Below are 142,409 nucleotides of genomic sequence, written 5' to 3'. Positions count from 1 at the left end.
AAAGAGCTGGCAGGCATTACGAAAGGCCCGAAACTTGGTTCGGTCTCCGGAGAATCTCTCTGGGATGGGGACCCTTGGTTCAGGTGGGAGCATCACAACGGAAGGAGCAGAGACAAGCTGTGCTGGAGCTGCGGCTGAAGAGGAAGCCATGGGACTAGGACCAGCAAGATTCTGAACTTGTCCTTCAAGTCTGGTAAAATTATCCTGTAAGGATTGCACAGCTTGAGTGAGGGCCGCAAGATGCGTGCGATTCTCCTTCATCGGGGAGGTCTTTCCTGCAGGCTCAGTCATGGCTGTTTCTTGTAGGAGAAGACCTCTCATACAACGCTGGTTCTGGAGCTACTGGAGTGGGGACAGTGGTCTCGTGAGCACAGTGGGATAGGGTTGTATGCAAAGAGCTGCGCTTAGGACAGTAGTTTAGGTGTGCTGCCTCCCTTAAAAGAGCTTCCCTAGGGATTCTCTACTAACTAGAATTATATTACCAGGGGTTGTGGCGCTTCCTGTAGGGTAATAAATGGGAGGGGTGGTTACCCAGATGGTTTCCTTCAGTAGATCCCAATGGAGGTAACTAGTACCTACCAGGGAGAAAAAACCTTAGTTACCGTGAGGGTATGTGTGTCTGTACCTACACACACATATCCCCATGCACCCGTGTGTATCAGCAGAGATAAAAATGATTAAATAGATGAGCAATGTCTTCAAAGGGTCTGGCCTGAGGCCCCTAATAATGTGGTAAATTTACACCATATGCCACCACTAAGTGAAAATATCAATCCCATATATACATACTACTGGTCTAAAATAAACCATCAAAATAAACCTTTGCTCATCGTGCAGAGAAAACACATGTAAGTATGAGTAAAAGACATTACATAATATCAAAATAGTGCCAATAAACGTAATGAAATCAATTAAGTCCAAAGAAACAATTTAAATCCTTAAAGTGAAAAGACTTGTGAAAAACTTTTTAGTGAAACAGTTTTTTGTTCAAATCCAACGTTTCAACAATTCCGTGACTTGAGTGCTCTCGAAAAATTCCTGTGACTTTTGTGCACCCCCTTTCGGGTCCCCACTCACCAGATCCAACAGCCCCAAAAGGGGCGACCAGCATAAGATGTCTCAATCACGATCTCCTTTCCACGATAGTTATACGGGCTCCCCAAGGTGGTTTCCGTGCCTCTGATTTTCCCAATGGATTCCTCCAATCTCAGATGGAACAGGCTGCAAGGGGAGTTGCGGTCCAAATATTCTCTCCCCCACCTTCCTACCGAGCATCCAAATAGTTTCCCACTATTGGTTTCAATGTTCACAGTGGCTCCCTCATAGAAAGAAAAAATAGGAAGCTCCCATGGTGTAGTATATATAAAACGCTTTAATTCAAAAGGACTCCATCAGCTTACAGCGGAGTAAAAAATAGTAAAATAAATATACCATAAATTTAACTAAATAAAACAACCAGTGAATAAAAACAGATTAGCTCACTCAGAGATACCCTGAGAACAGGCCCGTAGCGGTAAAAAATGTTGAAAATACGTGCCGCTGGTTAGCGCTGTTTGCGCTCCACCTAGCCCTAGCTGGAACGCAGGTGGAGCGCAAACAGCGCTAACCAGCGGCACGTATTTTCAACATTTTTTACCGCTACGGGCCTGTTCTCAGGGTATCTCTGAGTGAGCTAATCTGTTTTTATTCACTGGTTGTTTTATTTAGTTAAATTTATGGTATATTTATTTTACTATTTTTTACTCCGCTGTAAGCTGATGGAGTCCTTTTGAATTAAAGCGTTTTATATATACTACACCATGGGAGCTTCCTATTTTTTCTTTCTATGAGGGAGCCACTGTGAACATTGAAACCAATAGTGGGAAACTATTTGGATGCTCGGTAGGAAGGTGGGGGAGAGAATATTTGGACCGCAACTCCCCTTGCAGCCTGTTCCATCTGAGATTGGAGGAATCCATTGGGAAAATCAGAGGCACGGAAACCACCTTGGGGAGCCCGTATAACTATCGTGGAAAGGAGATCGTGATTGAGACATCTTATGCTGGTCGCCCCTTTTGGGGCTGTTGGATCTGGTGAGTGGGGACCCGAAAGGGGGTGCACAAAAGTCACAGGAATTTTTCGAGAGCACTCAAGTCACGGAATTGTTGAAACGTTGGATTTGAACAAAAAACTGTTTCACTAAAAAGTTTTTCACAAGTCTTTTCACTTTAAGGATTTAAATTGTTTCTTTGGACTTAATTGATTTCATTACGTTTATTGGCACTATTTTGATATTATGTAATGTCTTTTACTCATACTTACATGTGTTTTCTCTGCACGATGAGCAAAGGTTTATTTTGATGGTTTATTTTAGACCAGTAGTATGTATATATGGGATTGATATTTTCACTTAGTGGTGGCATATGGTGTAAATTTACCACATTATTAGGGGCCTCAGGCCAGACCCTTTGAAGACATTGCTCATCTATTTATTCATTTTTATCTCTGCTGATACACACGGGTGCATGGGGATATGTGTGTGTAGGTACAGACACACATACCCTCACGGTAACTAAGGTTTTTTCTCCCTGGTAGGTACTAGTTACCTCCATTGGGATCTACTGAAGGAAACCATCTGGGTAACCACCCCTCCCATTTATTACCCTACAGGAAGCGCCACAACCCCTGGTAATATAATTACAGTGGGATAGGAGTGCCTGGTGAGGTAGAAGTGCTGAAGCAGAGTAGAGATCCCTCCAGGAATGGATGGACTGCAGCTAAGGTGGTCAGCGGAGAGCAGCAGGCTGCAGCACTGGAGATGCAGATGCAGAGATCACTGGAGCTGGAGCTGAAGGTGCAGCAGCACACGAAGTAAACGGCAGGCACAAACAGGGTCAGACAGTCTGGGTCGGCAGGCGAACAAGGCAGGTGATAACGGCAGGCAAAGGCAGAGTCGGTAGGCAGGCAGAGGTCGGCAACGGTATTGGCAGAGACAGCAGCAGTGTCAGGCAAGCCAGGTTGGATTGGAGAGAAAGGGATGGTCAGACAAGCCAGGTCAGTATGGTAGACAGATCAATCAGGTGCAGGGTAACAAGTTCACAGAAGCTTAAGATGACACAGCAACGCGCCAATGCAGCAGGAGGACTTTTATACGTTCATTGGCGCCAAACAACGTTAACGCGCATGCGCGCGCACCTGCCGTGCGCGCACTCACCTGTCACGCACCCGCGCGTGCCCGAGGGACGCGCTGACGCACAGCAATAGCTGGAGATTGCTGCATAGTCTGAACAGGGGCGCGCCGGCGCATGTGCGCATGCAAATGTCCCGGTCTGGTGCTGACAGATCCCTGACACGGCCAGGGGCGCACGTGCGCATGCAGGCCCCTGACACACACACATATATGCACACTAATAACACACTACTATAAACAAAAGCAAAAAATGGTAATGTGGATGTATAACCGGAATATTAAAGCAAAGAGCTGGTAATCCTGTCTGTATTAACGTGCCACATCCAGTATATGAACCTAAAATAAAAAACCCCTAAAGTGGACTTTTAAGGCACAAATATTTTGAGAGGGAGTATTATAGTAAAGAGGTGTTGTTTATTTAAACACATCATATAAAATAGTTATACATATTGAATGTATATACATCTGTAACATTATCACCAAACATAACACATAACAGATATGATCCTCTTGTACCCAACGCGTTTCGGAGAACAGAAATCTTCTTCAGGGATATGTAGAAGAGGAAAAATAAATCTATAATATAATTGTAGGGAAGTATAAAAACAATAATATTTAGGAGTACAGTATTGCTGTTACAACTCAGTGGTATACAAATGTTTACTTTTAAGGTACACTCACGTGTGTTAAGGTGATATAACAGATGAACATTCCATCAAATGGCAATTAAAAACATAAAAAGGAACGTGTTCTGTGTTTTTCTGCCTCAATATCCCAATCATCAAAGATAGTATTGGCGCTACATCACATAGATTGCTCAGACAAAGAGCACTCTCAAATCCCCACGTGTTCCCCACAGAGATTGGTCAAAGGAACTCACTGAGGTCAAAAGGTAGATGTGTCCTGCAAGTGAGAATATAATAGTTCTAGGGTATAGTGTAGACTATATACAGCTGCTAAAGTATCATAATACTAAACACTTTGCTACAATATAAAGTAGTGAGTGTACAACTTGTATAACAGTATAAATTTGCTGTCCTCTCAAAATAACTCACACACAGCTATTAATGTCTAAACCGCTGGCAAAAAGTGAGTACACCCCTAAGTGAAAATGTCCAAATTGGGCCCAATTAGCCATTTTCCCTCCCCGGTGTCATGTGACTCGTTAGTGTTACAAGGTCTCAGGTGTGAATGGGGAACAGGTATGTTAAATTTGGTGTTATCGCTCTCACTCTCTCATGTTGGTCACTGGAAGTTTAACATGGCACCTCATGGCAAAGAACTCTCTGAGAAAAAAGAATTGTTGCTCTACATAAAGATGGCCTAGGCTATAAGAAGATTGCCAAGACCCTGAAACTGAGCTGCAGCACGGTGGCCAAGATCATACAGTGGTGTAACAGGACAGGTTTCACTCAGAACAGGCCTCACCATGGTCGACCAAAGAGGTTGGGTGCACGTGCTCAGAGTTATATCCAGAGGTTGTCTTTGGGAAATAGACGCATGAGTGCTGCCAGCGTTGCTCCAGAGGTTGAAGGGGTGGAGGGTCAGTCTGTCAGTGCTCAGAAGATACGCCGCACACTGCATCAAATTGGTCTGCATGGCTGTTGTCCCAGAAGGAAGCATCTTCTAAAGGTGATGCACAAGAAAGCCTGCAAACAGTTTGCTGAAAACAATCAGACTAAGGACATGGATTACTGGAACCATGTCCTGTGGTCTAATGAGACCAAGATAAACTGATTATTTGGTTCAAATGGTGTCAAGCGTGTGTGGCAGCAACCAGGTGAGGAGTACAAAGACAAGTGTGTCTTGCCTACAGTCAAGCATGGCAGTGGGAATGTCATGGTCTGGGGCTGCAGGAGTGCTGCCAGCACTGGGGAGCTACAGTTCATTGAGGGAACCATGAATGCCAACATGTACTGTGACATACTGAAGCAGAGCATGATCCCCTCCCTTTGGAGACTGGGCTGCAGGGCAGTATTCCAACATGATAACGACCCCAAACACCTCCAAGACGACCACTGCCTTGCTAAAGAAGCTGAAGGTAAAGGAGATGGACTGGCCAAGCACGTCTCCAGACCTAAACCCTATTTAGCATCTGTGAGGCATCCTCAAACGGTAGGTAGAGGAGCACTCTCTAACATTCACCAGCTCCGTAAAGTCATCATGGAGGAGTGGAAGAGGACTCCAGTGGCAACCTGTGAAGCTCTGGTGAACTCCATGCCCAAGAGGGTTTAAGGCAGTGCTGGAAAATAATGGTGGCCACACAAAATATTGATACTTTGGGCCAATTTGGACATTTTCACTTAGGGGTGTGCTCACTTTTGTTGCCAGCGGTTTAGACATTAAAGTGTTTGTTAACCCAAAAAAAAAAAATTAAGATTCTGGTCCCTTAAAGCAGATTACATGTAGTGCTTGTGCTGTGTAATCTGCCCCCCCCCCCCCCTCTAAACTGTAAAAAAAAACACCCTGCCAGCGACATTAATGGCTGTGTGTTGAGTTATTTTGAGGGGACAGCAAATTTACACTGTTATACAAGCTGTACACTCACTACTTTACATTGTAGCAAAGTGTCATTTCTTCAGTGTTGTCACATGAAAAGATATAATAAAATATTTACAAATGCACATGCCTTATCTTACACTTCTTACTCGTTAGAGTTTTTAGACCTTTTTTGCTTGAGCCAACTTTTTAATTAGAACTTTCACTGTATGACTCATTGTGTTTGGGCCGATTTGCGATAGTTTATAGTTTATGCAGTTAAGCTATCTTTGTAAATTCCTTTTAGCTGCCTAAAATTAATGATGAAAAAATCTATCTGTAGAAGCCTGGTTAACCCTTAGAAACTTAGAAGCAAGTTTACCCCTCCCCTCTGTGTTGTAACTCACATATAAAGATATCATTCTTAATAAAGAGTTCAGACTCACTTTGCACACGAAAGCTGCCTGTTGTGTGTGTGTGTGTGTGTGTGTGTGTCATTGGGGTCTCCAGAATTCTGACGGGGTAGCTGTGCATTACCAAGGGAGGGTGGTCAGCTGTCCAGTAATCTATGCTATCAAATGGTGGCTCTTCCCGGTTAAAGCAGTCAGTTATTCCATGGTAAGGTAATTTTTTGTCTTTCCTTGCCGTGGCTCTGATAAAGCTTTAGAACCTTTTAGATTGTATAGAAAGGAGTCGGACCATGCCTACATAGACTAATATAGAAAAAGGTCTTTGGTAGACCTAATTAAGTCCTTTTGGCGAGGACACAAATATAGCAAAGGGTCTTTGGCAGACCTTACAAAGTCCTTTTGGAAAGGACACAAATATTTAAACAGTACTGTTTACTCCTTGTGGGAAGGAGAATAGTCTATGAGGTTAATCCACTGCGACCCAAAACTTTTCTGCTTATTCTTTCTGTCGCTTAGACATATAAGATGATTTGTTGTGTGGATCAGACGATTGTAAGGTAACACAGTCACTTCCCACTGTCAATATGGGTCAAAAATATGGTAAAGGAGTTTCTCCCCATCCTCCCAACCCTGCGGAAACATGTAAAGCTTATGTAGCTAGGGTTTGTGGTACGGCTTGTCAGTTCATAATCCCCTGGGTATCAAATCTATCGGGGTGGACTGACACTATGCATAGCTCTGATCCTTTCCCCCGGGATGGTGATAATGATGAGTATCACATGGCCATGGTAAAGGGATTATGTCTAGGAGATATATATTAAAAAAAAGGCGTTTCCCTGGTACTCCGGGGACCCACAATGGGACATGACTTATATGAGACAGGGAGGGGAGAACTGGTTAGAAATATGCCCCGTATTGGTTCCAGGGGGATAATAAGAAACAAAAGAAACCCAACAAATGTTTAAATAAGGAGGATTATGAGAGAAAGCACAGGGAAGAGGCAGATAAGCAGATACCAGACCCAACTTCCCCCCCCTCCTTCCATTTAACCCTCCACCATACACAAACAAAATCTATCCCAGTGTCATGGTTATGCAGTAATGTGTGTCTGTCAGTTCACCTTTCCTTTTGTGTTCACCTTTAGAGGCCAGCCACCCTCACCTGACTGTTTAAATAATCTTCCCTCAGCATAGCTCCACCCTGGTCTCTAATTAGGACCACTATATTACCCTGGGCATTGCAAGCCTACCTTGCTGATCAACCATTGTGTGTTAGCTTTCGTGTGTACTTGCTGTGTTTCCTATGTCTGATTCCTGTTACCGACCTTGGCCTGTTCTCGACTATCCCTGTCTGCTTGTGACCCTGACCTTTGGCGTGTTATGTTTATCCTTGTCTACTAGTCGCCCCGATATTTGGCTTATCCCTTACTTTCCTTGTTGTTCCAGCCTGCTGCCTCCTTCCTCTTCTCCTGTAGCCTACCGTGAGCGTGAGCTGTGAGACCCTGGGGGCCGTGACCTGGAGCCAGACTGCAGCGCAGTCCATCCTCACCACTAGAGGCTCTGGTGAACACCTGCTGGCTCTTAGACTCCGTGCCCTGGGGAATCTATGCTCTAGCTCCCAGTGGGATCTGTGTCAGTGTTCCAGTAGACCTGCTTCCTGCACCTCCCAGGGTTCAATCCGCAGCAGTCAGTCCTAGGGTCCACTACCTAGCGGTGCACTTCCGACTCCTACAGAGTGCATCTGTCACCTAGCCTCAAGGTGACCTGACACCAAGTCTCACAAAAGAAGATATAGATCTTACACACAAGAAGACATGCACCTGATTATTGATAGAATAATTGGACACACAACTGCATGGAACTGGGTTCATGTCCCGACCATAGCTGTAACACAACACGGTGACACCAAAGCAGCAGATTATGGGCTTAACACTGTAGATGGTAGGAAGAAAATGTGGGAATAAATTGAGAAAGAAATGACAAGTGCTTTTAAAAATAAGTCTTCCCTCCCCACTGCTAGAGCATGCAAACAAAAGTCAAGTGAATCAGTATTGGATTTTTGGAAGAGATTCATGGCTACCTGGACTCAAGAGGCTGGGTTATCCTTCAGACTTACATCTCTAACCTGAAATCACAAATGAGCTTAATGGTCAGGCAAATGATTTCTGAATGGCCAACAAATACTTTGGATGTTTTTCAGAAAACATTAACAGAAAGGGATGCTGCAGGATGTTTTGATATAGCAAAGGAAAAAACAGTAAGTGCCCATTACCAAGGAGGGGCACAGCAAATGCCTGCCCATGGTAATGGTGGGCAGTGGGGAAGAGAGAGAGGATTTTCTAGGGGTCCTCAGCAGTCCAGAACCAGTTGTTTCAACTGCAGACAGGAGGGCCACTGGAAAAATCAATGCCCATATGGACCTTTCAATCAACAAAAAAATTGTCAATCCCCTGCCCAGATACAGAACCCTCAGCAAAATCAGGGGGTGAAATACCACATTCAGTGGATTCAGCCTAAGCCACAACAGTGAAGCTGCTCAGGGGGTGGTGTCCCAGCGTTGCCCCTTGTCTCTCGCTCCTTTGGTAAGCAGCCGGTGGTGACTCTGCATGTCCAAGGAAAGTTAACCCCTCCCAGTAGTACATGTAGAACGTGGATCGGTGTTGTTGCACCACAGTTTCAGTATAATACCAAACTGCCCTGTCAATCTTTTGAGGAGAGACTTACTAGATAAGTTGGGGATTAGAATAGAGATAACCAATAAGGGAGGTGTGATTGCTCATTCTAAAAAGATCCCCATATGGCCCATAATGTTGAATACTGAAGTGCAAGAGACAGACACAGGACTCCCCAGTGATTCTGACAAAGTATGGTCAGAGAGCGCTCTAGATATAGGGCTCATCTCCTGTACCCCATACAAGGCTACCCTCAAAGAATGGGCACAACCCATTTATCGCAAACAGTATCCATTGTCAAAAGAAAAAGAGGAAGGCATTGCCCCTATGGTAGAACACTTCTTAAAGAAAGGCATTCTAAAAGAAGTTGTATCCCCCTACAACACACCCATCAACCCAGTTAAAAAAGCCAGATGACAGTTATAGGTTTGTTCAAGACCTTCGAGCTGTAAATAACCTGGTGGTGCCCATTGCGCCTATAGTGCCTGATATGCCATTTACTCCTTACCTCCATACCATCTGATACAGAGTATTTTTCTGTGATTGATTTAATGAATGCATTTATTTTTAGCGTCCTTGTGGATAAGGAGACACAGCCAATCCTTGTTTTTTATTTTTAATTAAAAACTGACAGATAACCTGGTGTAGAATGCCCCAGGGTTATGTAGATTCCCTTGTAGTCTACTCAGTGGTCCTCCAGGCAACCCTGCAGTCCACGACACCCCGTCATAGCTTCGTCCTACTATGATTTGTTGTTGCGTAGTCAAAGCCAGGTTGCATGCAAGGAGAATGGTTTATGTCTCTTACATTGGTTAACAGATAATGGTCACAAGGTTTCTAAGAAAAAGCTACAATGGTGTCAGGAGACTGTTATATACCTTGGTTTTGTACTCTTCAAAGGGGAAAGAAAAATCAGTCACAAGAGAGCTGGGTCTCTCAATGGGTCTGCCCGGCCCACTCACTAAGAAGGACATGCTATCCTTTCTTGGTATGGTTGGTTACTGCCGCCAATGGATACCTGATTGTGCCTACTACGATAATTTCCTGAGGCAAGCCACAGGTACTGACATGCCAGATTGTGTGAAATGAAATGATGAAATGTACAATGCTTTTGTGTATCTTAAAAATGCAATGGTCACAGCTCCTAGACTTGGATTACCTGCCAGGGACAATGTAAAACAATGGCGGGGGTCCTAGCGCAGAAGCATAGGGGCAAAACTCCGCCCTATTGCATTTTTTTCAAGGATTGTGCCTATGCCAGTGCGGGGCATGCTGGCGTATCTCGGAGCTCTGGCATCCTGTGCGGTGGTGGTGGAAATGGCTACATCGTTCACTCTAGGACATGCCATCACACTACAAACCACTCACAATGTATCCATTCTACTAAAGAATATCCATACCCAGCACATGTTAGCCCAAAGGCTGAGCGGCTATGAAGTAATTTTACTTTCTAACCCGAAACTTGAGATAAAATACGCCTCTCCCACTTCTGGCCCAGCGCCAATCCTGAATGCCTTGCTAGGCTTGAAAGGTGAGGAAGATGAGGTAGTGCCTCAACATGAATGCATAGACCTCATCCAACAAGACACATCCCCCAGACCAGGCATGCCTTACTCTGCTCTCCCTGGAGCTCAGAATGTCTTTGTGGATGGGTCTTGTTCAAGACTAAATGATAACACATACCATGCAGGGTATGATGTTGTCCAATTGCCTGATAAAATACTGGAAGCAAACCCTGTCACATTCCAATCAACACAAGTTGCAGAACTTATAGCCCTTACTAGAGCTTGTCAGCTTTTTGAATGACAGGATGTAAACATTTACACTGACTCCAAGTACGCATTCGGTATTGCTCACAATTTTGGAGTTATATGGAAAAGAAGGAGCTACACAGCAGCAGATGGAAAATCCATCTCACATTCCAAACCTGTCACAAGCCTGTTAGAAGCCATACAACTACCAAAATCCATTGCTATATTGTAGGGATGCACCGAATGGGTTTTTTGGTACCGATACCGAAAAGAAATCTTCCTTGATCCCAAAAACAGAAACCGATACCGAAACAGCACCGATATCGAAAATGACTATTTTTAAAATTATTTTTATACAGGAGATGGTCAGAGACTGGGGACATGGTACAGGAGATGGTCAGAGACTGGGGACATGGTACAGGAGATGGTCAGAGACTGGGGACATGGTACAGGAGATGGTCAGAGACTGGGGACATGGTAGAGGAGATTATCAGAGACTAGGGACATGGTACAGGAGATGGTCAGAGACTGGGGACATGGTACAGGATATTGTCAGTGACTGCAGTCACATTACAGGAGATGGTCAGAGACTGGGGACATGGTACAGGAGATGGTCAGAGACTGGGGGCATGGTACAGGAGATGGTCAGAGACTGCAGACATGATACAGTAGATTGTCAGAGACTGCAGACACATTACAGGAGATGGTCAGAGACTGGGGACATGGTACAGGAGATGGTCAGAGACTGCAGACACATTACAGGAGATGGTCAGACACTGGGGACATGATACAGGAGATGGTCAGAGACTGCAGACATCGTAGAGGAGATGGTCAGAGACTGTGGACACGGTACAGGAGATGGTCAGAGACTGCAGACATGGTAGAGGAGATGGTCAGAGACTGCGGACATCTCTGAGATAACAAAAAGAATGATAAAAAAATATAAATGAAAGGAACAGTTTAAAAATAAAATAAAAAAGCAAAATAATTAAAAAAAAAAAAAAAAAAAAAAAAAAAAGCAGCCCTGTCCTCCCCTGCTCTCGCACAAAGGCGAACGCAAGCGTCGGTCCGGCGTCATATGTAAACAGCAATTGCACCATGCATGTGTTGTATCACCGCGAAGGTCAGATCGAGGGTAATTGTAGCGGTAGACCTCCTCCGTAAATCGAAAGTGGTAACCTGTAAAGGCGTTTAAAGGCTTTTTAAAATGTATGTAGTTTGTCGCCACTGCAAGTTTGTGCGCAATTTTAAAGCATGTCATGTTTGGTATCCATGTACTCGGCCTAAGATCATCTTTTTTATTTCATCAAACATTTGGTCAATATAGTGTGTTTTAGTGCATTAAAATTAAAAAAAGTGTGTTTTTTCCAAAAAAAATGCGTTTGAAAAATCGCTGCGCAAATACTGTATGAAAAAAAAAAGGGGTTCAAAGTAATTTTCTTGCAAAAAAAAAAAATATTTTTTCAAGTAAACAAAGTGTCAGAAAGGGCTTTGTCTTCAAGTGGTTAGAAGAGTGGGTGATGTGTGACATAAGCTTCTAAATGTTGTGCATAAAATGCCAGGACAGTTCAAAAACGACCCCATTTTGGAAAGTAGACACCCCAAGCTATTTTCTGAGAGGCATGTCGAGTCCATGAAATATTTTATATTTTGACACAAGTTGCGGGAAAAAGACAATTTTTTTTTTTATGCACAGAGTTGTCACTAAATGATATATTGCTCAAACATGCCATGGGCATATGTGAAAATACACCCCAAAATACATTCTGTTGCTTCTCCTGAGTACGGGGATACCACATGTGTGAGATTTTTTGGAGCCTAGCTGCGTACGGGGCCCCGAAAACCAAGCACCGCCTTCAGGGTTTCTAAGGGTGTACATTTTTGATTTCACTCCTCAATGCCTATCACAGTTTCAGAGGCCATGGAATGCCCAGATGGCACAAAATCCTCCCAAATGACCCCATTTTGGAAAGTAGACACCCCAAGCTATTTGCTGAGAGGTATAGTGAGTATTTTGCAGATCTCTCTTTTTGTCACCAAGTTTTGAAAATTGAAAAAAGAAAAAAAAATACATTTTTCTTTTCTTTCTTCATTTTCAAAAACAAATGAGAGCTGCAAAATACTCACCATGCCTCTCAGCAAATAGCTTGGGGTGTCTACTTTCCAAAATTGGGTCATTTGGGGGTGTTTGTGCCATCTGGGCATTTTATGGCCTTCGAAACTGTGATAGGCAGTGAGGAGTGAAATCAAAAATTTACGCCCTTAGAAATCCTGAAGGCGGTGATTGGTTTTCGGGGCCCCGTACGCAGCTAGGCTCCCAAAAAGTCCCACACACGTGGTATCCCCGTACTCAGGAGAAGCAGTAGAATGTATTTAGGTATTCAATTCTCACCAATATTCCTAATGGTTTTAGGGGGCATAGCCTCTTCAGCATTATCTTCGCTATCATAACAAGAATCCCTCCTCTTTACGCTGGATAGGATTTGAATATACTCCCCATTAGCGAAGTAGTGATTTAAAAAGACAGATATCATGGTGGGAAACCCACTGGATATTTTACCTCAAAGTGGAGTTCCACACGTTTTTTAGTTTATTAAAAGTCAGCAGCTACAAAAAGTGTAGCTGCTGACTTTTATTAAACAGACACTCACCTGTCCCACGGTCCAGCGATGCGGCCACCCAGAGCCTCGCTCCTCTCCTCGGTGCTGTCATAGCCACTGTGGGCACCCAGCCGTGACAGCTTCACAGCCGGGCGTGCACACGCATGCACAAGTCGCGCTGCGCTCTGCTAGTGGCCAGGCAATTTTCTGGGACCTGTCACGTCCCAGAAAATTGCAGAGAGGGAGGGGCTGCCTAGGGAGAGAGGAGGCGTCGCCTAGGTGGCCAAGAGTAGTCAGGAGGAAGTGGGACAGGAAGTCCCACTCTAAACTAAGTAACCACTTCCCCCGCAAAAAAATGACTTGCCAAATGTGGCATGTCAAGGAGTGAGGAGTGCTTAAAGCGAAAGTTCCACTATTATATTGATAACAGTTGATCTCCAGTACTGTCAGCCCCTGTTTTTATATTAGATCATATTCGTTTTTATATTATCATTCTGTAATATGTGTTGTCACTTTAATATGCATATGGGTCACTATTGTTATGTATTTTCTTTTTGTGACTTATTTGAGGCTCGGAGCAAACAGTGTTTTACTGAATCGTCCCTAGGGGGTGTTTAGTCTTTAGTGCGATATGTATATATTTTTTAAGCAATTTGGTTTAACTTGTTTTCAGAAGCATTTTTTTAAATAAATGTTTTTTTCCTATAAGCCTTTGATTAGGTTTTAAGGAGTTTATATGTTGTTATCTATGTTGTTTTTATTGGTGGTTAGCAGTCTGCTCCAGGTTTGCAGCTGTTATTTAAGCAATGCATCTGATGTCTCAGACTAGCCTCCTTTCCTGATGATGCCTGTTTAAGGGATACGTATCAGGCAGAGCTGTTTTCTGTGACGTCATCACGCATTTCGGCGGGTCCTGCAGTGGTGCTTTGGAGTGTTCATTCCGCTGGTTATACTGTCTGCTATGAAAGTGCAATATCTTTTTATTAAACTATTTTTATTATGTACTATGTATTATGTTTTTATTTTCTGATGGCTATATGGTGTGCAGCTAGGGGTGAGATCTAACACGGAGTGCCTGGACTGGACATCTTTGTGGTGACACAAGTATCGGAGCCAGCCAATGGAGTTTCTAATTCATTAAAATTAAAAGCGCAGTTGATCTCCCATTATTGAGACCCCAGTATCTGGAAAGAGGCTTTGCATGAGAGGCAACACCTGAGCACTGGAGCACTTTTTACTATATTGCCACTGTGAGCACCTTATTTCACAAGACAACATTTTGCCATTGGAGTTGGGGTTTCTATATACTATATATAATATTGTGGACTTTTTATATGTATTTATAGTTATCACATTTTCCATATGAACTGAATTTTTTGAGGCATATTCATTTTTTGTGGGATATCTTGTTTGCACTATTGATATAAAGGGACATGCCCACTTGTGTTGTATAGAGAATATATCAGCTAACTCTGGCTCCACCTGCTGAACAGGCCATAGAGATTTGTAGTTCAAAAAGTAGCAGTTGTTCCATGACATGGCTGTGACCTGAGACTACACCTCCCAGCATCCCAAACGCTTGGTAACAAAGTCTTTGGGCTTGGAGTACTGGGTGCTCCCCCTAGTGGCGGGAAGAGATTGTAGCAACAACAATACAACTTATGGAGAGATATAACATACTAAATACATTGTAAAGTTAAGTATTTCCGGCTCTGGACTACTGTAGGAGTATCGTAACTTGAAGTTATATATTTTATGCAAATTTGTCTTATATTCGTATATTTTCAGGTCTCTATTTGTGATTGCTGGTGTTGTTTTTTTTACTTAAGTTTTTAAATATTTATTTATAGATATTAGTACACAAAGTTAGCTGCGCTAAGAATTTACCAAACAAAACATGTGACCAAACAGAAAATGTGAAAAGTCCTTTTTAAAAATATTGTGGAAAGAGATGTACGAATCTTCAAAAAACCTCTTCCACTATTATCCACCACCAGCAGAAAGACTTAAAGTGATTGTAAAGTCTTGTTTGTTTTTTCTTTAAAAAAAAAATGAACATCTTATACTTACCTGCTCTGTTGCAGTGGTTTTGCACAGAGCAGTTCTGATCCTCCTCTTCTTGGGTCCTTCTTCTGTGCTCCTGGCCCCTTCCTCCTGTCGAGTGCCCCCACAGCAAGCAACTTGCTATGGGGGCACTTGAGCCGAGCCACAGCTCTGTGTGTCCATTCAGAGATGGAGCAGCGGTTTGGCCCCACCCCCTCTCTCTCCTGCTTGGCTAACTGACTTTGATTGACAGCAGTGGGAGCCAATGTCACCGCTGCTGTGTCTCAGCCAATCAGGAGAGAGAGTCCCGGATGGCCGAGGCACTCGTGCACATCGCTGGACAGAGATGGGCTCAGGTAAGTATTAGGGAGGGTGAGGGGGGCTGCTGCACACAGAAGGTTTTTCATCTTAATGAATAGAATGCATTAAGATCAAAAAACTTCTGCATTTACAACCACTTTAAATCTGCTTACTGAATGGCTATGACGCTCATCAAGAGTCACATCATGTTTGATTATAGAAATCCATACAGGTCCTCATTTCCATTTCCATTCCCCTGGCATTTCCCCCTCTGGAAATGGTCCCTCTACACCAGGGAATACATCCACAGCTCCCGCCAGATTGAGGGTTCTAGCATACAGGTAAGTACCCAACAAGGTTGCCAACCATCAGTAAATTCACATACAGTTTGTAAAATCCAAGATTTTTACATCTATCCGTGAATGTTCCTTACGGACATGCATACTGCATGTGCATAGGGGACATTTACAGACAGATGTAAAAATCACAGAATTTAAAAACCTTCCATGAATTTACTGATGGTTGACCACCCTGGTACCCAAAAAAGAAAACCACATGCTCCACAAAGTGTTAAAACCATAGGGTTTTAATTAAAAAAAATATAAGATTACTCTCACATTTAAATAAAAATGAACAGCCTTGGGGGGGGGCGTGTCCGGATGTGAGTGGAGAAGGACGTGTGCGAGAGGAGCTCCAAAAATCCTGTCAGCAATCCGTAGCCATCCGTGTACAAAAGCACTAAAATCAACCTGAATTTATAACGTATAGCTTGCTTATCCATCTAAATACTCCGCTGCTGCTTGGGGGTGTATTGGAGGTGATCCGGCCAGAAAGACGAAGATTACTGCATGCCGGCGGCCGCCGCGATCTTTCCTGCTTCCATCCTGCTGAAAGGTGCTGTTGCTGGCCGGGGAGTGAGGTAGGGGACCTCTATCCGCATCCAGCAAACCCTCCTGTGTGTCCGGCGGGGTCTGGGAGTCTGTGGGGCCACCAAGATCGTCCGTGGAGGCCGCGGCCTGGTGCAGCCTAGTGTGGCCAAGTGAAGCCTGCCGCTCACCGGACTTTCCTACGTCGCCGGCCCGTGGAGGAGGACCGCGGTCGGCGCGGCCTGTAATCCGGAGCGCAGATGTTGCTGTCCTCGGCCACCCCATCATCCTGAAAGCTGAAGTAAAAAAATAATTAGCTGTCTAATTACAAACCGCGCTCCTGTGCAAAATTACTCTATGTAAACAACATAATAAAACCGTGAAAAATTGTGAAAAATTATATATATATATCTGCCAACTGAATATTAAATTATCATAGTAAAAAATACCAAGCAAAGGTTAAATTAATCAGATGTGCAAAATTCAAAAAGAAATTCAAAAAGAAAATACAAATTCAAAAAGAAAGTCCACCATTATTAACCAATGTGTACAACAAATTAGTGTTCAAAAATTAATATTCAAAAAATAAATGTTCAAAAATATTTTTTGAAACCAGAGCTTCTGGGTGGGTAGAGCTTCTAAGCATATCTTCCTTGGGTACAGCAAAGCATCAAACAGCAGCATTCAATTGCCATCACCAGCAACACAGCCTACTCACCAGATGGAGATGACTCCCATGACAGGAGTCAAATGCGCTTTGGGGTTAACCAACAAGGCTTCTCCCGATCACAGCCAGGTGCAGATGCTGGAGCTCAGGCGTTGGAACTCAGGCGTCTTGATCAGCGATGAGGTTGCTTGGATGCATGCGACCGGACTTCCCAGGGTAGGTCACAAAGACCGTGAATGTTTGGAGTTGGGGAGAGATGAATAAGAAACTCCCATAGTGAAGTAAGCCAAAATATTTATTTAAGCTAAAAACGGCTTAAAACCACATTCCCCACATGAGGGTACATGCGGGCAGAATACAAACAGGAAAAGCAGGAAATAAAATACGAGCGGAAATGGCGTATCACGTTCGTTTTTGTCCGACTGGTTTCGTCAGAGCATTCTGACGTCATCAGGGATGACGTCAGAACGCTCTGACGAAACCGGCATCTAATGAGAATACAGCGGACCCTCCGGTGGTCTGGGATGCATTTAAGGCACTGATAAGGGAGAATGTATTTCTGTGATAAAAACTGAAAGGGTGGCTCATAACGCTGAGGTCGCCAGGTTACAAGAAAATGAGAGGGAATGTGCGGAGAGACATGCTGGCAGTCCTTCTGAGTCCACATATTTGTCTCGGATGGAGGCTAGGTGTCTTCTCTCTCTACATTTCTCGGATCTGGCCTATACAGAGTTGGGACACAGGGCGAACTCAGTTTTTGCAGAAGGTGACAAAAATGGGAAGTTACTGGCAAGACTGTGGCAATTGATAATCAAATAACGAACATCCCGGTAGTTAGACGGCAGGATGGTACTATGATCAGTGACCCCTTAGGTATACTGGAGGAATTTAGAGAATTCTTTTCTAAACTATATGCTCCTATACCGAGATATGATCATGCAGATTTGAATGCTCTCTTGGATAGGCTGACCCTCCCGAGTTTATCTGAGACTGACCAGGTGGAAATAGATAGTAAAATCACTAACAAAGAGATAATTGCAGCTATTTTTGACTTCCCACCCTGTAATGGATGGCCTCCCCGTAGATTTTTATAAAAGCTATGCTGTTGAAATAGCCCCGAGACTGAACACACTTCTGGCTAAATGTTTAGAACTATACAGTCTTCCGGCCTCTATGCTGGATGCCTATATGGTGTTATTGCTGAAACCGGGTAAAGATCCTTTAGATTGTTCTTCATACAGGCCCATCTCCCTCTTAAACACGGATCTGAAGATTCTGACGAAAGTTTTGGCCAACAGACTGGTTGGGGTGATCCCCTCCTTGGTCAATATTGACCAGACGAGTTTCATGCCAGGAAAGTCCACTGACACTAATTTGAGAAGGTTGTTCACCCACCTCCAGCTACCGGGGCCTGAGGACGGAACCAGAATTATTGTTTCGATCGACATAGAAAAGGCGTTCGACTCAATTGATTGGTCGTACATGTTCCGGGTGCTGGAGGTGATGGGGTGTGATGAGGTGATCGGCAGCACTTTCAGGAGGTGGATAGCCTTGTTGTATTGCAATCCCAGAGTGGCAATTAGACTGGGTCAGAATATTTCTCCCTTCTTCTCAGTGGGCAGAGGCACCAGGCAGGGGTGCCCTTTGTCCCCATTTTTATTTGCACTTATGATGGAACCCTTAGCAGTAGCACTTAGAACATCTAGTGAAGTCAGGGCCATTAGAGTGGGTTCCATAAGGAATGTCTAGCTTTATATGCGGATGACATGCTCTTGTTTTTGGAGGACCCTGGGCAATCACTGCAGGCGGTTCTAAAAATTTTCAATGATTTCACCGCTTTTTCAGGCCTAAAGGTGAACTGGAGCAAATCCTCCATTTTGCCATTAGATGCTGGGGCCAGGAAAGAGGCTGACCAAAGACTGCCGCTGAAGTGGGTTTCTTCCATCACATACCTAGGAGTTAAAATTACAGCAGACAGTGCTGACTATATGACCCTTAATTTACTGCCCCTACTGACTTTTTTTGAACAGAAGGCGCAGAATCTCCCTCTGTCACTGATAGGGGGGATAAGTTTACTGAAAATGAAAATTCTTCCAGTCATACTTTATTTTTTGAGACACGCTCCGGTACGGCTTACCAAAACCTTTTTCAAACAACTGGAGGGCATAACTAGTTCATTCATATGGACCCCCAAACAACCATCAAGGTACTTCAGGAACCTTGGGGGCAGGGGGGATTGGAGGAAATATTACCTAGCTGGTCAGATGGTATTTGTCCATAAATGGTTGACTTCTGACGACAGAGACTCAGCAACTGTTGTGGAGGCGGCTCACTTGGGGTTATATGAGACCCTCCGTTTGGCCATTCACAGGGGTGGTAAGTCGGAGCTTCCATTGACATTGGCTATGAAGGCTACTATTAAGGCATGGGAGGAGGCAGTGGAGTTGGCGTGCCCAAGCTACTTGGGGTTCTCACCTCAGACTCCTTTGTGGGGGAACCCCAAGTTGTCTCACTTCTACTCATTCCAAGATCCCATGGTATGGGTGGTCAGGGGAATTAAGTTGCTAAAGGACATCACCAAAGATGGAACACTTCTGACTTTTGACCAGCTAAAGACTAAGCATGACCTCCCTAATGCATTCTTCTTCAGGTTCATACAGCTTCGACAGGCATTTCAGGCCCAATTCAGAGATAGGGCAGTAGAGTCCTTCCCATCGGCTTTGGAAGACATGCTTATGGTAGAAGACCTCCCTAAGACTTTGTCGGTCACATATAAAGAAATGTTCAAGAAAAGTCCGGCGGCAATGGCTAAATGTAGGGAGCGTTGGGAGAGTGAAGTCCCTGATATGGATGGGGAGGAATGGGATGACGTATGGGTGCATCTCTTTAAACATTTAGTATCTGCGAGAGACAGACACAGAATTTATTTTACACCGGCCAGATTGGCTGTAATCTACCCATCGTCTCCTCGGCTTGTTGGGGATGTGGCTTTTCACCGGCAGATGCCAAACATATTTTCTGGGATTGCCCGCACATCAAGACCTTTTGGGAAGGGGTAATAAAATGCATAGAAGACATTTTAAAGATACCTATCCCATTATCAATTAGAGTATGTTTGTTGGGCCTAGTGGAAGAGGTAGTTCCGTCCAGAGCTCTTAGAACTTTACTGAACATTCTATTCTTCTAAGGAAGAAAAGCCATATTATTTAAATGGAGGAATTCCGCTCCCCCTGGGATCCCCTTTTGGAAGGGATTGGTAAACTCCATGATGCCTTATTATAAGGCAACATAACTCTCTAGAGGGTGCAGAAAGAAGTTTGATAAAGTTTGGCAGGCCTGGTTTGGCTCGGAGGTAACGGCTGGCTAGTTCTGTCCAAGGTCTCATATGAGGTTAAATAATAGCCCTGGGAGTCTGTTATAACCAAACACAGGAGGACGGGTGGTAGTTTAAGGTTGTTGTGTCCTTTTGATCATAAAATAGCTCAACATTAGGTATAGTGCAGTGCTTTGGAGAGTATATTAAACACATATATGTATATTCACATGAGCTTACTTCAGATGTTCCCCTATTGGTAAGATAAAGAGAAGTAATTTTTCTTAAATGTGGTGAACTGTGGTCCGGGATGTTGGGGGGGGGGGGTTTGTACTATAAGTCACCTGTGTTAGGTCGACTAAATGTTTGATTCAAGTTGACCATGTTGGTCAAGGAATGCCCGGTGTTGTGCCGAGTCACTCCACTATCTTTGTATGTTTGTATGTCCAAAAATTTAATAAACAGAATTTTCACAAAAAAAAAGTGAACAGCCTTGCTTAAAAAAAAAAATCAACACACATCACTTCCGGTAGAACGTGATGACGTCACAACAGGCTCCGCTCCACGTTCTACCAGACCTGCAGTATATTCGGATGTTTGTTGATTTTAAGCAGCACTGTTCTCTTTTATTTATATGTGATGTTAATTTTATCAATAGTTTTTATTAAAACCCTATGCTTTTCAAACTATTTAGAGCATGTGATATTCTTTTTTGAGTACTTTCTGTGCACATGAACCCTCAATTTGGTGGGAGCTGTGGAGGTATTCTCTGGTGTAGAGTACGATAGGGGAGGACACATATAGAAGAGATGGAAGGAGCTGCACACCCCGAAAGTAGATTATAAAAGGATATTTTCCCCAGTGGGGCTTTAAAACAGCAATGTACAGGATCAAGGAAAAAGTTCTTAATGGATATATAAAAAGTAGTTTTTGTGAAAAAAATGTCCAATGTCATGGTTTATTAAATATATGATAAAAAATCTGATACAATAACACAATTCATATTCCACAGTGCAGTAACAAACACATATTTGTACACATCATTACATTACATAGTGTTACATAGTTTCTGATCCCGACGCGTTTCGACCTATATGCGGTCTCTTCAGGGGGACAATTGGATCTAATAAATGGTTACATAAATTCAGAATAAAAAAAAAAAAATCTATATATGTTGTCATGCATCACTTTAATTAGACCATGATAGTATGTTTTTACCGCTCAGAGGTGGAATGAATGTTCTATGATCCGAGATAGTAGGGGCTGTTGGAGGAACCGGAGGGCTCGGAGGCCACCCCCAATTCCCCAGGAGAGCCAGCCCCAAGGGGCTTGCAAGGAGCCACACTTTACGCACCCCCCGAGGGGGGACAGAGGAGGACACACCTGCAACAGATACCCAAGGATAGCCATATGTTAGTTAGGGAAAGTTTTAATAGTTAGCTTAAAATAGTAAATGTTTCTATGTATATATATAGAGACTGACTGACTTCTCTGGTTTAGAGAGACCCTTTCCAGAGGGGGAAATGCTGGGAGAATGGAAATGAGGATCTGTATGGATTTTTAAAAACAAGCACGATATGACTCTTGATGATATGAAAGTCATATCCATTCAGTAAGCAGTGGAATTCCACCCAAAAATGGAAAAAAAATGTAAAAATGTAAAAATGGAAATTCCGCTGTCCGGATTCCAGGTCTAATACAGGTATTTGCTCCCACTTCCGGCGAAAGATTGCCGCAGTAACCGCGGCGATCTAAGCCATGTCCGGCCCCTCCTCCATCCCCCCCCGCTGTCTTCTGGGAGACACACAGGTCCCAGAAGACAGCAGGGATCACTCAGAACGTGCATCGCGACTCGTGCATGCGCAGTAGGGAACCAGGCTGTGAAGCCGCAAGGCTTCACTTCTGGATTCCCTTGCTAGCATGGCCGGCGCCCCCACCCAGAGCCGAAGGAATGGATCGGCTTTGGGTGAGGACATTGCTGGTGCCCTGGACAGGTAAGTGTCCTTCTTTTAAAAGTCAGCAGCTGCAGTATTTGTAGCTGCTGCCTTTTGTTTATTTTTTTAAGGCGGAACTCCACTTTAAGTCTCTTTTTGCTGGTGGTGGATCAGAGTAGAAGAGGTTCTTTTTCTCTTTCCGCAATATTTTCACAAGGACTTTCACGTTTTGGACATTTTGAATTGTCACATTTTCTGTTTGGTAAATCTTTAGCGCAGCACACTTTGTATATGTGTATATTGCTATTATAAATATCTCATTGCGTGCTTACTGCTCCTATTAATTCTACTTTGTGTTTGCACAAGCGCGGTAACCACTGGCAGGTGTGTGTATCTTAAGTGCTTCAGCTCATTAGTCTGCATGCCATGCAGCTCTTCTCAGAGCCAGCTTGGACTGCACAGGCAGCTTGCTGCTTTATTACATTTCTGGAATACACTTTGTTGCAAATAGTTATATGCCATACAATCTGTTTACACATGTAAGTGGTTACATTGTTTTGTTGCTCTTTAACCGCTTCCGCACCAGCCGCCGCAGTTTTAATGCGGCAGGTTGGCTCCCCTGCGCGAAACCATGTAACTATATGTTGGCTTGCAGGGACCGGATAGCAGGCGCGCGCCTGCTGCACAGCAGGGGTGCCGATGCTCGTGACCGCCGGCCACAAGCGATCGTGAGCTGGAGACACAGAACAGGGACACACTTTCCTATTCTGTTCTGACAGGAGTGACAGATCTTGTGTTCCTATTAGCTAGGAACCACAATCCCTCACTTTCTGTAGTTAGTCCCTCCCCCTTCAGTTAGAATCACCTCCCAGGGAACACAGTTAACCCTTTCACCGCCCCCTAGTGTTAACCCCTTCACTGCCAGTGACATGTTTACAGTAATCAGTGCATTTTTAATCGCACTGATCGCTGTATTAATGCCAATGGTTCCAAAAATGTGTCAAAATTGTCTGATGTGTCCGCCATAATGTCGCAGTCACGATAAAAATCACAGATCGCCGCCATTACTAGTGAAAAAAAACATAATAAAAATGCTATAAATCTATCCCCTATTTTGTAGACGCTAAAACTTTTGCGCAAACCAATCAATATACGCTTATTGCAATTTTTTTTTTTTTACCAAAGAAGAATACATGTAGAAGAATACATATCAGCCTAAATTAAAGGAAAAAAAATGTTATATATATTTTTGGGGGATATTTATTATAGCAAAAAGTAAAAAATAATGCATTTTTTTCAAAATTGTCGCTCTTTTTTTGTTTATATCGCAAAAAATAAAAACTGCAGAGGCAATCAAATATCACCAAAAGAAAGCTCTATTTGTGGGAAAAAAGTACGTCAATTTTGTTTGGGTACAATGTCGCACGACCGCGCAATTATCAGTTAAAGCGACCCAGTGCCGAATCGCAAAAATTACTCTGGTCAGGAAGGGGGTAAAATCTTCCAGGGCTGAAGCGGTTAAAGTGGGAGTTTGCCAGGAAGGGTGGGGGTGGGTGAGTCATAAGAGGGCCAATGAGAGCTGCAGAGCTGGGGGGTGTGCCTCTGTGTCTGTGTCAATCCAGGAAGTGAACAGGCAGCAGCTTCAGCTGCTCACAGTTAAAACGGCTGCAGCCAGACTCAGTGCAGTATTAATCAAAGATTTAATAAAAAACTCACAAAAACTCACAAATAGGATGAATTCCAAATGGGTTCCAAAAAAAGCCTCTAAACGCAACTGCCTAGAAACAACTATAAATGACCCTGTGTACATGGACAGGTAAGATAACATAGAGGAGAGTTCAGGAGCAATTGAAAAAAATGCCCAACTGCTCCTAAACATCCGTTTACCAGCAGCAGTGTACATAAGGCCTAAGTTCAGCATATGTGATTAAATCGCCAGTCCTGAGAACTCTGGAAATCGTCCTAATAGCCTTGGCAGCCTGGGTCACAGATGGCGTAATGCAATGGATCCAGGAAGGAGCCAGAAACCAGGAAACAGGAAGCAAGGAACAGCTGATCACGGTTTTGACCAGCGCGAACCGCAAGATGGCGCCTGACAGGAAGTGATGTCACAGGAACAGGATATTCGTCGTTTCACATGTAGCAGGAACAATAATGCATTTCAAAGCTGCTGCTTCTTTTTCAGACTGTGATTGGTCGACATGTCTGACAGTCTTATAACACAGGGAGACTAATGCCCCATACACACGGTCGGATTTTCCGATGGAAAATGTCCGATCGGAGCGTGTTGTCGGAAATTCCGACCGTGTGTGGGCTCCATTGGACATTTTCCATCGGATTTTCCGACACACAAATTGGACAGCAGGAGATAAAATTTTCCGACAACAAAATCCGATCGCGTCAATTCCGACCGTGTGTGGCCTGTTCCGACGCACAAAGTGCCACGCATGCTCAGAAGAAATTCCGAGACGGGACAGCTCATTCTGGTAAACTTAGCGTTCGCAATGGATACAGCACTTTCGTCACGCTGCAATGTTCAAAATGGTTTAATACAGCGCACTCTCTTCTTCTTTATAATGTGACAAGAATTAAGTAGTTTTGCTGCTCATATTCACACACACTTCTCACAAACTTCTTTCGTTACTATTTATCGGGATTCCCTCAATATATTTTGATTTCTCACATCTGACAACATATTTTTGTATATTTTTTATATATTTTTTGGCTTTAATGTAGATTCTTTTTTTGTGTTTCTATTTTTTTTTTTTTTGCGATTTTGATTTGTACTCCCGAAAATGTTTGAGTGTGTTTTTTGTGACAAGTTCCCACAACACCATTGATATGTTGTTCTATTTAATCTGTAGGAGATTGTTTGTTGTTGTCTCTTGTTAATTTCACATTTTATGTTAGAAATGTACCTGAATCCTCACCAACAAACTGTCCTTTTTGGATGAAAACACACACAGGAGAGTAGAATTTACCTAAAAAATTTTATTAAGGGGTCACAACTAAACAAAGAGGGAGGCAACGCTGGAGAAACAGCAGAAGTGGGTGAAGCCTTGGACCCCCAGGGCAGACATCAATTATTTAAAAGCAAAATTGGTGGCCTGAGGAGTCCTTATCTAAGGGAGGGCAGTGTGGTCCAGAAGTCCCAGAGATCCGGAAAGCAGCAGATGACATCTATGTCCCCAGGCTGTGGTCATACGAGAGACTGCAGCTTCTGTCAGACCAGAATGAACCCAGGGCCATCACTCTTTGGTCTTCTTTCCACGCCTCCTTCCACGTGGTGGCTCTGGTGGTGGAGTTGTGGCAGCAGAAGGAGGAGGAGGAGGATCGTCCATCTCAATGACATCTGTCTTGGGTGTTAGTTCCCCACTCACCCCCTTACGTAGGACTTTATAAATAAGGTCCTCAGAGAGCCTGCGTTGGCCCTCCTGCATGCCCTGCAATTTGGTGGCAGCCATGCAGGCAAAGGCCTCTTCAGGAGTTGGTAAGGCTCTGAGGGATGCAGAAGCCTCCTGGATCAGCCTGAACGCTGAATCCTGCACGGGACTCGGAGTCGTCTTCCTGGCTCGTTTATATGGAAGGCGGAGGGGAGGAACCTGAGATTCAGTCAGGCTGCGACTTGTCCCAGGCTTCTCCTGGCTGACACTTAGCCCCGCCTCCTCCTGGCTGACACTAATCCCCGCCTCCTCCTGACTGCCACATTCCACAACCTCCTCCTGGCTGAGGTCTTCCTGTGTATGAAAAAGGGATATAGTTTTAGTATTTTTTTCATCAATCACACACAATTTTCACCTCCTGACAGCTGCAAATTGAATGTTAACAAATATAACTATCATTCTGAGCCCAGCATTTTTCATTCTTGTCCCAATTTTGGGTGCCCACTACTGTCTATTGATATGTAAAACACTTTTTTCAATCAGCAATTAGTGATCAATAATAAAATCTAGTAAACATCATTTATTTATTGACCAGAAATCTGTAGAAGAATGCTATACCTGACTCCAGCTGGGCTCCTCCATTTCTTCCTGGCTGGAAGGCCCAGGTTGGACATCGGAAGCCTCAGCTGGGGTGGAAGGAAGCGTTTAAGGAAGAGTGGAGAGGGATTCCCTTACTTCAGTGTGGTCTGACAGAAATCGCAGTCTCTCATAGTACCATAGCCTGGGGACATAAACGTCATCTGCTGCAGCTCCGGATCTCTGGGAATCCGTGACCTTCTTGTGCTCCCTAAGATATGTGCTCCTCAGGCCACCAATTTTAGCTTTTAAATAAGGGATGGTTGCTGTGGGGACCACCGGCGTCACCAACTCCAGCAGTTTCTCCAGCGCTGCCTGCCTCTTCTGTTTGTGGTTATAGTGGGGGTGTCTCACTTGCCACAGACAGGGCAGCTCCCTGTACTTGTCTATGAACAGGGGCAGGGAATTGTGGTCGTTGAACCCATCCATTTTCTCTGCAAGACACAACACAAGACAAACCCTAATGTAAGGCCAAACTCCCCTAATCTTGTTACAATATAGGCTTCCATTTCGAAGCAGTATAGGCCCAAGTTTAGATCTTACCTTCGTTATCACGATCGGCGTCTCCGATGCTCCTTCCTCCGCTCACAGATCGTACGTAAGACGCACGTGTGTTACGCTTTATACACACTGCGCATGCGTATAACTCCGCCCGCCCCTGACGTTCTTTCTAGTCTATTCCCCGCCCCTTTTCTTTCGGCGCAGTGGGGGAAGAGCACTTCGCGGATAGACAGCAGGTGCATGCTAATTGTAGCAACGAGGAGGAGGAGGAAAGGCCGGAGCCTGAAACGTCCCGATCCAGAAGGAGATTTAAGGACTCAAATATGTCCTTTGGGGAGATGTTGGAGACATCCTGAAGAAGTCCGACTATGATGGAAAGTATGGGCCTTACCCCAACCCCAATGTCCGAAAGGGCAAGATCAGCTCAGGAAGCGGTGGTTGGACCTCAAATTACGAGAACATGAACAGTACAGAAAGATCCGGAGAGTGCTGCAAAAAAGTAAGTAGTTGTGCTGTGTTCCTATTCTTTTTGTCTTTATTACGTTCGTGCTGCTCCATGTGCTTTTAGGAACTGTTGTACGGTTTAAAATGGCAACTTTTATGTTCATGGGCACATTATTCGTTCGGATCAAACATTTTTCATTCCAAATATAAAATACCATTGTTTAGCCCATATGCATTTGGCCACCATTTTGACGCCCTATACTTGTCTTCAAAGAATTGGGTTGTGTAGATGGCTTTGTTACTAGAATGAAATGCAAACTAGATTCTGTGTAAGGAGAGGACACTGAGCAGCTGTTTTCACATCTGGACACTGGAGCACTAGTGTGGGACACAAAAACGCCATTTTTATTAGGGGGGCCACACAGGTGCTCCAGTGTATACTATAGGGGGGGGGGGTTACATCTGTGAAGCTCACACTAAACAGGTAAAGTATTGCAGGTTGACAAAGGGCATTCAAAAAATTACAACTTGGAACTCTGCTAAAATTGACAATTGTACCCCACTTCCAAGCAATGTTTCCTATTTATAGTTCTGACATTTAAATATCTGTGTGCTAATTATACCATTTTGTTTCACATAGGGGAGAAAAGACTCGGAGGACATCCCTCATCTGAGGAGACCAGAGCCCCCCCCCCCCCTCTGGAAGAAGGGGAAATCCCCCCAACACAAGCTGAGCAGGAGGAAGAAGACGTGGTGGAACTAGTCACCACAACAGGTGAGTGTCTGCAACCACAGGCTCAGATAAGAGATGGATGGCGGCATTTTTTTGAAACCAAATTTATTTTGGGGTTCCTCTCTTTTTAGGTGATTGTGAGGTTGTGGATCAAGATCCTTTCACATCCGAAAGTGCCCAGATCCTGATCAGGGAGATCATGGGGTGTAATTTACAATTGGAAATCATCAAGCAAAACATCAATGATGTTATTCCAAAATATAAAAACATCATTGATGTTTTGGGGCGAGTTTAAAACCCCTCCAAATCACTTTCTTCTTTTGTGTGCTACAATGTGCTAAATGTTTTTGTGATTTTTCCGAAAGCCAAATTTGGAGGATGCACACAGTGTGTCAACATGTGCTATCTGCCATCACGGGAAATCAATGGACGCGTTTTGGGGGTGCAACCCCTGCCTCAATAATAAAGTAGCGGTGAGGAAGGGCTTGCTCCCCCAAAACACATCCCTTGATCCCCCGTGATGGCAGCTAGCACATGTTGACATTGGGAAATTTGTGTGCATCTTCCAAATTTGGCTTTTCCAGGGGTGATTTCCCCCCATCTGAACGCAATATCAAACACAGTTCCTAAATACTCATGTCTGATATTGCCTTCAAGTTCTACCAAATGTGAACTTTGTAAGATCAAGATTTGTGTCTTTCTTGTTGGTTTTACACAGGCCTGTTTTCTATAAAATGGACATTTTGATTTTGGATAATGCCACCACAAAAATTGGTATACAACAAACATGTTGGTTTGTGTGAAAAACCTTTGGTAAATGCACATGTGATTGTGCTGGTATTAAAAAGATTGTTAATCAAGAATGTGTGGATTATTGTCTCAACGCTACAACACTTTTGGGGTGATGTATTTGTTGTTTGATGAGAAAATGGGGGTTATTCCCTAAGGGCAAATCCACTTTGCACTACAAGTGCAGTTTCAGTGCAGTTGCAAGTGCACTTGTAGTGAAATGTGTTTTTGCATTTAGTAAATAACAGCCAACAGTGCTTTGTATAAGGTTACACAATCACGCCATTTTCTGCACTCCAAACATTTCTGTCAGGGTCAGCTAAAACAAACACAAGCAGTAAATGTCCACAAAGATTTTTTTTTTTTTTTTTTTATTATAAAAAGGCTTCACAGATTGTCTGGCATATTGATGGCCCCCCTACCCGCAAAGAACTCCTGGTATCGTAACCGGACATCATGGGCACTCAGGGAGGGCAAGCCAGGACAGCCGCTTTCAAGCGCCGTCAGTGTGGTTTGATGTATCATTCCGGCCTCAGGCCCAACTGAGCCAGCATTGTTGGCCGAATGTTTCCTTAAAAAGTTATGGAGAACACAGCACGCAAGTATTATATGGTTCAGTTTATACTCCGCCATATGGATGGGTGTCATAAATAGGCAGAACCGGCTGGCCAGGATTCCAAATGTGTTCTCCACCACTCTTCGGGCTCTGGCCAGCCGGTAATTAAAAACCCTCTGTTCCGGGGTGAGGGTCCTCATTGTGAATGGCCGCATCAGGTGGTCCCCCAGCGCAAACACTTCATCAGCAACGAACACGAATGGGAGTCCTTCCACATTGTCCTCTGGAGCTGGCAAGTCCAAGCTGCCATTCTGGAGACGCCTGTAAAACTCCGTCTGGGCGATGACTCCACCATCGGACATCCGGCCATTCTTCCCCACGTCCACATACAAGAAGTCGTAATTAGCCGACACCACCGCCAACATCACTATACTATTGAACCCCTTGTAATTATAATAGTACGACCTCGAGTTGGGTGGTGAGACGATGTGGACGTGTTTCCCATCAATTGCCCCTCCGCAGTTAGGAAAGTCCCACCGCTGGGCAAAGTGGGAGGCCACAGTCTGCCATTCCTGTGGCGTGGAAGGAAACTGTTGAGGAAAAAACAATAAACATTACTATTTTTACTCAGAAACATGGCAAGCAGATTATACACAAACATTATGGGGCAACCTCCAGATAGCATTTATTATGGGGAATTTAACAATGCCAAAGTATAAGGTACACCTATCATATTCCCCCCCCCTCTCATGGGCCATTTCTAACATTATGGGGTGTGTGGAAATCTTGGACAGGTAACCCTCTTCACTTCATTGAGAGATGAATGCCTAAATAATGGGTATTACTTGGAACAGCCCCTCCTTAGTTACATTATTGGCAGCCCACTGGACAGGTAAGAAGTGTCATAATACAAAGATATAAATACACACTGTACACATTTGAGGACATTTGGACATTCTGCTATTACCTATCAAGATAATAATAGTATACAAAAACTTTAAACAGTACCATTTGAAAGTATTCAGGCAGGCCCTTGCACTACATGCTTTGGGGAATTCATCCATACATCTGAGCACAGAAGAGATGGGTATAGTGTGTATGGGTTTGGCAAAGTCAGCAGATAGATGATTGAGGATAGATAGAGAATTGGGATCAGCTGACTTAGCAGTTGGGGGGAGGGAGGGTTAGTAAAAATTATTTGGGGACACCACAAAAAAAAGCCTCTGGCACTCTGCCTGAATTTAAAACAAAAATTACATTTCCAAACATTTTAGGGGGTGTTTGGGGTAAAGCACTACTATGGAGCTGATAAAATACATTGTTAAGTGACTACATGAGGTGAATATAGGGCCAGGAGACACCATGCTGGGGAGGTTAGTGAAGGGCAAATATGTATGAAGGACATAAAATAATAATTACATAAAAATCCAGCATGCATGAGGACAAAGGGGACATTCACAGCATATTACAATCATGGTAATTAGGGAATGAGGAAAGAAATACAAGATATTATCAAACATTCAATACAATAAAATGTGATATAAAAGGATAAAAATCTTACCTTCATATACTCCTTCTGCAGGACCTGTATGATGGCAGAACAGGTCTCTGGGATAATGATCCCCAGAGCCTGGGGGGGGGATGCCTGTCGAGAACTTCAAGTCCTGCAGGCTTCTCCCTGTGGCCAAATACCGCAGGGTAGCGACCAACCTCTGCTCCCGAGTGATGGCTTGCCTCATGTAGGTATCCTGCCTGCTAATATAAGGGGTCAGCGAAGCCAACAAAAGGTGAAACACGGGGTCCGTCATCGTGAGAAAGTTCCTGAAATCATCAGGATTATTCTCACGGATCTCACGGAGCAAAGGCATATGAGAGAACTGGTCACACTGAAGCAACCAATTCTTGGTCCATGAACTCCTCCCCACCCTGTTCATGGACTGGACTTGTGTCAAGGTCAGGACCCTAACACCAAGCCCCCGCACAGCACGAACTCTATGAGGAGTACGCATACGAAACATGGCTAGAAAACGGTCGGCTGCTCAGAACGAAGTAACAGAATGCACTGAAGAACAACAAGACCTGTGAAGAGCGACCTGAAAAACAGTAACGAACGAACAAGAATACAATGACTACCTAAAGTCACGCGGAACTTGCTGCACGCACTGAAGAGCAGATACAAACCCACAAGCACAAACTGAACGGCAGAAAACGATCTGAAAGCCACGAGTCTGAAAAAGCGCGAATCGTCTCTCACCAAACTTTTACTAACACGAGATTAGCAAAAGGAGCCCAAAGGGTGCCGCGCTTGGTTCTGAACCGGCCTTTTCTAGTCTCGTCGTACGTGGTGTACGTGACCGCGTGGCTGGCGATCGGAAATTCCGACAACTTTGTGCGACCGTGTGTAGGCAAAACAAGTTTGAGCCAACATCCGTCGGAAAAAATCCTAGGATTTTGTTGTCGGAATGTCCGAACAAAGTCCGACCGCGTGTACGCCCCATAAGAAAGGAGGAATGTAATAGGCTGGCAGACCCATCAATCAAAAGACAAGCTGAAGGAATAGATGGTTATAAAAACAAACATAAAGTGCTTTCTGTTATAATGATTGATTATTATATCTAACATGTTCTTATTAACCACTTAAGGACCAGAAGGATTTACCCCCTTAATGACCAGGCCATTTTTTGGGATGCAGCACTGCATCGCTTTAACTGACAATTGCGTGGTTGTGCGACGCTGCACCCAAACAAAATTTATGTATTTTTTTTCCCACAAATAGAGCTTTCTTTTGGTGGTATGTGATCACCTCTGCGTTTTGGTTTTTTTTGCGCTAAAATTTAAAAAAGACCACCAATTTTGAAAAAAATACAGTGGGGACGGAAAGTATTCAGACCCCCTTAAATTTTTCACTCTTTGTTATATTGCAGCCAATTGCAAAAATCATTTAAGTTCATTTTTTTCCTCATTAATGTACACACAGCACCCCATATTGACAGAAAAACACAGAATTGTTGACATTTTTGCAGATTTATTAAAAAAGAAAAACTGAAATAACATAGGTTCTTAGTATTCAGACCCTTTGCTCAGTATTTAGTAGAAGCTCCTTTTGATCTAATACAGCCATGAGTCTTTTTGGGAAAGATGCAGCAAGTTTTTCACACCTGGATTTGGGGATCCTCTGCCATTCCTCCTTGCAGATCCTCTCCAGTTCTGTCAGGTTGGATGGTAAACGTTGGTGGACAGATATTTTTTGCTTAGGGTCTTTGTCTTATTGGAAGGTAAACCTTCGGCCCAGTCTGAGGTCCTGAGCACTCTGGAGAAGGTTTTTGTCCAGGATATCCCTGTACTTGGCCGCATTCATCTTTCCCTCGATTGCAACCAGTCGTCCTGTCCCTGCAGCTGAAAAACACCCCCACAGCATGATGCTACCACCTCCATGCTTCACTGTTGGGACTGTATTGGACCGGTGATGAGCAGTGCCTGGTTTTCTCCACACATACCGCTTAGAATTAAGGCCAAAAAGTTCTATCTCGGTCTCATCAGACCAGAGAATCTTATCTCTCACCATCTTGGAGTCCTTCAGGTGTTTTTTATCAAACTCCATGCGGGTTTTCATGTCTTGCACTGAGGAGAGGCTTCCGTCGGGCCACTCTGCCATAAAGCCCCGACTGGTGGAGGGCTGCAGTGATGGTTGACTTTCTACAACTTTCTCCCATCTCCCGACTACATCTCTGGAGCTCAGCCACAGTGATCTTTGTGTTCTGCTTTACCTCTCTCACCAAGGCTCTTCTCCCCAATAGCTCAGTTTGGCCAGACGGCCAGCTCTAGGAAGGGTTCTGGTCGTCCCAAACGTCTTCCATTTAAGGATTATGGAGGCCACTGTGCTCTTAGGAACCTTAAGTGCCTTGCCTTGCCACAATTCTGTCTCTGAGCTCTTCAGGCAGTTCCTTAGACCTCATGATTCTCATTTGCTCTGACATGCACTGTGAGCTGTAAGGTCTTGTATAGACAGGTGTGTGGCTTTCCTACTCAAGTCCAATCAGTATAATCAAACACAGCTGGACTTAAATGAAGGTGTAGAACCATCTCAAGGATGATCAGAAGAAATGGACAGCACCTGAGTTACATATATGAGTGTCACAGCAAAGGGTCTGAATACTTAGGACCATGTGATATTTCAGTTTTTCTTTTTTAATAAGTCTGCAAAAATGTCAACAATTCTGTGTGTTTCTGTCAATATGGGGTGCTGTGTGTACATTAATGAGGAAAAAATGAACTTAAATGATTTTAGCAAATGGCTGCAATATAACAAAGAGTGAAAAATTTAAGGGGGTCTGAATACTTTCCGTCCCCACTGTATATATTTTTTACTTTTTGCTATAATAAATATCCCCCCAAAAAATGTAAAAAAACTAATTTCTTCATCAGTATAGGCCGATATGTATTCTTCTACATATTTCTGGTAAAAAAAAGTTGCAATAAGCATATATTGATTGGTTTGCGCAAAAGTTATAGCGTCTACAAAATAGGGGATAGATTTATGGCATTTTTATTATTATTTTTTTTACCAGTAATGGCGGTGATCAGCGATTTTTAGTGGAACTGTGACATTGCAGCGGACAGATTGGACACTTTTGACACTTTTTTGGGACCAGTGACATTTATACAGCGATCAGTGCTAAAAATAGCCACTGATTACTGTCTAAATGACACTGGCAGGGAAGGAGTTAACACTAGGGGACAATCAAAGGGTTAAGTGTTCTCTTGGGTGGTGTTTCTAACTGTGGGGGCATTGTACTGACTGGAGGAGGAGACAGATAGTTGTTCCTGTTCACTAGGAACAGCAGATCTGTCTATCCTCCCGTGACAGAACGGGGATCTGTCTGTTTACAGATCCCCGTCCTGTCTCTCTCAGGAGCGATTGCGGGTGGCTGGCGGACATCGCGGCCCCCTAGTGGTCTTAAAGCAGCCGACGTACAATGACGGCGATTCGCCCAGGAGAGTCAACTGCGGCAGCTGGTCTTTAAGTGGTTAAAGCGCTTTTGGAAGAATGACTAATATATTAAATAAATGATTAAAAGGTAATTAAAAGGTGATTGGTTAAAATTAATAATGATACCCAGAAGATAGAAAAGAGGGGAAGGGAGGAGCTAAATAGTAGATGGATCATTCCAGATATACCATCTTATGTTATATTTTATTAGGACCCGGAGTACCTATTAAGCTTGTCTTTTAATTACTATTTGTTTTTTATTAAATCTATTATTAATACTGCACTCAGTCTGGCGCCCCTCTGTTCCTATCACAATCAAAAGTGAGAACCCAGGCTGAAAGTTCCTTTTCGCTGATGCATATCTGCACCCTGTTCTTCTATCTACATATTGCCTGTGTAATGGGGATCTTCCCTGATTGCTTAGGATACACTTTGTTACAAATAGCAACATGCCGTGCCAACTGTTTGCACGTGTTTACATCCTAGACAAACTAAGTAGAACAAACAATCCTAAAGAGGAAATGAACTTCGGAAGTTCTGCCAACAAAAAAAAAAAAACGGGCAGATGGCAAAGGACTAGTCACCAGTATTGCCTGTGGTCTCCTGACAGCTGATCATTTCCCCATTACTGACTTAAAGTGGTTGTAAACCCTCAAATATATCCAGTGAATTGACAATCCTCAGGTGATAAACAAAGATTAAATAAATCCTCCTAAATATGTTGTATCTGTCTATCTGCAGCCTTCTCTATGTAAAGGAAATTTGTAAGTTCTGTATATAATTGTATTCTATTTTGTATGTATTGCACGCTGCCCTCACTGTGCACAGGGCACTAATAATGTTTTCAGTACATGTTTGCATTCTTTCTGATTAGAATTAGTCTGCCTATGTTACGCCCCTTGTTACCATAAACGTACAATTGTATTATAATTGTGATACCCAGGCCCGGATTTACTTCCTTTGCCGCCCCAAGGCCGGGTCTGTCAATGCCGCCCCCCCCCCACACACACACACACACACACACACACACATACACACACACCACGTCCTTTATCTATGACTTCTACAATAGATCAATTAAAAACATATCTCCATACACGAGAACACTGAAAATAACTGGCTTTAATTGTACAGGCTAAAAATACTTCAGGGTAAACGTGCGAGGGGTAAGGATTTTTCGCAGGCAATTTTTCAAGGCAATGGCTGGTGTTAGTGCTTCAATCATCCCCGGCACCATGGTTGTTAAGGTGTCAGGATGATTGAAACACATTACTTCTATCATTACATTGTAATATAAACTGAAATAGTTCAACTCACCATAATGCAGAATCATTGGGAGCCCTGAGCGTGTCACTTGCCACCATCTCTTGTCACTTGCCACTATGCCTGCCACCAGATGGGAATGTCACTTGCCACCATGCCTGCCACCAGATGGGGATGTCACTTGCCACGCTGCCTGCCACCAGATGGGGATGTCACTTGCCACGCTGCCTGCCACCAGATGGGGATGTCACTTGCCACGCTGCCTGCCACCAGATGGGGATGTCACTTGCCACCATGCCTGCCACCAGATGGGGATGTTACTTGCCACCATGCCTGCCACCAGATGGAGATGTCACCTTCCACTCTGCCTGCCACCAGATGGGGATGTCACCTTCCACGCTGCCTGCCACCAGATGGGGATGTCACTTGCTACGCTGCCTGCCACCAGATGGGGATGTCACTTGCCACGCTGCCTGCCACCAGATGGGGATGTCACTTGCCACCAGATGGGGATGTCACTTGCCACGCTGCCTGCCACCAGATGGGGATGTCACTTGCCACGCTGCCTGCCACCAGATGGGGATGTCGCTTGCCACCATGCCTGCCACCAGATGGGGATGTCACTTGCCACCAGATGGGGATGTCACTTGCCACCAGATGGGGATGTCACTTGCCACGCTGCCTGCCACCAGATGGGGATGTCACTTGCCACCAGATGGGGATGTCACTTGCCACCATGCCTGCCACCAGATGGGGATGTCCCTTGCCACCAGATGGGGATGTCCCTTGCCATCAGATGGGGATGTCCCTTGCCACCAGATGGGGATGTCACTTGCCACCAGATGGGGATGTCCCTTGCCGATGTTGCCATGCTGCCTGCCATCAGAAGGAGGAGGGCGGAACAGCACCGCTGACACTACTAGCTACTCTCAATTTTTTTTAAAATGGCGCCGGGCGGCGCAATCACGCTACTGCGCATGCGCCGCCCGACCGAGCGCTTACGAGCTTTCCCGAGCCCGGACGGCTTCGGAACGGCGCATGCGCAGTTGCGTGGTCGGCTCGCGGCCATCTTTTCTATGGGCACTGGTGCCCATAATAGACTTTAATGGGCAGCATGAAAGGGGGGGCGGCCGCGAAGTCGCTGCAGGAGCGGCGCCGCCCCTACACCACTGCCGCCCGAGGCCTGGCCTCGGTGGCCTTGTGGCTAATCCGGCCCTGGTGATACCTACGTAATCATGTGTATAAAAACCTTCAATTGTGTCATAAGTGTTTGCAGAGTGATTATGTTTGCTGTAAAGTACAGAAAAGAGAGACAATTGGGTAGGACAAGAACAGGGACAAGGTCATTCAGCACTCCGGGCAAAGATGCCAAATTGCCCCACCATCACCACCACCACCACCGCCACCATCATGTGTGAGCTAGGGGGATCTTCTTCTAGCAGCTACCTGCTTGTCTAAACATCATTGCACAGCTTTCATGTTGACCCAGAAGTTCACAGTGACGTTGTGGGACCTTCCTGCTGTGTGTTTTCTGCCTCTGCTTGTCTCCCTGCGCTAATTATTAGCACTGGACCAGCCAGAGGCTAAAAAAAGACAGACCACACATGCCAGTCAATATAGAGTATGTCGATGAACAGCTTAGGGAGAAGCAACAGTTTAAGTCAGATCACCTGGCTTTGTTTTATTTTGTAGGGAGCTACTGCCCTCTACTGGTAACTGCTGATATCACAGTTTTGTGTATAATTAGGTATTACTGTAACTGGGAGGGGGATTTGAAAACCCCAGAAGAAGGAAGTAAAGTGAGAGATCACATCAGAGCCACATGGTCTTATACATACAGGGGCTGCTACTGATGCTGTAGGCTGACTCTGAGTACCAGTACCACTTCTAGGGCTCGGCTGTGCGGGCTGTTCTCTCGCTCTCTCCCTCCAGCTCCTCCTCCTTACCAGTGCAGCACTCCTGTATTCCTGCAAACAATTCTGTCAGCTTTAAATGAAAATAAAAATATGATCCCGAGCTAACAGAAAACTAAGAATGAAAATCAATTAAGCGTGGTGCATCTCTCTCCGCCTTTCAGGAAGTCAGGTGGGCGGAGTTGTCTGATGTTATTACACTGGGTAAACCGCAGGCGCCATCTTGGATTTCCTTCTGAACTGGTTTGATGTAAAGAGAGAGCTATTCATGCCCTTTGCATTCTTTGATATTGTAAGTGCATTTCTACTTTCATAAACAAATCTAATTTATGGTTTTACACTATTGAGATATTTGGTTTTATATGCCGGGGACCGTTGCCATGCCTCTGAAAGTGGTGGATGACAGCGATTTTTACTGAGGATATCTGCAGTCCTGACATTACTTTTACTCAAGAGCAGATTGACCTCCTGTTCTACAAAAATGGGGTCCATCATTTGAGGGGAGGGCACACCTATAACAGCACATTTGGTGGAACATTGTGTATGGAGTTTCATTTAAAGGCACAGTGGAAATTTCTATAACACAAAACACCAAAAGACTCTGTGATCTATACCCACTTGATGACTGGCTCATAGTAAAGCTGCACGATTCTGGGAAAAATGAGAATCACAATTTTTTTGCTTAGAATAAAGATCACGACTCGCTCACGATTTTCGCGGCGTAACATCTTTCACATCAAAAAATTGGGCTAACTTTACTTTTTAGTATTTTTTTCAATTCATTAAAGTGTATTTTTTTCCAAAAAAAAATTGCATTTGAAAGAACGCTGCGCAAATACAGTGTAACATAAAATATTGCAACAACCACCATTTTATTATCTAGGGTCTCTGATAAAAAAATATATATAATGTTTGGGGGTTCTAAGTAATTTTCTAGCAAAAAATAATAATTTTAACTTGAAACCAACAAATGTCAGAAAAAGGTTTAGTCTTTAAGTGGGTAAACTTCCCTCATTTACAGACCGAAGTTCATTCCATTGATCTAAAGTACAAAACGTTACAATGTTTATAATTAGCTCAGCAGCTGAGGAATGTTGTGAAACTTTGCAGAATGCCTGTTTTTTTTTTTTTTTTTTTTTTATTTGACAGCTGTTGGCTTGAACAGAAAACTCTGCATAGAGGGGAAAGGCTTTGTTAAGATTGTGAGGGGTAAAGACTCTTAACGATTAATCGTGCAGCGCTACTTCATAGTAAAAAAAAGTCATTACTTTGACTTTAAATACCGTTGTTATGGCAGCAGCTAGCTGCTATAACCCTGGTATTGTTTTGGCTGATTCTCTGTAAAAGTGGTCTCATGGGCAAATTTCCCCCCAGGGTCACTTTTAGAGTGACATCTGACATAATGCCATAATAAACATTTTATTTTTTTTTTATTAAAAGTTAATTAATTAATTTTAATTTCTAAGGCAGAGTGCTTCTAGCCGAGTTCTAGAAGTGGGAGGAGTGAAGGAAAGAGCCTGTAGGAGGTGCAGGTTGTGCTCTCTCCTCCCAGCTCTGTCCTTGTCATTGCTTATAGGACTTGGCTGACAGTGATGATACTACTCCTGTCAGCCTCTAGCAGAAGAAACTCATCACACTGCACTCCCCCCATCCCCACAATAAACTGCTGTGCCTGGTGCAGCTGCCCCTCCTGCCCCCCCATCCCAGCCTTGGACAAGACCACTAAATTTCAGAAGAGCAAACTTTGCTAAGTTTGGCCCTATACTCCATGAACTAAATGGGATCAAATTCTTGCAACACATAACACTTAAGAAAAGTTGAAGTGTATTAAGGACAACGGCAATTGTTGAATAAATATGGTTTCGGTGGGTTGAGTCACAGAATACAATAGATGTCCTAAGTGTGGTGGGAAGTTGTAATAATATAGTTCAGACTTTGAGACTTTCTGTGCAGCATTTATTAGAGAAGAAAATAACAATACAGACAAATTAAATTGACAGAATACAAACAGAAATGCTACTGCACACAATAGGTCTAACTTCATTTTTTCTTTCTGAGTTATTAATTATACTCATGTTAAAATTTTCTGTTGTCCTTCATTTTCCATCAAAGGTACCATTCAAAGAATGGCAAATGAGGGTTACGTAGTTACAGCTAATATTATTGTACTACACATGCACTAACTGGAGTGTTTCCTCAAAACTATGTATATCAACTATGTTACTATGAGGTGGCAATCTGTATATCACTATTATGTGCTGACTTACACTATAATGTCAAAAGTATTGGGACGCCTGCTGTTACATGCACATGAACTTTAATGGAAATGTAATATTGAGTTGGCCCACCCTTTGCAGCTATAACAGTTTCAACTCTTCTGGGAAGGCTGTCCACAAGGTTTAGGAGTGTGTCTATGGGAATGTTTCACCATTCTTCCAGAAGCGCATTTGTAAGGTCAGGTGGAGTTTGCGGGAATGTTTGTTCATTCTTCCAGGAGCGAATTTGCATTTGCCAATCCCTTCACTGGCTTCTACTACTCCACCGTATAAAATTCAAAATACTAACCAAAACATACAAGGCGATTCCACAACATCAACCCCAGCTACATCACCAACCCCATCTGCAGGTATTGCCCAAATCGTCCTCTCCACTCCTCCCAAGACCTCCTGCTCTCTAGCTCCCATGTTACTGCCTCCCATTCTTGCCTCCTGGACTTCTCCAGAGCCTCTCCCATCCTCTGGAACTTCCTGCCCCAGTATTTCCTGTCAGCCCCTACCCTGTCTGCCTTTAGACATTCCCTGAAAACTCACTTATTCAATTAAACCTATCCCACATCCACCTAAGAACTATACCAGAGACACCTCCATCAAATTGTCCCCCCCGCAGCTATTACCTTTTGTACCACCTCCCCCTCCCTTTAGATTGTAAGCTCCATGAGCAGGGCCCTTCTATTCCTTCTGTATTAAACTGTATTGTAATTGTACTGTCCCCCCCCCCCTCTACTTTGTAAAGCGCTGCACAAACTGTTGCCGCTATATAAATCCTGTATAATAATAATAATGTGATCACTGTGGTTGGCCATAAGGTACCAGCCCCTCAGATCAGCTTGGTACATAGTCTCTGTGTATCCAGCCATCTAAGGATAGTTTGATACTCAGTGATAAGTGGGGAGAACAGCCACATATACATAATTAATGCAGTGCTGTTAATAAATGGCACTGGGTAAATAACAATCAGCTGTTTTAAAATGAATGCTTGTAGAAAAACACTTTATATGATATTTAGAGACTTTACATTTTTTTCTGATGTTCTGAAACCTGTTAAAAGTGTGATCTTTATGCTGAACATACAATAAGTTAATGTAGCTCTGGCTTTACTACCTACATAATACTGGATTAAGACAACTACATAGAGTTGCTATTACAGACAACATGATCATTAAGCCACGCATCCATGACATATGTGAGAAATTCACATTTCAAAATTCTTCCAGGTAAACAATATTAGCTACAGCAATTGTAGTTTTAGTTAGCACAAAAACTCCAATGATTATTGCAATAAACCTATATAATTTTTCGGAATTTACATGTTGTGATTTTCTTACTTACAGGACAATAATTACATTGGAAAAGACCATGAGACAAAGCGGTATAACGTACCCTATAACTATTATTGGAATATAAAATATATTACAATAATGGTGTCCTTCTTTATATAAGGCTAGTGATGTGTCATCAGCACAACACCTACTGTCTTTACATCCATGTCTGTGATATGGAAACTTCACAAATCTTGGTGGCTCCCATGTGTCATTACCTTGGCTAGTCATTTCCATGGCCTTCATAACAAAACTTAGAAAATATATTTTTTGACCTATTCTATCATATCTGGTAGTATTGTAGCGAAAAAGAAAAACATGCGCAATGAGTTGTTAGTCCATCTTTGTGTGCATCGGTATAATATATGGCTGGTGACCACCACCCAAATTGCGGTACAGATGAAGAAACAAATGTGCTGGGAGAAGACCTTATGGTGCCACAATGGTTTGGCCATTGACAAGACACGATCGATGGATAAAGCTGTGATAAGGAAAGAACTAGAGTACAAATTACATACAAATGCAGAATGACTCAGCTTACATACAATAGATCCGAATGGCCAGTACTTTCCCAGTATTATATTTACTCTCATAGGAGTGATCAGCAGGAATAAAATATCTGATACCGCCAAGTTCAGGAACCAGAGTCTTGACTTTTGTTCCTTCATTTTGAATCCGGCGATGTAGATGACTACAGCGTTGGTCTAAACTCCAAGCACACAGGTAACAGCCGCCAGCGCTATGACCAGGTGGCTGGTTTCTGTTGATAAGTATTTAAACTTGTTTATGGTAGTCTGATTTCTCAAGTCCCAGAAGTAGAAGCATATATTTTCAGAAAGTATCTCTTTCTCTGTTCTTGACACCTTAAAGTAAATACAGAACCTGAATGGAATAGATTGCACCTTCCTTTTTTAATCTAAAGAACTATCATTTTTTTCCTGTTCTTTCCTGTTCTTTGGGACAAAGCAGAGACATAACTAGATCCTTCAAGGCCCCTGTGCAAGAAACCATGAAGGGCCCCCCTGGCCCACGACCGGTTCCACAGCGGACCACCTTTCTGCCATCTTGGGGTTCCCCCACGGTGGCGAAATGCCAAATCCCAGTCATAAGTGTGAGCCTAGTAGTTCTGCCACTGGTGTCAGTAGTTTTTTATTTTTGTCTTTTTTTTTTTTGTTCTTTTTTTTTAACTTTTTTTTTTTTTTTACACTTTTATTATTTTTTACATATTTTTAGGACCCCCATTAGGTGGTCTAAACAGACCCCTGATGTTTTACTTTTGAGGCAGAGAAAGGGGCTGAGGTCAGATTCATCAGTTCCTTTCTCTGCAGCTTCAGCTGAACAGAATAAATGAACAGGAATAGCCCTTTACAGAGCTTACCATTCATTCATAAACTGAGGCATAGTAAACATAGTTTACTATGTCTCAGCTATGAATAAATAAAAAAAAATACTCTATTCATTAACACAAGGAAGGGGTCGGTAAATGACACATTTACAGCCTCCTTCCCCGCTCTCCATCCTGATAGATCCGCAGCAGCCAACCTGAGGTAGGAGGGGGAAACCTGGTAGCGCTGTGGGGGGGGGTAAGGGGGGCCAGGAAAGCAAACAGAAGCCCGGGGCAGCAGGACAGCGATAGTGAGGTGGTGGGAGCGGGATGTGGAGGAACCAATGCCCTCCATTTCCCTACTATAGCCACTGAATGTCTGCGGAAGGCAAGAGGAGGAGAAGTGAGCATTCAGTGGCTACATGGAGGGATCAGTTTCTATACATGCTGCTGCCCCTGCTGCCCTCCTATCCAGGTGTAAAGGGGGGCCGCATGGTCCCTGAAGCATGGGCCCGGGTCACAATGGCGAACCCTGTACATATATCCCTTGTCCCATGTTGCTAGAAACTTTCTAAACCTAGCTAATAGGTCCAAACTGCACCTCATCTGTTCCGGCCACAGTGGGTATGACCAGGGCAGCCATCAGAAATTTTTGGGCCCCTTACACAGCTTTAGGCCTGACCCCCCCGAACCTGACCACCAACATTCCCCAGGGCTTGCCCACGGGCCATCCTACCAAATCCGCACACCGACCACCCCACCTGTACGCACTCAGCCCCCCTCAATCCTGTATATATGTCAGCCTTCCTCACACCTGTATATATGTCAGCCCCCCCACACACCTGTATATATGTCAGCCCCCCCCACACACCTGTATATATGTCAGCCCCCCTACATACCTGTATATATGCTACCCCCAAACCTGTATATATGTCAGCCCCCCACACACCTATATATATGCTAGCCCCCCCCACACCTGTATATATGTCAGCCCCCCCACACACCTGTATATATGCTAGCCCCCCACACCTTTATATATGCTAGCCCCCTACACACGCACCTGTATATATGTCAGCCCCCTCACATCTGTATATATGTCATCCCCCCTCACACCTGTATATATGTTAGCCCCCCCCACACACACACACACCTGTATATATGTCAGCCCAGCCCCCCACACACCTGTATATATGCTAGCCCCCCACAAACACCTGTATATATGTCAGCCCCCCTCATACCTGTATATATGTCAGCCCCCCTCACACCTGTATATATGTCAGTCCCCCCCACACACCTGTATATATGTCAGCTCCCCTCACCCCTGTATATATCGGGGGTGCAAACAAACTGAAAAATTCAAAAAGAAAAAACATCAATTGCAGCCTCACTATACCCATCAAACGCGAAGTTTGGTGAGTGTTGATTCGCGCTTTTCATTTTGCGCTTTTCAGTTCGTTTCTGAACGGTCGTTCGTCAACCAGACATGTTGCGTAATTGGAGCAGATAACGTTTTATTTATTATTGGGCTTGGAGTTATTGCTTTGACCCAAGTCCAGTCCAGGAACAGGAGGAGGAGGATTTCTTGGACCAAAAATTGGTTGCTTTATTAATCATGACCAATTATGTCATATGCCTTTGCTGCGGGAGCTCCAGGAGAATAATCCGGATGATTTTAGGAATTATCTCCGGGTGACGGACCCCTGCTTTCACCAACTCTTGACATTGTTGACCCCCTATATCAGGGGTCTCCAAACTATGGCTCGAGGGCCAGATGTGGCCCTTTGCTAGCCTTTATGTGGCCCTTGGGGCACTATTCCTCCCACTGATATGAGACACTATTCCTCCCACTGACACCAACAATGGGGCACTATTTCTTCCACCAATACCAGTGATGGAATACTATTCTTCTTACTAATAGGGACACTACTCCTACTCCTATTGACCACGGACCCTAAGGCCATATTTATTCTCACTCATGCAGGCGACGTGCCATTTTCTGACCCTGCTGGCCACAATCTGGCCCTCCTCAAGTCTGAAGAACAATAAACTGGCCCTTTGTTTGAAAAGTTTGGAGACCCCTGCCCTATATTAAGAAGCAGAACACATGCATGAGGCTTTTATTTTATTTTTTGGTTGAATAATGATTTGATTTAGTATATTTTCTATACTTTTGGATGCATAAAATGCACTTTTTGGTTAAGTTCTATTGGCAGATAGCATGTCTAATTTTATTTGTTTTCTTTTTTTAATGCACAATAAAAAAAATTGTGGAGAATAATACTTGGCTATGTGTTTTACTTCAGTAAAATGACAGTTTGGGAGTAGGCAGTTACATTTTAAAAAATACAATGAAAAATTAACAAGGGACACCAACACAGTTGTATCTTTGATCTTAAAAACTATGGGATAATGGTGTTGTGGTAACTTGCACCCAAAAAAAAAACAAAAAAAAAACATAATAATATTATTCTTGATATCACTAGAAAAAAAAAGCTATTGAAAATACGTTTGGCAGAACTCCAATAGTATCACCAGCAAAGCAGCTTCATTATTATCCCATTAAAGAAGAAGAGAATGTGCACTGCATTTCGAGATTTCATATATTGCCACGTCACGAATGTCAATTCTCCATTACGAACACCAGTTTACAAGACCGACCGCTTCCAGCTCATCCTTCCGAGCATGCGTGTTTGTACTTTGGACTTTTGTCTGACGGACTTGTGTACACACGCTTGGAAAATCCGACAACACACTGTTGTCCGCGGAAAATTTATAAACCTGCCATCCAACATTTTTCCATAGATGGTTGGCCAACAATTGTCTGATGGAGGTCGGATTTTCCGCCAACAGCCTGTCATCACACAATTTCTGTCGGAAAATCCGATCGTGTGTACGAGGCTTAAGTTTCAAAAGAGTGAACTTTACTAAGCTTGACTCTATACTGCATGAAACTAAATGGGATCAAGTTCTTACAACAAAGAACACTGATGAAAAATTAGAGTGTATTAAGGACATATTAAACAATGACAAATGTTGAAAAAATATAGTTTCGGTGGGTTGAGTCACAGAATACAAAAGATGTCCTAAGTGAGGTGGGAAATGGTAATAATTAACATAGCTCAGATTTTGAGACTTTCTATACAGCATTTATTAGAGAAGAAAATAACAACACAGGTAAAGTAAATTGATGGAATACAAACAGAAAATTGAACACACCAGTATAAGTTAAGGTCATGAATTACGCTACTGCACACCAGTTCTTGATTCATTCATTAGTTTCTTTCTGAGTTCTTAATTATATTCATGTTAAAATCTTCTGTTGTCCTTTGTTTTCCATCAGAGGTGCCATTCAAAGAATGGTGAATTGGGGTTACATAGATACAGCTATGTCTATTGTACTGCACATGCACTAACTATAGTGTTTCCTCAATACTATGTATTTCAACTATGTTACTGTGAGATGGCAATCCGTGGATCATTATTCTGTACTGACTTATGTGTATGGATTTACGGCAATAAAAACCCTTAAAAAAGGCATTTGACAGTGCATTCCATTGAGTAACAGATAGTAAAAAACAAAAGTTAAACCTGGATTGTTAAATGCTAATGTAACAATAAATATGTAGCAAGATCCCAGGCCTTCTTTGGTCTAATGAGAACCTCCAGGGCCAGAGATAGCTGACATCCTTCTGTATATGGTGGGTTGTGAGGCACAGTGGGTGCAAGATGGTTAAAGTAATTGGGCGCCAGACATTTCTTGGATGCAAAAGAGATTTTTATTTCTCTTATAGAACTTTAGGAGAGAGGGTTAGGGGCAGGACACCCTTAGATAGTTGCAAGATCAATTGGCAGACTCTGAGACTTAAATAGGAGGACAGCCATGTAGGAAAAGGCATCCAGCAAGACGCCACATCTGCATGTGTAGGAATGCTGTCTCCTATGGCAACAGTCTTTAACAGTTCCTAACACAAAGCGTAACAGTTCTTTCACTTCCACTATAATCAAAATAAATAATTATTTATTAATTACATATATACACATGAAATGAATGAATGCCCAAATACTTGACGTGTCTAAACAGGTTCACAAAATGCAGCATTAAAGTCATTCAGAAGAGCTGAGTAAACGCCCAATAAGCATGAGGTCTGAGATTGAAGGGTTACCATCAGCATTCCAAAAGCACAAAGAATGCAATAAGAAATGCAAGACAACTATAAGGGCAACTAAAATAAATTATGAGAAATATTGTTGAAAAAAGAAAAAACAAACTTTTGAAATTGAAAGTGAGCAGTAAAGTGAGTAGTGATTTTGTTAGAGGAAGGCCCTCCATTTAACTTTTCTCAATGGAAGAGAGGGAAAAAGGGGGAGTGTCCTTGTGGGATCACCAACTGACTCTGGAGACTCAAAGCTAATAACCCCAACAGCTGCCGTTAGAAAGCCCCATACATACAACCTGACATGGGGCCCCATACAGCCAATGCTTCAGGTATGAATGAACACTGAGTGATTTGTACCGTGTTCATTCAGGAAAGGAAGGGGCTGGTAAATATGACATATATACCAGGCTCTCCCCCCCCACTCTTAATCTTGAAGGATCCTATTGTGTGCTTGCAGCTGCTGGTGGGAAGAAGAGGAGGGAAACCAGCATCACTGCGGAGGTAGGGGGGCACACAGGGGGGGGGCATGGGCAGCGGGAAATATATGGTGCACATGGGGGTAATCGGTGTGGTGGAGGGGCAATTACTGGAACTGATCCTTTTTATTGCTCCCTCAGCAGCAACTGAAAGCCAATGGGAGAGGAGAAGAAGCTAGCTTTCAGCTGCTGCAGAGAGAGCAGGAGATTGGTTCCAGTAATTGCTGCACCAATCACCCTCCCTCTCCACATCCAATTCACCCTGCTGCCTGGGCCCCCCTGCTGGCCCGGGCCCCCCACAGAACGACTAGTGGTACTCCCTTATCTACAGCCTATCTACAGCCCTGGCTGGAAGTTCAGCGCCAGGAAGAGGACAGGGCAATATTGCAGTGAAGATTTCTACAGAATCTAGTAGTTTAAACTTCGCGGGACATACTGTACTTCATTACAAGTAAATTCATGTAAAGCTGTAAAGAAAAAAAAGTGTTTTTTAGATAAACTTCAGCTTTATTTTCCAGGCCATTTAAAGGGTCAACTTTTAGATTAGATTTTAGATTAGATTTGTAGAAGAGAAGAGGTGCTGAAAAAACAATCCCAGTGTTAGTGATCCATTCATTCTTTTCTCCATTAGCAAATTGCTATGATCCCCCCTTCTTCTGTTGTAGGAGGAAGGGGAGAGACCAGGCATGTAAACAAAAGCATGAGATCACTGTGATTGGCCAAAAGGTACAGTACCAAGCCCCTCAGATTAGCTTGGTACACTGTCTTTGTGTATCCAGCCATATAAGGATGGCTTGGTACTCAGTGGTAAGTGGGGAGAATAGCCATATATCCCTAATTCATGTAGTGCTGTTAATATATTGCACTGAGTAAATAATGGTCCACCAATCTGCTTTTTTAAAATGATCACTCATAGAAAGGGGGTTAAACACTTTATATGATATTGAGAGAACTTAATTTTTTTCTGATGTTCTGAAAACCTTTTGAAAGTGTGCTCTTTATGCCGAACATAGAATCAATCAATGTAGCTCTGGCTTTACTACCTATTAGCACATACAATACTGGATTAAGGCAACTACATAGATTTGTTATTACAGACAACATGACCATTAGGCCACGCATCCATATCATTTGTGAGAAATTCATTTTTCGAAGTTCTTCCAGGTAAACAACATTAGCTACAGCAAATGGAGTTTTAGTTAGCACAAAAACCCCAATGATTATAGTAATATACTTATATAGTTTTTTGGAATTTACTTGTTGCGATTTTCTTACTTGCAGAACAATAAATAAATTGGAAAAGATCATGACACACAGTGGTATAAAATATCCAATAACTATTAATGGAATATAAAATATATTACAATAATGGTGTCCTTCTTTATATAAGGCTAGTGATGTGTCATCAGCACAACACATACTGTCTTTACATACTTGTCTGTGATATGGAAACTTCACAAATCCTGGTGGCTCCCATGTGTCATTAACTTGGCTAGTCATTTCCATGGCCTTCAAAACAAAACTTAAAAAATATATCTTTTCACCTAAGCTATCATTTTTAGAAGTATTGTAGCGAAATGGAAAAAATGCACAATGAGTTTCTAGTCCATCTTTGTGTGCATCGTTATAATATATGGCTGGTGTGCCAAGAGGCAAGACCACCACCCAAATTGCAATACAGATGAAGAAACAAATGCGCTGGGAGAAGACCTTATGGTGCCACAATGGTTTGGCCACTGACAAGACACGATCGATGGATAAAGCTGTGATAAGGAAAGAACTAGAGTACAAATTACATACAAATGCAGCATGACTAAGCTTACATACAATAGATCCAAATGGCCAGTACTTTCCCAGTATTATATTTACTCTCATAGGAGTGATCAGCAGGAATAAAATTTCTGATACCGCCAAGTTCAGGAACCAGAGTCTTGACTTTTGTTCCTTCATTTTGAATCCGGTGATGTAGATGACTACAGCGTTGGTCAAAACCCCAAGCACACAGGTAATAGCCGTCAGTGCTATGACCAGATGGCTAGTTTCTGTTGATAAGTAATTAAAGTGGTTTATGGTAGTCTGATTTCTCAAGTCCCAGAAGTAGAAGCATAGATTTTCAGAAAGTATCTCTTTCTCTGTTCTTGAAACCTTAAAGTAATCACAAGGGTTTAATTCAGCTATACTCTTGAACACACAAGGGGCTAAAAAAAACAGGATCTGAGTGGAATATATTGCACCTTCCTTTTTTTAATCCAAAGAACATTTTTTTTCCTGTTCTGTCCCCTATGGGACAAAGTACTGTACATGTATTACTGTGTCCCATGTTGCTAGAAACTTTCTAAACCTAGCTGAGAGGTCCAGACTGCACCTGCTCTGTTCCTGCCACAGTGGACATGACAACTAGCAAGGAGAGGGATGATTTATAATGGCAGCTTGTCTTAGCTCTGAGCACTGTCCAAAGGTGTGCAGTGGCAAAAAGAATGCGGGGGGTGGGGGGAGTGTCAGTCTCTTGCATTCCTCTTGCTGCTTCTTGTCTCGAGAAAAGGCTCAGAGCTGAGACAAGCAGCCATAATAAAGTATCCATCTTCTACATCTTCTACATCTTCTACGTAGCTGTTGTCAGATCTGCCATGGCAGGTCCGGATGCAGTTTGGACCTCATAGCTAGGCTAAGAAAGCACCAAGCCCTATGAGACAAAGTACCTCATGTACCTTGTTCCATAGGGGACAAAACAGTAAAAAAATGATAGTTCTTCTTTAAAGTAGAAGTCCACCCTAACACTAAAATCCGTGCATCTACAGACATCCACAATCTAACACTAACCTATCTAGCCCTGTAAAGAAGAAATCAGTATACATACCTTTTTTGAAGCCGATCTGACCCTGAGCTGTCAGCCGTGACTTTGCTGTTGAGTCGGGTGTAGCCGACAATGGAAGCCCCATAGTAAGTCTATGGGTGACGTCACTCCCCATTCATTTCACAGCCATTGTTGGCTGTGTCCTCTGCAGAGCTTCTGCCACTGGAGATGGGATCGGCTTCAAAAAAGGTATGTATGTATGTACGCCACAACATTGAACCTCCCTTATTTGTTCCCTTTTTACTGTTAAATATACAATTGAAAGCATTTTGTTGTATCTTTTCAGTAAGTGCAAACAAATACCTATTGATCATTTCAGAAATTCAAGATCAAGAGCTATCTCTTGTGTTATCTCAAGGAGTCTAATTAGCCCTCCTAGTTGTTATCTTGGGACTGCAAAATGATTGGTCTCTTTGCTGTGGAGAATAGGATGAAGTGGGTTTGAGTAGTTTAGCAAAAAACTACTGGGCAGGGCAGAAACCACTCAGTCCAAAATAATGCTGTGTGTTGTAGGGTATACAAATGTTAAGAACTGAACAACAATTAAATACATCCTGTATAAGGTTTATTTATTACTCTCAGCAGAGTAAATGTGTGGCTGCTGCACTGGCTTCTGATGTAAGCGTAAGTCTGTCTTTTATCTCGGTTTACAGAGAGGGGTATCCCAGTCACTCCATTTCTTTGTGTCTAGTATATCCCTGAACTATTCTCTAAATGAAGCCCGGAGAAAGTGGGAGATTTGAGCCCCCAAAATGCATTGGTTACCCACTTTTATATGGTGTTTAAAAAACCCTGTAGATATATTAGACAGTCACAGAAACATATGTCCTCAGTGGAAGATTTCCCTATAACTCTTGCTCTCATAACAGCTCTAAAAGCTTGGATTTTCCCTTATTTTTTGTCTCAGTAGCAATGATCACCAAGGTAAATAGGGGGTTAAATCTTCCCAGCGGTGAAACAGACCTCAATAAAAATCCAGTAGATGGTCTAACCATTTCCCACTCTATCCATAATTAAGAAAAGCAATGTTTTGCTTTCAAATACACTTTAACTCTCCAGCATCTACTAAATCTGAAATATCAACTTCTGGTGGACTGACCCTTTACTAGCATAGGTCCTGACAAATATGTGGAAGCATATATCTAATTTTTAGATTCAAGAATTGGGGTGATGGACAACTGGGCTCCAAGCTAGGAGATGGCTCCAACTAAATCAAATAATTGCTCCAAGTGTGGCAGCACTCTTTTGTCCCTGGATTTCCTCTGTGATGTCAGCTTGTATGAAGTGAACGGATAAGCGTGTCAAGCCATAGTAATTGTTCCAGATGCAAATTTTTTTTTGTCATTATATTTCAAATAAACTTTCATATCTGGAACAATCGCTATGGCTTGGCACTCTCATCCTTATCTCTAATTTATACATTTTAGAGATGAAACAAACAGTATAACCATACAGACTATGGTGAGAAGGGGCTAAAGGATGAAAAAACCTATGCATTAGTTGGAGGGCTCATTGATTCCATTAGTCCCCTCTCACCATAACTTCGTATTCTCTCATTGAGTCCAAAACCCTTGTCCAAAAGCAATGGTTTCCATACACTGCACCGATGACGATGACCAAAAATCCTAAAACAGCTGTAAGCAATCTAGAACAAATAATACTAATACTGATATTTGCACTATACCCAAATGCTTCTGATTGTTTATTTGGCTGTTTGGAGAACAAAGAAAAGATTTGCATGGCTGTACCCACCATCCTTAAATGAGGAATAACCCTCTTATTTTAGGCATATGTGATGACATGAGACTACATAAACTATTATATCTGTTTTTCCAATAATAAAATGTCTTACCTGTATCTGGACAGCAGTGTCCATTCTTGCTCCTGTGCAGTTGTACATATCTATTGCTCTAGATATTTTCATATTTATAAGAAAAGCATTACCATGTCCATTTGTATGCCTCTTAATAATAGATCATTGAATTTCACTTCAACTACCCTTGTCTTGGTAAAAATTAGTCCTAATATATTAACAATTCATGCTTGAAATATAAGATTAAGGGTTTCACATTCTACTAGAGTAAAGTGCTTCATGTTTACAGAATAATTTATTTGAAACAAATGAAGAAATAAATATTATAACATTTATAAAGTAAACTTGCATCATTAATTATTAGAGAAGAGGGTACCAAATTCACTCTTTCTTGTTTTGACAATGCAAGGCCCTGCCACTGTGGAAATGCTCAAAAAAAGGACACAGGGTTTGCATGTTTGCTGAGTGTACGACTGTGGAGTGTTGATTTTGGTATTCCCAGATGGGGCTTCACAGTTTGGAAATTTCAACTTGTCTTGGAAGGGAAGAAATCTCCAATCTAGTGTCCTGGTATTGTGGAAAACCAGCAGTGTGTGTGTGTCCAGGTGCACACAGCCCTCATAATGATGGACAGACCCCTGCCTGGAGACCTGGTTGTGTCTATCAGAGACTGCATCCCTTGTGTGGGGGACTTCTTGCCAAAGGACTGGGAAAGCCGGGACAGTTACACGTGCCTGGGAGACCAAGGCAGGGTCTGGGAGTCCAAGAAAACTGAGGCTTGTAGTGGGTCCAGGGAGGCTTGAAGAAGTCTGGTGGTCTCTGAAAGTGAACCTAGGGGGGCTGAAGAACCCTGTTTGAGGCAAGTAGTAGGCCTGTGCAGTGAGGTACTGCAAAACGAGGCTAAGTGAGTCAGAAAAGTCAGTGTACTAGCAGCAATTGTGTTGCCAAAGCATAACCAGGCAGGTGACTTTTCATTTTTTTTGTTACAGTTGTTTTGAGAAACTGCAACCCCTGCATGGGCAACTCGTTTATGTTAGACTTTTGTTTTTGCATTTTAATAAAAGTGGGCTACCAGGCCCTTAAATAAAGTATGGACTGACATGAACTCACTTGGAAAACACGCATCTACCACTAGAGCTAAACATTCTCCACACATAACTCCCAACTGTTCCCCATTTCCTCCTCATTTTTCCCTCTTGTTTGGTCTAGAGGTATAGACCTCATTAAATTTATAATTGATGTAATAAAATATTCGACAGCACTAAACCTTTTATCCATTCTCTAAATTCTTACATTTATTGTTCTGAACAGCCAGTATGAAGGAAAATTAGTGGCATAAAGAACTTGTGAGTTTACCTGATCATTTCCTGTGTTTAATTATGACCTGCATAATTGGAGGCATGGCAGGGGTGTGTCCATTGCATACAAAAGTGTCCCTCTTTCCCATTTCAGAAGTTGGGAGATACGCATCAAAATTATGTTTCAAGGCTTTGTTTTTCTAGCTGTTCCTCAGGTGTTGACCAAAGCTTATTGGAAATATTTAATCAATCTTGTTAAAGTCAAACAATGGCTCATGGGGACTATGGTGCATGAGAAGCTCACTTTTAATGTAAATTACATCTATGCCAATTTTTTTGAAGGTTTGGCATCCATGAATCCTAACAACAATAGCTTGAACCTTGACAGCACCCTGCTCTCGACCCTCAGTGGCCCAGTTTTATGCGCATATGGCTGAACTCTGTGCGCTTCTTCTTCTTCTTCCTCTTCTTCTTCCTCTTCTTCTTCTTCCTTCTCCTCCTCCTTCTCCTCCTCCTCCTCCTCCTCCTCCAAATCTGCTGATTTGTTGTACTATATATTTTTGTTGCTGTCATTGTACTGACCTTGTCCCTCTACTTGTTCTATGTGAGCATTTGCCCCGCTTGCTCATCCTTTGACTACGTCTTTATACCCTGCGTTGTGCTAGTGTGCTGTTTAAAAAAACATCAATATTTAATAGCTTTCTTTGTAAAACAAAATTATGTTTCATTGGGTTTTTACTTATAGTTTTCTTCCTCTAACCCCTCCACTAGGACTTAGGAGAAGAATCCTTGTGTAAGGTCCAAGTGGCTGTGTTTTAATGCTTACACATGGCTAGGGGCTTCTTCCCCCAACCCAATATGACAGCTATGGTGACTGGTGATTGACTCAATGATGGCATGAAAGAATGTTCTGATGAACGTTGAAATGAAAATTGAACTATGTATGACCATCTTTATTGTGTGTATTTGAAGCTGGAGAGGACAGCAGTTAAGTATACCTGGTGACATGATCTGCATGGGTAAATCACAAGTTCACTTTAAGGGGTATTTTTGAAAGGATACGAGGGCACCACCTACAGTGGAGGAAGCAGAGAGCACCTACCTAAATGCCTCAGTTTCATTAAGCATCTGTATCCTTTTATAGCCTTTTGTAAGCTTTGCTTAGTTGCTCCATGAAAGGACAGTGGGAGACTTGCTTGTGGTTCTGCAATTGCTGTAATAGACACATTTCCAATGCTGTGGGGACCTGGAAGCAGATAAATACAGCATATGATAAGCTAATCAAGTAGACAGACAGAGAATTATTGAAACAGACAGATGTAAAAATCAAGAAGAGGTTGAAAGGCATAGAATGAAGATTGCTGGAGTTGGGTTTTAGGCCTCGAGTTGGGTTTTAGGTCTCAGCTTGAGCTGGTAGGTGCTGCTTGCAGGCAGTCCTGTGGATGCACAGACACTGTCACTCTTCCCAGTTTGACAGGGGTGTGGATTCCGGTCAGCGGCACCATTTAACACTTATGCTGCGTACACACACACAAGCGGAATTTCCGACAGAAAGAGTCCGATGGGAGCTTTTCATCGTATATTCTGATCATGTGTATGCCCCATCGGACTTTTCCCGTCAAAAATTCTGACGGACTTAGATATAGAACATGTTTTACATTTTTCCGACTGAACTAATCACTATCGGTAAAACCGCTCATGCTCTGAAGCAAGTACAAGACAGAAGCTAATGGCTACTGGCTATTGAACTTCCTTTTTCTAGTCCCGTCGTTCGTGTTGTACGTCACCGCGTTCTGGACGGTCGGACTTTGGTGTGACCGTGTGTATGCAAGACAGCTTGAGCGGAATTCCGTCGGAACTCTGTCGGAAAAACCGTCAGAGTTTATTCCGACGGCAAAACCGGTCGTGTGTACAGGGCATTACTGTCATTAAATCAATAAACTTGTTTTGCAAGAAGGAGTACAAAAGTGCAACCATTGTGTGACACTTCAAAGCAGGAAGCAGAAACTGAATCGATAATACTCAAATAAGGCAATATCCAATGAAATATAATTACAAATCAATGAACAAACATGGCTGCTGCACACTGATCTCAGCTCAATAATGCTTTATTGTAACATGATTAAACAATATGACCTCAAGATATGCTTAGAACTCCACTCGAAGCTGGGGACTGTGAATGAATGAAGGGGTGCAGGCATGTCAATGTGCCCATCCGGAGCAATGCGTACAATGGAGTACAATGGAGGGAAACGCCGCTCTCCTGGCCAGCCACCGTAATGTGTGAGAAAGGATCTATGACTAAGCCACGGTGGGTGGGGCGGAACTAATCAGTTGTGGTTTCTTGGCAGAGACGTGTAGGCTGAAGTCAATCCTTACATGTCACGGTGGCTGGCCGGGAAGGTGGGTTTTTTTTCTTTATTCAATGATCAAACAATATTTCCCTATTGAGCCCATGCCTTTCACCCTGTAAAGGCCTTAGTCATAAGGACAATTACAATTTAAACTACAAGGTTGATCAGTCATTTGGAGAAAGGAAAAGGAATGAGGATATTGTATTGGAGTGGTACTGAGGGATAGGGAAGGGGGAAAAAAGGCTCATGCCAGGGTTCAGAACTCAGAAACCATAAACATAATCCAAGGCAGCCACTTGTTCCTAATGACATTGAATGTATCATGATAGTGACCTTAGTTCTTCCATTCTCATCAATTGACAAACCTCAGCAACCCATTCTGAGATCGTGGGGAATCACTGTAGTATTGCAATGTCTGGGAAATAAAAACAAAAAAAGCAGAGTAGTGATATTTTTTTTTTAGCTGCAGACAGAGAGCAGTAATAACAACTTTAATCGCTTCAGCCCCGGAAGATTTTACCCCCTTCCTGACCAGAGCACTTTTTGCCATTCGGCACTGCGTCGCTTTAACTGACAATTGCGCGGTCATGGGACGTTGCAACCAAGCAAAATTGACGTCCCACAAATAGAGCTTTCTTTTGGTGGTATTTGATCACCTCTGCATTTTTTATTTTTTGCGCTATAAACAAAAAAAAGCAACAATTTTGAAAACAACGCAATATTTTTTACTTTTTGCTATAATAAATATCTCCAAAAATATATAAAGAAACTATTTTTTTCCTCACTTTAGGCCGATATGTATTCTTCTACATATTTTTGGTGAAAAAAAATAATTGCAATAAGCGTATATTGATTGGTTCGCACAAAAGTTATAGCGTCTACAAAATAGGGGATAGTTTTATGGCATTTTTATTATTTTTTTTTTTTTACTAGTAATGGCGGTGATCTGCGATTTTTATTGGGACTGCGACATTATGGCGGACACATCGGACAATTTTGACACATTTTTGGGACCATTTGCATTTATACAGCAATCAGTGGTATAAAAATGCATTGATTACTGTATAAATGTCACTGGCAGGGAAGGGGTTAACACTAGGGGGCGATCAAGGGGTTCATTGTGTTCCCTAGTGTGTGTTCTAACTGAAGGGGGGAGGGGACTGTGTAGGGGAGATGACAGATCACTGTTCATCGCTGTATGAACAGACGATCTGTCACTTCTCCCCTCAGAGAACCGGAAACTGTGTGTTTACACACACAGATCCCGATTCTCTGTGTGTCAGAAGCGATCACGGGAGCCCAGCGGTGATTGTGACCACCGGGCATTCGCATCGGCTCCGGGGGCGAGCAGCGGGCGCTGCGCCCCCAGTGGCCACAAGGCGTAGTGACGCTACATAACGTCGTTTCGCCCAGCCGTGCCATTCTGCCGCAGTAAAACTGCGGCTGCTAGTCAGCAAGTGGTTAAAGTGGCTGTAAACCCTTATATAATTCCCCACTAGGGACTTTAGAGGCCTAAATGTACCAAATACAAAATTTGTATATTTAAAAAGTACTACAAATTTTATTGAGAACAATGGTTAAAAAACAGGTGTGGCTGATATTCATAAAGCATAGGCAATAAAAGCAAGGCATACAAGAACAATACTGTACACTGTCAATACATAATGGAATGCGATCCAAAAGTGATTTGTCCAGTAATAGTCCTCTACAAGCCACTGACGCATTTCAGGTATCATCTTTTCATCAGAGGTGTGTATACAGCAGGTCGGACCAAGGAGATATATACTGTTCAGTATAGATATAATAGCCAAAAGGTTAAAATACTTGCAGCAGCGTCCATCCAAATACCATAGGGAGGCTGAATGACCCTGTGGCAGTGCCTGGGAAAAACATGACAAGGACAACCCAAATACGCTGGCCGGCAATAGGTCGGAATTTGAAAAGATGATAACTGTGACAATAATCATAACATGCACAATGCTGACCAGGGAGGGAGCACAGTCATATGCTGTGCATCCTGGGTCTGGTCCAGAACGAGAGCTGTTCAGAATTTTGTATTTGGTACATTTATGCCTCTAAAGTCCCTAGTGGGGGACTCTTTCCTTCTTCTTTCATAATGTATTAGGATGTTGACCTAAACCTCTTTCACTGACCTGACCAAGGTCAACTCTTTGTAAGCCCTTACATTCCCAGTGAAGGGACTATCCTCAGGTGATACACATAGATTAAACAAATCCTCCTACATAAGTTGTACCTGTCTATCTGCAGTCTTCTCATCTCTACATCCATTCAAAGTGCAGAATTTATAAAGCTTGTCTGAGAATTTCGAAAAAAGGGGGCGGAGAGCTGAAGTTACACTCTGCAGAGCTCAGTGAGGAGAGCACTGAGAGCTGATTGGAGGGAAGAGACACCCCCCGCCTTCACACAGCACACAGGAACAGAGCTGAGGCTGTCAATATGCTGTAGGTCCCTCCCATAGGTGTTCGCAGCCTATTGCATTAGGGGTGTGCACCCCAAAGCTCAAACACATTTGCCTTTCTTTGCAGCCTCAGCTGCACTGGACAGTAAAAGAATGGGAAGTGCTCTGTGCTGAGCGGCTTCCTGTTCATTCACAAATTGAAGCCTAGTAAACACAGTTTCTGAGTGTGTTCACTGTGTGTGTTCACATTTAGAAAAGAAAGGGGCTGGTAAATGACATATTGATTAGCCCCTTCCCCCACTCTTTGTCCTGAAATATCCCCCTCAGCAACTGGGGGGAGAGGAGAGAAGCCAGGCACACCTGGCACACCCCCTGTGCACGCCTATGGTCCCTCCCCTGTCACCGTTTTTCTCTTGTCAGGAAAACTTGTCAGAAGCGATTCATGCTGATAGCAAAGGAAAGAAGCACCAGACAGAAATAACACTTATAGGGCGTACACACGGTCGGACTTTGTTCAGACATTCCGACAACAAAATCCTAGGATTTTTTCCGACGGATGTTGGCTCAAACTTGTCTTGCATACACACGGTCGCACAAAGTTGTCGGAAAATCCGATCGTTCTGAACACGGTGACGTAAAACACGTACGTCGGGACTATAAACGGGGCAGTGGCTAATAGCTTTCATCTCTTTATTTATTCTGAGCATGCGTGGCACTTTGTCCGTCAGATTTGTGTACACACGATCGGAATTTCCGACAACGGATTTTGTTGTCGGAAAATTTTATCTCCTGCTCTCCAACTTTATGTGTCGGAAAATCCAATGGAAAATGTCCAATGGAGCCCACACACGGTCGGAATTTCTGACAACACGCTCCGATCGGACATTTTCCATTGGAAAATCCGACCGTGTGTACGGGGCATTAGTGCTCTTAATTGAGACAGTTTCACACTACCTGTATAGAGGGATATGCTTTGTTCATATTTCACGTCTGAAGTTTACAACCACTTTAACCATATAAGGACCAGAAGGTTTGCCCCCTTAATGACCAGGCCATTTTTTGCGATATTGCACTGCGTCGCTTTAACTGACAATTGCGACGTACCCAAACGAAATTGACGTCCTTTTTTCCCCACAAATAGAGCTTTCTTTTGGTGGTATTTGATCACCTCTGCGGTTTCTATAAACAAAAAAGAGTGACAATTTTGAAAAAAAAAAACTACATTTCTTACTTTTTGCTATAATAAACAAATTTCTTCATCAGTTTAGGTCAATATGTATTTTTTTTTTTTAAATCGCAATAAGCGTATATAGATTGGTTTGCACAAAAGTTACAAAATAGGATTTATGGGTTTTTTTTTTTACTAATAATGGCAGCGATCTGCGATTTTTAGCGGGACTGCGACATTGCGGCAGAACGATCAGACACTTTTGACACATTTTTGGGACCATTGACATTTATACAGCGATCAGTGCTATAAAAATGCACTGATTACCGTGTAAACGTCACTGGCAGGGAAGGGGTTAACACTAGGGGGCGTTTCTAACAGTTTCTAACTGTGGGGGGATGGGACTGACTGGAGGAGGAGACATATCGCTGTTCCTTATCACTAGAAATAGCAGATCTGTCTCTCCTCCCCTGTCAGAAGGGGGATCTGTGTGTTTATGTGCCTGATGAAGGAGAACGCAACTTCGAAGGCATGCAAATCATAGCTTCCCCCCACTGAGACCAGGGACTTCCTGAGTGATGGCTTCCTCCTGCGCCCTGTACGCTCTAGCCCGGGACACCGAAAACAACTGGCGCCGCCGAGCAAGACACCACAACGCTGCCTGGATGATCGTTCTGGAACCCCACTGTCCATCTGACATTTACCATAATGTGCCTGCTTTTATCCATTTTTGAGTGAGTGCATTACTACTTAATTAAATATGTTACCATATTGCTGCACTTAGATTGGCGCTGCTTGTCTGTTTTTCTTGTGTTTACATACACACATGCCTGTTTTGGCTCTTGTGCCCACGATCACGGGTTGCCAGCAGACATCGCGGCCACTGGCCATGCACATCGGTTCCCCCAATTGTGCAGCGGGCGCGCGTGCCTGCTATGCCTCTTAAAGGAGCCGACGATTCACGGGAACATGCGGACCTGCCACCATATAATGATGGCGGCTGGTCGGCAAGTGGTTAATCAGATCATTTAGTCTATAGGATGATATACAGCACTTATCTTATTCTTCACTCTCCCAGCAGCTGGCACTCTATTGTACTGTCCAATGCTCCTATGATCTAGGCCCTCTGGGTCCTCACATACAATGCAAGACTGCTGGCCCTCCATTGCATATGATGATGTCAGAGAGCTGCAACAAGTTGGGGAAAATAAATAGCAATAGGTGACCAGTTGTGCAATACGAAGGAAGCCATCAAGAGCAAGAAATAAGTTAAGTATAGCAACTTATTTCAATCCCCCTACAAGTACATAGGAGGTATAGCTCCCAACTGTCTATGATTTTGAGGGACTGTCTTTGATTTGGAACAAAGTCCCTCTGTCCCTCATAGCTCCTCATTTGTCCCTCATTTTGGTCTGATCTATATAGTTGTATATAAAATGCACTTTTTATCTTTCAAAAAGCGTTTTCCAGTGCTAAACCTTTCATCCAATTTCTAAATTGCTGCATTTGTAAATTTCAAAAGCCAATATAAAGGAATAGTAGTGGTAAAAAAAAGCACCTGTGGGTTTAAAGTGATTGCAAAGTCTCGTTTTTTTTCTATTAAAATAACAAACATGGTATACAGTTGGTTTTGCACAGAGCAGCCTGGATCCTCCTCTTCTCGGGTCCCTGACTGGAGCTCCTGGCCCCTCCCTCCTGTAGCAGCTTGCTATTGGGGCATCTGAGCCGAGCTGCAGCTCCGTGTGTCCATTCAGACACAGAGATGTGGTTAGGCCCCGCCCCTTTCTTTCCTGATTGGCTGAGTTTGATTGACAGCAATGGGAGTCAATGGCGTGACTGCTGTGTCTAAGCCAATCAAGAGGGAGAGTCCCGGACTGATGAGGCACTCGTTGACAACGCTGGATAGAGATGGGGCTCAGGTAAGTATTAAGGGCCTGATGGGGAGCTGCTGCACACAGAGGGCTTTTTATCCTAATGCATAGAATGCATTAAGATAAAAAAAACCTTCTGACCTTACAACCACTTTAATATTTTTTTTTGTATAATTCTCCTTTAAGGGGGCATGACAGGGGGTGAGTCCTATGCCTACATACTTTTGCTAATACGTGTCCCTCATATAGTTACATAGTTAGTCAGGTTGAAAAAAGACACAAGTCCATCTAGCTCAACCACTTAAAAAAAGAAAAAAAAACACAACCATACAATCCCATATACACAATCCTATACCCACATTTGACCGAGAGGAAGGCAATAAACTCCAGCAAAGCATGATCCAATTTGTTACAACAGGGGAAAAAATTCCTTCCTGATCCCCCGAGAGGCAATCGGATATTCCCTGGATCAACTTTACCTATAAAGAAAGAATCCAGGCCTTTTTTAAAGCAATCTACTGAGCTGGCCAGGACCACCTCCGGAGGGAGTCTATTCTACATTTTCACAGCTCTTACTGTGAAGAAAACTTTCAGTATTTGAAGATGAAATCTCTTTTCTTCTAGATGTAAAGAGTGCCCCCTTGTCCCTTGTGATGACCTTAAAGTGAATAACTCAACACCAAGTTCACTATAAGGACCACTTATTTATTTGTACATGTTGATCATATCCACCTTTAATCTCCTCTTCTCAAGAGAATAAATTCGGTTCCTCTATTAGTTCCTCGTAGCTGAGCTCCTCCATGCCTCTTATCAGTTTGGTTGCCCTTCTCTGCAGTTTCTCCAGTTCCCCGATATCCTTTTTGAGAACTAGTGGCCAAAACTGAACTGCATATTCCAGATGAGGAGGTCTTACTAATGATTTGTAAAATGAAATCTCTCTCTCTGCGGTCCATCCCTCTATTAATATAAGAAAGGATTTAGCTCGCTTTGAAAACCGCAGCTTGGCATTGCATGCTTTTTTTAAGCTATTGATCTACCAAAACCCCAGAAACCCCCCCTCGTTCTTATCGCAAAAAGTTTGGCAGTATGAGGAGAGCCCACTTCAATGGTGACTTTTTTCCATCCTGAACTGAATCCATTTTCATCTGGGTCCCATGGATACTTAGGGTTCTTCCAGAGGTTGCTAGAGGTTCCCTAAACTGTGGCTGATTGTCTTCTTATCTGATGGTGCCTGCATGATTCCACATCCAACAATAATGATCTTTTTAGCTGTCAGCAGAGTGAGTATTTTCCCACCTTACATCAATGTAGGAGATATTCTTCTCACTGATCGTCAATAAACAATCTTAGCTGGAGTTTGCTGAGACCTGTAAATTATTTCAAAGGTTGATCTGAGAAGTTATGCCGCGTACACACGGTCGGACTAAAGCTGGCTGACAATCCGATCGTGTGTGGGCTTCCCCAGACTTTTAGCGGACTTTCAGCTGACTTTTCCAGCCGCAAATCTGACGGACTTTAGATTTGAAACATGCTTCAAATCTTTACGTCGTGACTACGTCGGACCCAGAAATCCGCTCGTCTGTGTGCTAGTCCGACGGGCAAAAACCGACGCTAGGGCAGCTATTGGATACTGGCTATCAACTTCCTTATTTTAGTCCGGTGTACGTCATCACGTACGAATCCGTCGGACTTTTGTGTGATCGAATTTAGGCAAGTCCGTTCGTAAGAAAGTCTGCCGCAAGTCCGCCAAAAGTCTGTCGAAAGTCCATCGGACAGGCTGTCGGACTTTTGTAGCCAAAAAGTCCGACCAAGTGTACGCGGCATAAGGTTGAGGAAGGCTGGTTTACACAGACAGAACAATAAAAGAACTTTGATTAGTTACTACAGATTACTGCATTCAGACCAATTAATCAAAGATCAGTCATTGTATAAAAAAAACACCTGAACATTTGGGTAAAGTGTGTAAAATGCACACATGTTGTATGACTAGTTATGCTTCAGAATCCTCGGCGGGACAGCCCATGTAAATCTGAGACTACTTCCTCATTCCATCTTCTGTTCCAGTTTCACATTGTCAGGGCTTTAAAATCCTACAGTTAATAAGCTTGTCTTTGTAGCAGCACCAAGCTCTGTCAAGATGGCATTTTCCTGCACATTAATCCTGATGTCCTGTCTGGTTGTGTTTGGAAGAGCAGACACTGGGAACCCAGGAGCAGTGGTGAGAATCACACAAAAGGGACTGGATTATGGTAAGTTGTCCATTCATGTTGCTGACAGCAATACTCTTTGCTTACCTATTTGCACTGTGCCTAGATTTTTCATTATGGGGGTTAGGAGAAATATGGCTACCCTTCATGATTTTCCTCTAAAAAATGGGTTGTCTTTCTGATCCTCTGACTTCAGTGCATTATGACATGGAATAGGAAGACACCATACATTCGTATTATACTTTGGCTTTTATATATGTTTGTTATCGGTCAGTGACTCACAACATCTTAGCCAGAAACAGACAAGAAACTGGAATTTTCAGCAGGAAATTATTTGATTTATTTCTCTAATGACAGGTTTCCTTTAAAGCTGAACTAAAGACCATAGGATACTGATACTGTAATCGTGGATCCCTTGCCAACTGTTGAAATCTTCTCCCCCGATCTCTTCAGGGTGCAAGGTTTCCAGCCTCTTGAGTCATTCATCCTGACATGCTGGCACCGTGCCGAGAATGTATGCTGAGCTGGGCATGCCCAGCTCAGTGTACATCAATAGTGGATTGTGAACAGGCAGGTATGTTGGTTAAATTACAGAAGAGACATAGTGATACTTATCATGTGTAGGGGATTCAGCAAAAGGATCTAGCACTGTCCTCTTCTCCCCAAAGCTGCGATCTCTGGGTGGTCTCTAGGGGCATCATCACTTATAAGCAGGGGCGTTGCTAGGTCTACAAAAGATCTGGGGCTAGAGCCCATAGCAGCGTAGTAAAGAAAGTCATACGCTTGGGCAGGCATACACATGTATATACAGCAATATACGTGTGTGTATGTGTGTGTATATATATCCCCAGAGAGCCCCCCACTTACATCAGGGTCCCCAGAGAGCCCCCCTTACATCAGGGTCCCCAGAGAGCCCCCCTTACATCAGGGTCCCCAGAGAGCCCCCCCCTTGCATCAGGGTCCCCAGAGAGCCCCCCACTTACATCAGGGTTTCCAGAAAGCCCCCCTTACATTAGGGTCCCCACAGAGTCTCCCCCTTAAATCAGAGTCCCCAGAGAGCCCCCCTTAAAATCGGGGTTCCCAGAGAGCCTCCCCCTTAAAATCAGGTTCCCCAGAGAGCCTCCCCCTTGCATCACCCCTCTCCTTGGGGACCCCTGCAGAGACTCAGGGCTATGGTCCCCAGATTCGGGGCTATAGCCCCAAAAGCCACCCCCTAGCAACGCCACTGCTTATAAGGAGGGCCCATTAACCCTGCATTACACTTGAAGAAGGCAGGTATGCCATCTGAGAACACCTTAGAGAAGAGGCTTTGTGGGACTGGTTGCACAGTTGGAGGGACCCTACTGGAGGAGGGATAGACTCTTATTCATGCACTCCTAGACTTAACAAGCATAACAGTGCGGGGGGTGAAATTGAGCACTACAAAGGTATTTTGTTTTGTTGTTCCCAAAGCTGGGCCACTGAAAGCAAGAAAAGTTCTCCTTGCTGAAGCATGACCTGAGGAACAATGCATGGCGGGTCAGTATTGAGGAAAAGAACAGCTTCAGAAAGACCACACTTGATACTGGTGATTGGGTCTTTGCCGTCTGCCTGCCATTTTTCAATCACAGCTTCCATGGCTTATTTTCTCTTTAACATATTGGGAGTTTTAAGCATGCACATTCGTGGGTGTTCACAATTGAGCATCCTTCTAGTTAAGACGTACCTATTACAATAACGCTCCGCCAAAACCAGAAATACAATATAAATATAAAAGTAGCAAGCATAGTCTATGTTCCTTCTTTTGCAAAGCAATTCCTCTACTGATCTTTGCTGCTCTCAGAGTTCTCGCTTCCTTTCATGAGGTGGAGTTCTCACTTTTCTCACCTGCCTGGAGTTTGCATGTTCTCCCTGTGCCTGTGTGGGTTTCCTCCAGGTACTCCGGTTACCTCCCACACTCCAAAGACATGTTGGTAGGTTAATTGGCTCCTGTCTAAATTTTCCCTTGTATATGTATGAATGGGAGTTAGGGACCCTACATTGTAAGCTCCTTGAGTGCAGGGACTGATGTAAATGTACAATATACACTATATTACCAAAAGTATTGGGACACCTGCCCTTACATGAACCTTAATGGCATCCCAGTCTTAGTCCGTAGTGTTCAATATTGAGTTGGCAAACCCTTTGCAGCTATAACAGCTTTAATTCTTCTGGGAAGGCTGTCCACAAGGTTTAGGAGTGTGTCTATAGGAATGTTTGACCATTCTTCCAGAAGCACGTTTGTGAGGTCACCAATGCACAAAGCAAGGTCCATAAAGACATGGGTGAGCGAGTTTGGGGTGGAGAAACTCGAATGGCCTGCACAGAGTCCTGACCCTAAACTGATAGAATACCTTTGGGATAAATTGGAGACTGCGAGCCAGGCCTTCTTGTCCACATCAGTGCCTGACCTCACAAATGCGCTTCTGGAAGAATGGTCAAACATTCCCATAGACCAGTGATGGCAAACCTTGGCACCTCAGATGTTTTGGAATTACATTTCCCATGATGCTCAACTACACTGCAGACTGCATGAGCATCGTGGAAAATGTAGTTCCAAAACATCTGAGGTGCCAAGGTTCACCATCACTGTCATAGACACACTACTAAACCTTGTGCACAGCCTTCCCAGAAGAGTTGAAGCTGTTATAGCTGCAAATGGTGGGCCAACTCAATATTGAACCCTACGGACTAATGCCCCGTACACACGGTCGGATTTTCCAACGGAAAATGTGTGATAGGACCTTGTTGACGGAAATTCCGACCGTGTGTAGGCTCCATCACACATTTTCCATCAGATTTTCCGACACACAAAGTTTGAGAGCAGGCTATAAAATTTTCCGACAAAAAAATCCGTTGTCGGAAATTACGATCGCATGTACACAAATCCGACGGACAAAGTGCCATGCATGCTCAGAATAAATAAAGAGATGAAAGCTATTGGCCACTGCCCCGTTTATAGTCCCAACGTACGTGTTTTACATCACCGCGTTCAGAACGATCGGATTTTCCGACAACTTTGTGTGACCGTGTGTATGCAAGACAAGTTTGAGCCAACATCCGTTGGAAAAAATCCTAGGATTTTGTTGTCGGAATGTCCGAACAAAGTCCGACCGTGTGTACGGGGCATTAGACTGGGACGCCATTAAAGTTCATGTGCGTGTAAAAGTAGGTGTTCCAATACTTTTTCTAATATACTGTATATGTGTAAAGCGCTGCATAAATTGACGGCGCTATATAAGTATCTGTAATAAATAAATAAATAAAATAACCTGAAATTAGTTATCGTAGCAGGGGCTAGGCAGTGGCAATGACAATGTAGGTGACACAGAGAACTGCAAGGAGTTTTGGAAAAGCAGGACACCTGTTGGAACCAGAGGTCAAGCCTAGTATGCCCAAATGTACAGCAATGGTGAGAGCCCTTAGAAGGGCCAAGGTGCAGAATCTAAGGAGCCATCGTGTCTTCACCAAAGCTCTGCAGGTTGTGGCCCTCTGATCAAGTGGACAGCTGCTGAGAACTGAGAGCAGATACTTAGAGAAGAGTACTTGCACCAGAATCACTGGTCTGTAGGTAACACAGTTGAAATGCACAAGTATCTCTGGAGAGATAGACGGCACCAGAGATTATTGCGGTTTACTGATACCATGCAAAGAGTCATTAGGAATCACAGGAGAGTTTATCAGGAAACACAGGGGATCCAGCTGCTAGTGTGTGGATGCGTTGCTCACACACTGAGGAACCCACACATGACCTCTTTAACACAGTGCCCCCTCTGTGATTGGCTGCAGTGCCAGAGGATGCAGGAAGCTGGAGGCTGGACACAAAGGGGACGTCCCAGTGAACAGGTGTGTGACACTTTCATCAGAATTTTGTATTTGTAAATATTTTTTTCCATTATTTATTAAGAAAAAGAAAGGTGGTAGGCATTAAATGTTGCGTATGAATATTAATATCTTCATTTCCAGCCATCAGATGTAGACATAGGTGTCTTTTAATGTTTACCAGGCTAACTGTAGCTGCTATGCAGAAAATATATGTTGTTTATGTAGCACCCTCTAGCTAGTGTGCTAGGTGTATATAGTTTAGTTGTTCGTGTAGGTAAATTGGCTTGGCTGAGAGCCAGGCCTTGGCTGAATCTGGGTCAGGATTTAGTGACTCAGGGAGGCTAAATGACTCATCTGACAGCTTTTCCGGTGCCTCTCCCTGTTTTTTGGAACCTTGGAGAAGGTTCTAGATGCAGTGGGTGGAGGCTAGGAGTGGCCGTAATGCATATTTTTTTAGGACCCTGGCCAATCCCTAGCAAAAAGGGGCTGAAAGGGGCAGCTCACCTCATAAATAGGTATGAGTCATGCCAGCAGGGTGGAAGATGGAGTACTAAGGTGGCTGTCATTGGTCAGGGTGCCCCCTAGTCTGGGGGGGTGACTTCAGGCCTGGGGCTCGGGTGCTGGACGGGTCCCTCACAACACACGGAGGAAACCCTTCCTGGAGGTATGGGAGTAAGTGAGAGGACAGCAGGAGCTGGTCAGCACGTTCGGGAGATCTCCTGAGAGTCAGCCGGGTGGGCTGGTGAGTGTCAGTCTGGAGGACTGTGGAGAGAGTATCAGTCTGGAGGACTGTGGGGAGAAGTTACCTGGAGGGCTAGTGAAAGGGGCAGCTGCAGCCAGGCAGGATGGCAGTGCCTGAAGAGGTGGTGCTGGGATCAGTGACCACAGGGAGGAAGTGCTGGGAAAGTTTGAGCTATGTCACCCTAAGTATAAGGGCTGCAAGTCCCTTCCCGTAATGGGCCTTTGCTACCAAATTGCAACCAGATGACATATCTGGGTTTCTGCAAGCAAGTGAGCACTGGAGCAAGAAGTGGAGTGGATATAGGACTGTATATAGGAAGAGTTGCCCCTGAAGTTGTTCTGAAGTCAAGTGGGAATCCCATAATCTCCATTCCCTATCCAAGTTATATCCCTCAATTAAAAAAAAACAAAGTCACGGGCTGTCCTATGACTCTGGAGTGACCGTGGAAATGCAGTGTGCTTGGCTGTGCAGGGTGGGGGATCCCAATATACTTGCGGGACCTTAAGGGGTGCGCTACATTTACAGAGTTCAAGTGCTCCAACTCAAATATACACACCCAACTAAAAAGCTGAAAGACTCAAAGGATTGAAGTAGCCTTCCCCACCCTGCCTGTTCTGTACAGCTCCAAAGAGATTTTTTTTTTTAGAGGGAGAACACTTCAGTGTGCTAGCACTTTAAAAACTCATAATGCTTGGTAATATCAATGTCATGGGTAAAGCAACCACAGTCCAACTGCATAGCACAAGGAGAAGGAACTGAAACATAAAGATCACTCCAGGAAGGTTTGTGGTGATATTGAGTTCCCCTTTCATATTTTTTTCAGTTTTGCGCTTTGAAAAGCTGCACCCAGTGAGATAAAAGAGACAAATAATGCAGCTCTGCCTCCATTACTACATACTTAAATCTACCATGTCCCCAATACTGCTTGAAGGAAATAGAGAACCGGGACTGGGATTTTTCGGCACCAATTAAACCACAAATTATTAAAAAATTACAAAGATATATTTTTTGCAATATCAGATAAAAAGAAGAAACAATGGTAAAAAAATGTGGCTAATATATAACTTGATGTTTCTCAATACATAAGGAGCACCCTTTATTTATAAATATACAAAGGCTCTTATAGTCGCAAGAATTTTGTATATAGGCCACAACACGTTTCAATTTCAACAAATCTTCATCAGGGTGTGGGCAGGTGCAGTCTATTTTATCCACTGCAGGTGGCAGTGCAGAGGGAGAGAAAGTCAGAAAGAACCTGATTCCTCCATGGTTTCCTGGGTCACTGGAGCAGCAAACCGGTTGGATGCTGACAGTCCATGTGACTCTGGTGGCCATCTTGGGCCAGGCACAATCTATTCCAGACCCTGGCTCCTGGATTTGGCACACTTTAGCATGTGGATAGTGTAGGGACCGGTCACCCATCTGTCAGGGACAGTATTAGTGGTAGGGAAAGGCTTCAGACAAGTAGGGAAATCTTAGGGATCTGCCACTCTTCTTGAAAACCTCCCCACTTGGGCTTGGACCAGCCAGGCTGCATTTTGCCCCTGAAGACAGACGCTGTCAGCTCAGCAGAGACCTGCTACATGCGGCTGTCATCCGGGAGTGTTCCTGGTTGGGCTTCCTTCTGTGGGGATTGTTGTGAACTGTTTTACTTTGAATTTAATACAAGTTCATTCAGCTGCAACTGGACTGACTGTGTGTTATTGCTGCTGTACCCGCCCACGACGGGGAGTCTGTAGTCGGCCTGAAATATAAATATACATCTTTATAGTATCATTACATATACGTGCAAAATGTATATAACATAATATAGTGATACATACAAAGCGTATATAATTACATACATAATTAAATATATTGTAAGTAGTGTTCATTTCCGAATTTGTCTTGGTATCAACCCCTTGCCATCGCTGTAATTGGGAAAGGGAGAAGGAGCAAATTCAGCTGTACTGCAGTCCTCATGTACTAACAAGGAACATGCTGATAGAAGGAGAGAGCATAGTGACAGAGAGATGAGTTCATCAGTCGTTTGCTTCTCCTTTCACTGCCCACTCACAGGGTGGGGGAGAGACAAGACCTTTAGTTTTACTTAAAGTGTTACTAAACCCAGGACCCTGCATTCACTATATCTGCTCTCCCACAGTACACAGAACATGGAAATGCAATTATTTTAGTAAATATAAACTGCTAAATATTTGTTCTTATCAGCAGTATATAGCAGTCTTAAGCCTCGTACACACGATCCGATTGTTGGCCAACAGAGCGTCAGACTTTAATCCGAAAGGCGTGTGCCTGGATTTTGTCTTGCATACAAACGGTACACAATTGTCGGCCAAAAAACACGAACGTAGTGACGTACTACGTGAGATTTCAGCTCTTGAGCGCCACCCTTTGAGCATCTTCTGCTAATGTTGTACTTGGTGAGCATTGATTCCGAGCATGTGTGTTTGTACTTTCAACTTTTGTGTGACGGGCTTGTGTACACACGATAGGAAAATCTGACAACAGACCGTTGTCCGCCGAAAATTTACTAGCCCGCTATCCAACATTTGTTGGCTGAAAGTTGGACAACAATTGTCTGAAGGAGCGTACTAACGGTCGGATTTTAGGCAAACAGTCTGTCATCACACAATTCCCTGACAAAAATCCAATCGTGTGTATGAGGCTTAAAGTTGATGTAAACCCAATTTCATCCTTTCTAATGTCATCCCTGCCATAGGGGTTATCTATAAGGATATACATGCCTCCTGCATGTATCTTTACCTGTCAAATGTCTCCCCTCTGTCTGTTATTAGACCCGAAAAACTGCAGATTCTGTGGGCGGGTCTGTTGTCTGGAGCTCGGTGGGTGGAGTCGTGATGTCAGTAGACTCCCCGCCCACCTCTACACTCCCCTTGTCAATATGCATTTTCTCCTGTGTTTTTCTTACACTGAACTTCTGCTATGATCTCTAACATCCAGTGAAAAGACAGGAAAGTAACCACATGACTCCAGCATGCCAAATCATGCTGAGGTGTGGAACAGCCAATCCTTGCAGAGCTGCTGAAGAAAGGAGTGGGAGGGAATTAAAAAATAATGCCTGTGTCTTAGGCTAGTGCACGAGATATGTAAATCGCCTGTCACTCACAGCAAGGGGGAGGATTTGACAAAGTTTTTCTCTGTTTGTCAAGTTTTATCTCACTGAACAATAAAAGAGGATTGCTCAGAGCTGGATTAACTCTTTGTGGCAAGACTGGGCTCAAATGATGGGAAATCTTATACTCTACATTATGACATAAAAAAAAAAAAACATTTTCGGGTTTACATCCACTTTAAGACTCAATTTTATTGCGATTTTATTTGAAGATTGTGATTTTGCGATAATGCCATTTTGTTGTGATTTTTTCAAAGTACAGATTTTGTTTCACATTTTCACTTACATTTGTGTATTCACTAATATTATTTACCAAAGACACCAAGGAGGAAGGTTTCAGATTTTGCTTGCACTTTATAATTTAACACAATTTTTTTATTGACACTACTAAGGGCACTAGGCGCAACAACATACTTTTATTATTTAGCAGTCTTGTGACTTCAATCAGTGTCTGGTTAAAGCTTGTAGGAGGAGTTTTCATTCTCCTCTGACTGTCCTATGAGGCTGCATGACCCCTGACCCTCTGTCTGGGAAGTGCTGATTGGCCCTGTGACGATCACATGCACCCTGCAAAAAAAAAAAAAAAAACTCTAGCTATAAGACACATTAAACTGAGCATGTGCAGAGTGCCTCCAAGGCTCTGTACTATCAGGAGATGGATTGGGGACTGTGGAAGAAGGGGAGAATCAGAGAAGACAGGATCAAACAGCCTTTTTACACAATGCAGAGGATTAACCCTTTAGGTTCCACAGTGAGTATAACAAACATGCTTTACTGCATATACAGACTGATTTTACTGTTATGGGTTTAGTAAAACTTTAACTACAGCAGATCAAAATCAGATCAGATCAAAGTATGGCTGTGGTAATCTCAGAACTGGATAGACAGAAATGCAAATCCTTTGACAGGTAAAACAACTCATTTTACACATTTCATGTTTATTTAGTTGTTTACCTGCAGTCCAGCTTTAAAAGATATATATATTGATCAAAAAAAATGTCACTTTCATTTACAGCCCGCCAGATAGGAATCAGTGTCCTGCAACAGAAGTTGTCAAGTATTCATCTACCAGATTACTCAGGGTCCTATGATGTGGGAATTCTGGGAAGTGTGGATTATCACATCTCTGGGTGAATATTAACTGTCTGTCATTATTTGTAAATAAAGATTTGCTGTTGAGCTATGTTGAACAGTTGGAGCATGCCCAGTGAATAGAACATTGCTCTTCATATTCACTGTAGGCGTTCCTCTTGTTCATATTAAAGAGGAAGTAAAACCTGATGGGTTTTACTTCCTCTTTATTTCCCTGCAAAGGTAAAGCATAATGGGCTACTATGCATCGCATAGTAGCCCATTATGTGTCAATTACCTGAAACCGAAGCCCGCAATGTCACTGCTGTCCCCGCTAGCAGCGAGCGTCCATCTTCACCCCTCTTCCTGCCGGGTCCGCGAACTCTGGCTCCGTGACTGACCAGAGTCGCGTAATACACCGCCTGAAGTGTATTAGAAACAGTACTCCATGGAATGCACTGTAGATATAGGCTACACTGGATGCAGAGTATATATATATATATATATATATATATATATATATATATATATATATATACAAGACTGTATATTTATATTAATGCACTCACTGAATATAAAGTAAACACTGAATTTATAGTCTATGCTAAATTCAGAATATATATATATATATATATATATATATATATATATACATATATTACTGACTGTATATATATATATCTATCAAATACACTGCCACTAACTGAATAACCTGCTTGCCTAATCTAAATCAAGCTATCTCTCTGTTCACACCAACAATACTACACATAGCCGCCATGTAGGCAGCCTTATATAGTGTGGGGCGTGGACTTAGTCCCCTTGAGCCATGATTGGCCAAAGGCACCCTGCCTTTGGCCAATTATGGCTCTCTTAGCAGAGGGCGCTGGGATTGGCCAAAGCATGCAGGTCAGGTGCATGCTTTGGCCAATCATCATACAGCAATGCACTGCGATCTCGCAGTGCATTATGGGGCGTTCCGCAGCGCTCAAATTTGCCGTGATATCGCAGTGCATTATGGGGCGTTCCGCAGCGCTCAAATTTGCCGTGAATGCCCCATAATATTCGCTCTTCGGTGAATGTTCGACCCGAACATCAAGCTCATCCCTAATAACAAACAGTGATCCAACCCCACCTCTGACTGTCCGGCAACAGCCTACAACAGTCTATGAGAAAAACTCATACAATGTTCCAACAATCTGAAAAGGTGGAATTAATTTATCTTCATAGACTTATTGAGGGATATTGTTGATAAATATTTCTGTCCCAAGTGAAGGAGCCTCTCCAAATCAGTCTGCATGAGGACCACCATATTTCCACTGACCATTAACCTGTACAAGATTAAAATTGACCTCTTTCCATCCACTCCAGAAGGGAAGATTATTGTCCTTATTCAGAGAATTAATCCAAGCCTCGCTCTCAGCATTCATCACATTGTTGTCCATCATTATAGAATAATCTGCTCTCTCCATGGGCCATAATCAGTGGGTAGGAGGCATGCCTCTTGTCCTCTCCAAAAGACCCTGTGCTGGTTGGGTCTGTCACAAAATCATTCTCTTAGCTCCTCCCAAAACCTTCTACTCTTTAGCTTCCTTGTCCCCTCCTACCATGTCATGATGTCACTATAAATTTTATATATTTCCTCTAGAAGGAAGGTATTTTCAAGGTTGAGTATATGCCTGTATTAACCTTCTCTGTCTTGTATTATTTTTCAGCATGGCTATAACCAGCGTCCAGCTGCCCAGCTCACAGATTGTGTTTGTTCCTAACGTCGGCTTGAAGGTTTCCATTGATCAGGCTTTTATTGCAATACATGGAAATTGGGGCGTAAAGTACTTGTTTGTGTAAGAAATGTTTTATCTTTTCTGAATTACATCATTAGCTTCTGAGTTCTTGAGCATGCGCACAAATTCTGTGGGTCACTGTACTGCCCATATACCAGAAACTAGTGGTGTCTGTGCACATGTGCAGCAACCCAACCTCAGAATGTGTGTAGATGTGCTACCATTTTGTGCCAGGTCACAGATATCTGGCAGAGACCAGTGGTAAATCTGCGCACGTGCCAGATTTTAGAAGATGGTGGTGCAAAACAGGGGCAGGGATGGGATTGATGTAGCTGTGAAGTTGTGCTTTAAAGTGGTTGTAAACCCTTACTTATACCCAGTGAAGTGACTGGCTTCAGGTGATACACAGAGATTATAAAAGTAATGGTGCAGCGCTGCACCACTACTTTTATATTTACATTACTTTTATATTTACACTACCGTGTTTCCCCGAAAATAAGACCTACCCCGAAAATAAGACCTACCCCGAAAATAAGACCTAGCGCTATTTTTCAGCAGGGCTGGAATATAAGCCCTACCCCGAAAATAAGCCCTAGTTTAAAATGCTTGTAAAACCCTATAATCCACTCTATTACAGTAGAATATAATGTTAAATGTATGTGTTTCTGTAATATAATTGCGGGGAAGAGAGCTCCAGCGGGTCACAGAAGCGCAGAGCGGCGCTATAATGAAGGTCTTTGGCACAATTATATTACGCAAACACATACATTGTACATTATATATACTACTGTAATAGAGTGGATTATAGGATTTTACAAGCATTTTAACTCGGTTCACACTGGGGATTCCTATCAGGCAGGGAGAGAGAGGGGGAGAGAAGAAAGCACATTACATGGTAAGACCTACCCCGGAAATAAGCCCTACTGTGTCTTTTACTGACAAAATTAATATAAGACCCGGGCTTATTTTTGGGGAAACGCGGTACTTGCAATTGTCATTTGCAGTGCTAGTAGCTGTTTCTGACAGCGCGGTATTCACCACACTTTTTACATTGATACACAGAGATTAAACAAATTCTCCTACATAAGTTGTACCTGTTTATTTGCAGCCAATCGTCCTGTACATCCTTGTAAACTCATGGATAGAAAGGATTTTTCACAGACTCCCAAAGCAGTGGACGGGAAGGGAAGGGCCAACCAGTGGCGTAGCGTGGGGGGTGCAGGGGGTGCCGTGGCCCCGGGCGCGATATTTAGGGGGGCGCCAGTATGTGTCACTGGCTGCCTCCTCCTAATTTCTAATTTTGTGTCCCCGGGCTCCGGCCGCCATGTTAAGTGTCCGGCGCCCTGTGATTGGGTGTATGGGGGTCATGTGAGGCGCCCCGCCTCCGCACATGACCCCCATACACCCAATCACAGGGCGCTGGATACTGAACATGGTAGCAAGCAGAGCGCAGGGGAGAGAAGAAAGTGATCCGCCGCTGTGTTCTCCTCCTCATCGATGCAGCCAGGAGAAGAAGGTAAGTGAGAGTCTTGTTACTGGAAGGGGGAGGGGGGCGAGAGAGAGAGACTGTAGGCAGGACAATGTAGTTTAGTATAGTATGGAGGGCAGTGTAGTGTCACTATGGAGGTCAGTGTAGTGTCACTATGGAGGTCAGTGTAGTGTCACTAGTATGGAGGTCAGTGTAGAGTCACTATGGAGGTCAGTGTAGTGTCACTATGGGGGGCAGTGTAGTGTCACTATGGGAGGTCAGTGTAGTGTCACTATGGGGGGCAGTGTAGTGTCACTATGGGAGGTCAGTGTAGTGTCACTATGGGAGGTCAGTGTAGTGTCACTATGGGAGGTCAGTGTAGTGTCACTATGGGGGGCAGTGTAGTGTCACTATGGGAGGTCAGTGTAGTGTCATTATGGGAGGTCAGTGTAGTGTCACTATGGGAGGTCAGTGTACTGTCACTATGGGGGGCAGTGTAGTGTCACTATGGAGGTCAGTGTAGTGTCACTATGGGGGTCAGTGTAGTGTCACTATGGGGGGCAGTGTAGTGTCACTATGGAGGTCAGTGTAGAGTCACTATGGAGGTCAGTGTAGTGTCACTATGGAGGTCAGTGTAGTGTCACTATGGGGGTCAGTGTAGTGTCACTATGGAGGTCAGTGTAGAGTCACTATGGGGGTCAGTGTAGTGTCACTATGGAGGTCAGTGTAGTGTCACTATGGGGGTCAGTGTAGTGTCACTATGGGGGTCAGTGTAGTGTCACTATGGGAGGTCAGTGTAGTGTCACTATGGAGGTCAGTGTAGTGTCACTAGTATGGAGGTCAGTGTAGAGTCACTATGGAGGTCAGTGTAGTGTCACTATGGAGGTCAGTGTAGTGTCACTATGGAGGTCAGTGTAGAGTCACTATGGGGGTCAGTGTAGTGTCACTATGGGAGGTCAGTGTAGTGTCACTAGTATGGAGGTCAGTGTAGAGTCACTATGGAGGTCAGTGTAGAGTCACTATGGAGGTCAGTGTAGTGTCACTATGGAGGTCAGTGTAGTGTCACTATGGGGGTCAGTGTAGTGTCACTATGGGAGGTCAGTGTAGTGTCACTATGGAGGTCAGTGTAGTGTCACTATGGAGGTCAGTGTAGTGTCACTATGGAGGTCAGTGTAGTGTCACTATGGAGGTCAGTGTAGTGTCACTATGGAGGTCAGTGTAGTGTCACTATGGAGGTCAGTGTAGTGTCACTATGGGGGGCAGTGTAGTGTCACTATGGAGGTCAGTGTAGTGTCACTATGGAGGTCAGTGTAGTGTCACTATGGAGGGCAGTGTAGTGTCACTATGGGGGGCAGTGTAGTGTCACTATGGAGGTCAGTGTAGTGTCACTATGGAGGTCAGTGTAGTGTCACTATGGAGGTCAGTGTAGTGTCACTATGGAGGTCAGTGTAGTGTCACTATGGAGGTCAGTGTAGTGTCACTATGGAGGTCAGTGTAGTGTCACTATGGGGGTCAGTGTAGTGTCACTATGGGGGTCAGTGTAGTGTCACTATGGAGGTCAGTGTAGTGTCACTATGGAGGTCAGTGTAGTGTCACTATGGAGGTCAGTGTAGTGTCACTATGGAGGTCAGTGTAGTGTCACTATGGGAGGTCAGTGTAGTGTCACTATGGGGGGCAGTGTAGTGTCACTATGGGAGGTCAGTGTAGTGTCACTATGGAGGTCAGTGTAGTGTCACTATGGGGGGCAAGTGTAGTGTCACTATGGAGGTCAGTGTAGTGTCACTATGGAGGTCAGTGTAGTGTCACTATGGAGGTCAGTGTAGTGTCACTATGGGGGGCAGTGTAGTGTCACTATGGAGGTCAGTGTAGTGTCACTATGGAGGTCAGTGTAGTGTCACTATGGAGGTCAGTGTAGTGTCACTATGGGGGGCAGTGTAGTGTCACTATGGAGGTCAGTGTAGTGTCACTATGGAGGTCAGTGTAGTGTCACTATGGGAGGTCAGTGTAGTGTCACTATGGGGGGCAAGTGTAGTGTCACTATGGGGGTCAGTGTAGTGTCACTATGGGGGTCAGTGTAGTGTCACTATGGAGGTCAGTGTAGTGTCACTATGGGAGGTCAGTGTAGTGTCACTATGGGGGGCAAGTGTAGTGTCACTATGGGGGTCAGTGTAGTGTCACTATGGGGGTCAGTGTAGTGTCACTATGGGGGGCAAGTGTAGTGTCACTATGGGGGGCAGTGTAGTGTCACTATGGGGGTCAGTGTAGTGTCACTATGGAGGTCAGTGTAGTGTCACTATGGAGGTCAGTGTAATGTCACTATGGGAGGTCAGTGTAGTGTCACTATGGGAGGTCAGTGTAGTGTCACTATGGAGGTCAGTGTAGTGTCACTATGGGGGGCAAGTGTAGTGTCACTATGGAGGTCAGTGTAGTGTCACTATGGGGGGCAGTGTAGTGTCACTATGGGGGGCAGTGTAGTGTCACTATGGGGGTCAGTGTAGTGTCACTATGGAGGTCAGTGTAGTGTCACTATGGGAGGTCAGTGTAGTGTCACTATGGGGGGCAAGTGTAGTGTCACTATGGGGGTCAGTGTAGTGTCACTATGGGGGTCAGTGTAGTGTCACTATGGGGGGCAAGTGTAGTGTCACTATGGGGGGCAGTGTAGTGTCACTATGGGGGGCAGTGTAGTGTCACTATGGGGGTCAGTGTAGTGTCACTATGGGGGGCAAGTGTAGTGTCACTATGGGGGTCAGTGTAGTGTCACTATGGGGGTCAGTGTAGTGTCACTATGGAGGTCAGTGTAGTGTCACTATGGAGGTCAGTGTAGTGTCACTATGGGAGGTCAGTGTAGTGTCACTATGGGGGGCAGTGTAGTGTCACTATGGAGGTCAGTGTAGTGTCACTATGGAGGTCAGTGTAGTGTCACTATGGAGGTCAGTGTAGTGTCACTATGGGGGGCAGTGTAGTGTCACTATGGGAGGTCAGTGTAGTGTCACTATGGGAGGTCAGTGTAGTGTCACTATGGGAGGTCAGTGTAGTGTCACTATGGGGGGCAGTGTAGTGTCACTATGGAGGTCAGTGTAGTGTCACTATGGAGGTCAGTGTAGTGTCACTATGGGAGGTCAGTGTAGTGTCACTATGGGAGGTCAGTGTAGTGTCACTATGGGGGGCAGTGTAGTGTCACTATGGAGGTCAGTGTAGTGTCACTATGGGGGGCAGTGTAGTGTCACTATGGAGGTCAGTGTAGTGTCACTATGGAGGTCAGTGTAGTGTCACTATGGAGGTCAGTGTAGTGTCACTATGGGAGGTCAGTGTAGTGTCACTATGGAGGTCAGTGTAGTGTCACTATGGAGGTCAGTGTAGTGTCACTATGGGGGGCAGTGTAGTGTCACTATGGAGGTCAGTGTAGTGTCACTATGGAGGTCAGTGTAGTGTCACTATGGGAGGTCAGTGTAGTGTCACTATGGGAGGTCAGTGTAGTGTCACTATGGAGGTCAGTGTAGTGTCACTATGGAGGTCAGTGTAGTGTCACTATGGGGGGCAGTGTAGTGTCACTATGGGAGGTCAGTGTAGTGTCACTATGGGAGGTCAGTGTAGTGTCACTATGGAGGTCAGTGTAGTGTCACTATGGAGGTCAGTGTAGTGTCACTATGGGATGTCAGTGTAGTGTCACTATGGGATGTCAGTGTAGTGTCACTATGGGGGGCAGTGTAGTGTCACTATGGGAGGTCAGTGTAGTGTCACTATGGGGGGCAGTGTAGTGTCACTATGGGGGGCAGTGTAGTGTCACTATGGGAGGTCAGTGTAGTGTCACTATGGAGGTCAGTGTAGTGTCACTATGGAGGTCAGTGTAGTGTCACTATGGGGGGCAGTGTAGTGTCACTATGGAGGTCAGTGTAGTGTCATTATGGGAGGTCAGTGTAGTGTCACTATGGGGGGCAGTGTAGTGTCACTATGGGAGGTCAGTGTAGTGTCACTATGGAGGTCAGTGTAGTGTCACTATGGAGGTCAGTGTAGTGTCACTATGGGGGGCAGTGTAGTGTCACTATGGAGGTCAGTGTAGTGTCACTATGGGGGGCAGTGTAGTGGACAGTATTGGAGGAGACAAGTCAGTGCAGCCAAGTCCTGTCTCTGCCGATGACTGACCCCTATCACAGGATCTGTTACACACACACAGATCCTCAGTGTCTGGGGGAGGGGCGCTGATGTTCTCCTAACCAGCAGGAGCCCGGGAGGAAGGACATCTCCCATGCTGTTATGATAAGGTCAGTACATTTGTTAGGGGGATGTTGTGTAATTATTGTGCTAGGGGACAGACTGCTGCTTCCCCCATGTAATGTGCTCTCTTGTGCCCAGTGCCCACCGTGTCATGTGCCTTGCAGTGCCCCCCATGTAATGTGCTGTGCCCACCATGTCCTGTCATGTGCCTTGCAGTGCCCCCCATGTAATGTTCTGTGCCCACCATGTCATGTGCATTGCAGTGCCCCCATGTAATGTTCTGTGCCCACCATGTCATGTGCATTGCAGTGCCCACTATGTAAAGTGCTGTGCCCCACATGTCATGTACCTTGCAGTGCCCCCCCATGTAATGTGCTGTGCCCACTATGTCATGTCATGTGCCTTGCAGTGCCCCCATGTAATGTGCTGTGCCCACCATGTCATGTGCATTGCAGTGCCCCCATGTAATGTGCTGTGCCCACTATGTCATGTCATGTGCCTTGCAGTGCCCCCATGTAATGTTCTGTGCCCACCATGTCATGTGCATTGCAGTGCCCCCATGTAATGTGCTGTGCCCACCATGTCATGTCATGTCATGTGCATTGCAGTGCCCACTATGTAAAGTGCTGTGCCCCGCATGTCATGTACCTTGCAGTGCCCCCCATGTAATGTGCTGTGCCCACTATGTCATGTCATGTGCCTTGCAGTGCCCCCATGTAATGTGCTGTGCCCACCATGTCATGTGCCTTGCAGTGCCCCCCATGTAATGTGCTGTGCCCACCATGTCATGTCATGTGCCTTGCAGTGCCCCCCATGTAATGTGCTGTGCCCACCATGTCCTGTCATGTGCATTGCAGTGCCCCTATGTAATGTGCTGTGCCCACCATGTCATGTGCATTGCAGTGCCCACTATGTAATGTGCTGTGCCCACCATGTCATGTCATGTCATGTGCCTTGCAGTGTCCCCATGTAATGTTCTGTGCCCACCATGTCATGTCATGTGCCTTGCAGTGCCCCCCCATGTAATGTGCTGTGCCCACCATGTCATGTGCCTTGCCGTGTCCCCATGTAATGTGCTGTGCCCACAATGTCATGTCATGTGCCTTGCAGTGCCCCCATGTAATGTGCTGTGCCCACCATGTCATGTCATGTGCCTTGCAGTGCCCCCCATGTAATGTGCTGTGCCCACCATGTCATGTGCCTTGCAGTGCCCCCCATGTAATGTGCTGTGTCCAGTATGTCATTTGCTGTACGTTGCAGTGCCCACCATGTAATGCGCTGTGCTGAACAATGTCATGTGCTGTGCATTGCATTGCCCTTCATGTGATGTGCAGTGCCCACTATGTCATGCTGTGCCTTGCAGTGCCCACCATGTCATGTGCAGTTCCTAACATGTAATGTGCAGTTGCATTTCCCACCATGAAACGTGCTATGCCATGCAGTGCCCACCATGTAATGTGTTGTGCCCACCATGTAATGTTATGTGCCATTCAGTGCCCACCATGTAATGCGCTGTGCCCACCATGTCATGTGCCTTGCAGTGCCCCCCTTGTAATGTGCTGTGTCCAGTATGTCATTTGCTGTACATTGCAGTGCCCACCATGTAATGCGCTGTGCTGACCATGTCATGTGCTGTGCATTACATTGCCCTTCATGTGATGTGCAGTGCCCACTATGTCATGCTGTGCCTTGCATTGCCCACCATGTAATGTGCAGTGCCCACCATGTCATGTGATGTGCCATCCAGTGCCAACCATGTCATGTGCAATGCCCACCATGTCATGGCTGTGCCTTGCAATGCCCGCTATGTAATTTGCAGTGTCCACCATGTCATGTGCTGTGCCATACAGTGATCCCACCATGTAATGTGCAGTGCCCACCGTGTAATGTGCAGCGCCCACCATGTCATGTGCACTTCCCACCATGTCATGTGCTATGCTGTGCCCACCCTGCCATGTGCTGTGCCCAGCATGTAGTGTGTTGTGCCCACTGTGTAATGTGCTGTGCTGTTCAACAGTGCCCACCATGTCATGTGCAGTTCCTAACATGTAATGTGCAGTTGCATTTCCCACCATGAAACGTGCTATGCCATGCAGTGCCCACCATGTAATGTGTTGTGCCCACCATGTAATGTTATGTGCCATTCAGTGCCCACCATGTAATGTGCTGTGCCCACCACGTCATGTGCTGTGCCATGTAATGCGCTGTACCCACCATGTAATGTGCTGTGTCATACAGTGCCCACCATGTCATGTGCAGTGCCCATCATATAAATTGCTGTGCAGTGCCCACCTAGTATGGTGGACAGTGTAGTATGGTGGACAGTGTAGTATGGTGGACAGTGTAGTATGGTGGACAGTGTAGTATGGTGGACAGTGTAGTGTAGTATAGTGGACAGTGTAGTATGGTGGTCAGTATAGTGTAGTATAGTGGTCAGTGTAGTATGGTGGTCAAGTGTAGTGTAGTATAGTGGACAGTGTAGTATAGTGGTCAGTATAGTGGACAGTTTAGTATAGTGGTCAGTGTAGTATGGTGGCGAGTATAGTATAGTGGTCAGTGTAGTGGACAGTGTAGTTCTCAGTGTAGTGGTCAGTATAGGAATCAGGTAGGTCAGTACTATTGTATTTGAAGGGACTCAGGGATAGCTAAAAGTCCGCAGGTTGGGGGGGGGGGGCGCAAATTACTTGCCTTGCCCCGGGTGCTGACAACCCACGCTACGCCACTGGGGCCAACACCCCCCCCCCACCCCCACCCCCTTCCCACAGCACACGGGAACAGAGCTGAAGCTGCCAATAACAGGCTGTGCCCTCCCTGTCACCTTTTTACCTCTCGGTGTCAGGAAAACTTGTCAGAAATGACTCATGCTTATAACAGAGGTACTAGACATCAGGCAGAAATGGCACTTAGTGCTTTGGAGAAAGGCAAGTAAACACTATATAAATATGTTCTTTGTTCAGATTTCATGTCTGAGGTTTACAACCACTTTTATAATAAGTGAATAATAAAGATGTGGGCATGCCATACTATTTTTCTAGTTTTATATAAAATGAGTGTAAAATTTTAATTTTTTTTTTTTTTTTTATTGCTGTCTGTTTCCTCTTTAGTGATTTTTTTCCTTCACTTTCAGTAAGCTGGCAAAACAGGAAATGAGGGCACATCTCCCCAATGTGAATTCTCAGCTTTGACAGCTGTCAGTGAATCAAGTGATTTTCTTATCGCTGACAATGGTTAAAAATTGGATATTCCCTCACTAGGGACAGAGTGAGAAGAAACCTCGGGGACACAGATATCAGTAAAAGTCTTACAGAGGGTTTTTATTGATATCTACCCACGACTATTAAAAGAGAAAAAAATTGGACTGGAAATTCACTTCTGTATTAGGATCATGATTTAGCCCTCATGCACACAGGCTGTTAAAAAAACGTTATGAAAACGCCAGTATCTTTGCAGTGATTTTTTTTAACTTTTTTCAGCGTTTTTGCAATAGCGGTTTTTAGCGTTTTTGAGCGTTTTTGAGCGTTTTTGAGCGTTTTTCCGCGTTATCGTTTTTGAGCGTTTTTTTTTTTTTTTCAATGGATCAAAAACGCTAAAAAACGTTGGTGAATGACATTTTTGAGCGTTTTTGAGCGTTTTTCAGCGTTAGAGCGTTTTTACAGCTGAAAAACGTCTTTCAGAACCCACTGGTCCTGGGTTTTTTTTTACAGCTTAAAAACGCCTATGCCACTTGCAGCTCAAAAACGCCTAGGTGGGCATGAAGCCATAGACTAACATAGACAGGCCTTTTTAAGCTGCAAAAAAAGCTCAAAAAAGCAGCTGTAAAAACGTCCGTGTGCATGAGGACTAAATGTTAAATACAGATATACAAAGATATATCTAATAGCAACGGTGGAGCGGATTTTAGCATTTTCCCATCTCTAAGATATGAATCGATTTTATAGAAGAGATTGACTTACTGTAATTGCAATCCAAGTATACTAACTTAACAGGAATATCCAGTTCAGTGGAAATCCCTGCCCTTGTTCTGAACTGAAACTGAATTGTATAGTAACACCAAGCACTTCACTCTAATAGACAAGAAGGGGAGTGAAGTTTGTCATCTGATATGATCAATACAAAGGACTGAAATTCCCATTGTACTCTCATGCTTTTCTATATTAACCATTTGTTAAATGTATCCCATCTTTATACTTGGTGACTTATATTCTAGTTCAAGCCTTAACTGTTTGTCTAGTTTTGAACAGAGTGGGTAAAAGTCTGTGACCTTTTTGGGGGGGTAATTTCCCCTTACATCCTGTCCTGGTCACACAAGCAGGAAAAGGAAGGTGTGGTTGTCACTGAGAGAGGAAGACACAGAGAGCAATAAAAACAGATGTTCCAACCTCTTTGCCTTCTACTTAAAGTGGTGTTCCGGGCAAAATTATACTTTTTAAATAAAAATACCCCTATAATACACAAGCTTAATGTATTCTAGTAAAGTAAACTAAGGTCTGTTTTGTTAGTTTATAGCAGTAGTTTGTTATTTTATAAACTTACAGCAGGTCGTGGCCATCTTAAGTGTGGGCATCTGAAGCCAGACTGTATTTCTTCCTGGATCTCATCCTTGCACATCTAATAGGTTTCAGGTCAGGTTTCCATAGCAACGGCAGTGTCAGAGAAAGTTGCCGCCCCTTCCCAGAAGGCATTGCAAACAGGAAATGATGCGATGGGCCACGGCCAGGGAGGAGGAAGTGAAAAATGAATTCAGCAGATATACAGTAGGTGCTGAGAAAAAAAAAAATGAAAAATATCCAATTCGTTTACAGTGCAAAAATATCCAATTTGTTTACAGTACAACTGAAGAGTTGTAAAAGTGGGTGGAACTCCACTTTTAAGTGGAACTTAACCCAAAAGGGGAAGTTCTGCTCTTCCTCCTCCTTGTCCACCCTTCCGCCTTTACATTTAGCACTTCATTTTTTTGGGAGGAGGGCAATCTGAGCGGAAGTTTAGCCCCTTCTCTTCCTCACAGCCTTCTGGGACACATCACAGAAGACTGCGGGACCATTCACAAAGCGCAGCGTGCCTCATGCATGGCCAGTTGGAAGCTGACTGTGAAGCCGCAAAGCTTCACTGCTGGTTTCCCTCAGCCAACATGCCAGCGCCTGGACCTGAGACAATTGAAGGAATCGCCTTGGGTTAGGACAGCGCTGGATTCAGGGGAAGGTAAGTGTCCTTATATTAAAACTCAGCAGCTATAGTATTTGTAGCTGCTGGCTTTTAATTTTTGGGGGAGGGGGGAGACTGGCGCTCCTACACAGAAGGCTTTTTATTTTAATGCATAGAATGCATTCATTTAAAAACCTTTTGCCTTTACAACTATTTCAAAACAACCTGACAAGTAAAAATAAAGGTTTGTTTTTTTTTTTTTAACAATAAAATGTTTCTCTGTTTAACACCTTATCAGCCCTTAGTTTACTTTAATCAGCCCTAATTAACTCCTTAGTCTGCTTCTCTCTTCAACATTATTTTCCTGCCAATATTTTTGTTTGTTTCTATTTTATTAAATATAATAATATTTAAACTTTTTTTGCTTTTGTTTTGTGTTTTTGTTTTGTGTGGTAACAGTTTCAAACATTTAACATATATTTACACATTTTCTATTTAAAGTGCAAAATTGAAAAAAAAAATATGTGCAGTAACACTATTTATTTTGAAACTAACTATTATTTTTTTTAAAAATGTTTGTTTTTTGTTTAGTTTTGTTGCGCTTTATTGTCTAAGGATTGTAAAAAAAAAAAAAATGACTGTTGTAAAACAGCATCGTAAAAAGGAAGCCTTGTTTGTCCCTAACCACTTGCTGACCACCCACAGTACATAACAGCTCTGCTTTCTATGCTGTGATTGGCCCACAGAGAGCACATGGTACCTGAGCCAATCACAACACTCTTTACCATGTGATTAGCTGTAGCCAATCACAGATCACTAGTAATCATAGCTGATATGAATGTAACCCAGTCGTGACAGTTGAAAACGTTTGCTATTACAATGATCATCATTGTAACAGAAAAAAAGTGTAAAAAAAAATCCCTGATTACCCCCCTGATTATCCCTGTTATTATGGTGATGTCAGTACATCAGAACTGATCAATGTCCATATATATATATATATATATATATATATATATATATATATATACCATAGTTTGTAGACGCTATACTTTTCACACAAACCAATTAATATACACTTATTGGGATTTTTTTTTTTTACCAAAGGCATGTAGCAGAATACATTTTGGCCAAAAGTTATGACAAAATTAGATTTTATTGGATATGTTTTATAACAAAAAGTAGATTTTTTTTTTTCAAAATGTTCAGTCTGTTTTGGTTTATATTGCAAAAAAAGAAAAAACACAGTGGTGATCAAATACCACCAAGAGAAATCTCTATTTGTGTGAAAAAATTATAAAAATTTAGTTTGCGGACATTTTGCATGACCACACAATTACCAGTTAACTGCTTCCCGACCTCATGCAGATATACTGCAGCAGAAGGGCACGTACAGGCAGATTAACGTACCTGTACGTTGCCCTTTAAGAGGTGGCTCGCGGGCGCACACATGCCGCCGGCGGCACACGCGCCCGCCGGGAGCTTCATGACCGCGATTGCGGGTCCCGCGGACTCCATGTTCACGGGGATACCCGTGATCATCTCAGGATCTCAGGATCTGAGGAAGAACGGGGAGATGCTAATGTAAACAAGCATCTCCCCGTTCTGCCTGGTGACACTGTCACTGATCAGATCTCCCTGTAATCGGGAGAGCTGATCAGTGACGTGTCACATACAGCCCCTCCCCCCCAATGCCTAAGGTCCCAAAAATGTGTCAAACTTGTCCAGTGTATCCGCCATAATGTCACGATAAAAATCGCTGATCGCCACCATTACTAGTAAAAAAAAATTATCAATAAAAATGCCATAAAACTATCCCCTATTTTGTAAACGCTATAACTTTTGCGCAAACCAATCAATAAACGCTTATTGTGATTTTTTTTTTACCAAAAATATGTAGAAGAATACGTATCGGCCTAGACTGAGGAAAAAAAAATGTTTTATTAAATATTTTTGGGGGATATTTGTTATATCAAAAAGTAAAAAATAATGCGTTTTTTTTTTCAAAATTGTCGCAATTTTTTTGTTTATAGCGCAAAAAATAAAAACCGCAGAGGTGATCAAATACCACCAAAAGAAAGCTCTATTTGTGGGGAAAAAAGGACGTCAATTTTGTTTGGGAGCCACATCGCACGACCGCGCAATTGTCAGTTAAAGCGACGCAGTGCCGAATCGCAAAAAGTGCTCTGGTCAGGAAGGGGGTACATTTTTCCGGGGCTGAAGTGGTTAAAGTAGTGCTGTGCCGAGTAGCAAAAAATGCCCTGGTCAAGATGGGGGTAAATCCTTTTGGAGCTGAGGTGGTTAAAGAAACAATATATGTATTACCTTGTTACCGTTAGTAATGAAAAAGTAATTGCTGAAATAAACAGATCCATAGCAGAAATGTAAAAGTTACTCTGGTCCATAGGAGGTAAACAGGTGTGAGAGGCAAAGTGGTTAAATGCTGAACTAAATAGGGTGAACACTGACCTATTTTATAGTAATAAACTATACTGCAACAATGCTAAACCTAACCTTAACCGATGGAAACAGAGTTAAAAGTATTGCCATTAGCTAACCCAAGAATAAAGATACCTGCGTGCACTGTGTGCATACTTGTATGAATATATTATAACAAACTACTGTATATACAGAAACAACATTTTTGGAAAATTAACAAACACAGATAATATTATTTACAGCAAGCTGATCTCATTTACATTTCAAACTAGACAATACTGGAAAAAGTAATTTCCTTTAAACAGAAGGTTTATCCATATTTTACTATGTTTCCCTCCAATAGATCGGACAGCGGTGACTTCGATTTGCAGGTTCTGGGAATATCCATTTCTGTTGGGCTGAATTTAGGAAGTGATGGATCTGGTAGGCCAACAGTGTCCACCTCCGACTGTAGTGCAAACATTGGAGACATGAAAGTACATTTCACAGGCACCTTTGAGTAAGTTCATTCTCTCTATTTCCAATAAAAACTTGTTCACAATGTAGTGCGCATAGCAAGGTATACCAGTGGCGTCACTAGGGTTGATGTTACCTGGTGCGGTAAAACCTGGTGTCACAGACCCCCCCCACCCCAATAATTTTTGCAACCTGCAGGAGAAAGAGGGGGGGAAGAAAGAGAGAGGGGCAGAGAGAGAGGGGGGCAGGGAGAGAGAGGGGGCAGGGAGAGAGAGGAGGGCAGGGAGAGAGGGAGGGAGGGGACAGGGAGAGAGAGAGGGCAGGGGGAGAGGGGGGGAGGGAAAGAGAGGGGGCAGGGAGAGAGAGGGGGGAGGGAGAGAGGGAGGGAGGGGCAGGGAGAGAGAGAGCAGAGAAGAGGGAGAGAGGGGGGCAGGAGGAGAGAGGGGGCAGGGATAAAGAGAGAGGTGGGGAAGGGAAAGAGAAGGGGCAGGGTGAGAGAGAGGGGGGCGAGAAAAGAGAGGGGGCAGGGTCTGGTCAGTGCTCACTCACTTGAATGGTCCTGGGGCTCACTGGCTCAGTCAGCGGCTTCTCTTTCAATGTGGCTGTTGGCTTCACAGATGGAGCACACAGGCAGGGAGAGAGGGGCAGGAGATTTCTTATAATGACCATCTTTTATTTATTTATGTAAAACCTTTACCCCAAAAGGAAGAAAAAACTGTTTGCTGTAACTGAGTATGAAGTGTTAGCTGGAGTTTGGCTTCAGTTTGTCAGTGTATTAAGATCTGCTACTACATTTAACACTCCGCCCCCTCTCCCCCACCACCAGACTGAAGGTGCCCCCTGTTCTCCTTCATTCAGAATGGGGGCACTCTAACACAGGAGGTGTGTTACTGTGTGTGGCAGGTTTGGTGGGAAGATGGTGGGGGAGCGGCAAAATGCACCTTCGCCTGTGTGGACAAAAATTCTTGAACCGGCCCTGTATCCAGGTTACTTGTTTCCTGCTACCCCTGTGTACTCCCTGGGCCCCCCTCCCACCACAGCACTAATGGCTTACCCCCTCCCTCTCCCACTGGCATCTACAAGGGATCCTTTCAAGATGTATAGCAGGGGAAAGAGCCGGCAAAAATTAAACTTAGCAGCCCCTTCCTTTCCTGAATGGACACAGTGAGCTATCGGTCTGTTTAGACCCCTGAAAACTCCCCAAAGCCCTCAACAGGGCTCCTAAATTAAAAAAAAAAAATAAAATTGTAAAAAAAAAAAAATTGCTGACCTCGTCCACTGCCCTACTGACCCTGTCCTCTGCCCTACTAACCTTGCCCACTGCCCTACTGATACCATCCTCTGCCCTACTGACCCTATCCTCTGCCCTACTGACCTTGTCCACTGCCCTACTGACCCCCATCCATTGCTCTACTGGCCATGTCCACTGTATTACTGATACTGACACTGCCATATTGACACTGTCTACTGCTCTACTTACATTATTCACAGTCCTACAGACACCAGTGGCAGATCTACCAGATCTGCTGCAGAACACATAAAAGGGAATCCACTGCAGGACCGTAATAAAGGGCCCTGCGACGGGAGTCAACGGTCTCAGGATCAGTGGGAAGAACCCCCGGGCTCAGAGGGAAGGGCCCCGGACAGGGGCCTTTCATGGTTTCTTGCATCGGGGTCCTAAATGTTCTAGTTATCCCTCTGCTGACATCTTCCTGTTCCTTCTCAGGCCTCTTCTGCAGTCCCTATAATCAGGATTGGAGGCTCTTTCTAACAGAATTCTATGGCAAAGCCAAGATAACCCACACAAAACTGTGGGCACGCTGCGCTGCAGTAAAACTACACCAGATCAGTGTGAAAAAGCCCCAAATGTCATTACCTACTGTTCCCAAATCACATCTATACACGGAAGGAAATCTAAAAAAGCCTGTATATGAGGGCTATATCTAGATACACTTTGCTAATTAAAGCTAAACAAATTGTTTTTTATTATTTACTTTGAACTTTTAAAGCATTGAGCGCTGCTATGATTATTGTAACATTTATATTTATGACAAGAATTATTGCTTTTAAGTAGCTGACTCTTAGATTTATAGATATTCTCCAACCTTTCATAAGCGCTAGGTAATGTGCATCTGATGTGTGTTTTTTTTTAAGCATATATTGTGTAATTTTTATTATAATTATTTTTATTATTAGCTTATTATTTAAGTGTATTCCTCAATAGCAACATAGGCTATAAGTCCACTTTTTGTGCACCCAATGCTGTTGCAAATACAGATATAACCAGTGGCGGCTGGTGCTCCATCGGTCAGGGGGGCGGAAGACGAACCTGACCACGGACCCCCCACCGTGCACCATATCCACAACCACCCCCCACCCCCAGCTAACAGGTGGAGATTGTATCCTCCATGTACTGGCTCCATACGTCTCCTCCCTCCTCCTCGGCGACCAACAGGATGGCCCGTCCGTTCAGGCAATTTGGAAACAGGTCTCACGACCCGCTTCCTGATTGGCTGGGAGGACATTAAGTGTGAAAATAGCGACTATTCATTTGCAATTGTCACACAACTGGGTGGTCTCGGAGCGCAGTGCTCTGCGCCCAAGACCACCATTTTTTGAAGCCTATTAGAGCCTCTGGCTCTAATCACATGCTTCAACCCCCCCTCCATTGGAATCCATGCATCTAACACCCTGTATGTAGATCAGTAGGTGCCCGTGCGCCCCTAATGGATGGGCCACCACTGGATATAACCTTGAAGAAGTAGTGGTGACATCATCAATGTACTGTACATAACTTGTGCAGAAAGCAGAGCTGTGGGAGGGACCCAGCAATCCCACCCACTACAGGCTGCCTGCAGAAAACTACAGGAGGGGGCGGATACAAGACCAGTCATCCTGCACAATGGGAGGGAGCAGCAGCAGTGACTGGTCTTTATTCCAGGAAACTCCTGTAACTCTGGCCATAGAAATAACTAACATATACTGTGCTTTTTACTTTTTTTTTTCTGTGATATTCTAGCTGGCTTGTTAACCTCTTTGATGACACCATTTCATCATCCTTAAGGCAAACTATGCAAAATCAGGTATTTATATAATTGCCACTTACAGCCTTTTCTGCTTCTAGGATAAATGTAAGATTATTACCATCATGTATTCCTCCTTCTGTATATGCTTTTTTTTTTTTTATATGATTATGAACGAATATCAAGAGACATAAGCAGGCTTATTTCATAACCAAACATGCTTTGTGGAAAGTGAAGTCATTCATAAGCAAATAGAAAACTCAAGCAAGCCGGCATTGAGAAAAATGGAGACAGCTATTGCTGACCTCTCCAAGTGAAAATGATAGCTGCCTGGCTGCCATGATTATCCTCTGGCTTGAATGCATAATGTGATGTTACCCTGGAACATATATGTAAATAAGGAGCTCCGAGCTGCATGCTTTTTCTACATCAGTGATTCAGAGGGCATTAGAGGCAGAGACAACTAGGCAATTAGCATTTTCTTTTTTTTTTTTTTTTTTGTAATTCCTTTATTTATTTTCAGAATGATGCAATTTAACAGTCATAAACAAATGACAAGGGTTATAATAAAAACAGAAACGTGAAACAAAAAGGGTTAAATGTTATGTATAGCATGGTCAAATATCAGCAATTAGCATCTTCAAAAGAAAGTCATCATTCTGAACCCCTGTATTATTATTATTCTTTGCGATTTAGGAGCGCTGAAACTTATGCGGATGCGTTTTAAAGTGATGGGTGGTAGTGTGGTCCTAGAGGCTGCTCACCAGTAACTGTGGGGTCTTGCTGGACCCACAGAGATGTTTGTTGAAGTTTTAGGATAGGATAGGGCCACACCAGCTTGTATAGACTTTTTTTTTTTTTTAAATAAATTTCCAAAGCGTTTCGGGGGCTCAGTACTTCCCCTTTATTAGGGCTAAAAACAGGATGATACAGGCACTTGGATTGGAAAGACCTTTCCAATCCAAGTGCCTGCATCATCCTGTTTTTAGCCCTGAAGAAGAGGGAGTGCTGAGCCTCCGAAACGTATTTGAAAAATAAGAATCTTTTGAAAAGGCTATACAAGCTGGTGTGGCACTCCAAATCCTTTCACCAACTTCAACAAACTCCTGTTTTTTTCTTGTGACAGGTTTTATTTCAGTAATCTAAGGCCACTAAACTGAAATCAAATTGCCTACCCCAAAGTAATATTTTATTTATAGGTGGGGTGTGGTGGGCTGATTCACTCCTGGTCTCCTATATATCTTGGTTACTTTAAGACCCCTTTCACACTGGGGCGTTTTTCAGGCATTTTTCAGATGCTTTAGCGTTAAAAAAAGTGTCTGTAAAGTGCCTGAAAGAAACCTCATCTGCAATTCCAATGTGAAAGCCCGAGTGCTTTCACACTGGGGCGCTGCGCTGGCAGGGCCTCGAAAAAAGTCCTGCAAGCAGCTTCTTTGCAGCGCTTTCATGTTTTTGCCACCTGGCTGGGTGCGCCGATGGACCGAGCCCTTTCACACTGCCAACGCCCGAAAAACGCATGTAAAATGCCACAGTGTGAAAGGGGTCTTAAGCTGGCCTTTACCAGCGTTTTTCATGCGCTGGCAGTGTGAAAGGGCTCAGGCTTTCACATTGGGATTTCAGATGAGGCTTCTTTCAGGCGCTTTACAGGTGCTTTTTTAATGCTAAAGCTCCTGAAAAATGCCCCAGTGTGAAAGGGATCTTACAGTGAGATCTCCCTGCTATAATTCTCAACTTGGTTCCTGTCCACCTGGGAGTTTTGGATGTTCTTGTCAACCTTTGTTCCAGTTCCTTTGTTTCTGGTTGCAAACCTGGGATGAGCTTCAGATTTGGCTTGGACACCATGAACCAGACTGAGACAGAAGTACAGTTAAATCATACTTGTTTAATATTAATAATAAAAAGGTAAATAGAGTGAACGTAGTCAAAACATAGCCAGAGTTCAGGAACCGGAATGGATAGTCAGACAAGCCAAAACGTCAGGGAGCCAGAGATGAGTGTAGAACAACAAGCAGGCTCTGGAGCCAGAAGGAATGTCAGCCAAGCAAGTCTTTTACAGGAACACAGGAGAGCGTCTCTAGAGATGTGACCAAGGTGAAGGCAGAGATCATCTGGGCTGGACGGCTTAAGTAGGCAGGACTGACGAGCAGGATCATCAACAGGTGAGTCACTGTGGAGAGAAAGGAGCTGGCAATTAGCCGACAGCTGAGCGGCCAGCTTTGAGAAGGAAGGGCTGAGCCCAGCCCTGACAGAACATTCAATCCAAACCCAGTCTGTTTGCAGGTAACAGGGCAGTTGGGTTGGGGTAACACTCAGGGCAAGTTTGTCCACCAGCCTGAATACCCATCTGATGTAGCCAGAAATGTGTTCATTTCAGGGTGGTAGCACTACCAGCACTAAAGAACATGACAGTTCCCCACTGTAAACAAGACGTCGGGGGTTCTGGGTGATATCAATGACTGAATATTGTCATGACCATTTTTGCTGAATGTCACCCAGGATCTCCACTGCTGTGTTTACGTTTCAGCACTGCAGGGAGGGGATCTATCATTTGTTAAGAACGTTGGCTATGATGGGTCCTCTGTCATTGTAGCAGATCAGCATAATTGGCCACCATTCACCGTGATCTATGATGCCAACCAGATCCCTGGCCCATTACTTTACAAACAACCCAGCAGAAATCTGTCATTTAGAAGTAGTAGTGCTAAGCTAAGGCCCAATTCACACTGCAGGAACCGCATTTGATTTGGACAGCAATTGCACCGCATTCCTGTTAAAATCACATGCGATTCTGCAGCAGTGCGATTCGAGCCATTCATTCTGTATAGCTCAAATCGCACTACATCCGCATAAAAATTGTGCAGGACTCTTTTTTTTACCTCACCAAAATCGGATTGCATGGGTGTTCACGCCCATGTGATCTGATTCTGCAAATCACACTGCGTTTTGCAAACCATCGTTAACTTAACGTACACACCTGCAGCGGATCACATGAATGGGGTGCGATTTTGATGTGGTGCGGAAACCGCATAGAATTTGCTGCAAATTCCGTGCCGCATCAATGCGAACCGGGCCTAGATGATAGATCTCCCTGGTTTGTTGAGAAACACAGGCTGGCAGGGATCTGTCATTTAGCAGCAGGAAGGCTACAATAGTTAGTTTACAGATCCCTAGCTGCTGTCTGTAGCAAAAACAAAAAAAAAACCCTGCTAGGGTTTGCAGATGTTTTCCTGGGTACTTTGAACCCAACTTTGTCTGGTTCCCTCATCCCTAACCTCTGGATCTACAAATCATCTTGACAAGTGGTCTGTACTTTTTTTCCACATCATTTTGAGTTAGCCAGGTTTGCAACAGATTCACTTTACTCTTACTAAATTCAGTTGTACTAACATATATCTTCTTTTAGATATGTCCACAGGTTATTGATGCAGTAAATAATCATCTGCAGCCTGTTTTGCAGAGCCTTCCAGGTAGGTAGACTGTCCTGTGTAGTCATTGGTATTAAAATGTATGTAAGGTAAAATAAGAACTGCAGAAGTGGTGCAAATGCAGAAAAATGCTAATTAATCTGCCAGAAATCCAGTGAACATCTAACTGCCTATTTGGGTTGACAACACAATGCTTTTGCTGCACTAAAATCTCAGTCGGTGTCAGCCCTGCCTGCTGGGCTGCTGAGCTTCTAATCGCTATTTAAATCTCTCCTCTGTGCCTCTCTACATACATACTGTATATTGATTCCTTTCCAAGACACACAATGCAGCTGCCTTGATTTCTAAAAGCCTATCCATACACTGTGCATAGGGAAAAGACTCTTGGGAGATGTAGTTCCGGGGGAGTGCCTACATCAGTAAGAACTTACACCCCAGCTAACCCTGCAAGAATTTCACAAGCCTGATAATGACATCACAAGAAGTAATAAAAGCTGTTTCTTGCTATAAAAGCTAAGTAAAAGAAAAAGTAATGCTGGGACATGTTTTAACCGCTTCCCGACCACCTCACGCAGATATACTGCGGCACGTACAGGCAGATTAACGTGCCTGTACGTTGACCTATAAGAGGCAGATTGCGGGCACGCACGCGCCGCCGGGAGCTCCGTAACCGTGATCGCGGACCCGATATCCGCTGGGATACCCGCGATCGTCTCACGGAGAGGAAGAACGGGGAGATGCTAATGTAAACAAGCATCTCCCCGTTCTGCCTAGTGACACTGTCACTGATCTCTGCTCCCTGTGATCAGGAGCGGTGATCAGTGTTGTGTCACACACAGCCCCTCCCCCCCACAGTTAGAAACACTCCCTAGGACACACTTAACCCCTACAGCGCCACCTAGAGGTTAACCCCTTCACTGCCAGTGACATTTTTACAGTAATCAATGCAATTTTTTAGCATTGATCGCTTTATTAATGCCAATGGTCCAAAAAATGTGTCAAAATTGTCCGATGTGTCCGCCATAATGTCGCAGTCATGGTAAAAATCGCAGACCGCCGCCATTACTAGTAAAAAAAAAAATTATTACTAAAAATGCCATAAAATTATCCCCTATTTTGTAGACGCTATAACTTTTGCGCAAACCAATCAATAAACGCTTATTGCGATTTTTTTTTACCAAAAATATGTAGAAGAATACGTATCGGCCTAAACTGAGGAAAAAAAAATGTTTATTTATATATTTTTTGGGGATATTTATTATAGCAAGAAGTAAAAGAAATGTGTTTTTTTTTCAAAATTGTCGCTCTTTATTTGTTTATAGCGCAAAAAATAAAAACCGCAGAGGTGATCAAATACCACCAAAAGAAAGCTCTATTTGTGGGAAAAAAAAGGAAATCAATTTTGTTTGGGAGTCACGTCGCACGACCGCGCAATTGTCAGTTAAAGCGACGCAGTGCCGAATCGCAAAAAGTGCTCTGATCTTTTTGCCAGCAAAATGGTGCAGGGCTTAAGTGGTTACAGGGTAGGAGAGAGGTTTAGGAGTATAGTTGCATAAGGCCAGTGTTCATTTTGACGTCACATTTCAATGTAGTTATAGTCATAGTCTTTTTGACTAAAATGCCATTTTAATCGTATTTTAGTCTTTCAACCAAAGTTTTAGTCGTATTTTAGTCATCTGAATTGTTTTAGTCATATTTTAGTCGACTAAAAACACCAGGACATTTTAGTCGACTAAAATCGAATAGGTTTAGTTAAATTTGAATGCGTTATTTCTTTAGGATTGCCAAAACATTATATACTCCTGGAGTAAAAATCAAATAACATATTATTATTTATGGTATTAAGGTTTGAACATATATCGTCTATATAAATAAAACCATGTTTCATAAACAAACAAAAATAATGCTTTTTGACAGACAGAAGTGCAACTTGAAAATATAAAAAACCCCAAAACTGTAAACTCTGTCAGCTGTAATGCCATTTCACATATTACCTGGATATATTACCGACAATAAATATTAAGAAAAAAAATAAGAAAAGCTTTTTTCTTCCTTTTTTTTTATTTCAGCAGCTTAGTAGATGCCCCCAACTTATTCATATGTGGTAGTGCAGTGTTAATTTTGACATCAAATTTAAATTTAGTTTTAGTCATAGTCTTTTGACTACAATGCCATTTTATTTTTAGTCGTATTTTTGTCTTTTGATTAAAATGCCATTTTAATTTTAGTCGTATTTTAGTCATCTGAATTGTTTTAGTCGTATTTTAGTTGACTAAAATAGTATTAATTTATATCTCAACTTTTATAATATATATTGTATTTTAAGAGGGGAAGTGGCTTTTTCTCTCTTTTTTTTCTTCTTTTTTTTCCTCTCCTTTTCTTTTCTCCTTTTTCTTTCTATATATGGACATATGGTTTTGTTTTTACTTGTTAAGCCGAATCTTAATAAAATAAAATTTAATTATGAAAAAAATTCAGTCAACAAAAATATTTTCGTCGACAAAATTAAACACTGCATAAAGCTCCATCCATACCAATAGGTTTTTTAGTGCTTTTTGCAGAAATGCAAGACAATATTTTTAACATGGGTTCCTATGGAACACGTTCACATCAATGCGTTTTTGTGCCTCTGTGTTTTTTGGAAAGGGTCGGGACTTTTTGAAATGCACAATGGTACTTTTTTTGGTTCAATAGACTTCAATGGAGAAGCTGCAGAAAAGCATGCAGTGCGCTTTTACCTCAAATTTTGCTGCGATTTTGCAGCGATTTGCATTTTTTATTCTGCCCAACAACAAATTTTCCAAAAAAAAAAACCCCATAAAAAATGCAAAACGCAAATCGCAGCAAAAACACAGCAAACTCGCTGTAAGAAAATGCAAAAAAACACTGCAGAAATGCTCAAAAGCAAATGGCATAGCTGTGAATGGAGTCTTATATTTAGACATACACTTCAGATGCGATAATTCAGTTATTCGTCTTGCATTCATTGCATGGTGAATTACTCTTGAAATAATGGTGATGTGTCCTAACATTTTTTTTTTTTAAACTCTCAGACCCCAACAGAAAACTCCCACAGTGTGCTGCAGTGATCCAGTCTTGTATTTATGCAGTCAGTATGCTGCAGCTACAGACTGCTATGTGGAGGAATGGAGGGGGCAGATCTTTAATTCATCTGCCCGTCCTTCATTCATAGATCACTTTTCATTCATGGAAACTATAGTACAGTTTTTATGAATGGAGGAGAGGGGTGGAAAGGACAGGCATACTCAGCACTGTTTTATTATCTCCCAAAGCACTGTAAGATTACTACTGTGGGGTTATGGGGGGGCAGAGGACTTCGGATTTTAACTCGCCCACCTAAGCACCAGCACAAAGAACATTTCTCATAAAAAAAAAAATACCTCAACTTAGACTTTAAAGTAAGAATCAGCATCTATTAACACTTGTGGTTTATCATTAGGTCCAGACGCTTGTGTTTATGGTAAAGTTACTTGATTTTCTATTGTGAAATATATTTATGAGGCATTACAGGAAATAAAGTTTTTAGTGGTTTTCGAAAGACAGTTCCTAGAGCCCTAGGAAAAGCCCCAGTAGAGACAAAGACTTACCATATTTTTCGCTCCATAAGACGCACCTAGGTTTTAGAGGAGGAAAACAAGAAAAAAATATTCTGAACCAAATGATGTCCTAAAATATTTACCAGTGCCCATAAAATGCAGCCTGACCATTACCATAAATGCAGACCGACCATTACCATAAATGCAGCCTGACCATTACCATAAATGCAGACTGACCATTACCATAAATGCAGACCGACCATTGCCATAAATGCAGCCTGACCATTACCATAAATGCAGACCGACCATTACCATAAATGCAGCCTGACCATTACCATAAATGCAGCCTGACCATTACAATAAATGCAGACTGACCATTGCCATAAATGCAGCCTGACCATTACCATAAATGCAGACCGACCATTGCCATAAATGCAGACCGACCATTACCATAAATGCAGCCTGACCATTGCCATACATGCAGCCTGACCATTACCATAAATGCAGACTGACCATTACCATAAATGCAGACTGTCCATTGCATATAAATACAGACTGACCTCATGTCATTCTATCCTCATGGTGTCCTAAAATATTTACCAGTGCCCATGAAATGCAGCCTGACCATTGCCATAAATGCAGACCGACCATTGCCATAAATGCAGACTGACCATTACCATAAATGCAGACCGACCATTACCATAAATGCAGACCGACCATTACCATAAATGCAGACCGACCATTACCATAAATGCAGACCGACCATTACCATAAATGCAGACCGACCATTACCATAAATGCAGACCGACCATTACCATAAATGCAGCCTGACCATTACCATAAATGCAGACCGACCATTACCATAAATGCAGACCGACCATTACCATAAATGCAGCCTGACCATTACAATAAATGCAGACTGACCATTGCCATAAATGCAGACTGACCATTACCATAAATGCAGACCGACCATTACCATAAATGCAGCCTGACCATTACCATAAATGCAGCCTGACCATTGCCATACATGCAGCCTGACCATTACCATAAATGCAGCCTGACCATTACCATAAATGCAGACTGTCCATTGCATATAAATACAGACTGACCTCATGTCATTCTATCCTCATGGTGTCCTAAAATATTTACCAGTGCCCATGAAATGCAGCCTGACCATTGCCATAAATGCAGACCGACCATTACCATAAATGCAGACTGACCATTACCATAAATGCAGACCGACCATTACCATAAATGCAGACCGACCATTACCATAAATGCAGACCGACCATTACCATAAATGCAGACCGACCATTGCCATAAATGCAGCCTGACCATTGCCATAAATGCAGCCTGACCATTACCATAAATGCAGACTGACCATTGCACATAAATGCAGACTGACCATTGCACATAAATGCAGACTGACCATTGCACATAAAAATAAAAGCAGCGGCGGGGGGCGGTGCCGGCGGGGGGGGCAGTGCCTAGCATACATTCGCTCCATAAGACGCAGAGACATTTTCCCTAATATTTCTGGGGGGGAAAGTGTGTCTTATGGTGCGGAAAATACGGTAAGTGTAATAGATCAAAGATAGTGGCAGATGAAAAATCCTTTTTTTTTTTTTTTTTAAATAATTATTACAGGTACTTATATAGAGCTGTCAATTTATGCAGCGCTTTAAATATGTATTGTACATTCACATCAGCCAATTAACCTACCAGCATGTCTTTAGAGTGTGGGGGTGGAAACCGGAGTACCCGGAGTAAACCCACACAGGCACAGGGAGAACATGAAACTCTACCTGGGTAGTGCCATGGTTGGTATTCAAACCGACGACCCTAGTGCTGCTATGTGGAAGCGCTAACCATTTTGCTTTTAGGAGTCCGAAGACTTTATTGTTAAACTAGATATTTTTCTTCTGATAATTCTGATGTATCTCATAATTAGATGGAAAACATTTTTGTTTTTAGTTTCAGTAAAACTCGATGATGTGGCAGCTATTGATTACTCACTGACGGGGCATCCAACTGTGACGCCTGGAAATTTGGATGTGCACATGAAGGTACAGTGTTAGTTGACCCTGGTGTTTTTCTAATCCCATCTGAGATTGGCTCATATTTAGCTACAGATGAGCAAATATCTTCCCGGGAACGCTGGACAGATCCCTCCCTGAGATTCCCCTACAGGCTTGAAGTTGAAAGGCTCTTCAACCCATTTCTGCCTCGACTTAGATCTGTTCCCTTGATGCATTGGAATCCTATGGACATGGGGACCCCCAGGGTACCTACTGCACAGAATTACTGCACCTCACCAATCTTAAATCTTAAAGAATTTCTGAATTACAATAGTACCGAATTTAAACGAATCCGAAATAACGGAAAAAAAAAATTGGACAAAATTCGAATTTAAATCAATTTTAATCGTTTTCTGATCAATTTCGAATAGTTTTCAAATTCAAATAGTTTTCCAGTTTCCAAAGAAAATGAAATAGAATAGAAAATAAAGGAATAGAATAGAAAAAAAATAGAATAGAATAGAAAAGAATATAACAGAAAATAAAAGAATAGAATATAATAGAGTAAAACAGAAAAAAATTGAAAACAAAAGAACAGAATAGAATAGAAAAAAGAATAATATAATAAAATAGAAAGAATATAACCATTTTCTGAAATTCAAATGTCAAATAGAATAAATTTGAACACATAGGAAAAGAAAAGAATAGAAAAAAAAATAACTGAATAGAATAGACTATAATATAATAGAAAGGAATAGAATTAAAAAAACAATAGAATAGAATAGAAAGAATGTAACTATTTCCCAAAATTCAAATAGAATCAATTGGAAAATGAATAGAATAGAAAAAAATTGATTACAATAGAATAGAAAATAACAGAATAGTATTGAAAAAAATAACAGAATAGAAAGAATATAACCATCTTCCGAAATTCGAATTTGGAATAGAATACATTTTAATATGAATAGAATAGAATAGCATGGAATAGAATAGAATAGAAAATAAAATAGAATAGAAAAAATAGAATAGAATAGAATAAATACAAAAATAATAGAATTAAAAAAACAATAGAATGGAATAGAAGGAATATAACCATTTCCCAAAATGTAATCACTTCCAGCCCAAGGAGGTCATATGACATCTTTGACTTTCAGTGGGGATATCTGAATGATGGTTGCAGCTGCAGGCATCATTCTGGTATCATCTTTTAGAGCCGGCGATTCTGTGCACCGTAAGAACGGTCATAGTGGCAGTTCTGCTGCTTGATCATTCTTACAGGCGACGGGAGTGGACATCCCCACCTCCCGCCGTCCTCCGGTGCTTCTCCGGGTTCTCCCGTGCCATCGGGGACCCGGAGAAAGAAGCCACCGCTGCTGTATGACGAACATAGAGATTTCCGGTGACCAGATCTTCACCAGTCATCCCCATGACCCTCGGAGGCCCGGGCGCGACGTTATGACATCATGCCCGGGCAGCGGTTGTAAACAAAGCCACGATCGTGGCTGGAAAGCATGGGATCATTCATTTTTTTTTATCTCAGGCTTATAGACCCCACATCTCTCCATAAAGAGGACCTGTCACTCACTATTCCTATTACAAGGAATGTTTACATTCCTTGTAATAGGAATAAAAGTGATAAAAAGAATATTTAATATATATATATATATATATATATATATATATATATATATATATATCGCAAAAGTATTTTTACTGCGCTATCCCAAAAGTGATCATGTGTGTAGGGTTTAACCTTAAATAATGTGAGAAAAAGCTGCAACTAACAATGTGAGACACGCACACTACAAATATCATAAAAAATAAGCTGCGCTATAAATTAATTTGTGAGTATAGAAACAACAAAAAAGCAAAGAAAAAAACATTGAAAAATTGTATGATTAAACATAAATAAGTATATGCAATATAATATCACATCAACATTCAATTTATCACCAGTGATATGTGCAAAAAAAAGAAACAAATTGTGAACATGAAATGTGTAGCAGAATGCAAAAGCTACAGAACAGAGTCCACTTAAATAGGCTGATTTAAAAAGCCCACTTAATAAACAGTCTTCTAGAGGGTGACTTTGTAATCTTCCTGCCAGCAGTGACATGCAACTTTTTATGATATATATATATATAAATTTATTTATTTATTTATTTTAAAGAAAGTGTAAAAATAAAATAATAAAGTAAAATAAACAAGAAAAGAGAAATTTAAAGCTCCCCCGTCCCCGTGTGCTCGCGCACAGAAGCTAACACACACGTAAGTCCCGCCAACATATGTAAACACCATTCAAACCACACATGTGAGGTATTGCCACATCCGTTAGAGCAACAATTCCAGCACTAAACCCCCTCTGTAACTCTAAACTGGTAACCCATAAAAAAAATGTAATGTGTCGCCTATGGAGATTTTTAAGTACCGAAGTTTGGCACCATTCCATGAGTGTGCGCAATTTTAAAACATGACATGTTGGGTATCTATTTACTCGGTTTAACATCATCTTTCACATTATACAAACAAATTGGGCTAACTTTACTGTTTTGTTATTTTTTAATTCATGAAAAAATGTTGCGCAAGTACCGTGTGACATAAAAAGTTGTAACAACCGCCATTTTATTTCCTAGAATGTCTGCTAAAAAATATATATAATGTCTGGGGTTCTGAGTAATTTTCTAGCAAAAAAATGATGATTTTCACATGTAGGAGAGAAGTGCCAGACTAGGCCCGGTATGGAAATGGTTAAATAGAATTCATTCAAATTTGAATAGAATAGAAAAGAATAGATTAGAATCGGAAGATGGTTATATTCTTTCTATTCTATTCTATTCTATTCTATTGTTTTTCCTATACTGTGTTCTGTTATTTTCTATTCTATTCTAATCTATCCTTTTCTATTCTATTCAAATTCAAATTGATTCTATTTAAATAAAATTAAATTCTATTCTGTTTTATTATTTTTTTAAATTCTATTCTTTTTCTATTTGTTTATTCTATTCTATTCTGTTCTTTTATTTTATTTTCTATTCTATTTTGTTCTGTTTTAGTCTATTATATTAAATTTTTTTTATTTTCTGTTATATTATTTTCTATTCTAATCTGTTTTTTTCTATTCTATTAGTTTATTTTTTATTCTATTTTATTCTCTTTGAAAATTGGAAAACTATTTGTATTCGAAAACTTTTTGAATTTGAAAACGTTTCGAATTCAAAAACGTTTTGAATTCGAAAACTATTCGGATCGATATGAATTTGAATTCCGAAAATTCAAATTGATTCGAATACGAATAAACAAAATGAATTTAGAAAATGAATTAAACGTATTAAACAAATTTAACCAAACAAATTTATGTAAGTATCGAATCGAAACGAAACAGATGTTTCCGTTCTGCACATGTAGTAAGTAGTGGAAACAAGTTGGGACTTTAACAAAGCCATGGCCTGGTAAGGTCATGTATTTCCATCCCTGGGGACTTTAAATGAAACCATGGCCTGGTAAGGTCCTGTGTTTCCATCCCTATTCAATTCAAAAGAAGGGGGGCAAGGGGGAAAGGGGATATTGGGACTTTATATGAAGCATGTGGTAGCCAGAGAATAAATTGGTTAATAAAAGGAATCGTATTGATTACATTTACAATAACGAAAAATGCTGGTATCAGTAGTAAGCAAGGTAATTGCAAAGCAGGATAATTGCAAAACAGGGTAATGCCCAAACATAATAATAACATAATTGTCACAAAGTGAATCACAATAAAAATCCAAGGTTCACCAAAACACGAATAGATAAAAACGTAAGCAAATTAATGCCTGCAGGACCAAGGGCCTCTTGCACCTGTTGGGATAGTGGATAATAACTTGAAAGACTAGATATGTTGATAAGAATACGGCATTTTGGTAGCTCTATGCGTTTTGTGGCCTTTGAACCACTCGTCAGCAGCAAAGCATGTGATGGATCTATGGTACAAAAGATCCATCTGCACATGTCTAATTGAGGGAGGGCTGATGTCACTAGGTGCAGTGGATACAAGTTCTGGCCATCCACAGTCCGGCCTGCATAACTCTACCCCCTTTGTTGCTTGTCTCTGCTTGTCTGATGCCCCAGAGGACGTTAATTCTAACGAAACACGTCGGGTGGAGTCCGTGAGGTACTACGCACGCCATTCCTGTATACTGGTCGATCGACTTCTGGGATGTGAATCGACTCTTGTCATGCAAATTGGATGTGGAAAAAATTCTGCATCCAATTTGTATAAGTGTGAACCCAGTCTAATGCCCTGTACACACGGTCGGATTTTCCGATGGAAAATGTGTGATAGGACCTTGTTGTCAGAAACTCCGACCGTGTGTGGGCTCCATCACACATTTTCCATAGGAATTTCCTACACACAAAGTTTGAGAGCTTGCTATAAAATTTTCTGACAACAAAATCCGTTGTCGGAAATTCCGATCGTGTGTACACAAATCCAACGCACAAAGTGCCACGCATGCTCAGAATAAATTAAGAAACAAAAGCTATTGGCTACTGCCCCGTTTATAGTCCCGACGTACGTGTTTTACGTCACCACGTTCAGAACGATCGGATTTTCCGACAACTTTGTGTGACCGTGTGTATGCAAGACAAGTTCGAGCCAACATCCGTCGGAATGTCCGATCAATGTCCGACCGTGTGTACGGGGCATATCTGTTTTTCCAAGATGGGATTTAAATTTACCCTTTGTAAGAAACATATGAGAATGTACAGTAATTGTCTTTTTGCAGGTGTTTTTGTCACTAACAAACTTGTTCAAAATTTATATCCACAGGGTGAAGTTTTTGAAATTGCACACCGTGCCACGTCACCGTTTTCACCACCACCATTGTCTCTACCAGATGACCACAACCTGATGGTCTACTTTGCTGTCTCAGATTACTTATTTAATACAGCTGGGTATGTCTATCAGTCAGTTGGAAAGCTTGTCTTCAATGTGACTGATGACATGGTAAGAAAGCTAACTATAAAAATACTGCATTTATCATTTAATAAAGAGCGGTGATGTTGTGTAATAGGCCAGTAAAGTCAGCAAGAGTATTTTATGCCTGAAAAAACACGTTCTGATATCTGGAAAGTGTATTATTTCATCATACTTTCAGTAATTACTCGGATCATGGAAAAACATCATGATCTTGCAGGTTGCAGTTTGCATATGCCAGGTGCATTTTGCGTTTTTCAATACACGCTTTTGATCCATTGAAGTCTATGGAACCAAAACTGAAAAAAAAAGTCCCTGGCCCTTTCCGTAAAATGCATAGATGTGAACTACCTCCATAGGAAACCATGTTAAATGAACTGTAGTGTGCTTGTGCAAAACTGAAAAGGCACTAAAAAATGCATTGGTGTGAACCAGGCCTAAAAGATTACTCATAGTCATTGTTTAATAATTAAAACAGACAGCCATATTTGTTTGACAAGTTTAAACCACAATAGAAACTTTTTTCTTAATTGTTTTTATGAAGCGAGACAGCATAAAAAAATAAATATGTGTGTGTCACCGGCGCAAAAAAACTTTTGCTTAATTGCCCTTATTAACCCCTGTTAGAGTTGCTGCATTAAAAAAAAAAAACATTCAACGGAATGGACTAAAGATTATGATTATTGTGTGTGAGTGCGCTACTCTTTTACCACACACATTACTTTCCTGATTACTGTGCAATAAAGGAATTAAAAAATTACAAAAAATCTTCCCTCCACGTGTTAAATTCCACTTAACAATACGCTAAGCATAAATCACCAATTTATATATCAACATTGCTGACATGCAAAATATATATATATATAATGACTTTTGTGATATATATTTTGCATGTCAGCAATGTTGATATATAAATTGGTGATTTATGCTTAGCTTATTGTTAAGTGGAATTTAACACATGGAGGGAAGATTTTTTGTAATTTTTTAATTCCTTTATTGCACAGTAATCAGGAAAGTAACGTACAAATATGAGTGGTGTATGGTAAAAGAGTAGAGCACTCACACACAATAATCATAAGCATAAAAAAATAAACTGTGTAATATTGCTCCAAACTAATACAGTAAACCCTTGGATTGTGAGCATAATTCGTTCCAGAAGCATGCTTGTAATCCAAAGCACTTGTATATCAAAACTAATTTCCCCATAAGAAAAAATGGAAACAGATGATTTGTTCCACAACCATTTAGGCCCCTTTCACACTTATACGACTTGTCCCACGATTTTGTACTGCAAAATCGTATGACAAGTCATTCTCCATTATTTTCAATGACTACCATTCATATTGGCACGACTTTAAGTCGTGCCGACTTGAAAGTAGTCCCTGCACTACTTTGGTCCAACTTCTATGCGAGTTGTACTCCATAGACCTCAATGTTAAACCCTGAAGTAGCATGAAAATCGTGCCTGAATAATATAGACGCGATTTCAGTACGACTTTGTAAGCACAAGCCTGGCTCGCTGATCGGGAAAGGAAAACTTTTTTTTCCTTTCGCAATGAGCGACAGGCAGTGCTGACAGCTGTCTGGTATGAATCCTGTGGGGGAACGCCGCGCCAAGTTTTAAATGAAAAAACCGGCATGGGGTCCCCCCCAAAATCCATACCAGACCCTTATCCGAGCACGCAGCCCGGCCGGTCAGGAATGGGGGTGGGGACGAGCGAGCGGCCCCCCCTCCTGGACCGTACCAGGCCGCATGCCCTCAACATGGCGGGTGGGTGCTTTGGGGCATGGGGGGGCGTCCTGCGGCCCCCCCACCCCAAAGCACCTTGTCCCCAAGTTGATGAGGACAAGGGCCTCTTCCCGACAACCCTGGCCATTGGTTGTCGGGGTCTGTGGGTGGGGGGCTTATCGGAATCCAGGAGCCCCCTTTAATAAGGGGGCCCCCAGATCCCGGCCCCCCACCCTATGTGAATGAGTATGGGGTACATGGTACCCCTACCCATTCACCTAGGGAAAAAAGTGTCAATAAAAAACACAGTACACAGGTTTTAAAGTAATTTATTAGGCAGCTCCGGGGTCTTCTTCCGACTTCGGGGGTCCCCTTCCGACTTCGGGGGTCTCTCCGGCGTCTTCTCCCGGTGTCCGCATCTTCTGCTGGCTCCACCGCTATCTTCTGCCGCTCTTTTGGCGGTGACCGGCGGTGACCGGCCGGGCTGCATGCTCGGTTAAGGGTCTGGTATGGATCTTGGGGGGACCCCCACGCCGATTTTTCGGCGTAGGGGGTTCTCCTTACAATCCATACCAGACCTAAGGGCCTGGTATGCCCCTCGGGGGGAACCCACGCCAGTTTTTTTATTTAAAACTTGGCGTGGAGTTCCCCCTTATGATTCATACCAACTACTGAATGTTTTTATTTGTTAATGCCAAAAATGTGGCAAAGTAGTACTGCTCCCAAATCGCAGTAAAATCGCGGCAAATCGCGGCAAAATCGTGGCCGCAAAATCACGGTAAAATCGCGCGACTTTGAAGTCGTATAAGTGTGAAAGGGGCCTTATTCATAAGTCCTTCCGTTTATAGTCCACATAAAAAGATTATAGCAATGTGACCAGGTTGTGTAACCATAAAATGTCCATCTACAAATGGAAGCCTCCACAAGGGGGTTAGAAGCAAAATCCAGCAGGAGTTACAGAGTATAAAATAGAAGAGAGGAGCCTCTAAGTGTAGCAATATGGTTACGTTTAATGAAGGTCCAACATTTAGCAACTCACATGGTTGATGATTAAAAGAGGCACATCTAAGTATGCAGGGATCCGGGGTAAAGCTGTCTGAAATGGTGACCGGGAAGACTACCCTGCAGTCGAGCGATCTGAAATTGAGGCTTGAACCGCTTCTGGAGCGCAGTATGGAAGGGACGCCGCCAGTGGCAGTGCAGAGAATTGTCTATGTGGACATCTTTACCCCAGATGCCTGCATACATAGATGTGCCTGTTTTAATCATAAACATGAGAGTTTCTAAATGTTGTACCTTTATTAACTTGTTCAGATCCGCGCTATAGCCGAATGACGGCTACAGCGCCATCGCTGGATCTGTTTTGCCGGGAGGCCGTCTATTGACATCCTCCCCTTTGCACGCTGGCCACGCCCCCCTAAAGGGGCGCACGCTGTGATCACCCGAGTCAATGAGACTCCAGTGATCACAGATTGGAGTAGGGGGTCGATCCCGACCCCTTACCACGTGATCAGCTGTCAGCCAATGACAGCTGATCACGTGATGTAAACAGAAGATCGTTAATCTTTTTTTTTTCTTCTCACACTGACAAGGTGAGGAGAAAAAAAAGCCGATCACTGGCTTCTGTTGAAGGGACATCGGTCCTGAAGAGGAAGAGGTGAAGCCACCTCATATGTGCCCACCAGTACTGCCTGCAAGTGCCACGAATCAGTGCCCACCAATCAGTGCCCACCAGTACATAAGTGCCAGCAATCAGTGCCACCTATCAATGCCCACGAGTGCCACCTATCATTGCCCACCAGTGGTACTAATCAGTGCCTCATCAGTGCCACCTAGCAGTGCTGCCTATCAGTATCACCTACCAGTGCCGATCAGTGCTCATCACTGCCACCCATCAGTGCCACCTATCAGTGCTGCCTATTAGTGCCCATCAGTGTCGCCTTATCAGTGCCCATCAATGCAGCCTATTGGTGCCCATCAGTGCAGCCTATCAGTGCCCATATAGTGTAGCCTCATTAGCGTACATCAATGAAGGAGAAAAATTACCTGTTTGCAAAATTTATTAACAAAATATAAAACGGTTTTGTACTTTTTAAAAAAAAAAATGGTCTTTTTTAACTTGTTTAACAAAGAATAAAAAACCCAGAGGTGATCAAATACCACCAAAAGAAAGCTCTATTTATGGGAAAAAAAATGATAAAAATTTCATTTGGGTACAGTGTTGTATGACTGCGCAATTGTTATTCAAAGAGTGACAGTGTTAAAAGCTGAAAATTAGTCTGGGCAGGAGGGGGGTTAGGTGCCCAGTAAGCAAGTGGTTAAATGCAACTGTTTTGCTACACTTAGAGGCACCTCTCTTCTTTTTTATACTCAGTTGTGACATGACGCTACTTGTATATTAAGACATCGCTTGTATATCAAGTCAAAATGTATTTAAAAATGTTGCTTGTCTTGCAAAACGCTCTCAAACCAAGGTTTTAGAGTACCTAGCAGTTTCAGCTGCTGCAGCAGTAGCATGCTGAATATCCAGACCATAAAGAAAGCAGTCTGGATTTAAAAAGTCCCATGTCCCCCCTGCATAGTCATGAGGCTGGATTCACACCTATGCATTTTTAGTGCTTTTTGCATTTTGCAGATTTGCACTACAGTCCATTTAACATTGTTTCCTATGGAACATGTTCTGTAGTGCAAATCTGCAAAATGCAAAAAGCACTAAAAGGCTCGATTCACATCTATGCATGTTGCTTTTGAGCGTTTCTGCAGTGTTTTTTGTGGTGCTTGATGCATTTTTGAGCAGCGTTTTCACAGTGTTTTTGTGGCGTTTTTGCCACGTTTTGCGTTTTTTTTTTTTTTTTTTACAGTTTTTTTTTTAGACTGTATACACTCTAAAAAAAACCCAAAGAAACGCAAAACGCTGTAAAAACGCTGTAAAAACGCTATACTTGCGTTTTTGATGCTGGTCCATTGAATTCTATTACATGCAAAATGCTGCATTTTGCATGAAAAAAAGTCCCTGACCCTTTCCAAAAGCGAAGAGGTACAAAAATGCATTGATGTGAACATGTTCCATAGGAACCTATGTTAAAAAATTCCCATGCAATTCTGCAAAATGCAAAATGCATCAAAAAACGCGTTAGTGTGAATGGAGCCTAACTGCTGTGCGCCAATCGACAACAATCATATTCTCTGAGCAGAGCGCTGTGCAGGGGGGTGTAAAGATCAGGACTCTCACATAGGTTGCATTGGTCCATGTATCTAGAATGCTACCAGGGGAGAGCTGCAAAGCATTAGTTGGGAGCATTATTGTATCTATTTAAAAAAAAAAAAGCATGCAATGAATCATTTCTTTTTAAATAACTTCATTTCATAGGTACATCACACAAATAAAGTTTCAGTTAGGTTTAAGCCTCAGCATTGTAAATTAACACAGAATGTTTGCTAAAAATGAGTGGATTACCTTTCATAAAGATAGAGGATAATCATAAACAAAATCTCTTTTTTAAAAAGAAAAGAAAAGGCATCTCAACTTATATTTGTAAGTGCAAGAATAGGCTAAATCAACTTAAAGTGGAATTCCTAGAATTAGATGAATTCTACCCTTGCAGTTGACTCATGGACTATTTCTTCATATACTGTAGGTTCCAAAAGGTTCTCCAATGAGACTGAATACCTCAGCTTTTGGAATATTTATACCACAGGTAAAGTATGATAACCTAATTTGGGGCATAGTAGAATTTTAACTACTTGTGATGGTAACAAAAATGTGTAATTTATTTGGTTACATATTGGGAACCGTTAGTGACCTTTTGTGTTAACTTAAAGCGTGGTTCCGGCCAAAATATGACTTTTAAGATAAAACTACCCCTAGAAAACTCATGCCTTCTGCAATGTAACAAAGGTATGCTGTAAACTATGCCCAGTTTTCTATCTGTGCAGCATTGTTTTCTTATTTTGTGAAGTTTCTGCACAGCGCGGCCATCTCCAGTGTGGGCATCTGAAGCCACAGTGTCCCTCTTCTTGGATTCTGTGCATACTGGATACCCAACATGCACCTGTCGATCTCATGCATGTGCAGTGCAGTGCAATTTTGGTCAGCTTGGCATGGCACAGCCATGCCAAGCTGTCCAAGATTTTCCATAGGTGCCAATGTTAAATGTTACTGGAGCCCTGCAATGCCAAGCTGGCCAAGAATTTCCATAGACGCCATGCTAAGCTGACTAAGATCTTCCAGGAGCCAATGCAAAACGGAAATGACGCACAGTGCCGTGGCCCCCTAGAGGAGGAAGTGAAATTAGATATAGGCATAAATCAGGTAAGTGAACAGAAAAAAAAATAAATAAATTGCCAATTCATTTTAAGGATGCACATTAGTGCTGCATGGTGAGTGAAAAATACGGGTGGAACTCCGCTTTAAGGTTCACAGTTGTGTCTGTTATGCAATTCTACTGATCAGAGCTATGTTGTAACCCTTATGCCCTGTACACACGATAGGATTTTCCGATGGAAAATGTGTGATAGGACCCTGTTGTCGGAAATTCCAACCGTGTGTAGGCTCCATCACACATTTTCCATAGGAATTTCAGACACACAACGTTTGAGAGCTTGCTATAAAATTTTCCGACAACAAAATCCGTTGTCAGAAATTCTGATCGTATGTACACAAATCCGACACACAAAGTGCCACGCATGCTCAGAATAAATTAAGAAACAAAAGCTATTGGCTACTGCCCCGTTTATAGTCCCGATGTATGTGTTTTATGTCAGCACGTTCAGAACGATCGGATTTTCCAACAACTTTGTGTGACCGTGTGTATGCACGACAAAATTTCGAGCCAACATCCATCGGAAAAAATCCATGGATTTTGTTGTCGGAATGTCTGATCAATGTCCGACCGTGTGTACAGGGCATTAGGCCCCTTTCAAATGAGCAGTCATCTGTTTTTCAGGCGGACCTGTTCGGACCCTCCATTTTCCTCTATGGAGCGGCGGAGGTAAACAGACTTGTGTCCATTTACACCCGGCAACCTCAAATCTGATCTGGCAAACCAAACAGAAGAGGATCTGTTCCCACTCATCTGGCCGGATCAGGGCAGTCGGGTGTAAACGAACAGCTGGTCCATTTACATCCAATTGCAAATAGAGCAGAAGGGGCTGTGTTCGTGTCTACTCTGCATAAGCGGAATCAGCTCAGCAGAGGATCATTGGACAGAGTGAAAGGGGCATTATAGTCTATTCTCCTGCAACTAATCGTAAAGTGGGTTGCAGTATTATTCCAAAGGCACATGCCCCACTCAACTGTGCTGCTCCCTAGTGGCATGAACAGCCTTGTCTCTCTGCTTAGTACCTTCTTCAAATTTAGACAGGAGGCATGGTGTTAAAGTAGAACTATGGTCTCCCACTAACATTTATTTTAAAGTGTATCTGCACTTAATTGTCTCTTGGTCCCCCTGCAAAGTTCCACAGATACCTGTTGATCTTGCCAGTGCAAGTCCAGCTGATGTAGATTCATTTGATGGTGTGTCAACAATGCTGCACTGCTCCTGAGCTCAGAGCAGAGTTGTCACTCTTATGTAGGCTGTGCCTGCTTGCACCGTGGAAGGAAAAACATGTTGCAGGGCATGTGGCTATCAACATTGTCAATGATTCACAAACCTGTAGCTTGTCATTTACTACCTGATCATACCTAGTCCTGCCCTTTACCAGACAGGAAGTGATGGAATCTCTCCAGCATCTGACAGCAGTGAAACCTAACAGGAGCTCTAAAATAAAGTTTTGGCACTTTAAACCAACTGCAGTTTCTTTTATCTCTCAGGGTCTCCATTTCTGAAATCTCTGCGTTTTCTTGCATAATTATACTAAAAAAGACTATGTAAACTGACTTTCTGTCACACTCATAAAAATCATTGTTATGTTTTGTTTTTTTTTCCAGTTGGAAAAGATGTACCCAGATATGCTTATGAAGCTAGTAATTACCTCACACTCTGCTCCATCTCTGAATATCAACCCAGGAAATGTGAGCATGGCACCATTGGTGGACATCCAGGCCTATGCAATACTTCCAAACTCATCCCTGGCTCCTCTCTTCCTTTTAAACCTGGTCAGTAATCTCCTTTATGAAAGGTCATTCATGTTAAGGTCATGTTGAATTGTTTTTCCCTGCACCATCCATAGTCTTGAATATAGTGGTTTTTTTTTTCTGTCTTTGTCCTCTACTTCCTGCTGTGTCTTTAGCACTGGAAGTGAAGGGAAATCTCTAAAAAATCACAATTTAGGGCCCATTCACACCATTTATTTGCAATAACATGCATGCTACTCTGCATGTTACCGCAGAGCAGCAACACACATTCAAAGCATTGGTATGTCGCAATGTTGATCACTTTGAGTGGCACCCTACACCTGCCAATGGTCATGCATTGCAGTGCAACTCAACAATGCACTGAAAAACCCTGCAGTGTTTTGCCAACAATTAGGGCATATGCACGCTGGTCGGAAGGTGCATTGGGTTTTCATCCAGAATGAATCACACCACATTACACCAGCACACTTAAAATGCATTGCTGAACATTATGGTAAAGAGTGTGGTAAGGTTGAGGCAGTTTCCTCTACCTTTAGTATGAGCAACGGGACCCGTCAGAGATGCCCCCTTTCACCTCTGATCTTTGTACTAGTTCTGAAACCTCTACTTTGTCATATCAGGGTTAACCCAGACACAAGGGGCATACAAAGTGGGAGCACCCACCATAAAGTTGCGGCTTATTGGTTTTTGTAACTAATCCCGAACTTACTATCCCTAACCTGCTAAAACCCTTATAACATATGCGGCCATTTCCAATTATACAATAAATGTGCAAAAATCGGAAGGTGATAGTTGTGAACCTACTCCCTGACAGGCTCCAGAACAAAAGACACAACTTCCCATTCACGTGGGCCAACCATAAGCTCAAATACCTGGGTATTTACTTTACCCCATCGATATCCAATATATTTAAGAAAAATTTTCATTCGTGGTTGACGAAGACTAAGGGAGAAATTAAGCGCTGGCACCAACTATCTTTTACTTGGTTTAGGAGGAACTGCATGCTGAAAATGACTGTTCTCCCGAGACTGTTATACCTGCTGCAGACACTTCCAGTTTTGCTCCCATGCACTTTTCTTTTCTCTTATCGCCTCTTATCCCTCCCGAAGATGTATGGTGGCATTGGATTTCCAGATCCCACTAAATATTACTATGCTGTCCACCAGACAAGAACTCTTTACTGGATTAAGCAGAGAGAGAAGGGCTGGGTAGGGCTAGAAAAGGATTTGTCCCTGGTGCCACTGAAAACCCTTCCGTGGCAAAATGCATTGTTCCCACAAGCGTCAAGTCTAATCCCATGATTGGAACCACGCTCCTGATCCTAAATAAAGCTGGGTACCTCTATAGATCATCCTCCTCCTCCACTTTTACTTCTTTATCCCCAGTTATCAAGGCACTAGATTTCACCCCAGGTTTGACGGATCCTAAATTCAAAGCTTTTCTTCATACTAACCAATTTACAGTCCACCATTTCACCTGGGGAATACACAGGAGCTCTATAAGGGACATCGGGAATATGGTGTCTCTCTTTCTAGACCACTAGAGTGCTTTTAGGGTTCGCCATTATTTGACATCCTCTTCAGGTGGAGGAGTCCCAAGAGGCCTGATCACTTTTGAGAATAACTGTCTAGATCTGTCCCCTTTACATCATGCCCTCTCCAAAACTTACTCTATCCTTACTCTATCCTGTAGAAAGCTACGTGTCAACCTCTATACGAAAATGGGAACGGGACATAGATTTGACATTCACTGATAAACAGTGAGACCGTATCCTGTACTTTGCTCATCACTCCTCTTTAGCTAGTAGGCTTCAAGAATTGGGATATAAAGTTCTGATGTAATGGTGCAGGGTACCTACCCATATGCACAGGATCTACCCTGCAGTCTCACTGATGTTTTAGAGTTGCCAACAAGATAATGGTGACATTCTACATATTTTCTGGACGTGTCCTTGCATCCACCCCTTCTGGGACTCAATTCAAGATAAGGTCTTCAAGTTGACTGATATACACTTAGAGAACAGGCCAGAAACGTGGCCTATTTCACTTAACTCTGCTCTTGTGATGTAGATACAAAAGATCTCTTTTGATACATATACTGAATGCAGCAAAAATCTGCATCCCTCAAAAATGTAAATACTCAGATCTCCCAAAGGTGGGCCAGTGGATCACTGTTTTAAACAAAATTGTCAAAATGGAAGGTTTTTTTGGCAGCTATGAGACAGAAGGAGGAGTAGCACAGCGAAACATGTTATTATTGGCATGATTTCCAATATTCCAGCAATTATAACACCCATGTGTCCTCTGTGCTTCCTTAGATAATTCTACTAGAAGAGGAGCGTAAATAGAGATGCTGGAGTAAATTGTGTGGGTCATGACGTGATGGCCTGGCCCCTGGTGTCCCAGCTGTATTAATACTTCCATTTTTCCCTCCACCTCCCTTTTTTCTTTCTGCCTCTCTCCTGTTTTTTCTACTGACTAAGGTTTACACATACAGAATATTGTAGGACACGCTACTTGATGTGTGCTAGTTAGCAAATAGCCTGCTAATAATTTGAGGCACTATTGCAGTGCTACTGACTTATGTTCTTAGTTGGTTTTTCTTTCTTTTAAGTTCTACCTTGGAAAATACTAAGTACGCAACCCGCTGAGATGTAAAATCCCCTTTGGCACCAATGTTCAATGTGGCTGTAAATTAGTCTCAGAGATCAACAGAAAAAATAGTAATGATGAATCTCCTCAATGGTGAATGGGACCACAGACAGCAGACCATAGAGGACTTATTTACACCAGATGCAGTTGAACACGTTTTAAATGCAATATGAATGCATATGCAAGAAAAATTCATGTATTTCAATGAGCTTAGTTTACACAGTTATGGTTCTTTCATATCTGCAGCGTGCTTTGTGTATAAATAAAGTCTAAAAAATGCACTACGAAAGTGATGCAAATGCACTGCAAATGAGCCGCAAATGCATGTAAGGCCTCATTCACTGTGGACTGCAGGTGCAATCCACTTGCTCAGCAGGAGATTGTCCGCTGGCCCTCGTTGAGCAGGCGGATGACAGGCCATGCATAAGCGGAGCGGGCATGGACACCGGTCACTCTCCTCTATTGGCGGCCAGATGTAAACGGTCCACCTGTCGGTTTACACATGACTGCCATCTAATCCGGTCCACTGGACGCAGGCCCGGATTTACTCCCTTTGCCGCCCCAAGGCCGGGTCCTTCAATGCCGCCCCCCCCCCCCCCCACACACACACACACACCACCATTCTCATCCTTTATCGATGACTGGTACAATAGATCAATTAAAAACATATCTCCACACATGAGAACACTGAAAATAACTGGCTTTAAATGTATAGACTAAAAATACTTCAGGGTAAGCACGCGAGGAATAAGGATTTTTTCGCTGGCAATTTTTCAGGGCAATGGCTGGCGTTAGTGCTTCAATCATCCCCAGCACCATGGTTGGTATGGTGTCAGGATGATTGAAACGCATTATTTCTATTATTACATTGTAATATAAAATGAAATAGTTCAACTCACCATAATGCAGAATCATTGGGAGCCCTGAGCGTGTCACTTGCCACCATCGCTTGTCACTTGCCATGCTGCCTGCCACCAGAAGGGGATGTCACTTGCTATGCTGCCTGCCACCAGAAGGGGATGTCACTTGCCACGCTGCCTGCCACCAGAAGGGGATGTCACTTGCCACGCTGCCTGCCACCAGATGGGGATGTCACTTGCCACGCTGCCTGCCACCAGAAGGGGATGTCACTTGCCATGCTGCCTGCCACCAGAAGGGGATGTCACTTGCCACGCTGCCTGCCACCAGATGGGGATGTCACTTGCCACGCTGCCTGCCACCAGATGGGGATGTCACTTGCCACGCTGCCTGCCACCAGATGGGGATGTCACTTGCCACGCTGCCTGCCACCAGATGGGGATGTCACTTGCCACGCTGCCTGCCACCAGATGGGGATGTCACTTGCCATGCTGCCTGCCACCAGATGGAGGAGGGCAGAACAGCGGTGCGGGCAATGAGAGATGTCATCTCTCTCCCCCGCCGCCGCACCGCTGACATTACTTGTCTCCGCCGCGGCCCACAGGTTGGAGACCTACTCTTGATTTTTTCAAAAATGGCGCCAGGCGGTGCGATCACGCTACTGCGCATGCGCCACCCGGACTAGCGCAAACGAGCTTTTCCGAGCCCGGCCGGCTTCGGAACGGCGCATGCGCAGTTGCGTGGTCGGCTCGCGGCCATATTTTCTCCAGGCACCGGTGCCCCTAATAGAATTTAATGGGCAGCCTGAAAGGGGGGGCAGCCGCAAAGGCCTGGCCTCGGTGGCCTTGTAGCAAATCCGGCCCTGACTGGACGGAAGGGGAATGGACCCCCATCAGTCTCTTTTTGGTGGATCGGATTGGACTGGATTTAGGTGGGTGGAGGTTCCGATCAGATTCCCTGAAAAGCCAGGAAAAAGCGGCTGTAAAAATGTGCTTTTAGTAGCTTTTTGCATTGGCGTTAATGCGTGTTTAGCCTCGCTAACTTTTAGCAGCGTTTTTCTGCCTCTATTCAAAATCAATGGTTCCCTATGAGAGCCCATCGATTTGAATAGTAGAAGTCACATCCAAATCGGATCATGATTGTGGTGTGACTTGTGCTCTGAGGATCTTGAAGAGGAACCCCTCGCCAAAATGAAAAAAAAAAAACAGCGTGGGGTCCCTCCACCCAGGGCCATACCAGACCGAATATGGAACTTGAGGGGGAACCCACGCAGTTTGTTTTTTAAATTCCATGCCAGACTGAAGGGTCTTGGGGGGGGGACCCCGCGCTGTTTTTTCTTTAAATTTCAGCAAGGGGTTCCCCTTTAAGATCCTCAGAGCAAAAGTCACACCACAAGTCGAATCATCATGATCCAACTTGGATGTGACTTCTATTCAAATCATAGGGAACCATTGATTTTGACATTTAAAAAATAAAAAAAAACGTATCCAGTGTTAAGCAGCCTTTAGCAGCATCAGACAACTTTACAGCTGTAATGCAGGTCTTTAGAACACGCTGACCCTGGGTTTTTTTTGCAGCTATGCCACTTCCAGCTCCTAAAAGGCTGTGTGTGCATGAGGCCATAGAATAACAGAGAGGCATTTTTAACCACTTCAGCCCTGGAAGGATTTGCCGGAAGGATTTACCCCCTTCCTGACCAGAGCACTTTTTGCGATTCGGCACTGCGTCGCTTTAACTGACAATTGTGTGGTCGTGCGACGTTGTATCCGTCCTTTTTTCCTCCACAAATAGTTTATAAAGGCATTTCCCTGTTCTACCTCTTCGTGACACGATCGCGGGCACCCAGCAGACATCGAGTCCGCGGGACTCGCAGTCACGGAGAACGAGGCGGGCGCACGCGCGCCCACAGTGCCACTTCTTTAAGGGTACGTACCTGTATGCCCTTTTGCCCACCCGTGCCATTCTGCTGACGTATATCGTCGTGCAGCGGTCTGGAAGCGGTTATGCTGCAGAAAAAAAAAACATCCGACGCCGGTAAAAGCAGCTGTAAAAACTCCCTGTGTGCATGAGGCCTTGCAAAGAAAAAACACTGTGGATAAACCATAAGCTGTGTTGACTGGGTGTATTTACTTTACCAGAAAGGAAACCTGCATTGAAAGGAATATCTTATGTTAATTGAGTGGGCACCAAGCCATGTAATCAAAGGCATTAAGGAAATGTTCTGAGACAAATACATTACTAACATTGCTGACATTGCTAATCTTTCTTTCTGAAAATGCAAGTTGAGTTGACTGACTATAATGCTGATCCAAGGGCTTGCTGACATGAAATAAAAAGATATTGACGATTGATAGCATCATTGAACGTCACTGGCTGCATTCTTGTTCCCGATTGGCAACAAAATGTATTAAAAACCAAAAACACCCAGGGATTAGCATTTCCAGAAAGAAGTCAGCAATGACAGCTGCCATAGTAGCACAGGTTTCTTTACATGACCTAATTTTTAATTTGCTAATACTGTAACTTGTTTGCTGACATGTGTCAATCTAATTTACAGAATACTGATGTGTTTGCAAATGTTGCAGTAAAGTCAAGCAAGATTGTGGGAAACCTGAAACTTAGCAGGTAAATTGTAAGCATGAATTAAAAAATAAATATATATATATATATTTTTTTTTCTTTTTTAGAAAATGTGATATATTTAGACATACATACATTATGTGTATATAATAATACAATATATAATTTAAACATTTTATCTTGGTGTCTCCACCTTATTCTCCACCCACAGTAAGGCTGGCCATGCATTATACAATTTTCTTGTACAACTTTCCTTTAGATTTATTTGCCAAAACCATATAATATGAGGTCAAACCTAAACACTTTCAATTTGTATGCAATCAGGCAGGCCCTTGCACTACATAGTTGAAGGTAAATCCAAAGAAAATTAAATAAGAAAATTGTATGGTGTATGGCCAGCTTTATGCCCTGTACACACGGTCGGATTTTCCGACAGAAAATGTGTGATAGGACCTTGTTGTCGGAAATTCCAACCGTGTGTGGGCTCCATCACACATTTTCCATCGGAATTTCCGACACACAAAGTTTGAGAGCAGGCTATAAAATTTTCCGACAACAAAATCCGTTGTCGGAAATTCCGACCGTGTGTGCACAAATCCGACGCACAAAGTGCCACGCATGCTCAGAATAAATTAAGAGACAAAAGCTATTGGCTACTGCCCCTGACGTACGTGTTTTACGTCACCGCGTTCAGAACTTTGTGTGACTGTGTGTATGCAAGACAAGTTTGAGCCAACATCCATCGGAAAAAATCTATGGATTTTGTTGTAGTAATGCTCGATCAATGTCTGACCGTATGTACGGGGCATTAGACCTACAAGAAAATCCATATAAAAAAAAAAAATGACTGATATAATTCAGGGAAAATTTTGAGGCAAATGGTCAGGTTTTTTGGGTAACCCTATCTCAGATGTGGGTTGCTAAGAGTTATTGTAAATTTGAGCTGACAGAATGGATTTTAGCTGCCTTGCATTTTATAAAGACTCCATTTGGATTGACATTAATGGCAAAATATAGGGCAGCAAAAATTTACAATAATGCCGCGTACACACGGTCAGACTTTTCGACCGGACTGGTCCGACAGACTTTCCAGCGTACTTTCGAAGGACTTTTGACAGACTTCCAACGGACTTTCTAACGAACAGACTTGCCTACACACGATCACACCAAAGTCCGACGGATTCGTACGTGATGACGTACACCGGACTAAAATAAGGAAGTTGATAGCCAGTAGCCAATAGCTGCCCTAGCGTCGGTATTTGTCCGTCGGACTAGCATACAGACGAGCGGATTTCTGGGTCCGGCGGAGTTACGACGTAAAGATTTGAAGCAAGTTCCAAATCTAAAGTCTGTAAGATTTGCGACTGGAAAAGTCCGCTGAAGGTCCGGTGAAGCCCACACACGATCGGATTGTCCGCCGGCTTTGGTCTGTCAGCGTCCGTCGGACCAGTCCGGTCGAAAAGTCCGACCGTGTGTACGCGGCATAACTCTTGGTAATCCAGGTCTAAGATAGGATTACCGAAAAGATATGATCATTTGTCTCAAAATCTTCCCCATGAAATCAGGTATTCATAGTCACATTTCACAATAGGGCCTTGTGGTTAATAGCTGCAGTTCTGGATTTATCACTTTATACACATTTCCCATAGTATCCTCACCCTAAAATGAAATAAAGAGGTATGGGAGACTGAATAATCTATATTTATAATGCAGTAAACAAGTATGTACTATATATAAGGTAATGTGAATCTTTTCTTATAAAAAGACAAGGATACATTATTTATAAAGCATCAAGATCTTGCTGTTTTTTTCTTTTTTTTTTTTTAATTTAGGGTAGACATTGAGCTGAAACATTCTGATGTAGGACCATTCTCGGTGAGTATGAATTGAGGTGATGGTATAACTTGGGTCAATAAATTGGCATCTTGGTATGCAACCTGATAAAGCTCTTCTCACCAGTTAGGGTAGTCATTTTTACCAGAAAATTCAACTCTTACAAAGTGGTTATGTGAGGCTTGGTTCACACAGGGGTAACCCGACTTACAGCGCGACTTTGCAAGGCGATTTGGAGGTAACTTCAACGCGACTTCAACGCGACTTCAGCATGACTTTACACAACTTACAACGCGACTTCCTGTTGCCTCCGGGACAGGTGACTTTGGCTGTGGCCAATCACAGAATAATCAGCTCTATTGGAGGGAGGGGGTTGTCTGGGTAAACGTTTGAAGTACCTGGGTAAATTATTTTCTTTTTCCTGTAAAGTTGCTTCAATATAGATGGAGATCCGACTTCCATTGAAATCTATGGGTACAAGCTGCCTAGAAGTCGCCTTGAAGTAGTACAGGAACCTTTTCTGAAGTCGGAGCAACTTCAGTAGTGTACATTAAGACGGCTCTCATTCACTTCAATGGAATTTCTTATGTCCAGCAACTTGGAGCAACTTGAGGTCTGACAAGTCGGATCCCAAGTTGCTGTAGTGTGAACCAGAACTGAAGGTACATGCCATGCTTGCCAAACCATCTTTGGCAGAACAAGCAGTACATGTTATTCTATTTCTATTTTGAGCTGACACTTTGGACCACATGGTTTTAAATACTACAGCATTTGCAAACGGCTTGTTGAAACCTATGTTCTATCCATACATTTCTATTGGTCCATCCCTATGATGAACTGCCTTACTGGTCAATAGAGGTTGAAGAAAAAAAGATTGTGACACCACTTATTCAGACTCCAAAGTCATTTATTTCATCATTTGAAATCCAGAACAACAATCCAGTGCATTATCAAAGCTCCCAACTGTCCCTGATTTGGAAGGACTGTCCCTGATTTGGAGCAATGTCCCTCTGTCCCTCTTTGACCCTCATTTGTCCCTCATTTTGGTCTGATCTATATAGTTGTATATAAAATGCACTTTTTATCCTTCAAAAACTGTTTCCCAGTGCTAAACCTTACATCCAAATTCTAAATTGCTGCATTCGTAAATTTTAAAAGCCAATATAAAGGAATAGTATTAGTTAAAAAAAAGGCCTTGTGGATTTAATTAACCTTTTTTATTGGTTAATTCTCCTTTAACCACCTCAATACTGGGCATTTTCGCCCCCTTCCTGCCCAAGCCATTTTTCAGTTTTCAGCGCTGTCGCACTTTGAATGACAATTGCGCGGTCATACAACACTGTACCCAAATGAAATTGTTATCATTTTTTCCCCAGAAATAGAGCTTTCTTTTGGTGGTATTTGATCACCTCTGCGGTTTTTATTTTTTGCGCTATAAACAAAAGAAGAGTGACAAATTTAAAAAAAAACACAATCATTTTTACCTTTTGCGATAATAAATATCCAATTTTTTTTTTCTTTAAAACAAATTTTTTCTCAGTTTAGGCCGATATGTATTCCTGTACATATCTTTGGTAAAAAAAAATCGCAATAAGCGTATATTGATTGGTTTGCGCAAAAGTTATAGCGTCTACAAAATAGGGGATAGTTTTATAACATTTTAATTTTTTTTAATTTTTTTACTAGTAATGGCGGCGATCTGCGATTTTTATCGTGACTGCGATATTGCGGCGGACACATCGGACACTTTTGACACATATTTGGGACCATTCACATTTTATACAGCGATCCGTGCTATAAAAATGCATTGATTACTGTATAAATGTGACAGGCAGTGAAGGGGTTAACACTAGGTGGTGATCGAGGGGTTAACTGTGTTGGTAGGGAGTGATTCTAACTGTAGGGGGCGGGGACTAGGGGAGGAGACCGATCGGTGTTCCGCTGTACTGGGAACACACCATCGGTCTCCTCTCCTCTGACAGGACCGTGGATTTGTGTGTTTACACACACAGATCCACTGTCCTGCTGTGTTACCGGTAATCGCGGGTGCCCGGCGGACATCGCGGCCGCCGGGCACGCGCACCAGGTGCCTAGTGACACGGCGGGTGCGCGCGATCGCCGGCGGCGGCGCGCACGCACCTCCTGGTGGCCTAGGAAAGCGAGGACGTCATATGATGCCCACCCGCAACGAGAGCTGCGCCGCCTGGCCGTCAATTGACGGCCGGCGGTCGGCAGGCGGTTAAGGGGGTGTGGAAAGGGGCATGTCCTATGCCTACATACATTTGCTAGTAGGTGTCCCTCATTCCCATCTCAAAATGTTGGGAGGTATGCATTATGGGAGCTGAAAAGTTGCTTCTTCTTCCAACCAAGGCTTCAGAAGATAGTTCAGATGAGCCCTTTTCACCTGAACCAGCTGCTAAAGCCAACTTGAAAGAAGGAGCAACTTCACTCCAGATTTCACTAAACCTTTTAGAGCCATGTGTTTTATGTCCTGATGAAGAGGGAGATTTTCAGCCCCTGAAACACATTACTTTGTTGCCCTGTTTTTTTTTCTAATAAAACAAATATTTGATTGATGCATTGCACTTGTTTCCTTAAAGTGTTACTAAATCCACAAAATACAGTAAAAATCAGTCTGTATATGCAGAATAGCATGCTTGTTATACTCGCTGGGGAACTTAGGGGGCTAATCCTCTGTATTGTGAAAAAGGCTCTTTGATCCTGTGTGCATAGTTCCTTCACTTCTGCACTGTCTATCTGGGGAAGGCCAGCTAACGCACAGGCAGTGTAGCCAACCTGCACATGCTCAGTTGTGTCTTTTATGCTGGAGAGAACATTTTCTTGCTCTCAGAGCTAGCCAGGTCACATGATATTGACATCACACGTGTGGACGTGTATAGAGGCTATATTGGAAATCTCCTCCTACCTGAACAGACAGCTCTGTACAAACTCTGCAGGTTATCATGTGACCGTGGTATACAGATCAGCCAAAAAGGTATATAGTGGCAGTATTTTAATGTAAAAAGAAGATTTAGAAGCTGTGGGTGGGCAGATGAACTATTTTCATATTACTGGGTTTAGTAACACTTTAAGCCTCTGGATCTTGCTAAACATGTTTAAGAGCCACCTAACCATTACCATTATCCTTGTTCTTTAAAACATAGATCCTTCTCCGCTCTGTAGAAATGAACCAACATTGGATTCAGTGCCTCTTAAGCCTGGTACACATGGGTCGAACATCAACCAGTTCAGCAGAAACCGGACGAACACCCTTGTGAACACCAGCCTGTCTGACAGCAGTCAGTAGAACATCCGGCTGCTGTCTAACAGGCAAGCTAGCTGGAAAACCAGCATCCGATCAGTGCTGGCAGCCAATGGCTGTGAGTGCTGACCGGTGTGTTTTGGCAGGGCGGGGGGGGGGGGGGGCAGTCTCCACAGTCCCCCTGTCAGAACACAATAGCTCAGTGGGGAGATAGTTGTAATAGCATTAGATAGTTAGTTCAGTGAGCACCCCCCAAGCTCTTTAGGTTTTTATTTGTTCAGCCCACTGGACTGAATAAATAAAAGGATAGTGTGTACCAAGCTTTAGATCCTTATGCTGACCAAGAGGAATGTTTGGGAGAAGGGAGGGTGCAGGTAACTCCAGCAAAACCTAGAATTTGGGCTCTGAAAGCTGCTTCAGGTATGCTCTAGGTACCTTCACTTTATACCTGTGTAGTGTTCACCCCTGAAGAGGCTGCTGAAAATAACCCATGTCCTCCTTACCTGTTCAAAGGCTGCCAGCCCAGGTATCAGTTCGAGAGCATATCACCAAAAATCAGGCTCAGTCTAGTGTCTTTTTTGAATATTTATTGCAGTACTTGAATGTAGGTGGGTAGATGAATAAGGGTACAGGAGGACAAATTCTCAGGCAAAGTCCTTCAGTAGCAGCCTTGGGTAGTACTCGAGGAAAAGGGAACAGCGAACTAGTCTGAGACTTGTAAGAGCAGTCACATTCCTTGCAGCAACTTCTGGTGTCTAACCCTCAAAGCACAATCACTTCTGAAGCAAAAGGTCCTACTCACAGAGTCCACAGACAGCTCCCCAACCAGTATCCCTGGGACACTATTTAGTGAAAGAAATCCTTCTGCAGCCCAGATTTCTAAGTTAGTGTGCTCCAGCAGATTTCTTTCAGGCCCTCAGCCAGGCAAATGTTGAGTCCTAACAGCAGTAGCTCTTCAGTGACACAGGCTGCCTCCCAGTAGCTGAGGCCCCAGGAGAAGAGACTTCTGAACAGACCCTTCCAAACCTTTATCTTCTCCCCAGTCATACCTTCTGGGTGCCCCTTCCCAGGGATTGGTTGAGGTCACATAAATATTCATAACTCAGTGGCTGACCCTCCTACGCTATCTCTTGAAACTTCTTCCAGAGGCAGCCAGGAGCAATCCACCACCAGGCTTAGGGATAGACCTGACCAGATCTGAAAATATAAATTACTTCTCAACTGAGTACAGAAGAGCCATAAACTAAATTTAACAAAGTTTAGAGCAGGGTGCTACTCCTGTCAGAAGATTTATTTTTTTAAGATTAGGGATCAGGGCCCCATGTTAAACACTGTGAGCGTTGGGTTCACCATTCCAAAGACTAATGTACAGATAATAACACATCTGTGTCTGAAAAATTATATTTCAGGTGGGGCTTATACAGACTGCTGTGAATTTTTACCTCTCAAATAACCTTCTTCCTAAAGTCAATGGTATGTACCTGGACATTACATATCAATGGAATATTTGTATGTGTTGGAATGCTACTGTGCCCTTTTGTTTTTTCCCCCTGCAATTAAAGGATGACAATCTTTTTTTCCTGATCATTTAGAAAAACTTAATGAGGGCTTTCCCTTACCTTTACTGGACCATGTGCAGCTTGAAAACATTATGCTGAAGCAATATGAAGTAAGTCAATACAATCGTATTACTTAGAGTATGCATGACTCAAGTGTTTATAACTTTAACTACTTTTGTAGTTTAGAATGTTGATTGAAAGTATACAGATTTTATTGTAGTCTGTCAGTTTATGCTTTTAATCCACAGCATCATGTATTGACTGAAGGTTGAAAGCCAATATGATTGTGTAAGCTGTAAGGCCATCAGGTTGAGGTCAATAACTGCTATGCTATTTATCACATACACTACACAACAGTGTATTAGTTTGTCTTAAAGTGTAAGTTCTAGAATAAATATGACATGTCAACACAGTGTGGTACACTGGACATCAGATGTTTAGGCTGTGCCTCATCCTACTAAGCCTGGCAACCTAAATTATGCAAGTGGATAAACCATAGCATGGGGGTATCCTCAGTTTCAAGGCTTATATCAAATGTCCCTTCTGCTGAGGTATTCAATTGTACAGTTTATGGTACTGTTGTCGTTTGTAACCACCACTGTCAGAGGGGAAGCCACAGGAGCACCAATGCCTCTCAAAAGCAGGTTAAAAATCTTCTGCCATAACCTCTCTCCACTCCTGGGTCCCAGGAGTGGAGCAGGATATGGCAGAAGATTATTAACCTGCTATTGAGATGCGTTTGTTCCCCTGTGACTTCACCTCTGACAGTGGTGGTTACAAATGACAACAGTACCATATACAATTTAAAACCTCCCCAGAAAGGACATTTGCTATAAGGGTCAAACTCCCTAGCCTTGAAACTGAGGATACCCCTCTTGTTATGGTTTATCCACTTGCATAATTTCATTTGCCAGGAGACATTATATACAAACTTATATGTGCCTACAGTCACATTCTGACCGTCTTCCTCCATTAGAAACAAAAAATAAATAGTTTTAACTGTTAATCTCCTAAAGAAGCACGATTGTCACGAAACGTGAGGAGCAGGAACTCATGCTTGACCTCATAATCACCCCTATAGTGGTTACCCATCTATATAATAGAAACTGGGATATACCTGTGTGTGGATACATGTGTGTGTATAAGCGTGTACATATACGTGTACCCAACCCAGTAATGGGACCCACATATTTATACAATATATTGTTTACTTATGCCGTGTACACACGAGCGGACTTTACGGCAGACTTTGTCCTGCAGACTTTTCGATGGACTTTCCGAATGAACGGACTTGCCTACACACGATCAACCAAAGTTCGACGGATTTGTACGTGATGACGTAGAACCGGACTAAAACAAGGAAGTTCATAGCCAGTAGCCAATAGCTGCCCTAGCGTCAGTTTTTGTCCGTCGGACTAGCATACAGACGAGCTGACTTTTCGACCGGACTCGAGTCCGTCGAAAAGATTTGAAACACGTTTAATTTCTAGGTCCGTTGAACTTTTTGGGAAAAAAAGTCCACTGGAGCCCACACACGATCGAATTGTCTGACGGACTCCGGTCCGCCGAACCAAGTATGCCGTAAAGTCCGGTCGTGTGTACACGGCATTAGGGTTGATGGTTGTTACCAGCACAATTTTGTGTACATAAAATTGAATGGATCCTGATTTTAATTGTTTTTTAAATTGAATAATAAAATATGAAATTTTTAACCTATTGGTATTCGAAGTCAATTGTGCCAATGAAAGTCCATTTCTTTGTACATTTTCTTCAATGAGATTAAAGTGTAAGTTCACCTTCTGGAAGATTTTCAAAAATAGCCCCATTCCGTTGTTCTGTATATCCAATGAATAGTACAAATCCAAAGAATAGCACATACCAAAGCTCCTTCAGGTGAAGGTCCTCCCATTACATAGCCCCCAACACCTGCATCGGTAATGGAGGAACTTCACCATTTACAACAGGTGGAGCTCTGGTATGTACTGTTCACTGGATATAGAATTGCATAGGGGAATTTTTGGAGAATACTTCTGAAGGTGCACTTACACTTTAAACAATACCTGACCCAGACAACTTAAACTGAGCATGTGTTGAAAAACATATAAGCAGCGGTTACCTTCAGTAAGAGCACTTGATAAAACAAACTGTAGATCTTAAGATATAGGGAGCTGAAGTTATATGCAAACATGGACTTTTCTAGTAAATGCTGTGCTTGGCCCTGCCCCCTTCTACTCCCTGTTGTACTTCACATGGTGACTGACCAACAGGAAGGTTGAGATAATGGGAGAGGGTGGGGCCAAGCTTAATTATGACATAAAAAGACTAGATTGGCATATGACTTCAGTTTCTGATATCTTGGGATCACTAATCATTTTAACGTGAAGTTATCACTGAAGGCAAGCTTTTCTTATGTATTTTTCACAATATCCTCAGTGTGAATTGCTCAACTTTGTGATAGATAGGTTTAATTAAAAACATGAGTCTTGTTCATGCAATTATGCTACTATGAGCAACATCATATTTTTTTCACTTACAGAATATGAGCTACAGTAATTATAATTTGTAGCCCATGGGCAAGATCATTGATAGTCAAGTACCATTTCGGTACACACCCAAGCTATACACTGTGTTGTAAATAAATGACACGCTAGTACTAGTTGACAGTATCTCTCTTTACTTTGTTTGGTGGTATATATACAGTATTCCAAAATATATAAAACAGGCTCAATCAGGGGTATAACTAGAAATCACAGGGCCTCATAGCAAAAATGTTATTGGGCCCCTCCTGAAACAGAAAAAAAAAACATTGAACAACATCCTAATCACTGCCTATAATGCTCTTATATTTGATATATACAGTTTCTAATAAATCTCAATGGAAATACCTTCTCTTAATCTTTTTCCAAGCAACCACAAGACTGCGAAGCTTTGGCGAGAGTGTCTGTCTGTGGAGGGCTGACATTGTTGCTGAAATCATTGGGCAGCCCATAGATGATTCGATTTTCTTTCCTTCCACCACAGGTGGTGGACCGGCCAAACTTCGAACCATGTATGGCCAGCTTTAGAGCAGTGACCTCATCCCACTGATGTCTATATCTCTATAAGATTCTCGGCACTGAAAGAGTTAACTCCCACTAGCTGTGCAGACAGAAATACTTGCTGAAGCTATGTGGTCGCATGACCGCTTGCAATAAGATTAAAAAAGGTGCTTCCACTGAATGTTATTAGAAAATGTATGCAGCAAATATACAGTGCCTTGAAAAACTATTTACACCCCTTAACATTGTCCACATTTTGTCATGTTAAAACCAAAAACGTAAATATATTTTATTGGGATTATATGTGATAGACCAACTTAAAGTGGCACATAATTGTGAAGTGGAAGGAAAGTGATAAATGGTTTTCAAATTTTTTTACAAATAAATATTTGAAAAGTGTGGTGTGCATTTGTATTCAGCCTTCTTTACTCTGATACCCACAACTAAAATCTAGTGGAACCAATTGCCTTCAGAAGTCACCTAATTAGTAAATAGAGTCCACCTGTGTGTAATTTAATCTCAGTATACATATAGCTGTTCTGTGAAGCCCTCAGAGGTTTGTTAGAGAACCTTAGTGCACAAACATTATCATGAAGGCCAAGGAACACACCAGACAGGTCAGGGATAAAGTTGTGGAGAAGTTTAAAGCAGGGTTAGGTTATAAAAAAATATCCCAAGCTTTGAACATCTCATGGAGCACTGTTCAATCCATCATCCGAAAATGGAAAGAGTATGGCACAACTGCAAACCTACCAAGACACGACCATCCACCTAAACTGACAGCCAGGGCAAGGAGAGCATTAATCAGAGAAGCAGCCAAGAGGCCCATGGTAACTCTGGAGGAGATGCACAGTTCAGGTGGGACAATCTGTCCACAGAACAACTATTAGTTGTGCATTCCACCAATCTGGCCTTTATGGAAAAGTGGCAAGAAGAAAGCCATTGTTGAAAGAAAGCCATAAGAAGTCCCAGTTGCAGTTTGCGAGAAGCCATGTGGGGGACACGGCAAACATGTGGAAGAAGGTGCTCTGGTCAGATGAGACCAAAATTTTACTTTTTGGCCTAAAAGCAAAACGCTGTGTGGTGGAAAACTAACACTGCACATCACCCTGAACACACCATCCCCACTGTGAAACATGGTGGTGGCAGCATCATGTTGTGGGATGCTTTTCTTCAGCAGGGACAGGGAAGCTGGTCAGAGCTGTTGGAAAAAGAAAACCTGTTAGATTCTGTAAAAGACTTGAGACTGAGTTGGAGGTTCACCTTCCAGCAGGACAACTACCGTAAACATACAGCCAGAGTTACAATGGAATGGTTTAGATCAGGGGTCTCCAAACTATGGCCATCCAGTTGTTCAGGAACTACAATTCCCATCTTGCCTAGTGATGTCTGTAAATATCAGAGTTTTACAATGCCTCATGGGACGTGTAGTTCCGCAACAGCTGGAGGGCCTTAGTTTAGAGATCCCTGGTTTAGATAAAAGCATATTCATGTGTTAGAATTGCCCAGTCAAAGTCCAGAGCTAAATACAATTGAGAATCTGTGGCAAGACTTAAAAATTGCTGTTCACAGAGTCTCCATCCAACCTGACAGAGCTTGAGATATTGTGCAAAGAAGAATGGGTAAAAATGTCACTCTCTAGATGTGCAAAGCCACACTTTTCACATATTTATTTGTAAAAAGATTTGAAAACCATTTATCATTTTCTTTCCACTTCACAATTATGTGCCGCTTTGTGTTGGTCTATCACATAAAATCCCAATAAAATACAATTACGTTTTTGGTTATAACATGACAAAATGTGGAAAATTTCAAGGGATATGAATACTTTTTCAAGGCCCTGTAAGAGGTGTGGGGTGGCAACATTTAAAAGGTGGGTTATTTTAACACCTTTCTCTTCCTTTAAACTTAACTCTGGCCAAAAACAACTTTTGGACAATTGACCTGTAAAAATGAGTCTGGCTGTTGGCTCTAATATCAGACGGATGTTGGGATCAGATCACTCCGCGTCACCTGCATTTGTCTCGCACTGACAGGGAGGAGGACAGGGACATGCAATGCAGCTGTGCCTCACGCAAGTAATGGAACAATGGGTGCAGAAATACCCCAAGGGACAGCTCAACCTTCCTGGTCCTAACCGGGCTTCCCTGTGTCCTAGGCCCCAAAATAACCTCATGGGTGGCTATAGCAGTAGTTTGGCCACTTGACTCCATGCTACCTCCTACAGTGCATTCTAGCACTCGTTTTTACTAAAGAAATCACATGACACAGGGGCAGAGCTTACACAATAGTTTGCCATCATTCACATGTACCTAGCCCTGTGCATCACGTTAATTTTTATTCACCCTGAAGCAAATGGCGGCTAAGTAACAAGACTGTACTGAAAACACACCCATGTACACAATATCCTGTCCGTTCACTTTAACAAATGACTGCATTTTTTTATTTCAATTTTTTTCAGCACTACCTTCTGTTAGGAGCTGACGTTCACTATGGATGAATGATGGGTAATAACTGCAACTGTCTGTCCGAACCGTTTTATCCAGATAGTGTTATCAAGGTCCCATGAGTCCATCTATTTTTCTTCTATGGTCTTATTGCTGCAATACAAGACTGCTACATCTCAAGACCGAATCATCATGTGTGTCACTATACTACTTGTGTATATTTCTAAAAGGAGTCAATGCAGAGAGATGGAGATCCACCATAAAAACACTGAAGAAATCTAAGATCCCTGGTGGGGGCACATTTTAAAGCTGGTGTGCTCAAATGAAAGTGGGTGTGGTCGGTGTTGAGGCAGTAAATTAAATCATACATCTCCCTCTTACATTGGCGGTCATGCCCCCCCCCATTGTAGGGCACCGTTACACTGCTCCCCATTATAGGTCTGCTAATCATTATATTTTAAGTATGTACGACCAGTACCACCAATATGTCTCCCAGTGTCATCATAATGTGCCACCATGTCACCCCAGGGCCATATTTATGCCACCCTGTCACGTCAGTGCCCATTATGTACCTCCCAGTGCTACCATTATGTCCCCCCAGTGAAACCATGTCCCCCATCAGAAGTGCTTTCCTTCTCCCCCCCCCCCCCCCCCCCATATACAATGCAGCACAGGGAAATGATCAGTGATATATAGGGTTTTGATTTACTAAAGGCAAATAAACTGTGGACTTTGCAAAAATAACGTTGCACTCTGCAAGTGCAGTTGCTCCAGAGCTTGGTAAATGAGCAGAAGCTCTTCCATCTAAGGGGCGGATCCAGGGGGGCAACGGGGCAACTGCTCCCCCCGAGAAAATATTACAGACTCCGATTCCAAGCGCGCCCCGGGTAGCCAGAGCCAAGTTTGGGACAACTCGCAGCCATTCAAACATGAATTACTGCTCAGGAACCTAGGGACTGCACTCTCCGGCCCCTGTACCTCCCCCAGCAGTTTTTCCACCTCTCTCCTGCAGGCTGCTGCTTGAGTGGGCGGGATGGGGATGTGCCTTTTCCCCTGAGATCACACTCATCTGGAAGTGGGAGGTGTGAGCAGCTGAGCAGAGGGAGCTGAGCGAATGTTCCTGGAGGTGAGCTCTGCTAGCAGTACATTGTGAATTAGTTTACAGGCACCTCTATGCTGAGTCTGCTGAGTTACTGCAGCTTAGCATAGAGGTGCTGTTAGCTGACAAATGGGATTGCATCTTCTTTTTCATGTAGACCAGTGAGAAATTGAACTCATTAAAACATTATCACTGCCCCCCCCCCCAGTGTATGCCCTCCCGATCCCCCCCAGTGTATGCCCTCCCGATCCCCCCCCCAGTGTATGCCCTCCCGATCCCCCCCCAGTGTATGCCCTCCCGATCCCCCCAGTGTTTTTTGCTCTGATCCCTGTACACTGTCCTACATTCTAACGACCTCTGTACACTGCTCTTCATCCTACTGACCCTGTTGCCCCCTGTCTTCCACCCTACTTACCCCTTATCCTCTGTTCTTCCAACTCCTGTCCTCTGCTCCGCTGACCTCCCGTTCTCTGCCCTACTGTTCCCTGTACACTTCCCTACATCCTACTGACCTCTGTACACTACCCTACCTACTACTGACCTCTGTACACTGTATTATACATTAAATTTAGTTCCGTAAGCAACACCTCATTTTTTGGCAGTGCCCCTCCCAAGACTAGACTCTGGATCCGCCCCTGCTTCCATCATCCAATCATGTGCAAGAAATAATGCTCCTTTTTTTTCTTTCATTTTCCTTGCATGTAATTGGGTACACTTTACAAAGTGAAGCTTCACCTCATTTACTAAGCTCTGGAGCAACTGTACTTTGCAAAGTGCACAGTCTATTTGCCTTTAGTAACTCAACCCCATAGCTACCTGTTCTGCTACACAGGTCCCCACTGATTCACAACTCGCATCCATCCCAAGGATCTTCTTTATGACATCACACACAATCATCTAGGAGAGAAGGATCGCTTGGACCAACATGGAAGAACAGGCAGCTATGTCTTGACACCATTTCTCTGCTCAGCTCTACATGTAGGATAGAAAGCACATCTGAGAGAGAGTCACTATGGTGGCATTGGGATCAAATGGCCACGTTTAATGGGTAAATGGAGATCAACCTGTTGCCGACCACTATTCTAAACCTTCTTGACCTCAATGCTTTGTGACTCTAGTGGAGACATCATCCCTTCCTGTGCTGTCTGACACCTGTCAAATGGAAAAGGATATATCTACTAAACAGGGACATAGGCAGTAATTAAAACTTGCAGGGGCTTCTCTCTCCTTCTCCTCTCTATCCAAAACAAAAAAAAAATTGGAATTTGTGTTAAATACTGGTTTGTTTTTTAAAGTCATTCTTTGGCTCTACAAAAATTCCTTGAAATCTATTCCTTCATTATTCCCAATTGAATCACAAAACCAGTGCAAATTTGATTTAGGTTTGTTTAATCCATTGTTGTAGTATAATTCATGTTAAAATGGGAATCTCCTTCTTTATCCAAAACTGTTGACATTGCTTGAGCTTAACTAGATTTAAATCCAATTACTAAAATCCCAATAAATCATTGATATATTAAAGCCTAAAGCTCCGCTCACATCTCCGCGTATGGGGACGACAATCGCGGTAAAAATGCGCAAATAGAATCGCGGGATGCCCGTCGCCCAAAAGAAGCTCCTGCAGTTCTTTTGAGCGACGGGTGTCCTGTGATTCTGTTTGCGTGTTTTTGCCGCAATTGTTGCCCGACGAATCGCGGGAAAATCACGCAGCGTTTGAGGTGCTATTAAAATCAACAGGCAATGCACTGGGAATGCACGGGCGTCCCGTGATTTTCCGCTATTTCAAATCGCGGGCAGAATCACAGCGATTCCGCCCATAATTCGGAACTTGGAGATGTGAACCGAGCCTAAAGCTGGCCATAGATGAATCGATTCATCTACGGGCAGGCTAACTGTACCCAAGTAAATCCTTTGATCGACTTGGGTACAACCAGCATGTCGGATCTTTAGCATGCGATTACTGCCACCGGCTATAGCCGCTAGCAGTAATCCTTGTGATCTCCCGGCAGGGACGGCTCCCTGCCCACCCGTTCTGGGAGAACACAATAGCTTCGTGGGAGGGATTCAGGAAAGAAAATCGCATAATCTATGACCTGCTTAGGTTTAGGTAGATTTTTTTTTTCATGTTTGTTTGAATTTCTAATGTTTATTGGGGTCAAATCAATGATTGTTTTTTATTGTAATGATGAGAAAAATTGAAGAATGGAAATTTTTTCTGGAACAAAATAAATTTTAATTGTGAATGTGGGAAAACTCATACTTATTGTGATGCACATCCCAACATTATCTGTGGAATTCAAAACTTTGGAATGCCTAGCTAACTAAATATTTTAGGGATATATTTGAATATTTTACGAAATTTGGCAAGCCCTGGTGAATGATTTTCATTCAAACTAACTACTTGTGTATGGTCAGCTTTACAGTTGGTGGTTAATGGTCTATATATGCTGTATCCAGGTTAAGGGATAGGTTTAGGGGTTACATTAAAAAATGAACACTCTAGACAAAATCCAAAATGAAGCTTTAGAATGCATACATGGAACACAGCCTACCTATATCAGTTTGCTCACTTTTCATCCAGACATTAGTGTAGTGAAAATAAAGGAATAAAAAGCCCAAATAAATTTAACTAATGCAGCCAGTACATTTAAAGTGATATGAATGGTTCGGCTTTTTTTTTTTTAATTTACAAACATGTCATACTTACCTGCTCTGTGTAATGGTTTTGCACAGAGCAGCCCGATCCTCTTCTTCTGGGGTCCTTTATCGGTGCTCCTGGCTCCTCCCCTCTTGGCCAGTGGCCCCATAGAAAGCTACTTGATATGGGGGCACCAGTGTTAATTTTGGCAGTAAATTTCCATTTAGTTTTAGTGTCAGTCTTAGAACTAAAATGGCATTTTAATTTTAGTCCCATTTTAGTCTTCTGCAATTGTTTTAGATTTAGTTGTATTTAGTTGACTAATTCTCCAGTACATTTTAGTCGACTAAAACTCATTTTAGTCGTCTAAAATATAATGGGTGTAATTAAATTGTAATGCATTAGTTAAACATTTATCTACAATTTCCAAACTCATTTTATACTGTTGGAGTGAAAAATCTCATATGTTGTTATTTAATGTATTGAGGTATGAACATGCACTACAGACCAGTGTTCATTTTGAAGTCAAATTTCAATTTAGTTTTAGTCTTATGCCCTGTACACATGGTCGGACATTGATCGGACATTCCGACAACAAAATCCTAGGATTTTTTCCGACGGATGTTGGCTCGAACTTGTCTTGCATACACACGGTCACACAAAGTTGTCGGAAAATCCGATCGTTCTGAACGTGGCGACGTAAAACACGTACGTTGGGACTATAAACGGGGCAGTAGTCAATAGCTTTAGTTTCTTAATTTATTCTGAGCATGCGTGGCACTTTGTGCATCGGATTTGTGTACACACGATCGGAATTTGTCGGAAAATTTTATAGCAAGCTCTCAAACTTTGTGTGTCGGAAATTCCTATGGAAAATGTGTGATGGAGCCCACACACGGTCGGAATTTCCGACAACAAGGTCCTATCACACATTTTCCATCGGAGAATCCTATCGTGTGTACAGGGCATTAGTCTTTTGACTAAAATGGCATTTTAGTTTTAGTCCCCATTTTAGTCTTTTGACTAAAATGCCATTTTAGTTTTAGTCGTAATTTAGTCATCTCAATTGTTTTAGTTTTAGTTGTATTTTAGTCAACTAAAATAGCATTCATTTAGTCGACTAAAATGTTTTAGCCGTTTTAGTCAACGAAATTAACACTGGGGGGCACTGGTGCATGCTCGCTCCTGAGAACTGCTCTATGCATTAATAGGACACAGAGATACCGCTCAGCCCCTCCCCCCTCTCTTTATTGGCTCACTGGCTGTGATTGACAGCAGTGGGATCCAATGGCTCCTCTTGCTGTCTCAGCCAATGAAGAGAGAGAATCCTGGGACAGCTGAGGCTCTCGTGTACATCACTGGATTGAGAAGGGGGCTCAGGTGAGTGAGGGGGGGCTGTGGGGGGAGCTGCACCAAGATGTTTTTTTATACCTGCATGTGTAAAAAAAAAAAAACCCTTCAGCCTTTACAACTACTTTAAGCATTGTTAAACTGCGATATTTAAAACATTTGTTTTTGTTTTAAAACTGTTTTAATCTTGGTGATCTGGAAACACTGACTGATACAAGAGGGGAATTCCCAAACACACCCGCTGCATGCTTCTCATTGTCTGGCACATACAATGAACCTAATGTAAAAAAATTGCAGTAAAAAAATATTTTTTTACAGCCACCAACCTTGCCTTGAAAACTTGAATTGTAAAGGCAATTTCTTTTTTTAAATAACAAACATGTCATACTTACCTGCTCTGTGCAGTGCTTTTGCACAGATAAGCCCCACTCCTCCTCTTCTCAGATCCCCTGCCACTGCTCCTGGCTCCTCCCCCTTGCCAAGTGCCCCCATAGCAAGCCGCTTGCTATGTGGGCACTCGTGCGCGCTTGCTCCCGAGCCCCACACTCTGTGTCCATAAGATACAGAAAGAGATGCTCAGCCTCACCCCCTGCTCCCTCCTCACTGGCTGTGATTAACAGTATCTCAGCCAATGAGGATGGAGAGACCCTGGAGAGCTTTTGCTCACATACACATAGCTGGATTGAGATCGGGCTCCGGTAAGCATTAGGAGGGCTGAGGGGGGAGCTGCACACTGGAGGTTTTTCATAGAATGCATTAAGGTATAAAACCTTCAGCCTTTAGAACCACTTTAAGCATATTTTTCCAGGAGGCGTAGCTGATTATATACATTGAGTGTAAGCTAACTAGGTGCTGTGCTGCCTCTTCATTTGGCTGGGAACACCGGATTCTGTAAAAGAAACAAGAAGGGAGGGAGGAGCGCCAAACAGCTTCATAGTGCAGTACACTTTTTTTTTCAGTAGATTATTAAAATATAGTATTCAGAGACTGATGAATGGGATGTTCTTGTGCTCCGAAATGCGTATACCATCTTTGCGCACCTACAAGCAAGTGAAGCTTAGAACTAGAAGTGGTCTTTTTCGGTGGAGAGTTTCTTATACTGAGCCGGCACTGTCAGCGATCTCCACCAGCGGCGTTGTCTGTCTACACATCGGCGGCTGTTGCAGGCCATGGTTGTTATCATCATCAGGAGGACGGACTATCCATAGTGCTGTGATATGTCTTGCTTTTTTCCCTGTTTGTGAGTGCAATACTATTGTATTTTTAATAATCTACTCAATAAAATTGTACTACACTATAAGGCTGTTTGACGCCCCTCCCTCCCCTTCTGTTTCTTTTACAGTACAGTATGTAGACCCTAAAGCCACATGCACACGATCGGATTTTCCGACAGGAAATGTGTGATGACAGGCTGTTGGTGGAAAATTCGACCGTGTGTACGCTCCATCGGACAATTGTTGTCAGATTTTCCACGGACAAATGTTGGATGACTGGCCTTAAAATTTTCCGCGGACAAATGTCTGTTGTTGGATTCTCCGAGCGTGTGTACACAAGTCCGTTGACCAACTACAAACACGCATGCTCGGAAGCAAGGACGAGACAGAAGCGGTCGGTCTTGTAAACTAGAGTTCATAATGGAGAATTAACATTCGTGACGTGGCAAATTATGAAATCTCAAAATGCGGTGCACAATTCTCTTCTTCCTTAATGGGATAATAATGAAGCTGCTTTGCTGGTGATACTGATGGAGTTATGACAAACGTATTTTAAAAGGCTTTTATTTTCTAGCGATATCAAGAATAATATTATTATGCTTTTTTATTCTATTTTATTTTTTTGGGGCAAGTTACCACAACACCATTATCCCTGAGTTTTTAAGATCAAAGATACAACTATGTTGTTGTTCCTTGTCATCTTTACATTGTATTTTTTTTTAATGTAACTGTCTACTCCCAAACTGTCATTTGAAGTAAAACACATAGCCAAGTGTTATTCTACACTATTTTTTTATTGTGCATTAAAAAAGGGAAAACAAATAAAAATTAGACATGCTATCTGCCAAAAGGAACTTAACCAAAAAGTGCATTCTATGCATCCAAAAATATAGAAAATATACCAAATCAAATCATTATTCAACCAAAAAATAAAAGCCTCATGCATGTGTCCTGCTTCCTAATATAGGGTGTCAACAATGGCAAGAGTTGGTGAAAGCAGGGGTCCGTCATCCGGAGATAATTCCAAAAATCATCTGGAGTATTCTCCTGGAGCTCCCACAGCAAAGGCATATGACATAGTTGGTCAAGATTAATAAAGCAACCAATTTTTGGTCCAAGAAATCCTCTTCCTCCTGTTCCTGGACTGGACTTGGGTCAAAGCAATAACTCCAAGGCCAATAATAAATAACACGCTATCTCCTCCGATTCCGCAACATGGCTGGTTGACAAACTGTACAGAAACAAACTGAAAAGCACGAAATGAAAAGCACAAATCAACACTCACCAAACTTCTACTAACACGAAATTAGCAGAAGGAGCACAAAGAGTGGCACTAAAGAGCTGAAAAAACCACGAAGTACGTCACTACGTTCGTGTTTGTTGGCCGACAATTCCTTGCCGTTTGTATGCAAGACAAAATCCAGGCACACGCCTTCGGACAAAAGTCCGAGGTTTTGTCTGCGGAAAATCCGATCATGTGTACGAGGCTTTACAGTTAACTAAATGCGTTCTGTTAAATCTGTTTGAAAAGAGCACACATAAATACCTATTGATCCTGTAGTGAGCTGACAAAGCTGCATCTTACACAATATCAGCCCAGCCCTGCTCACTAACTACAGAACACCTCCCATTTATGGTATGAGGATGAGGGGAAGTGTGATATACATCTGCATCTCAAAAAAAATTAGAATATAAAGTGAAACTCATATATTATGTAGCACTGACCCCCGTAGGAGCTGCTGATAAATGTTCAATTCTGCACCCTGCCTATCAACCCCAAGAACAGTCTCGGCCCCTCTGGCACACCTGTATGGTGATATTAGTGTAAGACACAGTAGTATAGAGAAACACAGCAAAGATACACTATACATTATTTTTACCGTAACCTTGGTCTCCGTCACTGCGCCAGCTGTAATAAAGTTAGATAGTCGCACAGGGTATCAATTAACCATATGAAAGCTTACTGAGGGAAAAGTTTAACACAATGAACATTGTGAAAATTCAAAGACAGTGAATGGTAATATAACAGTCAATGTAAATGTGACACTGTATTGAGGGATCACCATAGATAGCATATGCAAACAGGTGCACAGTGAGACAGGTACTCAATACTAATCAACAGCCATATCAAGCACCTTCCCACCAGTGTTGCCAACCGCCCGTAGATTTACGGGCAGCCCATAAAAACAAGGCACTTTTCTCGTGCCCGTAATTGCCCGTAGTAAGGGAAAAGTGGCAGTAAAAATGGCGGCGATCGGATCGGGTCAGAACTGCGCATGGGCAATTCCGGAAATCCCCGAGAAGATCCGATTCTGAGCCGCCGAGTCTGACTCCTGCAGCCTCTGCTCAGCCCACCTGGCGCAGCGCAGCCAATGATGTCAGCCTATTTTCCTGCCAGCCTATAAACAGGCAGGAGCTGAGCAGGTAGACGGAGGAGCCTCATGTGGAGTGGAAGGAGCAGTGACCTGAGCCTGACCAATCGGGACTATGGAGACGCAGCGACGGACTGTGGAGTGGACACACTGTACCACACATACCGTGACCTCACCCACCAGAGCGAGCGACGGACCCCTGCCCTGACTGGTGATGACTCAGCCTGCCCTGCTGCCCGGTGTGTCTGCCTGGTGAGTGTATCTACCTAGCAGTAAGCAGCTGTACTCGGGGAACAGCAGATGCTTTTTTGCACTGGCGTATTAAGTATTCCTGGAAAGTTTGAAATTAGTGATTTTTTTTTGCCACAGCAGATTTGTGCCTCAAATTTTCTATGTGAAAAGGGTCCATGGCGTAAAAGTCCTGGCATTTCCTGAGCCTGGGAAGTCACAGGCAGCATGCACAGACAGCCGGCCATAGAAATGAATAGCTGTATGCATATGCGGCTGTACTCAAACCATTCATGTCCATGAACCCTCAGGAGTCTGCAATATGATCCCATGTGTGAGAAGAAAACAATGCATCTCAATAAGCCTTGTTCACACCATTGTGATAAAAAAAAAAAAAAAGTTCAGCATGCTGCGTTTTTTTTCTTAACAAACGCACTGAACTCTGTAAAGGCTTGTCTTGTTCACAGGGGCGGCGGTAAAACTGCAACAGAGGCTAGACAGGGTTGTATACATGCCGCAGCAAACATTGTACCCCACATCACATTCAGCTGGCAGTACCGCTGCCAAACGTCACCCAGTTCAGTGAATGGGGCCACGCGGCATGGTGGCGCAGGATTTACAGGGTTCAAACAGGCAGTGAGCAATAAACATGTCACCTCTCTGCTGCCTTTCAAACATCTTCTGAAAAGCGATCCACTGTGGGATGGCAAGAGTTAGTGTAAACCAACCCTAAATAAAAAAAATCCAAAATGCAGTACAGTATATATGACCATCTCCTGTATCCTGTCTGCATGACCATCTCCTGTACCATGTCTACAATCTCTGACCATCTCCTGTACCATGTCTACAATCTCTGACCATCTCCTGTACCATGTCTACAATCTCTGACCATCTCCTGTACCATGTCTACAATCTCTGACCATTTCATCTTTTATCATGTCTGCAGTCTCTGAGGGGGAGTCTGGAGAGGAGTCGAGAGTGGGAGCGCCGCCAGATTGGGGATCACAAGAGAAGTCAGATATGTGTGGACTGTGTAGTGGAGACTATCGGATAAAACCAGAGCCGCCAAGCTGGAGTTGCCTGACTGAGCCCTGTTGCCCTGCACGGTGCACCTGAGAGGAGGTCAGTCTGAGGAGGGGTCACTGATGTAAGGAGGGGGGGGGAGTGAACACAATGTAAGGGGGCACTGAAATAAAGGTTAACCCTTATATCAGTAACAGCCCCCCCCTTACCATAATGTATTCACTCTGCGGAAGGTAATCTCTGTTCACCAGAGTTCCCCCCCCTCTCTCATTAGCGTTCCCAATGTTCCCCTTTACATCAGAGTCTGCAGGATTTCCTCTTATAATGCAAGGGAGAACTCTGAGGACCCTGATGTAAAGGTCAATGCTGCAGACCCTGATGTAAATGGGAACTCTGATGTAAATGGGAGTGCAGAGCCCCCCTTACATCAGAGTTCCCCCTTAGATCATGATCTGTGGCATCGTCCTTTACATCAGGGTCTGCAGAGTTCTCCCTTACACTGTTACCTTCATGTAAATAGAGAAATTAACTTTTTGACTTTTGTTTAACTTAAACACATTGCTAATAGCTCTAGCTACATGTTTATAGTTTAAATACTAAAAGTTGCACAGTTTAGCACCGAAAACAGAGCCAGTACTTTTTTGAAGTGCCAGTAAAAAATTGGTATCGTTTGTAATTTTTAGCCATCTTGCCAGTAAATTTCACTTGGGGGGGGGTTGGCAATGCTGCTTCCCACTGAAATCTCCGAGCAGCACCATTAGACTGCTGCTAAGCAGGCTATTTAAACATCACTGATGCACTAGGACTTCGCCCTATGGTCTGCAGTGTTCCTGCATATCAGCTATCGGTTTCTGTGGTTGATTCTCTGTTCCTGGCCTGATCCATCTGACCACACTTGAACTCTGCCTGTACTGACCCCTGGCTTGCCCTTTGACCATGTCGCTGCCTGTCTGCTTCACTGTTGCCAACTCTGGCCTGAACCTGACTATTCTCCTGCCTGCCGTTTTGTTCCTGATGTGTCTGCTAGTTACTGACTAGCAGCTTGCCTGTCCCTGCTCTATGTCTTGCCAGTGGCTTCCATCTTTACTTCTGCAGCCTGCCAAGTGCCTGCTGACTGTCTGCCATTGACCTGTCAGCCTGCTGTCTCTGCTGCTCTGCACTGCAGTCCAACCTGCATCCAAGTGCACACGAACGGACTACTCATCTGCGGCCATCATCGCAAGAACTGCCAGGCACTCGTGCCTTCTATTACTTTGCCAGGGGTACCAAGCCAGAGGTGTAAAATAATGCCTTCCCCTCCACATCAGGCTCCATCACTCTGATCACCTCCTATACCAGGTCTGCAGTCTCTGGCCATCTCTTGTATCATATTCTCAGTCTCTGACCATCTCTTGTATCATGTCTGCAGTCTCTGACCATCTCTTGTATCATGTTCTCAGTCTCTGGCCATCTCTTGTATTATGTTCTCAGTCTCTGACCATCTCTTGTATCCTGTCTACAGTCTCTGACCATCTCTTGTATCATGTCTGCAGTCTCTGGCTATCTCTTGTATCATGTCTGCAGTCTCTGACCATCTTGTATATCATGTCCTCAGTTTCTTGCCACCTCTTGTATCATGTCTGCAGTCTCTGACCATCTCTTGTATCATGTCTGTAGTCTCTCATTATCTCTTGTGTCATGTCCACAATCTCTGACCACCTCTTGTATCATGTCTGCAGTCTCTGACCATCTCTTGTATCATGTCTGTAGTCTCTCATTATCTCTTGTGTCATGTCCACAATCTCTGACCACCTCTTGTATCATGTCCTCAGTCTCTGGCCATCTCTTGTATCATGTCCACAGTCTCTGGACATCTCTTGTATCATGTCCTCAGTCTCAGGCCATCTCTTGTATTATGTCCTCAGTCTCTGACCATCTCTTGTATCATGTCTGTAGTCTCTGACCATCTCTTATATCATGTCCGCAAGTTTTGAGCATCTCCAGTATCATGTCCGCAGTCTTTGGCCATCTCTTATATCATGTCTGCAGTCTCTGACCATCTCTTGTATCATGTCCCCAGTCTCTGACCATCTCTTGTATCATTTCCTCAGTCTCTGACCATCTCTTGTATCATGTCCTCAGTCTCTGACCATCTCTTGTGTCATGTCTGCAGTCTCTGATATTCTCTTATATATTGTCCATAGTCTTTGACTATATCCTGTAGTGTGTCTTTGATCTAGATAATAAATATTCACTG

General features: G+C 43.1%; 2 protein-coding genes and 1 pseudogene across 2 annotated transcripts; 1 reads left to right on the top strand and 2 right to left on the bottom strand.

Moving 5' to 3' along the window:
- Window positions 1-40,680: 40,680 nt before the first annotated feature.
- LOC141113394 (chemerin-like receptor 2) lies at window positions 40,681-42,409 on the bottom strand (annotated as a pseudogene).
- Window positions 42,410-47,898: 5,489 nt separating this feature from the next.
- Window positions 47,899-51,695, bottom strand: LOC141113393 (chemerin-like receptor 1). The gene is made up of 2 exons (XM_073606452.1): window positions 51,672-51,695; window positions 47,899-49,110 (listed from the first exon to the last, which is right to left on the bottom strand). Exons 1-2 carry the CDS (start codon window positions 51,693-51,695, stop codon window positions 47,899-47,901), a joined length of 1,236 nt encoding a protein of 411 aa, XP_073462553.1.
- Window positions 51,696-62,785: 11,090 nt separating this feature from the next.
- Window positions 62,786-133,601, top strand: LOC141113448 (bactericidal permeability-increasing protein-like). Its single transcript, XM_073606544.1, has 15 exons — window positions 62,786-62,991; window positions 71,683-71,797; window positions 73,451-73,579; window positions 87,127-87,282; window positions 90,259-90,322; window positions 93,666-93,729; window positions 99,219-99,310; window positions 104,070-104,246; window positions 109,584-109,643; window positions 111,875-112,042; window positions 118,088-118,155; window positions 119,943-119,985; window positions 124,615-124,678; window positions 124,798-124,874; window positions 130,264-133,601. Exons 1-15 carry the CDS (start codon window positions 62,880-62,882, stop codon window positions 130,300-130,302), a joined length of 1,428 nt encoding a protein of 475 aa, XP_073462645.1. The 5' UTR covers window positions 62,786-62,879; the 3' UTR covers window positions 130,303-133,601.
- The last annotated feature ends 8,808 nt before the right edge of the window (window positions 133,602-142,409 follow it).

This window comes from Aquarana catesbeiana, linkage group LG12 (genome assembly GCF_042186555.1).
Source record: "Aquarana catesbeiana isolate 2022-GZ linkage group LG12, ASM4218655v1, whole genome shotgun sequence".
In the NCBI taxonomy this organism is placed as follows: Eukaryota; Metazoa; Chordata; class Amphibia; order Anura; family Ranidae; genus Aquarana; species Aquarana catesbeiana.
The sequence above is the reverse complement of the archived record's forward strand: the minus strand, read 5'-3'. Positions and strand labels throughout refer to the sequence as shown.

Excerpts from the sequence above, each read along its gene's own strand:
- LOC141113393 (XM_073606452.1), bottom strand. The coding sequence starts at position 51,695 with ATGGACACTGCTGTCCAGATACAG. Across the intron at positions 49,111-51,671 it reads ACACTGCTGTCCAGATACAG|GTTTCAAGAACAGAGAAAGA; the intron begins GTAAGACATTTT and ends GATTACTTTAAG.
- LOC141113448 (XM_073606544.1), top strand. The coding sequence starts at position 62,880 with ATGGCATTTTCCTGCACATTAATCCTGATGTCCTGTCTGGTTGTGTTT. Across the intron at positions 93,730-99,218 it reads TGTTTTGCAGAGCCTTCCAG|TTTCAGTAAAACTCGATGAT; the intron begins GTAGGTAGACTG and ends TTTTGTTTTTAG. Across the intron at positions 109,644-111,874 it reads TTGGAATATTTATACCACAG|TTGGAAAAGATGTACCCAGA; the intron begins GTAAAGTATGAT and ends TTTTTTTTCCAG.